The 144,179-nt window shown below is 41.6% G+C and overlaps 6 protein-coding genes across 8 annotated transcripts; 2 read left to right on the top strand and 4 right to left on the bottom strand.

Annotated features, from left to right (window-relative positions):
* Positions 1-4,473: 4,473 nt before the first annotated feature.
* On the bottom strand, positions 4,474-41,016 carry stxbp6l (syntaxin binding protein 6 (amisyn), like). The gene is made up of 7 exons (XM_079646993.1): positions 40,844-41,016; positions 39,256-39,423; positions 37,722-37,852; positions 37,331-37,625; positions 36,687-36,785; positions 5,811-5,968; positions 4,474-5,658 (listed from the first exon to the last, which is right to left on the bottom strand). Exons 2-7 carry the CDS (start codon positions 39,407-39,409, stop codon positions 5,635-5,637), a joined length of 861 nt encoding a protein of 286 aa, XP_079503119.1. The 5' UTR covers positions 39,410-39,423; positions 40,844-41,016; the 3' UTR covers positions 4,474-5,634.
* Positions 41,017-77,373: 36,357 nt separating this feature from the next.
* ddhd1b (DDHD domain containing 1b) lies at positions 77,374-101,529 on the bottom strand. Of its 3 annotated transcripts, XM_079645929.1 has the most exons (14): positions 101,035-101,529; positions 100,274-100,884; positions 95,800-95,976; positions 94,944-95,072; positions 94,261-94,408; positions 94,013-94,167; positions 92,903-93,009; positions 90,336-90,592; positions 88,391-88,463; positions 87,602-87,751; positions 87,362-87,426; positions 87,047-87,225; positions 85,156-85,413; positions 77,374-83,521 (listed from the first exon to the last, which is right to left on the bottom strand). In XM_079645929.1, the coding sequence occupies exons 2-14, from the start codon at positions 100,866-100,868 to the stop codon at positions 83,337-83,339; spliced, it is 2,478 nt and encodes an 825-aa protein (XP_079502055.1). In that variant the 5' UTR covers positions 100,869-100,884; positions 101,035-101,529; the 3' UTR covers positions 77,374-83,336. The 3 variants fall into 3 exon arrangements, with proteins under 3 accessions (XP_079502055.1, XP_079502053.1, XP_079502054.1); XM_079645927.1 differs by having other exon boundaries at positions 100,274-101,529; XM_079645928.1 differs by having other exon boundaries at positions 94,058-94,167; positions 100,274-101,529.
* Positions 96,438-100,016, top strand: LOC307016693 (uncharacterized protein). Its single transcript, XM_079645930.1, has 3 exons — positions 96,438-97,440; positions 97,841-98,144; positions 98,273-100,016. The coding sequence occupies exons 2-3, from the start codon at positions 97,842-97,844 to the stop codon at positions 99,014-99,016; spliced, it is 1,047 nt and encodes a 348-aa protein (XP_079502056.1). The 5' UTR covers positions 96,438-97,440; position 97,841; the 3' UTR covers positions 99,017-100,016.
* A 207-nt stretch (positions 101,530-101,736) lies between the features above and the next one.
* On the top strand, positions 101,737-111,806 carry cgrrf1 (cell growth regulator with ring finger domain 1). Its single transcript, XM_079644269.1, has 6 exons — positions 101,737-101,914; positions 105,402-105,538; positions 107,913-108,090; positions 108,783-108,930; positions 109,986-110,093; positions 110,350-111,806. Exons 1-6 carry the CDS (start codon positions 101,811-101,813, stop codon positions 110,683-110,685), a joined length of 1,011 nt encoding a protein of 336 aa, XP_079500395.1. The 5' UTR covers positions 101,737-101,810; the 3' UTR covers positions 110,686-111,806.
* psmc6 (proteasome 26S subunit, ATPase 6) lies at positions 111,476-122,077 on the bottom strand. Its single transcript, XM_079644268.1, has 14 exons — positions 121,940-122,077; positions 121,337-121,416; positions 120,642-120,681; positions 120,311-120,363; positions 119,067-119,134; positions 116,574-116,688; positions 116,171-116,258; positions 115,994-116,055; positions 115,787-115,910; positions 114,922-114,983; positions 114,664-114,784; positions 114,497-114,577; positions 112,073-112,144; positions 111,476-111,977 (listed from the first exon to the last, which is right to left on the bottom strand). The coding sequence occupies exons 1-14, from the start codon at positions 122,022-122,024 to the stop codon at positions 111,859-111,861; spliced, it is 1,170 nt and encodes a 389-aa protein (XP_079500394.1). The 5' UTR covers positions 122,025-122,077; the 3' UTR covers positions 111,476-111,858.
* An 8,384-nt stretch (positions 122,078-130,461) lies between these two features.
* ptger2b (prostaglandin E receptor 2b (subtype EP2)) lies at positions 130,462-135,171 on the bottom strand. The gene is made up of 2 exons (XM_079645671.1): positions 134,006-135,171; positions 130,462-133,092 (listed from the first exon to the last, which is right to left on the bottom strand). Exons 1-2 carry the CDS (start codon positions 134,804-134,806, stop codon positions 132,850-132,852), a joined length of 1,044 nt encoding a protein of 347 aa, XP_079501797.1. The 5' UTR covers positions 134,807-135,171; the 3' UTR covers positions 130,462-132,849.
* Between the last annotated feature and the right edge of the window lie 9,008 nt (positions 135,172-144,179).

The raw sequence follows: 144,179 nt of genomic DNA, 5'->3' as shown, positions 1-144,179 counted from the left end.
AGGAATAGGCGATAGGGTTAGACGTTAGGAGCGGATTTTTGGATTATCCGACCGCAACCTTAGACTGCACTTTCACTATCCAACGTGTTTATGATGCGCCAGCGGACGTCATAAATGTGCGTCTGCCGCTGTGGGGAAACTATGGAAACTACAGTTTACTATACAGCGGACTACAAGATGGATGTTTAATAAGAACGAGGGACTACTGTAAACTCATCTAGAGACTCTGCACCGTGCTCTGATGCTGTTGTTTTATGCTTTATGAACGTGGACAACATATTCTTCATGACCAAAGTTGGAATTTAAATAAAAAAGGAAAGTGAAACTTATGCTCGTCACCCTCTCCCTCCGGTCTACATTAATACAAATGATCCCAAATATTGTATGAACTATGAAAAGATTTTTTTTTGTTTTTTTGTTGAATATACAAATGTTACCATGAATGTGGATAAATACTGTATTTAACAATACGGTATTCTGTTTTTCACATTTGTTATTTTTCATTTGTTATTTTTTAATCTGTTCGAAATAAAGACTGAAAATCAAAAAAAAAATGAAAATGAAACAATACAGATGTATTTATTATAAACGTTTGTCCTTAACATCTATCACTGTGTATATCTCCATTCAAACCTATTTTAAAAGTTGAACAAACCCCACACAGCTCAGTAAAGACTGTGAAATGTTGACTTTATTTGATAATTTCAGTAAAAACTAACATTCATATTTCTCTTTTTGATTATAATACTGATGAACGTTCAAAACAAAGCACTTTGGCAACTTACCACATACGTTTTAAAAAGCTTAATAAGCACCGTAATTTTCATGATATCATTTCTCGGTCATAATCAGTTTTTTCCGTGAACGGCCGAATGTTGTGTGAAGGCAAATGCTGCGGCTGCAAGGCATTGTGGGGCAGCATATTCTCCTCTCCTTTCGCAAGGGAGGTCCAGTGGTTCCTAAGCTAAAGGAAGTTATAAAGGAAGTTTGAAACCTCCTTTCCTATAATCTAGAGCAGTGGTTCCCCACCTGGGGGGCGCCAAAGATCGCAGGGGGGGGCGCCAGACCTCAGATGATTTGAGGCCAAATATCATATTTAGACTATTTATTTTTTATTTTTTTACATATAATTGTAACGCAATACATGATTGTCACTAAAAGCCTTGTCTCTACATTACAATAAAATATAAAAAAAAATTGATTAATTAGTTTTAAATTAATACAAATGTGTTAAAGTTAGTAGCTATTAAAAGCATAAAAAGTCAGAAATGTATAATTCTTTCTTTAATATAAATGTTTCTTCTGCCCGTAAAGTGTCCAAACCTGGCTTTTCTGGATAAGCGCATTTTTAAAACATAGTCATTGTCCATGCTGGTTTCATTTGGATTATTTGTCACAGTTGCTCCGTTCAGATCGGTCTCCTCCATTTTGTAGATTATTTACGACTTTTGAATCCACATAAACACAACGGCAAAATCCGGCTTACTTTGATTTTAAACTGTTTGTGAATTGTTTCCACTTGCGCCGTCCTTTAATTTCTTCATACAGCGGGAATCCAAATGAATTAATCATGAGTCCAATAACCATCAAAGTCACTCCAATAGTGCTCCTTAATTAGGCTTTCATCCTCCTTTAACAAAATACTTCACATTCAGCCAGTTTGTGACAGCTTCCAACAGGAGTCATTTGGGGGGGCTCTTGGGAAAAAAGGTTGGGAACCCCTGCTCTAGAGAATTCGAACGGCACTTATCATGGCTGCCTCTGAGGTACTTCCGGGTCATTTCACTCCGTTAGGAAGGTTCCTAAGCTAAATGGACTATTCGACTGCAGCCCTATTATGTTATTTTTAAGTACCTTAATGCTTAATGATTGAAGTAAATAAATCGAAAATAAATGAATAAACAACCAAAATTAACTCCACAATAATGTTTGTGCTCTGTTTGTTTTGATTTGCTAACACAAAACCTCTGCTCGAGTTAAAAAAAATCAAAATACATCTGAACCCAATTTTTCATTGCATCAAACTGCTCAATGTCTGACAAAAAGTGCTTTAAAACTTTGCCTTTCAAGAGATCAAGGTGAAAAAAAAAGAGTTACACAGGAAAAATGAAAAAGTGGAAATGTAACAAAAAACACAGATGCAGTTATAAAAGTTAAATGCATCTACAAGTGTAGCTATACCAGCTATACCAGTATTTGAACCACAGTATTTGAACAGTAAAAGTTCTCCCAGGTGTCCCAGTTTTGGATCCCATGTATTTATTTATACATCTCCTTTGTAGAGGCAATGAAAGGAAAGAAAACCCTCCAATATGTTTGCACATCCAGTGCAATGTGGTCACTGTTTGTCTGCTCTTTCACGAAGGATTCTAACTCAAACAGCCATGCCCTAGTTCTCTCAGCAGTAAATCTGCCAAATAGCTTGCAGGTAACACATTGAGGAGCAGATGCATGGATTGACAGATAATGAAGCAGAGATCCTGACCTCCAGCCCAGATGGCCCTGACTGAACCGTCCATCTCTCAGCAGCCGCTTCCTCTCTGCACCCAGTCCTGACCACAAAACTTCAGATAGCCCCCATCACACACACACACACACACACACACACACACACACACACACACACACACACACACACACACACACACACACACACACACACACACACACACACACACACACACACACACACACACACACACACACACACACACACACACACACACACACACACACACACACACACACACACTCACCAGTTTCAAATCATTTTCTGTTACATTAGGGATGTTCTCTTTAAAGCTGCTTAGCACACTGTGCTTCACCTCGACCGTCCCGGTGCAAAACACCTGGAGCTGAATTTAGAAACAGATTGACAAAGAATGTCCGGGATGGTTGATATAAAAGTATGTATTAAAGCAGTGTGACAGCAGCATCAACACTGTGCTTCTGGGCATTCTGTTCTTCGGAGCTGTACTGTATGGAAACAAGATCATTGATGATTGGATGGACATTTGTTGGGTGTTTACTGTTTGTGACAAGATGTATCTGTTGACCAACTCATCTGAAGAAATGCAGTGTGTATTTCCTTTGTTAATATTTCATGTTAAGGCTCTGTGAAAAGAGCTGCTTTCCAGCTTCTCCTCAAATTAAACTTTAGCTACTTGGTATTGCTGATTTTAAACAGTATAATGTCATGTAAGATTGTGTTGTATTCCGTCCATATTGTAATGTTCCTTGAAGCAAACTCTAAGTGATACTTGGCTTCAATGTGTATATTAAGGTGTTGTTTGTTTCTAATTCTGGAACTTCATCCTGTTACAGAGACCTTAGCTTATCTCCTCCTGTTTTTTAAAGAGCTATAAAAGCTTCTTTTTTTACTTGACCTGATCCCACTTGGTGTTTCTTTATTTCTAAACTCCCAGGTCACCAGGTTGCTCGAGGTCGGTATTGAATCTGTCCCTCTTAATGGTTGGAAGGAAAATGATCATCTAAAGTTAGGGACCGTCCTAAAAGTGCAAGCAAAAGGCCCAAGAAACATTATTAATCTTCTAATGCCTTTTTTCTTCTTCTTCCAATTAACATATTCCATAATCTGTGTTCCATCTTTATCTCCACTGGCTAAATGCGTGACTTCCTTTTTGTTTGCAACATCTTATTGCACACTGAGTTATAACATCCCTTTTGTCCTGTCCTTTATTTACCATTAACATAATTTACACATCACTTGTATTACTAATACAGTCTTCTAAGTGTCCTTTTCAACTATTTGGGGAAAGGGAAATTCAGTCGGATTTGTCTTTTTCATTTTATCAATACAACTTTTGAAGACATTCCTCCCCAGCTTAAGCAGGTCCTTCAGTCTATCTAACTATTAAAGTGGGATTAGTATATGTTTCCAGACCAGAGACTTAAGTGGAATTTCAAAAGCTTCCAATGTAGACGACACAGGTGACAGTGACAAAGCAGAACCAAGGAAAAAGATGCTGAGGGGTGACAGCTGGAGCCTGAGGCAGAGCGAGGGGCAGAGAAAAACCCAGAAACGTAATAAACGCAGAACAGAGAGAAATTCGAATTACTTTTAGTGTACATACGTTTAGATTGAGAAAGATATTTTTAAAAGCACATTATAAATATCAGAGAATAATAATTCTGACATTCAACATAAAATATATTTTATTTCTATTTCTATTCTATATTATCATCACAATATTAAGCTGAACCACTTTTCCTCTCTTTATTTTACTTTTTGTTTTGCCTCTATAGATTCAATTCTATATAAAAATGCACTTACTGTATACATTACTACATCGTAAATCTATTTGATGGCCAATTAGGGTGTGATATTCACACTTACAAACCTAATTGAAATCATGATTTTCATTTCAACAGCGGTGGTGCTGGGTCTCCTTTGCTCTGTGAGCGCCATCTGCTGTTCACAGCTGATGTGAAAAACACAAGCAGAGCTCAGCATTCAGGTAAAGGCTTTAATGGTTCACAGAGAAGAGTGGACACACTGTCATTGAGTTAGCACAACAGAGACATATTCACATCACAAATATTCAACTATAGCCAAAAGTAATGAAAACGTAAAATAAGAAGTGATCAAAATTAATTTAGTCAATGAATCAAAGTACTGTAAGTCAATATTAATTTAGTTTAAAATAACACAGACTCCACACAGTGTTTGCATCTGCATTACAAATAACTGAAAGAAGAGATGCAAACATTAAGTCAACATTTTGCTTGACCTCAACCTTTTCTACTTTTTGTTTATAGACTCCCAATGTTAATCACTCCAACAAATCCCATCTTTAAGCTCAGCCTTAATACTGGTTCTATGATGCCAAATCAGGCCTGGTGCGTATCTAAACCTTGTTTGTTGTGTGTCAACTACACACCTATAAAGTTTTGTGACTGCATCTTGCAAGTTTTTGTCACCCACCATCGCATTGACAGAATCATTTTTACAAATAGAGACAGACAGATAGACAACGGACAGATAAATAGACACAGACAGAAGTATAAACACCTTGAGAGTACTTTTAGTTCCCGCCACAGTAGGTCTCTCTGGGGGCTCATTTTGCCCCTGTGATACACACAAAAACTCAGAAGGTGAAAACAGTACCAGCTTTGTTGTTGCGGTTAGTAAAAACAGGACACACACAGACGGAAGACAGTACAGCAGACACAGTATAGAGCAACAGTTTGAGTGTTCAGGACACATCAATATGTCACTGCACTCCATACTTTACACACATGTTAGCAACACAGATCAATGGCAACAAGTGGGGGTAAATCAAACATTTAGTGCAATAAAATCCAAATAAATCCAAAGAAGAAAAATATTATACAATAAGAGCCGTACGACCCTGTGACACAGATCTTAGGTTAGGCACATCTTTTTAATCCAAAATATCTATGAGTCAAGGAAGCTGTGCAGTGGTTTTTCAATACATTTCCAATAATTGTAGATTAAATCCAAAAGTCCAGCTTTTTTTCTCTTGAAGAACAGAATATTCATTTGAGGCACATTAAGCACAAAGTATTTCGTTATTTAAGACAGCGTTAGTGTTGCTGTTACAGGATTCATCTTTAACGTCCTGGAGGATTTCATTCTTCATCCAGCAGTCTTCACTTTGAATACTTCAGGGCCAGCTAAACAAACAAACAAACAAACAAACAAACAAACAAACAAACAAACAAACAGAAAAGCATGTTAAAGCCTGAACATTTTCATCTTTATACCGTAGCTGATCAATGATTTCTGTTGGAAATATGTTGTAGAAACAGCTGTATTTGCACGTCACCTTGTGCGCAGTGTCTGCAAACTGCTGGGCTTTGTGCATCAGCTCCACAGTCTTGTCCTCGGCGTGACTCAGTTTGTCTCCACGCTCCCCCAGAGCCACATTCATCCTGTGGGCTACATTACCCAGAGTGCTCCCTGTGACACGCTGCCCTGGCTGACCTGTTCATACACACAGAAGAAGAAAAAAGTATGTAAAGGTACTCAATGAAGAAGTCAAAGTATTACACATCCACTCTGAGGCCAGATAACCTTCTGTCATTAGAAGCAACACAAACGTCTTTGTGATCGTCATCTGTAAGCTAGTTTTAAAATAATTCGATTTTTTAGGGCTTTCTGTCCAGTGGCGACTGGTCATTAGGGGCAGGTGGGGCACAGTAATGATTACAACAAAATGCAACAAAAAATATATATTTTAAGATCATGTTTAATCATCTGATTTGTCTTTACATTGCTGTTTTAGTCTGTGTCCTTCTAATTAGTGTCTACAGTGTGTGCCTATAGAGTGGCGAAGTCCCTCCCCTTCCGGTGGACCTCCATGCGACCTTATTTTGAAAAAATTATGTATTGAAGTCAATGGAGAGAGAAAGATTATCTTTCGATCCCGTTTGAATTGTGCCACGAATTACACATATGATGTTTGTCAATTTAAAAGATAATTTTGCAAGTCAAAAAAAAAAAAAGTGTCGTAAAACTGTGAAGTAACACATTTGTTTGTGTGAAACGCTCAATGAACTACATCTCTGGTCTCGCATAAGTAACACACGTCACCAAGATGGCCGTCACTACTGTATTGTCAACAAAACAATTGACTACCCTCACTATCACCACAAGGAAACACGTCCTGAAGAATGTCATGCGAAGCTGCCTGCCTTCCTTTGATTCTCTCTGAACTGCCTGGTCTTTTTAATGTTTAATGTCAACCATTTGTGCAGATAGCAAGGTGACCAGATTTTCAAAATTAAAACCGGGGACATTTTGAGTTTTGCGGTCAATATATCATTAACATATCCGATTTTCTTCACTGTTAAAGAAAAAAGGGGGACAATTCTGGTTCAATGTAATTCGAACATTTTAACTGTTGGATACAAACAGAAGGACGATAGCTTATATATGAGACTTCAAAGGTCTCTTTTATTTCGAAACTGTACATCAGATTGTCCTGACTCTCTCTGAGTGATTAGATGGGGTGTCCTGCTATCACCCTGAAGTGAAATAAGTATTTGATAGTGGATAGTTTTTGTTTTATTCTTATCTAAAAACAGAGGGATGATAGCTCATATATGAGACTTTAAAGCTCTTTTATTTTGAAACTCTACATCAGATTGTCCTGATTCTCTCTGAGTGACTAGATGGGGTGTCCTGCTATCACCCTGGAGTGAAATAAGTCTTTGATAATTTGACAGTTTTTTATTTATTCTTGTATAAAAACAGAAGGACGATAGCCCATATATGAGATTTCAAAAGTATTTTATTTTGAAATTCTACATCAGATTGTCCTGATTTTCTCTGATTGACTCGATGGGGTCTCCTATCACCCTGCAGTGAAATAAGTATTTGATTGACTTCGAATGACTCGTTGATTATGGACAGTTTCCATTAAATAATAATCAAAATATAGATGGACAATAGATCTAATTTGAGATTTTAAACAGCATACATTTTAAATTGTTTTTCAGAAAGTAATGTTATTTTAGGAGTGTTGTGAGATGGTGTCAACATCAATTGAAATTAGTCACCCAGTGGAAATGTCAGATATGTCTTCATAACTGTATACTTACATTTGACATTCACTCAGTTATAATGTGGTAGTTATACGTATTTTGTTTTAAATTATTATTGATCACAATATAGCCTACATATTTCTTAACTTAAGCCCCAGTATATATGAATATGTTTGGTGTGTTTTTTAGGTATATTTGTTATTGACCGAGTAAACGCTTTTATTTTGAAGGCAGTTTTTACAGGCCTCTACCGTAATGCATAGGATATTCAAGCACCGCAATACAATGTGCGGGCTGGCTTGACTGTGTTTTCCGAAGTGGGGGCTGGCTTGACCACAGTCTGTTTACCCAGTGTTTCCTGACATGAAATGTTTGATTTCACCTTGCTATGTGTTTTTAACGTATATTAAAAAACGGTGACATTTCCGGGGACAGTTTCAACCGGGGACAGGCCAATACAAACGGTGACTGTCCCTGGAAAACGGGGACGTCTGGTCACCCTAAAATAGCATGAAGTAGAAAAGATCGGCGATCGCCGATGCTAGCGTTAGCATTTCTCCCCCGGGCTTAGATTGTGTATTATAGAATGATCACACCGGTTACTCTTCAAAGGGTTCACGAAATATGACTACTTCTCTTACTGTTTAACATTTTGGGTTACTTAATGATACTTCATATTAAATACAAATGACAAGGCTGTAATGCTAACTAACGTGCTAGCTACTAGCTAGGTAGCTAACTTGATCCAGCCACTCCTGGTCCTTTCATCAGACGGGAAGCGAAAGAACGAGCAAGACCCATTGCTGGTATGATAACAACCTGGTACTAAGCACACAGGCATCTTGTTAAAGTTATCTTATCTTAGCCAGCGCCATATAGATAGATTATATCTATATGACGCTGATCTTAGCTATCTCTTAGTGGAGGAAAACAATTATGACATCACTTAAGCGACTCTGGGATTTATAGTCTTTCTAGTTGTGTATTTTTCATAGTCTTATATTTCAACAGTTTTACAACAAACTGTGACTTTTTTGACATGGAAATTATTTTTTAAGATTGAAAAACATCATATGTGTAATTCATGGCACAATTCAAACGGGATCGAAAGATAAGTTTTCTCTCTCCGTTGACTTCAATACATTATTTTTCCGAAATAAGGTCCCATGGACCAGAAGTAGATGGGCGTGACTTCGCCACTCTATTGAGCTGTTTAGAGCCATGTGGGACAAAACCCGATCATGCCCCTCCCTCTCACTGTCTAAGTGAACGGTGACTGTAAAAACTACACTGCGCATGCTCAGAGTATTGTCCTATTTAATGTGTGGCAAAAAAATAATGACAATAGGGGCACTGAGCTGCCATCTAGACCCTCCAGAAAAACGCGGGCTAAATTCCTTGATTATGCGATTAAACATGAAGGGTTTTTATGTGATTTTATGCGGTGAAATTGCGGGAAGTTGCGAAATATGCGGAAAGTTGCAAAATATGCAAAATATGCGGGGAAAAAGAATGAACATTTTTTTAAATATTGGGCTGTCTTATTTATTCTCTCTCACACACAACCTGCCACTAACGTTAAACCCCTTTACTATTCAATTAAACACATTCAATGTTTATTTATTGTAAAAGCATTTTAATCTCACACACACACACACACACACACACACACACACACACACACACACACACACACACACACACACACACACACACACACACACACACACACACACACACACACACACACACACACACACACACACACACACACACACACACACACACACACACACACACACACACACACACACACACACACACACACACACACACACCTCTCCGCCTCATTCTGTTTTCATTTACTCGTTCGTTATCTGACCGGCTTCAATCTTGTAGGCTACTCACTTCGTTTCTTGTAGCCCTCGAAAGGGTTTTGGAGGTTGATGCCTCGGTGAACGTGAGTTGTTTGGCTTTCTTGTCCGCAGCAGCAGAAAGCATTTTCGAATGTTTGAATGAATCAAAGTGGGTCGTCACCGTCGATTTTCTCTTATGCTCCAACACACAGTTGCACGGGGTGCAGAATAGTTTCCCCCCACTTTTTGCCCGGTCTTTAGTAGAAAGTTTCGTCGGTAAATGAGATGGATTAGATTTTTTCATCTTGGTGTTTTCTCTATCGTGTGAGCGCCACATGTTCACTCTATACAGTGTTGTTTACATTCTGTGATGCGCAAGCTGATGATGTCACGTCAAGACGAGTTAACTTTTTTTTTTCTCAACTTTGTGTGGAAAAATGCGGGGATTATGCGGCCTTTTGATAAATATGCGGCCTTTTAAAGATCTGCGCCATTTTGCTGATTATGCGGTAAATTCTGCGATCACAGAATCGCGTTTTTCTGGAGGGTCTAGCCATTCTCACCATACATCATCTCACATAATTCAGAGCTGATTGGCTGTAAGTACGTGCCGCAAAAAGTGTGGTGTGTGAAGAGGAGACGAGTGCGTCCTAAAACCCGGAAGTAAGCTGCGCATGGGTTCCCTCCACAAAAAAGCAATGAGATGTCTCCATAGGATTTTGGAAAATAGCTCAAAATAAGATCTGTGGGAAATGTACCTGTTAGATAAATGCACGTTTTGTTCAGCCTGATAATATCCACATGTCTACCCTACTTTTATAATTTTCGAATCATAAATCTATCGATTAGATTTATGATAGACTTTTGAAACTACAAGAAGATAACGAGGACTTTTACAAAAAAGTAATAAGAGATTTTTGTCCAGAAGGATAGGCAAATGGACTTCATCTTCAAGTCAAGGTAAGACCAGGGGGCTCATTTATAAAGGGATATACGCTCAAAAAATGGCGTACCAGTTTCTACGCAATGTTTGCAATTCATAAAATACTAACTTGACGGGAAAACGTGAGGTCCTCCACGCAAACTCTAACCCAGGCCTATTCAACTGGCGGCCAGCGGGCCAGATGCGGCCCAGAACCAACTCCAGAGTGGCCCAGCCTCCCGTAGCCAAATTCCTACACTGGTACAGACCATGAACGCAACACTCCGCGTTGCATAGAAACCACCAAACCACAACGCAGCACGTTTTTTGAAAGTGCATCTAGTGGTGCTAGTAACGGTGGTCCTATGATAGCAACTCTAAAACATGTCTCTCTCAACTCTGAAGCGTAAACAGAGACAAAAAAGTCATTGATCTTGTGGAGCAGATCTAAGTCAAGCTGGACCTTTTCGCGACCGACTTGAGCACGGGTCGGATACTGCATTTTCCCACGCTCCCCAAACACATCACATCTCCGGCACAAATCACGGATGTGATGACAGATTTCATTGCGAGGTTGAAAGAGAACTTTGCTGGTCGATTGGATGGACTTGCTCTGCCCACATAGGTGATGATGGGCTTTGCCAGAGACCCCTTCACTGTTGCAATAGAGGGGGACGTATCAACCAGAGCAAAGGAAGTGGTCCCCTGCATCGACAAGGGGAAATATACACTGGAACTTATTGACATGCAGCGCACTAACGGGCCAGCGAAGTGTTGGAGTGATGTCAAAAAACAGTAGTTCCCTAACGTTCAGAAAGTAGCGATCTGTGTGCTCAGTATGTTTGGATCAACATACACATGTGAATCAAGCTTTTCACACATGAACTCAATCAAAAGTAGCACTCGCTGCTCCCTGACTGACAACACTCTTCACCAATGTCTTAGGATTGCATTGACATCCTATGAGCCAAAAATCACTGCTCTTGTTCAAAACAAAAAATGTCCCTTCTCCCATTGAGAAAGTCAGCGATGACAAATCACAAATGAGGTGATAGTAAGCACCTAGTTTACTATAGTAGACGTGTAGTGTAGTATTCATATAGTTACCCGTATCCCTTGTTATGGGTTTGTGCACTGAAGGGTTTGACAGTTCTTTCTGTATTCATTTAAATGCACTTTGTAATGTGTCTGGGTCAAATGTGACCAAAACGTATGATTTTTTTGTTATTACTTGAAAAGTGAAAAAATAGTATTGCTACAGTACTACCTCTTTGTGTTGCATTGGAGCTCTTTAGCTGTGTTTTTTGTATGTGAGGACATTTATTAAGACTGCTATTATTGTATTCAGTAAATGCACTTTGTGATGTGCCTGGTTAAAAAAAAAAACCCGGAATATTTGACTTCTAAAGAAAACAAATGTAATGCTACAACTGTGGACTTTTTTTTCAGATTCTGTTAAATTAATGCTAATCTGTTGTGTTTTTAAGCACTTTTTGACCTACCTTTGTTAGATGAACAATGAATAAAAATTGCATGTTTTTCATCGCAGTAATATGTGTCGGTTTAAAATGTGTCACTACCTACCCGCTTTTTACAGGCCGCTGAATGTCTGGCCCAGCTAAATTCTGTAGTTATAAAATCTGGCCCAACTGAATGTGTAGTTGAATAGCCCTGCTCTAACCCATGCGTACGCACTAAGCACAAAAACGGGAGGGACGAAAAAATGCGACACCGTTGGCAGAAGGAAGAATGGAGAGAAATATGTAGAAATAATACCATAAATAAAATGTTACCTCTCATTATCATGAAGAGTTAATTTTCAAACATTGATTAAAGCCAATCTTAAAATGATTAAACAAATGCCTGTTTGCGACTCCGCAGTGCACACAAAAACATAACTTGGAGAAATAAATAAATACGGATATGTTATTTAAAACCACCTCGAATATGTTGTGTTAATGTTATGAAATGTTTTCTCATAAATGATGCGGTAAGCAGGAGGACAGAATTACGTCTAAACTGACGCCGTTTTGCATTTCTATAGGTTGAAGATACGAGCATGGTTTTATGTTTAATACATGTTTAATCTTGTTTTATGCCGTTTGCCAAGACTTGAAAAGTCGCTCGTAAAACACAGGAGGTATGGAAACTAAGAACACCATATGTGGTAAATTGTACAGCTAATATAACACAACACATAGTTGTTTCGCTCGGGTCTGTCATTAGCCCGCATGGTTTTTCATACCACTGCTACGCTGACGACACCCAACTAATTCTGTCCTTTCCCCGCTCAGAGACCCAGGTCGTCGCACGCATCTCTGCTTGCCTAGCAGACATCTCTCGGTGGATGTCTGCTCATCACCTCAAGCTCAACCTTGACAAGACTGAACTGCTCTTCCTTCCGGGAAAAGATTGTCCCACTCTTGACCTAACAATCAACATCGGCACCTCTGTTGTTTCCCCGACTCAGACTGCAAGGAATCTGGGTGTGGTCCTAGATAACAAACTGTCCTTCACTGCAAACATCGCTGCTACAACCCGCTGCTGCAGATACACGCTTTACAACATCAGGAGGATACGTCCCCAGCTGACCCAGACATCAGCGCAGATTCTGGTCCAGGCTCTCGTCATCTCACGCCTAGACTACTGCAACTCCCTCCTGGCTGGTCTACCTGCATGTGCCATCCGACCTCTGCAGCTCATCCAGAATGCAGCGGCTCGTCTGGTCTTCAACCTTCCCAAATTCTCCCATACCACACCGCTCCTCCGCTCCCTTCACTGGCTTCCAGTAACTGCTAGAATCCACTTCAAGACACTGGTACTTGCGTACCATGCTGCGAATGGATCTGGCCCTTCCTACATCCAGGACATGGTTAAACCGTACACCCCAGCACGTGCACTCCGCTCTGCATCAGCCAAACAGCTCGCTGCACCCGCACTCCGAGGGGGACCCAAGTTCCCGTCAGCAAAAACACGTGGGTTTGCTATCCTGGCTCCAAAATGGTGGAATGAGCTCCCCATTGAAATCAGGACAGCAGATAGCTTACACATCTTCCGACGCAAACTGAAAACTCATCTCTTTAGACTCCACTTCGAGCGATAAAATTACTAACAAAGCACTTATATACTAATAAAGGGCTGGCTTTCTAAATGCCAGTTGAGTAGCACTTGAAATGTTTGGCTCTATGAAACCTGATGTACTTATATGATTCTGTTTTCTTAAAGGTTGTATCTTCCTGGTCGAATGCACTTATTGTAAGTCGCTTTGGATAAAAGCGTCAGCTAAATGCAATGTAATGTAATGTAATGTAATGTTTCCTTTAACTGGTGGATATAGAGTTGCTGCGGAGGGGGGGTTGAGATGCACAGGCTGGAGATGCTGCGCACAGCTGATCGACAGCTGGGACACAAACCACCAAATACAAAAACATAGGCCAATTCAGATCCAGTCGTCATGACTCCACTCTGGAGGGATTCCCCGATCATTTCTTACAGTTTCTCATCAAGGGGGGGGGGGGGGGTCTCGTGTCCCCGGTACAAACACACTGCCTGACCGTGGTGTAGTGGGGATTTTTTTACTGGGGGGGCTCTATTTTAATTAGGTCATCCCAAACAATGCCACACAAGTGCGCACGCGCGCAGTGCACTCACAAAACGGGCTGACAGGTCCAAGGAAACTACCGGTATGCTTAGTCCTACTTACTGTACTGAAAAAAGCAGACGGCGCTGCGCTGAACACACACACAGACTCAAAACCATGGACACACTGGCATATAAATTACATAAACAAGTATTGCAACTAAGCAGACAGCGCAGCTTCTCTCTCTCTCTCTCTCTCTCTCTCTCTCTCTCAATTCAATTCAATTCAATTCAATGGGGCTTTATTGGCATGAAAGTTAAATTAAACAATGTTGCCAAAGCATCACAATACAAAATAATTAACAACATTAACAGACATTTCAAATTTTTACATATTATTGATGATATATATATACAGTGATACAATTACATCTCTCTCTCTCTCTCTCTCTCTCTCTCTCTCTCTCTCTCTCTCTCTCTCTCTCTCTCTCTCTCTCTCTCTCTCCACTTTCAAAATCTATTTAAAACTCATAACAAACAAACACAATTCCCAAAGTTGTCCTGAAATTAACTTATTAAATAAACGAAACGAAAAATATAGCCTATACTTATGCAAACAACATTGAATCTGGACTTGAAACTATCCGATTAGGCCTAGCCACATTGCAAATAAGCAGACAGCGCTGCTTTTTTCACACACACACACACACACACACACACACACACACACACACACACACACACACACACACACCACACACACACACACACACACAGACAGACAGACAGACAGACAGACAGACAGACAGACAGACAGACAGACAGACAGACAGACAGACAGACAGACAGACAGACAGACACACACACACACACACACACACCTTGCGTTTTGAAGATTGATACATCCGAAATGGATGAACAAACTTTGCAGCCCAGTTTCCCAGCTTTGCAGTCTATCCACGGGTATGCCTCTTGTTTCCTCCGCAACATCTCCTCCGTCCATACCTCTGGGAAAGGTGAGCTTGAACGTTGCTAGCATAGCTAACGTTGACGTTAGTGCTAGCATTATCCACATCTTTAGGCGGCCCTTCGGATGATGTACTAGTAGCAGTTTCACTTGTAGCTTCGGTGCCGCTAGCCTCTTTCTTTTTGTGAATGATATTCTTTTTAGAAAATAAGTCAAGTATAGAATGTTTGCCTGCCATTGTAGAACTTTCTCGAGTCGTTAGCGTTCTTGAGGGAAAGAGCTCCCGCCAAATCACTGACCCCTCTCGCTGCGGGGTCACGAGCGTGATGAGGAATCATCATTTTTTAAGGAAATCGTTTTTATTTTTTATTATAATTACTGTGAAATGTATTATGTGTGCGTCATTATTACAACAAATACACACTTGCAACTGATAACACTGGCAATGATTTTATATTTATTAGACTATTAAAAAAAAGATGCTCCAAATAAGTGGGGGTATGGCGTACCCCCGCGTCCAACGCCCACTACACCACTGCTGCCTGAGGAATGTGTATTTTTTTTGTCATTAACCTTTTTTTAACCTTATTTATTTTGGTGACGATTCGACCTCCATGCTGCTTCTCTGGTTCAAACTGCATCCACCACACAATATGATTTATCTCGACCTCTCCAAAAAAAACAAAATCTGACACGGTGTGAGATGTTTTTTTTAGCTGTTCTTTCGTCATTTCCTGCTATCTTCTTCATGCATTCAGTCAAAAATGAATGAATTAATGGGCGTTTCTTTTACTATTTTTAGGCAAATATAGGCGTTACGTGAAGCCCGCAAAAGCTGCACCGCATTTCGAGTCGGTTGTGATTTATAAAGGGAAACCGGCGTAGGAAGTGCCGTACGCACTTTCCTCGCCGGTACGCAATGTTTGGTGAATCGGAAAGTGGCGGAAAATGTATGGACCTATTTTTTGGATTTCTACTACGTAAGCAACCTTCCCACGTCAATCTTACGCACGGCGTTATACATGAGGCCCCGGAGCCGGCGTCATGGGCGGGCCCGCCCATCCAGGATTTGGGCCCGCTGTTTTAATCAGGGCTGAATACAACATTTTAATTGTTTTATTATTATGTTTATTGTTGTTATTTGTAGGGCTTTGTCCTAATATTTATTTTGTTTTAAATTATGTTGAAAGATTAGTTTAATATCATTTTTTTATTTTGCTATGAAATTCTGAATGAAAGGCTTCGCGAGACTGGTTTTTTGCTGGGTTGAGTCGTGTGGGTTTTTGAGTGAGATGCGGCGCAGCAGCCTGTCAGTTTACTCTTGCTAGGTTAGTTTGGCTATTATCATTTATATTTATCTGCAACAATGGATATCAGGAAGTGGTTCATGAAAGGAATATGGCAACTCAGCGCCAGATGCAGGCACATTAGAAGACATCAGTTACGTTACCAACGAGTTAGCAAGCCAGCCAGGGACAAGGGAGGCTGGTAATCAATTATATTTTGAAGAGAAATTGACTCTCAAGCCGGCTCTCTCACAAACTCCTGCTCTGTGCGCAAGCAGACCGCTGCACACGCTCTCTGCCTCGCTCAATCTCTCTCTCTCTCTCCCTGTCTCTCCATCGCTCAACCTCACCCCACCTCTCCACCCTGTGTGCGCTCCTCAAGTTTGCCTGCGTGCTTGACCAAGTTGGCACAGCGTTACAAATGTGCCACAAAACCAACCAATGGATGTAGCCTAATAAGACCGTAAACAGCCTTATGGCAAACTAAAACCCCTCTGTTTCCCCCGTTGACAATTCAGATTCGTACGTTTCGGGGTGGGCCCATGAATGTATAACAAGAACTGGATACAGCGTGGAAGGCGGGGACTCATTCATTCCTATGGGAGTTGCTCATTGGCGCATGGATGAAAAAATAGCCCAACTTTTGAGAGAGTGAAACGTCCCAGATTACCCAGCATGCCTGAGAAGTACCCGTATGTGCGCTCATAGAGCATGCGCAACTTTAACCACGCCCCCCAAAAGGCTCGTTCAAATCAAGCACGTACATTTGCGTACACGTAACAGCACCGCGCGTTCTGGATTGTTATGATGGATTTGATATTAACGAATAACGAGGCGGACGCGGCAGTTAGCAGCTAGCAGCTAACGGCTAGCCAGTATAACGTCCGAGCCATTAGTAATTATGTGTACGTGCACATCAGTCGTTATGTACTTTTATATTACGCTGATGTAACACGATCTAGTGATGGTTTTGTTCAGCATTGCCAGCTTCACTGTTGAGCTTTATGTTGTGCCCAGCATTCTCCTGTGCTCTGAAATCAAAATGTGGATATGCATAAAACGACACTAAAATAAACACTACAATACAACTTGTTATTTGACACACACAAGGTTGTTCATTTGTGTGTATAAATATACAACACAGGCTATATACACAAGTATAATTAATACAACTGTTCATTTGATTAGAGCTTTGACACATATATCTGTATTTATATATGTATAAGTATAACAACTTCCTCGGGCGATATCATATGGTAGGCCTATAGATAATTAATCTGGGTCAAAACGTGTTGTGCCCACATGCAAAGGTTGTAAACTCTGGCTTATCCCTTCGTGGTATTATAGTAATAGCAAACAGCAACGTTCAACTCCTTTAATGGTATATTGCAAGTGCAATAAGAAGCTACAGGGACGTTAATCTACGTCGGTAATATTAACTTTATTTAATGCAAGATTTACATCATACAGCTCATGCAGTATAATATTTTACAAATGATGAATTACAGCAAACATGTGCAATATATCCATTATTACAGCTCTGAGGGCTGGCAGTGAGGCGATATGGGTCCGTTATTATTGTGCATCCATGGGTAAAGGTAAAACCATAGTAGTACTGAACACGTCACATCCAAGCGGCAAACTCTGGGGAACAGCCGGGACGCCAATACGGAAGTGCAACACACTGCTGTTCATACATGGGCCGCTAGGGACTGACTGCAGAAAGGAGCAATTTCCATAGACCCCCATGTTAGAATGCCCAACTTTACAGCAGAAAAAAACATGTTTCTACCAATGGATGCAGTAAATATTATTATCGATATAGTTAGATTCCACCTTCATGATTATGAATCTGTGATTGAATTGTTTTCTAACACAACCCTTTTATTTATATTAGGTCTTAACGTTTTTTGCATAAATTAGGGCGTGGTCACTTTGATGGACACGTACATGCCTCACTGTCAGCTAACAGCAACTTGTCCACTCTGCTGGCTACAACCATAGAGGCTAGGGGTGGGCGATACCACAAAATCTGGATTCGATCCGATACCAAGTATTTCAGGGCTAGATCGCCGATACCGATATCGATACCGATACTTTTTTAAATGAAAAGCGTCTTATGTACTTTCATATAGGGGGGAGCTGCATGACATGGTTTTTGCCCTGAAATCATCATAAGTAGACTAAATCTGAATTCATTTTCATGAATAAAGACAGGACAGTTTTTATAGACAAATAAACGTTTTACTTTTGCAAATTTAAAGTGCAAACATGAAAAATAACAATACAAAGTGGCCAGAGTAGCGAACTTTGTTCTTGCACACATCACAGTTGCACTCGTGAGTCGCTGGCTGCTGCTGTCCTGCCGGCTGCTGCTGTCCTGCCGGCTGCTGTCAGTCAGCTTGATAATCGGCGTTCAGGCAGGGAGCGCGCTGCGCGAGCCTCGAGGGGGGGAGGACAGCAGTGGATAGAGAAGAAAAGATACTTGTGTTCGTTTGCACATAGTTTTTTTAAGAAATTGACGAGTAGAGGAGACGGGAAAAAAAGTATAAAAGTATCGATCCTATTGGCTCTAGTATCAATATTTTGAAACGTAACGTAATATCGGAAGTATCGATATTTTGGGATCGATCCGCCCACCCCTAATAGAGGCTACAACGTTAGTTAGTCATAGTACTGTACTTGACCCTTTAGCTTTAGCCGTGTTCGTGGTGATTGTGCCTTTTAGGGAATATTGTTACAAATACCAGACAATTAAAATGTCGTGCTGTGCGCTTGAATGTACTAACAGAACTTCCAAGAAGTCTAAAAGGATAATATTATACATGTTAATCCTGTTCGCAGGTGTTTGTGTGCTTGGTAGCTTAGCTTGTTACTTATTAACCAGCTAAGGACGTAACCCTTTATACATAGGCCTACATATACATTTTAGTTTATGATTCAGCCTTGGGTAAGACTTTTATAGTCTATGGCTATGACGCCCATAATGCTAAACAGGAGCAAATGTTAATAGGGGATCCAATTATACCAGTGGTGGCCGCCAGGGCTAACGGAGCCGCAGGGGGCTAGCTCCAGCCGGCGTCCCGGAGCTAGCCCACTGCGGCTCCATTAGGTCCGGGCGATGGAGTCTGTCGTTATAACTGGAGATCAAGGGATGCAGCGAAACGCAGACTTGGTTCGCCTGCTGTAGTATTAGCTAAATAAATTATGTTGAACAAGGCTTATTAAGCTGAACATCGCCACAATTGTTCTGCTATGTATCGGTACTTCTTTTCTTAACGTGAGAATGACAAGCATTAAAAACAACAAAATATAGCTAATTCTCTTGCAGATTGTCTCATTTGATTATGAATGTAACGTTTATATAGGGAAACTACACTGTTAGCACTAACTTGGTATGCATGTATTTCATGTTAGCTTAGCTTCTTAGCCTGAGCTAGCTCTGTTTACTTCCAGTTCGGAGACAGCAGATCCCGCCTCGGCTCCGCCTCTTTGCCCTTATTTGGAGCAGGAGGGATTAGACTCTGACGTCGCTGTCAAGCCGTTAGTGGCCGACTCTGCCTACTAAGGGCTTCTCGGCAACTCTGCAGAATCCTATGCGTGATGTCACGGACACTACAGATGGAGCACTGAATTTCAGACTCCAGTTTACAGCTTCCTGCCTACGACCAGCCAAAGACCAGTATAGAGGAATGTTAAGCCCTCCCACTATTTTCCAAGAGGGCGTTGCCAGATTTTCAATTTCAGGTTTTAACCAGGAGATGGCGCTTCATTCACAAATACAGAAAGACAAGTTTCATGGACTTTCAGTTGTGTTTTGAAGAGCATTTGAACACATCAATATTTTAGATCAACTAAAGTATATCTAATCTTGTAATTCAATAATATATAGTCTTTATATATTAAATAATCATAATTATAATTTAAATGTTTACATTACACTTCTTTATTTGTTATGCTCATACTTTTACCTTTACAATCGTTTGCTTTAATATGCAGTATATTTTTTGTATATTTTTGTGTTTGCTTCCTCCTGCTCCCTTTCGGACACATACTGTATGATTTATTATTATTATTAATATGAAGATATTATTAAAGTCCATGTAATGTCCAAAATAAATGTTATTCTGTGTTAATAAATCGCTTCATCACTTTCCACTGTTTCATTTGACATATCAACATCAATGATTCTTTCCATAAATACCCCCCAAATAACATGAAATGTGTGCAACTTTCCCGTGTTATTCCGCTCCGGTAGCGAAAAGCTTGCCAGCCATTAACCCAGCTGTGTGACGTCACACGTGGCAAACACCAGCCTCGTCTGGATTGTTTGTTTTGTATCCTTCCGCTATTTTCGCTCAACATATGTGTAACCGGACCTCGCTAAACTTTTTTTATCTAACAATTCATGATGGGGAAGCGATGTGTAGTTGTGAGCTGTGAATGTTTCCTGATTGCTATAAACATTGATCATGGGTGCTGGAAGATTGTGCACAAAACTCGGGTCAGAATTAAGTTACTACAGGTGTTATGCCAGCTTGAGCTAAATGTCACCAGAGTACAGTGAACTTGCCTAGTGACTGAAATATATAAAAGTTGAAGTGAAATAAGTAAGGCCAAAAATGAATTGCGTCTGAATATCTTTATTATTTTTACCACTTTTAATTATTTGTGGGCTCGCACATATACCAAAAAGACTAATGTACACTGCAATAAAGATAAAATGTTACAAGTGAAAAATTAACAAAAGAACCCTTTTTTATTTATCAAACAGTAAATTAATACAATCTTACACATTTGTGATTTGGAAAATGTTGTTATATTTACATGTTTCTTTGGAAAAATAATATTGTAAATGATGTACTTTGTAAATTATTTACATCATGCGAAACCATTTTAACCAGTTCAGCTGCATGACTTATGTCAAATTACAGATTTGGCCATTGAAATCCCTGATAGCGGCCTCCCGGTTCGGGGTAAGTCTTCCGTATCTCGGTTACTGCACATGCAGGCAGCGGGACTCTGATTTTTGGGCCGAGTACACCCCAGCACCAACGTACAAACTGTCGATAAGCTGTATATCGATGCTTCCTAATGAAAAAAAAGTATACAGATTATAAATATATTTGGAGAAAAATAAAATGTTATGTAGTACTATTATGTAGCAATGGTTACAAATTGGCTTATAACATGATATTTGTATTTTACTTGTACAAAATAAATATGAGGTTATACATGACTGCTTGACAGAATCATAGACCTCTTATATATTTCCTCACCTGTGTAGTTGTTTCTTTTCCCAAGCATACATTGAACTTGCATACACAGAAAAAATAAAAGCCAAGCTGTTTTTGACTGCTTGAAAGAGTTTAATGGTATCTTTAAAAGTGTACCATATCTGTAGCGACTAAAAGTATTATATGAAAGCAAAGCTGCAATAGGCAGTTGGGTCAATCAATATTTACTTACTGGTGTAGTGGGCCATCAACTGCTCTGTGTTGTTGTTTGTATTGAAGATACGCTATTTTCAGTGTCCAAACACTGAGACAGCCTTCTCTAAAGCCTGGGTGGCTAATAATGCACCTTGGTTTCTCGTCGGTGTCTTCTATCTGGCAGAGTCCTGCACGGGTCTGATTTTCAAGACCCGCTCCCGCCCCGCACCCGTGACGTGCAGTACCGAACCCGCCCCGCTACCCGCACATATTGCCAATTAGTTCCGCAACCCGACCCGACCCGCCGGCACATGATCCGCAACCCGACCCGAACCCGCATATAAGCAGTGACAACGTGCAATTATTAACACACGCAGTTGCATATTTGGCTCAAAAAGCCTGGGATGTTGTTTATTTTCTCCATCTAGGATGACACCAAAAGCCTCCCAGACGTTGGATTTCGCTCTTGAGGAAGAGTTATTGAAAATGCTGTATTCTCCGCTAGAGAGCTTCACCTCAGCGATTCAGAATGTGGTGCGCTCAGCAGCAGATAGATGCACTGCAGAGGTTATGATTATGCTCGGTACCGCGGAGGAGAGGTCTGAGGATTTAAACATTAAACTAAATTATTATTGTTTAAATATATTTATTATGCAACACCCGCAACCGGACCCGCATCATCTTTGTTTTACCCAGAAGCGAACCCGGAAAAAAGCGTTTGAAAAAATACCGCCTGCAAATCACCTTTTTTGCGGGTCACCCGTCGGGTACCCGCGGATACCTGACCCGATGCAGGACTCTGCTATCTGGTCAGTAGGTTGCAAACTGTCTATTTGTTCCATCACCTGCCAGATCTCTCTGCAGCATACACATTCATCTGCAGTGGGCATGCTTTCACAGCATTGACATGTACACCTGAATATTGTACATAACATTAAAAAACAAAACAATATCTGCCGGACGTGTGAGGAACAGATGACAAATTAAGATCGACATTTAGTGCAGGTCAAATTAAATAAAACAGAATTTACCATTCAGTATTGCCGACTCGAGTCTCGCCGGCTGCGGAATCCGCTTCTCTTTCACAAGTTTCTGCCTCGTTGTTCGATTGCTGGGCAGGAGGCTCGTACTTATAAGGCAAGATGCCTTGAAGTGAAAGGCTAGCTGGTTCACTACTTCTGTAACTGAATCCAGATAACCCACCGAATCTGAGCTTGAATGATCGCTGTCGCTGTCGCTGTCTGAAGTTATCGCGTTGCTTGCCATTTGGACTGATTTGATCAAATGGCAATGTTTGCCACGTGTGACGTCACCGCTCGTTCGGGAGTGATCGGGGGCGTACTCGGCAAACTTCGGAACCAACATCGGTTTTTAACGTATATGTCATTTAATTATGACGAAACTTTAAACATTTTTATTTATTTTCATTCTGGTGATATCTAAACTACATGTTAAAAAACACCTGTGTTAGATGCATTACATGGCCTTTAAGATAAGATAAGATGTTACTTTATTGATTGAACATTTTAGTTTAGAATGTGCTGTCCCACGGTAATTCAGAAGGCTCACAGGTCACATTCCGACCATTATTTAAAACAATAGGTGCTTTCACACCGTCTACAGCAGTGGTCGCCAACCAGTCGATCGCGATTGACCGGTCGATCGCGAGTGTGGTGCGGGTAGATCGCGGACCGTTAAAAAAAAAGTAACAAAAGAAAGAAAAATTAAATTAAAATAATAATGTTTGAAAAATACGTTTTTAGATGTAAACCTATCATCCACCACCCCGTTAGCAGGTGCCACTTGATTGACGTATATTTGAGACACCTCAATAATATAATACATTAACCGTGCTTTACGTGAACCACATCATGACACGAGAGATGACGGCAGGACTGTAATTTCCCGTGTTCAGTGAACGCAACAGAGGCAACACACCAGACCAATCAGAGAGTTGCATGGAAATACACGTGTGCTTGTGTCATTCAAGCTCGGCTCTGTGTGTGTGTGGCGATAGCGCATTTAGTGTGATAGAGAGGGAGAGAGGGAGTGAGGGAGAGAGGGAGTGAGGGAGAGAGAGGGACCGGTGCTAGCGGGGACCGTGATGTTAGCATCTGGCTAGCTAGCTGCACTAACGGACATAAGGAGCTGTTTCCACAACAAGCTGGAGGAGAGTCCTCTCCTGTCAGACTGAGGGGCTCAGGTGAGCTAAAGGACTCTTGAGTGTTTAGAACAGTTTTGTCACAAATTATTCAAAATATTATTTCCGCGGCACACCTTCATATGATCATTATAGTTATACAAACAAAATAGTTATTCAATACAAATGAAAAACAGGTATGAAATAGCCTACTATATGGCAGTAAAAGAAGAATACAGTTTAATGTGATTTGTAAAATATCCATAAAGAAAAAGAAAATCTGTTTACAGTTCTGTTTCATATGGGTGCTGTGAGAGGTATCCATAGATCTCTTCATGTTGCTCTCAAAGTGCACCAGATTGATGCTTTCAACTTCAATATTTTAAAAAAAATCTTCCCGGGGGAGCATCCCCCCGGACCCCCCTTGAGAAGGTGAGGTCCGCCCCCCAATAGCACTTTACCCCTGCCTATATGCCGTGAGCTGATTATGGAACCTTCATTGTAACAGTAATTCAGATGCAATTAGCCTATATAAAAGGCCTCAAATTGGAAGCATTGTATGGGCCGTCTTTTTCACTCAATTCTGCAATAGGTAGATCTCGCCTTTCACCTAGGCCGAGGTCGGTGATCTTGGGCTTAAAAAGGTTGGTGACCACTGGTCTACAGTTTGATTTGTATAGAGGGAGTTCTGTCAGTTTTCGAATTACCCATTTGCTTTCGGGGAGCCCTATTTTTCAGAGCACATCCTGCTACTAAATATGTCACACGCACGCTCTGTTGACTGGCGCAGCAGCGTGGATGCGATCAATTGCTATAAAAACACTCTTCTACTAATACAGACGGTGTCACTATGCCGGCGGATGTGGCCGTTTTTGAAGCCTCTTCAGGCTCCGCATCGGCAGGACTCTCCCTAGGTGTGGAGCTGTCAAGCTCGACCCTAACGCCGCTTACAGCCGGCCAACTAAAAGTTGTTTTCCGTTCACGTTGTCATTTTTAGACTCCTTCGCTTCTTTGCTTTTGAATCCAAAAGCTGTGACGCTTGGCTGTTTTCGTTTTGCCATATTATTTATTACAAAGCCAGAGTTAAAAAAATATCAATATGAACATTTCAAATACCGCGCTGGCATCACCGCCATAACCATAGCAACGTAAGTAAGAATGCAGCGCCGCCACGTACAGATGGCAACACCCAAACATATTCACAAATATAAAACAAATATTCAGAAACTGTAATGAACAATAACTATTATTTATTTCAAGAATTGTTATTTACAGAAACTCAACATTTCTAATCTGTGTGACACAAATATGCACGATTGTTTTGGGCTCCCCCTATTTATCTCAAAGTCAGGCTTCAGGGGAGCTCCCTCCCTCTTCGGGGGAGCCAGGCTCCTCCTAGCTCCCCCCCATTTCGAACAGTGTCTGTGGCTGAATGGCCAGCGATTAGGTGCGGCGCATTTATCATAGGTTATCAGAGCTAACTGCCTGCCGTCAGATTTCATTTAAAAAACAGATCTGATTTTAAGACTATTTCTGCGCTCATAAAGAATGATAAGAATATAATAATGCGTATTGAACTGGTTTCATTAATTAGTGAGCTTATTTAACACTAAAACCACCAATCGGGTCAATTTGTGTGATGTGTGTTGTGTGTGTGCAATGTAACTTTTTTTCAATAAAATATTAAAGTCTCCCAGTCCGTGACTTTTCCTGAAAGTGTGTTATGTAGCACCCTATGTTGTTAAAAATGGCATTCTAATAGCGGGATTTGACGGGTTTAGGTAGGCCTACACAAAAACCTCTGGTGGTTCTAGTGTTAAGGTAATTAGGTACAGTAGAAGCCCTTTTTTTTATCAGTAACGAATTTAGCAGTTGAACATAAAAGTCAACTAACTGAGGGTCACTTGCAATGACCGTGTTGTGTCTAATTGTAAGCTTGTCACTCAGAGTAACCTACAATTAATTTAGCTGCTGGAGAAGAAAGATCAAGGGGGGAGGGGGGAGAGAGCTGTGGTTGATGGGCCATTAGTTGTGTAAATACACAGCTGAGAGCTGCCGTTTCATTCAGACTGTTTAAAAAACGGTAACAACGGACTATTTTTCTTAGCGGATGCATTATTCACCCACGGAACTATGGGTTGGGGTATTGTTCCGCACGGACATTAGTGAGTTGACCGGACTTCCTGTTTCCCCCGGTCTTATCTTCCCGGGCTGAAAGCTGTTTACATGTTGTTCTGATGTTAAATAAAAGTCTAGCTTGTACCTTCGATACCCCGCCTCCGACTCCCGTCTCTCGGCACTACATTGGTGACCCCGACATAAGTCTCGTAGAAGGATCCGAGACTGAACCGAGCATGGCAAATAACGCCGTTTTTTTCAAACTGCCGGAGTTTTGGGATACATCTGCGGCTGCATGGTTCGCACAGGCGGAGGCTCAGTTCGCCCTCCGCGGAGTAACTGATGACGCATCACGCTATTTCCACGTCGTTTCGGCACTGGGAAGCTCCACTGCGACCCGGACGGTGGGCTTTATTACATCTCCCCCTGCCCAGGATAAATATGCAGCGTTCAAGGCTTTCCTGCTAAAGACTTTCGAGCTGTCTCGGTCGGAACGGGCCCGACGCCTGCTCGCTATTCATAGCCTGGGAGACAGCAAGCCTTCTGACCACATGGAAATGATGCTCAACCTGCTAGGTACGGAAGAACCCAATTTTTTGTTCATAGAACTGTTTCTTCGGCACATGCCGCCGCATGTTCAGACAGCGCTCGCTAACACGGCTATTACTGAGCCACGCGCTTTAGCCGAAGAAGCTGACCGGTTCTTCCTGGCCACCCAGCGTTTTACCCCTGAGGTGCTGGCCCCGACACGCAGCGCCTCCTTCCCTGGTAGAGGCATGCCACCTCGCAGAAGCTCCAGGGCCGACATCAGCGACTCCAGCCCTGGCCTGTGTCAGTACCATGCACGCTATGGGGCGAAAGCGAGGATGTGCCGTCCCCCCTGCACCTACAAGGAAACGGGAAACGCCAAGGCCTGCGCTCGATAGTGGCCGCGAGCGTGGGCACATCCAACCGGCTGCTGTTCATCAGGGACACCCTCTCTGGTCGCAGACTCCTTTGTGACACAGGAGCCCAGCGGAGCGTCCTGCCGGCTACGGTGGAGGACGCCGCCGGTGGGGGCCACGGCCCACCTTTGACGTCCGCTAACGACACCCCTATCCGCACCTATGGCACAAAGACAGTGGACCTGTGTTTTGAGGGTCAGCGATTTAAGTGGGATTTCATCACGGCTGATATCTCCTTCGCCCTCCTTGGCGCAGACTTCCTGTGCGCTCACGGACTGCTGGTGGACGTCAAGAACAGCCGCCTGGTGGACGCACTGACGTTTGCCTCGTTCGCATGTACCCGCGGCGAGGCGTCATTCAGCGGGCTCTCCAGCTCACTCTCACAGGGTGACAAGTTCCAGCACCTTCTCAGTGAGTTTCCCGACTTGACGCAGCCCACCTTTTCCGCTGCCACTACCAAACACAGGGTAGAGCACCACATTGACACTGAAGGCCCCCCAGTCTATGCTAGGGCCCGGCGGCTCAACCCTGACATGCTGTCGGTCGCCAAGTCGGAGTTCGACAGCATGGAGCGTCTGGGCATCATCCGCCGCTCGGACAGCCCTTGGGCTTCGCCGCTCCACATGGTCCCTAAATCAGCCGGTGGCTGGCGACCGTGTGGTGACTACCGCCGCCTTAACGACGCCACTACGCCAGACCGCTACCCGGTCCCTCACATCCAGGACTTCTCTTCACACCTGGCGGGCAAGCTGGTTTTCTCCAAGGTGGATCTGGTGCGGGGCTACCATCAGGTTCCGGTGCACCCCTCAGACGTCCCCAAAACTGCGGTGATTACGCCGTTCGGGCTTTTCGAGTTCCTGCGTATGCCGTTTGGACTTAAGAACGCAGCTCAGTCCTTTCAGCGGCTGATGGATTCGGCGCTCAGAGACATGCCATTCATTTTCGTCTATTTAGACGACATCCTTGTCGCCAGCTCCTCCTCTGAAGAGCACCAGGCACATCTCCGTGTCCTTTTTGCGAGGCTCAGCCAACACGGCCTGATTATCAACCCGGCAAAGTGTCAGTTCGGGTTGTCCTCCATCCACTTCCTCGGGCATCTCATCAGCAAAGATGGAGCCGCCCCCCTCCCATCGAAAGTGGAGGCCGTGTCCGCCTTTCCACGACCGTCTACAGCTCGGGCGCTCCGAGAGTTCCTCGGGATGGTGACGTTTTATCACCGGTTCATCCGCCGGGCGGCCCACACCATGCGCCCGCTGTACGAGGCCCTCAAGGACAAGTCCCCCGGCCAGGCCATAGACTGGACGGCTGAAAGGGAAGCCGCTTTCGATGCCACCAAAGCCGCCCTGAGCGAAGCCGCCATGTTGGCTCACCCGTCACACAGGGCCTCCATCGCTATCACCACCGACGCGTCTGACTACGCTGTGGGCGCGGTGCATGAACAATGGGTCGACGGCGCCTGGCAACCGCTTGCCTTTTTCAGCCGCCAGTTGACTCCCAGGGAGCGCAAGTACAGCGCTTTCGACAGGGAACTCCTTACAGGGAACTCTATTTGGCTGTTCGCCACTTCCGTTTCCTGCTGGGAGGCCGGGAGTTTGCGGCGTTCGTGGATCACAAGCCACTTACTTTCTGCATGTCCAAGGTGGCCGAGCCGTGGTCCGCCCGACAGCAACGCCAGCTTTCGTACATCTCCGAGTACACCACGGACATACGACACATCGCTGGCAAGGCTAACGTGGTCGCGGACTGCCTCTCCAGAGCGGTCATCGGAGCTGTGCAGCTGGGCCTCGATTACCTCCGCATGGGCGCTGACCAGGCCTCTGACCACGGGGTCCAGACCCTCAAGGCCTCGGTCACGGGATTGCGACTGGAGGAGATCACGGTCGGTGACTCGGGCGCAAAGCTGTGGTGTGACATCTCCACGGGCCAGCCTCGACCGCTAGTCCCTACGGACTGGCGCCGACCCGTTTTTGAGGCGGTTCACAATCTTTCCCACCCCGGTAGGAAACCGTCCGTGAAGTTGGTGTCGCAGAAGTTCGTGTGGCAGGGGCTTAAGAAGGACGTGAAGTCCTGGGTCGACGCATGCGTGGCTTGTCAACGGGCTAAAGTCCACCGCCATACTAGGGCCCCTTTTGAACTGTTTGCGGTTCCTGAGAGGAGGTTTGACCATGTCAATGTCGACCTCGTAGGTCCGCTTCCCCCCTCTCACGGTTTCACCTACCTGTTTACGATGGTGGACAGGACGACCCGCTGGCCCGAGGCCGTTCCCCTCACCTCGACGTCAGCTTCCGACGTCGCCCGCGCTTTCATCGGCACGTGGGTGGCGCGCTTCGGGACCCCGTCTGACCTCTCCTCTGACCGCGGTTCTCAGTTCACCTCGGAGCTGTGGAACGCTGTTGCTGTGGGTTTGGGGGTCAAGCTGCACCGCACCACCGCATATCACCCCCAGGCTAACGGATTGTGTGAGCGGTTTCACCGATCCATGAAGGCGTCACTGCGTGCCGGATTGACAGACGGCAACTGGGTGGATAAGCTCCCGTGGGTTATGCTCGGCCTCAGGTGTGCCCCCAAGGAAGAACTGCAGTCCTCGTCGGCGGAGCTCGTCTATGGCCAGACGCTACGGGTCCCCGGGGAATTCATTCCCACCGCCACTGTGCCCTGGTCTGCAGCCGGGCAGCGCTCCTCCCTGCTGGAGACCGCCGGGACATTCACGCCCGTCCCCACGTCGCAGCACAGCAACCCAGCTTTCCGGGTGTCCCCCGGATTACGGTCGGCGGATTTCGTTTTTATTCGCCACGACGCTCACCGCGGTCCCCTGCGCCCCCCTTACGACGGTCCGTTCAGGGTCATACGTCACGGGGACAAGAGCCTGGTGGTGGACGTTGGTGGCAGGCCTGAGACTGTGTCTGTTGATCGGATTAAGCCTGCTCACGTGGACGTTTCCAGGCCGTTGGAGTTGGCTCTGCCCCCACGTCGGGGCCGCCCTCCCATGTCCCGCCCCCCACCCCCTGTGGGGATGCCCTCGCCCTCGTTGGCGCCCCTGCCCCTGCCCTCGCCTGCGGCCCCGCCCTCCTCAGCCCCTGTGGTCCGTACGCGCCGGGGTCGGGCGGTACTTCCTCCCAGGCGCGAGGGTTTTGACTATGGGTGAATTCTGGGGGGGCTTGTGTGGTGATTGACATTATTCACCCACGGAACTATGGGTTGGGGTATTGTTCCGCACCGACATTAGTGAGTTGACCGGACTTCCTGTTTCCCCCGGTCTTATCTTCCCGGGCTGAAAGCTGTTTACATGTTGTTCTGATGTTAAATAAAAGTCTAGCTTGTACCTTCGATACCCCGCCTCCGACTCCCGTCTCTCGGCACTACAACATACAACTATTTTTTAAATCAATAAAAACATTTTCTAAATCCACAAAAGCATTTCAATTAATACTGGGAGTCATGTCGTTACTTTGTTGAGAATGTGGCCGTGTAATAAGCGGGATAATTTGCAACGACTTGTTCCTTATGAGGAAAATAGTACCCGTCATGCAGATCAGGATCCCTCCGCCACGCTTTGGGATCCTGATCTGCGGACGAGGCTCCATTAAAATATAAATATTTTTAGTGAATTACTGAGTTTAGGCACGCTTTTGGATCCTGATCTGCCGACGAGGCTCCATTAAAATATAAATATTTTTAGTGAATTACTGAGTTTAGGCACGTTAATAAAGTTTTAATGAAGTTGAATACAGTATATTCATATGTGTCAGTGATTTCATGTCAATTCGGCGAACATAAACATAAATGATCGTGGTGAAGATGATGATTAAATTAGGATTAAAAATCGAGAGCCGGGCTGCATTTCCTCCTGTTCGTTTTTTTGACTAAACAACATTATTTTGTTAAATAACAACATGGTGATGTTTTGTAAATGATTACATGTCTCTTATTTAGCACAGAGTATGATATCCGTGACATATGGATCTTAACAAAGTTCCGCTATACATCGAGCGTACTGTATCTGACTTTATTTCACATGAGCTCCAGTGTGGAACCCCACTGCACCCCCTGGTGGATCAATGATCCATTGCAGCTGGCTTCATTATAATTACATTTATCTATCACGGGGGCGGTCTCAAGTCAAACTGGAGGTTTTCCCTTGAGCGAGGGCAGATCACGTACCAATCATGGCCCTCGCGTTTCAAACTGTCTGAAATGAATCGCTACATCTGTACGTCCATTTATATATACAGTCTATGGTCACATCACATGAACGTGCCGGGCGGCGCGGTCCCGTGGGTTAGATGCTTGTTTATAATGCAGAGGGAAATAACTCTCAGAATTACGTTATTAGCACATTTTTACAACTTGAGGAACGAATGTTTTTAATAAGGGCTATATAAGTGTTCATACTGGGTAGTTTAGTTAGTTTAAAAACAATTATCCAACGATTTACAGACCACTCTTTCCCCATGTAAGTCAATGGGAAAAAGTGTTTCCGGGCCTGGCAACCAAACAGAAGTGTAGTACCGCCGTTTGGCCACCACAAATATTTTCATCTGAGTCCGGCGCACTTCCTGGGGGCTTGGGTGGGCCTTCCCTGATAAATCAAATGCCCGCCCAGAGACGTGTCTGCCGCCGGGTCTGGGTAAGACTGCAATTTTATTGAAAATGGGATCTTACTAAGAGAGAACAATTCAATATTTAAATGATAAAATTACATTTTTTGGGTGTCCTTTTGTTGAACTGTCTGTTTAAAATTAATCGAAGCATCAGACAAAAAATGCTTTTGAAAATAATATTATATTTTTGATTTAGGTCAAAATATAATATTTGTAAACCTGAAGAGTCAGTGCCAGTGCCTCACCAGCCATGAACCTCACTGCACGTCACTGCAGATGTATAGACTAGGGCCGGGACTTTAACGCGTTAATTAAGATTAATTAATTACACAAAAATTAACGCATTTTAATCGCACTTATTTTTGCAGCGCGGAACCTTTCTCACTGGATGAGTTTCAGGGGTACCGATTATACTGGAGCACCAACTAACGTTCATTACTTCAGACAACAACAAACCACAGTGAACAATAGTCAAACATGAACGAAGAAGCTGATGAGACCGCTTTGGTTGGCCCCGTGGATGGGACATTTTGTTTTAAAAAACGGACGGATGGAAGCGTCAATAAGAGCACGGTTGTTTGCAAATTATGCAAAAAGGAATTCGCATATCACCGCAGCACATCAAGCCTCAAGTATCACCTCAATGCAAAACATATAGCAGCTAGCGTGGAAGCTAGCGTGGACGTTAGCCCGACTCGGAGTACAAGGACCCACACCCAATTCGCGTTGATCAAACAGTGGCCTATGCAACAGAGAGATTTTATTTTTCATCAGGATATTGGAAGAATAGGAGGGATTGAGGTCAATCACTGGCACTTTTTTATTTTATTTTAAATGGTATACTTTATGTTGAACTATTTATTACATTGTTGGTGCAACTGGCACTTTATGTTGAACTGTTTATTGTTTTGGCCAAGGTTATTGAGAGAGTTGGACTGAAATTGATTAGATTTTTTAAATCAACTGTTGGTAAATCAACAAAGTCTGTTATGGCCTCTGAAGCAACAGAGAGATGTTTTCTAATAGTCAGGGTTTCCAATGTTCTGAATGTACTTGAAAGTATTGTGTTTTACTTAAAAAACTAAGTGTTATAGTTTACAGAAGGTCTACCTACCTTTAGGCTACCTGAATCTCTGAAATGTACTATATTCCTAAATATGCTATTGCTACACTTTAGGGCAAAAATTGCACTTTTCTGTTGGTCTTGGTTGAGTACCACCTTGAAAAAAATAAACAATGTTTTGTTGCTTAAGCTTATGTATTAAGTCATTATTCAATGGTATACTAAAATTCTCAGGTCAAATATTTATATGGGATTAAAAATGCGATTAATTTCGATTAATTAATAACAAAGCCTGTAATTAATTAGATTAATTTTTTTAATCGAGTCCCGGCCCTAATATAGACATCTAAGTTTTTTGTTCCCCACCACTTTTGTACATATAAAAACGCCACTGTGCCTGTCGAATAAAATATTCAATCGTGATTAATCGCATGATGTCCAGTTAATCGCGATTAATCGCAAATGAATTGCACATTTTGTATCTGTTCTAAACCTTAGAGGACTATTTTCAAGTTTGTAATACTCTTATCAACATATGAGTGGACAAATATGCTTTATACAAATGTTTCTTTATTATCATTGGAAAAATTACAAATATTCTCCTGAATATTCTCAACACAACAACCTGGAATCTCTCTCTCTCTCTCTCTCTCTCTCTCTCTCTCTCTCTCTCTCTCTCTCTCTCTCTCTCTCTCTCTCTCTCTCTCTCTCTCTCTCTCTCTCTCCCCCTCTCTCTCCCTCCCTCTCCCTCCCAACCCTGTCTACTTCTCTGCACTGAGCCAGTTGCTCAAACAGACAAGCCTGTTTACAGTTGTCGGCGAAATGCCGCTCCTCTGTCTTCATAACAGTCAAAGTATGAGACTGAAGTTCCCACTGTGGGTCAAAAGAATGCGCTGTGATGTGCAGTAGACACGTTGGATGCGATCCGAATTATCTCACACAGCCCCTCGTACTCCACAATGTTAATTGTCCTGCAAGCTGTAGCCACCCATTTAGCTATCGCTGTTGAAAGCTTGCTGCTCGTAGACGCCGTTTCCAGGCGTCTCCCCGGAAAACTTTCAAGCGTGGTCTGCCGCAAGCAAGCGACTGTCAGCATCAGCTGTGTGCTTGGCTTGCTGTTTAAAACACCTTTTTTGTATCCATATCTCTCCCTACAATCTCCCACCATCCAACTAATAACAACAACAACAACAACAACAACAACAACGTCAAGCCTTTGGGCTCTGAAAGAGGTGGGCCGAGGACAAATACACATGCATTAATCGCACGTTAAAATAATTAGTGGCATTAAAAAAAATTGCGTTGACACGTTAACTTGACAACCCTCATTTTAAAGCCTCTAATGGTCTTGGGCCTAGCAATTTATCGGCTTTGCTTTTAACCTATGAGCCCTCTAGAACCCTCAGGTGAGGCGTCTTTTTATTATAACAGTCGAGGGCAGACTTTTATCATTTAGCTTTCAACTGATTTGTAATTGATTCTTATTTTATTGTAAATGTATTCTTATTTTACTGTAATTGTAATTTTTGTACATGTGTATATACTGTATATGAGCTGGTATTAAGTGTTCTTTTTAATCACAAAACTATGTGTTACTCGGGTTATTAACCGGAAAGACGAGAAATTATTGTTTTTATTTTTAAATGATCTATGTGTTTGGGTTTTGAAGAAACTTTGAGTTACCTTTGTGTTTGAAAATGCTTTATAAATAAAGTTTGATTTTATTTTATTTGATATAGGGACTGACATGGCCCATGAGAGCAGGTCACTAGAGATCAAAGTGTATGCCAATCGAGGTTAGCTGTTTTTTTGGGGCAAGCTCCAAAGACTTGTATTCGCATTACTGGAAAGAAGAGGCAAAGAGCCCCTAAGAACATAACAGAGGATCAGGAGGTTCATTGGAAGGCCACCTGGAGAAAAGGTATGCTCTGATCCTCCATGGCTGGGTCACCTGGGCAAGTTTTGTCAGATGTTGACAGACTCCAAACACCCAATGACCCCAGATTTCATCACTGAACATGTATTCAGGAGTATTGAAAAGATGTCTTTTAGCAATCGAGTGAGAAATCTATAGAAATAAAGCCCTTGCCATGTTTTCATTTCCCTCCTAGTTCCAGAAGAAGCTCTGTCCTGAAAGTGCTGTCTGAAGGAAAGGTCAGAAAATTCATCTGCATGCATCCCCTGGGGACCATGAATATCGCCAGTTAGAACTTAGACCCAAAAATGGTCACTGCAGTCATGTTGCAACAAAAATATGTTTAACTAAACTCCATTCAACCTGTTGAAGAAACCTAACTGATCTCTAAAGACTTAATAGAGCACCACACCATCATTATCAACAGCAGCACAGCCACAGGTCGACTGAGGTTAAGCACTCGGTGCTGATGGACTGTGACTCGGAGCCTTGCTTTAGCCTGGCACGTCCCCCCCCCCATCACACTGGCCCTGTCAGAGGGTTCAATGGTGCGCCGGCTCCCTGTCAGTCTCAAAGCTCCGGGCTTCCTAAAGACCGGCTATTGTATCGACCCCCCCGAAATAAACAAAGTCTCTTCTCATCTGACCGCCACACCACAGAGAGGCTTTCTGCTGCACAAGAGAGGTGCAGCACAGTGAGGACAATGGACAAAAAGACAGAAGGGAAAACGATCCAATGAGACACAAGCTCAGATACTGGTATACAGTGAAGGTAGGGGGGGAACAGGATCTGTGACAGGACATTTTTAATCCCAGAATACTCAGGAAAAGTGACAACGTTCCCTAAAATTCAAAAGTTACTGAGAAAAGGTATAAGCAGTATTCCAGTTCAGTGCAGAAAAATAGTTGGCAATGTTCCTTTACTCGAGTATTCATCTTCTGTGCAGCCTTTTAAATAATTTGGAGATGCTTATGTGCTCAGATCCACTTTCTCTAAATCCCTTTGGAACTGCAAGTGTTTGTGATTGTTGCACATTAATGAATTACAGCTGTATCTTTCAGTCATCCTCACGCGCTTCACCGAAAAGATTGCTTCTATTTAAATATAATATAACTGATCTACATAACCTGAGTAATGGCTCACATATCGCTCATGTTTGTGTGTGACTCTACGATGAGTCTGTGTTACACACAAGTGGCTCAAAACAGACAGGGGTTGTTGACACAGCAATTTTGATATTACAGTTAGCACGTCCAGATTAAAACGTCTTCTTCATTCTTTGTTCAAGAAGTTTTTTACTGGAACTGAATTATCTGTAAAAGTTTTTTTCTGTCCAAATTGAAAAGCACTATTAAAGGTGGGGTAGGTAAGTTTGAGAAACCGGCTCGAGATACACTTTTTGTTATATTCCATGGAATGCTCTTAACATCCCAATAGCAATGAATCTCTGAAGTGCTTTGACAAAAAATACATTAAAAAATGTCATCTGTGGAAGGCGTAGTACTGTAAAAAGCAAGACCAATCATCTGAGCCCGCCCTCCTAAAATAACTGGATGGCCTACCTGCCTGTCAGCCTTACATCTGTGCCCTCATTGGTCATGTGCACGTTCGTGCGTGTTGGAGGAGGGGCTCTGTAAGGAAGTGGCAGATTTTTTCCGGCTGTGTATTTTTTAATTCTAGCGCACTCCAGCTGGTTTCTCCAAAATGACCTACCCCACCTTTAACTGTTTGACTATTTAACTTAAACTTTGGCTTTGTTGTCCCCAAGGTGAAATCTCCAGCCAGTTCAAACATAGAATGCTGAAGGCGTAGGCACGGACCACGTTACAGTAAACAAGATAAATTAGGTAAATCCGGTAATCCGTTAATGACAACAATAAGAAAGCTATCACCAAATACCTAATTAATCAGCAGTTATATTAAAGTTATAGTTAACAGTTTGGTTCCGAGAGATAATAATGATTATTCCCCCCTGGGATGCATTATTTAGATTGTATTTAAGTTTTTTTTTTTTAAACCAATATTGACATGCAAATACATCCATTACTTGAGGGTAAATAAAAAAACAAAGGGATCACTTGATTGATCTTCGATTGAGTTAAATTGCATTGTATGTCGCACAAATAATACAAGACAGCGTGATCTGATTGGTTACGTATAACCACTAAATCTGGCTAAACTGACACAGGGAACAAAGTACAATCTCCAACCCCCAATTTATAACACAGGTTTTCTGATATATATATATATAAACAACAATGAGATAAACATTTAACTTCTGCTGTATAATCAGTTAATGCGTGAATGAAGTGCTCATTTAATGACATCCTTACCCCGAGCTGGTGATCGGCTTTTGTTGGCAACCATCCTGTTCTTCAGTCGATTCATGAAGACTTTGCAGCGGAAGATCACCAGATTCATGGTGCAAGCTTCTGCAAGATCAAGGTGAACATATTACAACTGGTCACATGAACTTCATCTCTCGCAAACCTTTACACTGACAAACTCCAACGTTGGCAATGTACTTTTTGTATTGATTAGTTGGGTAAATAACCAACAGGTACATTAAAAACAATTGTTAGTTTAGAACTTATTTTGTATTTGTCCATTTATACACTGAAAAAACTGAAATGTTGACTTTAATTGAATGTTGTATGTCAACAGATTTCACATAACTGTATTAGGTTAGTTGAAAGCAATAAAATCAAGCTGAACCAACCTAACACAGTTATGTGAAACTGTTGACATAATACATTTAATTAAAATCAACATTTCAGTTTTTTCAGTGCATGAACTACATGTAATGCAAACCTCTACGCTGAAAAAAATGAAACGTTGACTTTAATTTAATGTATTATGTCACCAGATTTCACACATCTATATTAGGTTGGTTCAACTTGATATTATTGCGTTCAATGAACCTAATACAGGTTTTCAGAGGTTTTATCAGTGTACATTTATATATTTTTCAGTCTACCTGCTGTGAGTTTGGGTTGGCAGTTGATGAACTCTGTCTGTCTGGGAGGAACGTAACTCTTCCTCCTGGACTGCAAGGTTCTGGGTGCAGGGACAGGTGAGGCGACGCTGGGCACCTCGAGGGGGGCGCTATGACTCCTCTGGCGGACCACTTTTCCCAGACTTCCTACTTTTCCTTCCCAGTAGGTCTTGCAGGCATGGTACAGGATCTGGACGAAGAGACACTTCTCTGCTGAGGAGCTGGCCACCCATTGGTCCACAGCCCCGTCAAACACAAGGTCAAACTCCGGGCAGTCCTGGGGGAGCAGGAGACAGGCCGGAGAACGCATTTAGGAGACATTAATCATATATATCCTACTGCTGTTAATAGCAGAATGTTGGATAGGGCTGACCTTGTTGGGGTTGATGCCGTTGACCTGGCGGAGCTTCTCCACCGTCCACTGGGTCCTCTTTGTGAAGGTGGAGGAGCCACCAAACTGCTTCACCTTTGTAATGAGGAGCTGATGTGGCCTTGTGTTGGTCACTAGGTAAACAGATCATATGCAAAATATGCTTTAATATCAATAGTTTTAAATGAACAACCAGTTTGAATTTTAGCTGCAGAAGACACTGAAAATAACCTTACATAACGTCTTAACCTTGACTCATTTATAATTATTGGATTGGGAATAAATGCTGAATCCAAGCAGCAGAACATATATGAACATAAGAAATGTAGCAACCCTAGAATACTAAAAGCCTCACATAAGCCTGCAGAAATTCAGTAATGTCAATACATTGGAATCTTTTAGGACCTTCAACTCGTTCAGGGTTCTTACCACTGATATAAAAATCACAAAATGCAGGCACTAGTTGGTGCTGGCAGAGAACTATTGAAAAATCATATGTACTATTACAAAATATTCTGTAATCTATAATTTCTCTACTTCTCCTAAAGGCTTCGATTTCTACCGTTGTACCGTTTGATAATCGTTCTTGAGAACAATTACAACTAACTCTTGTTTTACCTATTCCCATCTTTGATATTGTTACTCACATTTTTAGTGTTATTTGTATTATAATTATTACCCTTGTGTGAACTCTTATCTGTCCTATCCTGTGTGTTACTCTTGTTGCTTAAAACATCTTTATCTTCCATTTCCACTGACAGTTGTACCCCTGCTCTCTTCCGGCTCTTTACCCTCCTAAACAATGGCTCTGCTGTGACCTGTGACGCACCGCTCAACAATTAATCTGCTCAGAGCCAAAAACAACAGTGTTTAGCTTTCACAAAAACAGGCTAAGTTTGCAAAAGTAAGGCTATAAGAAACAACTACAGTGTAAATGTGGATGCATGTTGAATCCACAAACTTACTAAAGTTGCTAAGGTGGTAACACGAATGAAGGATGGTTTGTGGTCTGTTTTTATCACCTACTGCTAACAAACTATCCATGAGTTTTGAACATGAGAATGGCCCAAAGTTTTCAACAGTGGGGTCCCTTTGTGGCATGTTATATGAATTCCTGTCCCTTGATCCTTTGTCTTTATCCAAAAGTAGTAGTATACAAGTTATCAATATGAGTTCTGTTGTGATCTAAAAGGCCTTGGGCAGCAAAAGGACCTCCAAAACAACAACAGACTGGTGATAGTATTAAGTATTGCAAAAAAAGAAGCAGGTAGTATTACAAATATGAAATTGTAAAATAGTATGCATTGCACATAAAAGAAATTTAGCCTCTTGGATGACTCCGTAATGTCCATTAATGTGCCTTGTCCCTAATAAATAAACACACACAAATATAAATAGATAAATAAATAAGAATTGTGTTATTGCACCTCAGTGTTACAGTCTTGGTGACGTGGTGACTGAAGTGATCAATAATGCACAGACTATGAATGTTAAGATAGTTTCCATTAAATGAAGAATGTCTTGAGTCAGATTGAACCTGAAACACAGATGAACGTGTTGTAGTCCCCTCCGGCTCCAGTGGGCAGGAACGACATCCTCTTCCTCTTCCTCCTCGACACCTCCACCGCAACCAACATCCGCTCATCCCGAGGGATGAAGAGCTCTTTGTTGATGGCAGACTGAACGCTCATTGTAGTCCTGAGACCTGCACAGGGATGGGTGTGACTGTGCTACAGTACGGAGTGTGTGTACGAGCAAAACACTGCAAGATGCTCCAAAATAAGAGCTGTTTTCTTTTGAAAAAGCTCTGAGAAGAAATCGCCCGATCAGAGGAACCTGACCTCCTGATCAGAGCCTTTACAATAAAGAAAGAAGTAATTAATTTTTCTTTAAGGACAGGACATTATGTCAAGCTAATATTGACTATAATACAACAGCATACAGCACAACAAATGTGTGTGTTATTTTTACAAAGGTTTACTTTGATTCTTCAAAAGCTATTTTTCTATTAATATCTTTACGTGACCGAACACAACATGAAATGGAAGACAATAAGCTTTAACAAGGAGTGAGATGGTATGAATAATACATTTGTCAATAAATATGTCATGGGTGTGTTTTTGGTTCTTCAATGTATTATCTGAAATGTTGAAGGGATACGATTGACACTGTTTGTGTCTTTGTTCTATTATGATTATTATTAATAATGTAATTTTTTGGATGAAATGGTTCTGTCATCTAATCAACCTAACTCATGTTGTACTCATACTCATACGTACATGCAAGAGGCATGTACGTATAAATAAGAATAATAAAATAGTGTTTGAAAAAAAGTATGTGTCAGTGTAGACAACATCACTTACAATACAATAGATTAAATAAATGCATTTCGTCCAGTGCTGAAATTATTTTTTTATTGTTTCTTTTTGTAAAGGGACGAAAAAAGAACAAGTTTATTCTCAATCAAAAAGAACAGCAATTATTTTGCTACAGCCTTACTCTGTTTCTGTAACAGTAAGCTGAATGACTTTGTGATTTTGATCAGAGAAAACAGGAAAATAAATCCTCTGGGGCAGTGTGCAGTGACCTCCAACCACCGTGCAGAGGAGAGATAAAGGTCCAAATAGTGGATTTTAAAGTTTAAAATAAGTCTAACAAATAATTAGTTGACTGTTGATGTCATTTTATTCCTGTTTAAGTAGTTTGCTGCATCAGGCCACACATGATGGATCCTAAGAGCCAGAGGAGCTCTCTGTATAAATGGTTACTCATCATATCACAAAAACATCAGTGGCAATCTACTCACTGAAAAAACTGAAACATTGATTTGAATTAAATGTATTATGTCAACATATTTCACATAACTGTATAAGGTTAGTTGAAAGCAATAATATTAACTTGAACTTTGTAATATTATTGCTTTTAACTAATACAGTTATGTGAAATCTGTTGAGATAATAATTAATTCAAGTCAACATTTCAGGGTATTGTATTGATTAGTTGGGTAAATAACCAACCGATAAATCCAAAACAATTCTTAGTTTACCACTTCTTTTGAATTCATCCATATATATACAGTATACTATGTATTCTTGGTTCTACAGGTGGAGAGAGATTTGTCCTACCTGTTGCTGTCCGGCTCTTCTGACTCCTGTATCTCTGGAACAGACTGTCCTGTTAGTTTAGATAAGAGTTAGTAGCCTGTTCAATTAGTGAAATATTTCCCAGGATTCTGTCACGAACGTATCACAGCACACCAAGCGGCGTGCCTTGCTGTAAAGGCACAAATCATCCTCAGTCCATCCCATTTCAAGAGTTTGACGTGCACGTGGTTAAAGGCTGGAAGACAGAGAACAGAAGGCGGCTGTCTCTAAAACTGAGGGGCGGGGGGGGGGGGAGTCCAATTCGTGATCCAAATTGTTCATTGTCTCAGACTTTATCTTGAAATTATCACATAAATAAATCACAATTGCCCCTGCTCGAGATATGACCTGCAATAACTTCTTTCCTCTCAGAAAGACACAGGAAGAAGTAACATGTCAGTATCAGGCTCAGCTATAACATTTAATAAATAAGGTAAATTGCGTATTATTATTATTTATTTGTTGTATTAATTGCATTTTATTATTTAATGTCTGATTAAAGGTGGGTTATGTAATCTATTTCAGAAATACTTTTTGTTATATTCAATGGAATGCTCTTAACATCCCGATAGCAATGAATATATTAAATGCTTTGACAAAAAATCCATAAAAAAATGTCATCTGTGGAAGCCTTAGTATACTGCAAAAAGCACGACCAATCATTTTAGCCGGCCCGGCTAAAATAACTGGATGGCCTACCTGCCTGTCAGCCTTCCATCTGTGCACAAACTTATCTCGTGCCCTCATTGGTCATGTGCACGTTCGTGTGTGTTGGAGGAGGGGCTCTGTAAAGAAGTCTGAAGGAAGAGGCAGATTTTTTCCGGGGCCCTTTCTCACTTCTCTTATTTTTCATTTCCTCGCTCCTCGGTCTCTGTCTCACCGGAAGTTGATTTGTCTGCGCCATCTTGAGTAGCGTCCCAATAGAGAGCCGCAGTGACGCATCCTTAAACCCGGAAGTAAACTTCTTCCGATTCCTTCGTCAAAAACCAATGCAAATTCTCCATAGGATTTTGGAAAATAGCTTGAAATAAGGTCTGTGGTTGACACACATTTAAGAGAGGGATCACGTTTTGTTCAGCCGGATAATCTCATATGTCAACCGTACTTTTATAATTTTTGAATCATAAATCTAGTTGCCAGAAGCAAAATGCTAACGTTATGATATAAACGAACTACAAGCCAGTACAGCAGCAGGGTCGCACGACTTCAACGTCACGCCAACTTAAGATCGTTTCAACTGACTTGCACTGAAACTGCATTTTGAACACTTTAAATATATTATTAACATGTTAAACTGTATACCCCGGTTATCTAGGCCCTTTTTGTTTTGTTTAATGTATACCACGTTTATCTAGGCCCTTTTTGTTTTGTTTTATGTATACATGTCACACTGTGGGAAAGGATATTTCTATATTTCTGGATGTATAACACATGTAGAATTTTTGACAATAAAGCTGACTGACTTACGCGCGATTGCATATTTTAACAAAGCTTTTCATTTTAACAGCACTGAATTTAACTAGAAGTCATGGCTATGTCAATTAACAGTCTGATATCGTTTTACAAAGATGACAAGAAGAGTGTATATAGAGGAGAGAACCACTACAAGTTAGGACACGTAAAACAGAGCAGCCTAGATGAAGGTGTGCTTACCGCTGTTGTCAGGGCTAGCATGAGGGACAAGGTTTATAGTGTCGGTGAGTAGTGATAGCAAGAGTACCGTTAACCTATAGTTAATTTATTCACATTAATTCCCATCAACAAATCCATTTTATGTGTCACATGAAATCTTTATTACAAATATTACACACCAGAAAACACAGAAATATCCATGAAATAAACATACAGTAGGCTATAAACAATTAAAGGGATGATTGGGAAGGCATTACAAATGTAAATATATTTTAAATAATAAAACAATCCCCCCACCACAGGTATCTACAGGAGAAGAGGGAATTCTCTCCACTAAATGTGAATGCCCACGTGGAGAATGGAAATGCAGTCATGCGGCTGCATGAGCCATCTTTGCCATCCACAATTTCAGCTGCACTGACACCCCAGTGGAAGTGGAAGAAGCCAAAGGCAGCTAAACGTACGCATTCAGTGGAGGAGCTATTTCCTCCAACCAATAACTAATTTAACCCGCTGACAAGAGAGCCCAACTCCGAAGATCGTGACTGGCTGAGGGACAGACTCGGGGGCAGGTTCTCAGGAATTTCTTTGCCAGAAGAGGAACACTACAGCTTGGAAACACTTACTGTTCCTGAAATTATCAAATCTGTTGGGCATCAGGGACCTGAGGCAATTTTGGCAAGCATGACATTGTCTGAAGAGCAACAGAGGGCAATTCAGGTGGCTACCACTGGTCAGCGAACCAACCCAAACTGGCATTTGTTCAGGAAAGGAAGGTTGACTGCCAGCAACTTTAGAGCTGTCCTGAGGTCAAAGCGTGTGACTGCTTCCCTTATTGCCAGGGTGCTAGGGCAACAACAGGCCCTTGGTGGTGTTTTGTCTGTACAGTGGGAGACTATGAATGAATGTGAAGGCGTCAGGGCATTCACCACTGCAACCCAGATGCAGGTCCATGAGTCAGGAGTGTTGGGGGCATCTCCAGATGGTCTGGTAGGGTCTTCCGCTGTGCTGGAGTTAAAGTGTCCCTACGGAGCCAGGGAAATGACAATTAGTGAACCATTGCAAATCAAGGGCTTCTTTGTCAGTAAGGAAGGAGAAACATTCAGCCTGCGTGAGGAACATCCTTACTGGCACCAAGTGCAAGGTCAGCTTCACCTCACTGTGAGAAAGAAGAAGAAATAAAAAAAATTGTGAATCGTTTTTAATTTACATTTACTCGCCTTTGCAATGTTGTGGTTGTTAGAGTGTTAGGTTTCCTGTCAGCTCGTCTGTTGGGAAGATATAAAATATTAGTTTCATGGAAGTCACACCGTCACATATAAGAGCATTAAGACATACAGTACAATACATAGGCGAAAACAAAACATCTAAAGATATAACCTTGCACTTTGATAAGTCTCGTGAACATTTTCACTATTTTGACATTTTTATAGATGAAAATTGAACTAAAGAAATAAATGGTAGATTAATCCATATTGAAAATAGGTGTCAGCTGCTACACTAATTATAATAGTTATATTTCTTAATTAATTAAGATAAGATATTACTGTATTGATCCCAATTTGGGAAATGTTTGTGTTGCAGCAGCATAACAAGAAAAACAAAATATAAGTTATTATATATACAAAAGTATGTGAAGGATGGAATATTAAATTGAATATAAATGTAAAATGGACATGTGATTTTACGTCCAAGAGAAGCTATGGAGCAGAGAGTTCTCTGCCAGCCAGAGGTGATTTGTTATTAGTTCAATATGTCAAACTGATTTCCCTGACTACAATCTTTCGTTACATGGTGAAACGTTATGCTGCTTGTACTAATTAGACTTATCATATAAGCCACACAGGTTTTAATAGGATTTATTCATTATCTTTACTTGTGTTGCGGTCTTTTCAGCAGCGCCATCTCTATAACGGCGATACAGTCACTACCCATTATTTACATTTCACCGTGACATGGACAAAAATGTAACGTCAGCTTACCTCATGGCACGCATCCAGACTCTCCTTTGGAAAACATTGGCCGGGAAACGATAGAACAAGCACGTTTCATGCGAAGACCTGTGGCTACAACCCGGAGCAAAGCAACAAACCATTGCGTAGCTAACTAGTAGCGCTAGCTTTGGCTACAGTTAGCTAACGAAACGAACTGCCGAGTAAAATTGGGAAACACTGGTAATTAATTATTCTATAATTTGTAAAACTACGGTGTTAAAAACGACAATTTCAAAAATACAGATTCTAATGGTCAGATATAGATATACAGATACTAAAGATAGGCAGGTACTTGCTTTCAAGCAGAACACAGGGGAAAACAAACTTAGCGGGAGTGTTTACGTGTTCGGCGTAATGACGTACAACGGCCTCGACAATTTCTGTAGTCCTATTCAGCCACTCGGTAACAACCATCGTTTTTCAGACACGTAAACTCTTCAAAAATCACCAGTGGGGTCACTGCTGATGTATTTGATGTCGTAGAACAAAATGTGATTTATCTCTTAAATTTGTGTCAACCACAGACCTTATTTCAAGCTATTTTCCAAAACCCTATGGAAAAAATGCATTGCTTTTTGACGAAGGAACCGGAAGTGCTAAAAATGCTAACTTACTTCCGGGTTTTAGGACGCGTCACTGCGGTTCTCTATGGCCTTATTTTTGCCGAAGGAGCGATAATGGAGGAGCTATAATCGAGGAACCACCAGACCATCCTTCGATGAAATCCTCAGACACTCGCCCCGCCCCCTTACTGTGCATACACTGATCTGATGCTTCTTGACATGAGAGCAGTTTCCCAGCGGAGTGAAGAAAATACATGAACCTCACGGGAGTCACTCCTCAGTTTATACCGTTTTTTGTTTCATTTAGTTACAAATATGTCATATATCTGAACAACAAAGTGGTCAAAAATAATTGTATTCATTCTTTGGAAACATTTTCATGATCGCTTTTTTCGTTTTACATTTTCATTTATTGTCATTTCCATTCAGTCAGTCATTAAGTGCTATTTATAATGTTAATTTGCTACATATACAAACAAACAAACAAAGTGTGCAATCCAATGAATGTTAATCTAACTGGTTTGATAGATAACATATCTCTTTTTCTTCTCTGAATTATTTTATTTATTTTGTCATCAATCAATATTAATCAAACTATTGTTCGTTTATAAATTTTAAGAATGACGTTTATCTTTTTTGAGAATGAGTTCTTATTTTATTTTATTTTATTTATTTGGGTCTACAAAAGATGATACAAATGTTTATGTCAGTAAATGTGTACTAACAGGGACGGCGGTGTGTTGAAATAACGGGGACAGAGCTGGCTGCTGTCAGACGATCAGCTGTGCAGCGTCATCACAAACGGACGTCGCTTCATGTGATGCTCCGGAGGAAAGGACATCCCATTGCTCTTAAAACTAATTTCCCTGCTTCTCGTGGTTTCCTTGTGTCTCTCCATGCTTCCCTGGTGGGAGGGACTAGACACAGGGAAACGACACAAGTGAGGGACGCAAGGAATCCATTTTAAACCGAAGTGAGAAGGACCCCGGTTGTGTACTTTCAAATTCTAGCGCACTCGAGCTGGTTTCTCCAAAATTACCTACCCCACCTTTAAATGAATAATTACCACTTGGTTTCAGTTCTTCAAAAAAGTTGCTTAATTAATGTTCACACTGTAGTGATCACTGATTGACACATAATTCAGTCATGGAACTACAGGTTGGGGGTATTGTTCTGCACGGACACTAATGCCTACGGTACCTCCGGGGTATATACTGTGTCCTCCTGCTTTTCTCTTTCTCTTGTCGTCCCGGGCTGCGACCCCACAACATCTCTATTTCTGCTGCTCATTAAAGCAAGCTTTGTACCTCTATTGCACCGCCTCCGACTCCCTATCTCTTGGCACTACATTGGTGACCCTGATAACGTCTCGTGAAGTTTCCGGGACGGACCCGAACATGGCGAAAAGCGCTGTTTTTCCGTTATGCCGGAGATTGCTGGAGATGTCCGTGGCTGCCACCGGCACGCAGACTGAGGCTCGGTGCGCCCACCACGGAATGGCTGAGGACGTCGCTCGCCATTCCCACATCGTCTCGGCACTGGAAGGCAGCAGGCCTTCCGACTACATGGAGACGATGCACGACCTGCTGGGTAGGGAACAACCCGTTTTCTACCACATGGGGCTGTTTATTCGGGGCGTGCGGCTGCACGTACAGGCTGCGCTAGCTTACGACGGCTAGCAGCTACCGATGGCTGCCAGCTAACGGCTAACGGCATCAGCTAACGGCTAGCTGCTATCGACCCTTTTGAGCTTTTCCCTGGTGCCTGAGAGGAAGTTCGACCAGCCGGTTGACCTCGTGTGGACAATCTCACAATTTCACCTACCTGTTTTGGACCGTGGACAGTACGACCCTTTTTTAGCTCTTTCTGGTGCCTGAGAGGAGGTTCGACCATAGCTGTGTCCCAATTCAGCGGCCGCATCCTCCTGAGGATGCATTCGGAGACCGCATACGTCACTTCCGCCAAACGAAGGCTGTCCCAATTAAAAAAAAAGACAAGACTCCTCCGAATGCGGCCCGCAAATGCAGCCTTCTTTCCCCAGATTTAGAGGATACATCTGATGTACACCCCACGGTGTACCATATCCCAGGATGCAACGGGTGACGGTGACGAATGGGTTTTAAAAAAAAGATATGGCTTGTAACGTCCCATCAACGGCTACAACGGTTTCAGCTGGATTCGTTTTTAAATGTACTCACCCAAATAGTAAACGACATGAAAGAAAAGTAAACCTATTTAATTTGTGTATTTAAATATACGGGCAAGAAGATGTCTTCTTTATATTACATACATAAAATAATATGAAGTGAAAATATTTCTAAACCCTGTTTGGTTTTCATATTGTTGGGATTCATTATAAAGCTAATTTATTTATTTAACTGCTTTTGTTATACAAATCTTACTGCAACAATTTTGTTTTGATAGGGAGCAAGGAGCAGACTGCGCAATTTAACCAGATGCGCAGGGAGAATGAAGCCCTCTTCACGGGGGCCTGTTGCAACCTCGGGAAAATAATTTAAACATATTATATAACATCAAAATAAGTACAGCTAGATCTGACTCCATATTGAACAGTTTTGAAAACAGTTTTGAAAACAGTTTTGAAAACAGTTTGAAAACAGTTTGAAAACAGTTTGAAAATATTTTGCCTAGTGTCATAAATTATTACCGGCACTTGTGACTGCAGCTGGTTGCTAGGTGACGGGGGCAGCAAAATCTAGGGGTAACTGCCGGTGACGTACAAGGACGTACAAGGACCTCGCAGTCCGCGGAGGACCCAAGCTGGGTCCTCCGCGGACTGCGAGGCAGGGTCCTCAGGAGGCTGGGTCCTCTGAATTGGGACACAGCTCATGTCTGGTCGGCCTCATGTGGACCCTCTCACCTTTTCACCACCTCAACGGCGGCTTCGGACGTCACCCGCACTTTCATCGGCGCCTGGGTGGCACGCTTCTGGACCCCGTCTCGCCTCGGCAGTTTCGGACGTCGCCCATGCCTTCATCGGCCCGTGGCTAGCACGCTTCGAACGACGCCCCATCTGGCCTCTTCCCTGTCCACGGCTCCTTCCTCCCGGGGATGCTGCTCCGGCCCCCCGGGACCCCGGCTCCTTCCTCCCGCTGTGCCCTCGCCTGCGGCCGGGCAGCGCTCCTTCCTGCTGGGGACCACCGGGTTATTCACGCCCGTCGCGGCTCAGCGACCCAGCTTTCTCCGACTGGCGGGTGAGTTCTTCGTTTGCCACGACACCTACTGCGGCCCCCTTACAATAAAATAATACAATTCAATAACCTGCTTTAACCACCAGGTGTCCCTTTCTATCAGCTCCGCACCGTTATGGTGTAAATACAGCCTATCTACCAATTGGATCAAATATAAAAGTCAGCCGAATTAGTGCTTATACTGCAAGGAGACGTATTGTGTGAAAATAAATGTAAGATGTTGTTTAATTGCTGATATATTTATGATCTACGTCACGTTTTCAGTTTTGGCGGCAGTTCTTCTGTTTGTCTAGAAGTCTCCTCAGCAGGGCTCTATAAATAGAGAATTACGGCAGATATGTAATGCTTAAAGCAGCCGAACCGTGTATTACAATGCCGTTATGTGATGACTTTCAAAGAGAAAAGCAAGCACACTCGGAATAAAGTATTATTTTATTTCTAAAAAACGTTTTCAGATTTCATATCACATAAAAACCAAATCCCAGCATGCATTGCGGCAAAACCATCCGATCATCGAGCTGAGGATCTTGCCTACGTCTGTTTCCGGTTTTGTTTATCTTTGATGTATTTTGTTTTACACACATTCCTTCACATTTACATTTGAATTTGCATTAAAGTATTTCGTGAGGCCTTCTAACATGTTTTTAAATATAACTACGGTTGTAGTTGAAGAGTTTGTAAATTAACATTAACCGAATCTGTTGCCTGGCAACTCAATCGCACAACGTCACGTCCGTTAATTCCACATCCACACACGCATAGATTAACATCGATTTAATACATTAATGTAGCCTTTGTTTCTGCTAAAAGAGGTGTCGACCAGCTGGGGAAACAAGAAAATTGGCGTAATCGAGCGTGACTATTAAAAAATAAATCATTACGTCGGGGTAGCATTTGCTTGGTATTTCCGGTTATTTCTCCACTGGTTAACATGGGTTAACAATAACGTGTAACTGTCACGTTTGAAGGGACGAAATCGTGACATCTTCACATCTCCCAGCATGGTAAATCGTCACATGTTCACGTCTTGCCGTGATACCGGGTTGATCTCTCTGCACTATAAAACTAAGAGCAAGGCAAAAATAAGACATCAGGAAGATTGAAGGTGTTTCACAGACACAACTCAATGAGAACAGCCTGTGTAACAGACTGAATGAACGTTTTTCATGATCTTGCCCTCAAAATACTGAAACATTGGTTTTAATTAAATATATTTTTGAAACAGAGTTCACTGTGTTAGGTTAGTTGAAAGCAATACTATTACGTTTAAATAAGGAATATTAGGTCCAACCAAATATTGTTGCTTTCAACTGACCTAATAGGCTACAGCGAGGACTACAAAATGACAATGAGGTGACTGGGGATGTCTGTTCAAAACATTGCATGCTTGAATAAATCGTTTAAACCAGTTATTTTTGCCAGACTTATTACTTAATATCGCTCTTAATGTGATACCAAGTCTCATCTGAGACCTACCTTCAGACAGCCTATAAATGAAGCACACGTTGTTTACTCACAGTTTGAAAGCAGCGTGGAGAAGTCTTCAGCTGTGGTAAACCAACCCAGTCTCATGGCATTTCGTGTTCACCAACACGATTTTTAATCTATTGATTCGTGTTCACCAACACGATTTTCCCCTTTTTTTCGTGTTGCACAGCACGATTTTAAAAGCAATGTATTTCTATTGGTAGTCTCACGACATTACGTGTTATAGGAAGACCGGAAGCTGTGTGGTTCATAAAAACATGTTCTTACTCAATATCAAGCCACAATTATTGCTTTTATTTGAAATCATATAATTTCTGACTTTTGCTGCCGTCTGTGAGGAAAATAAATGGTCCTCAGAGCCTCAGAATACTGAAATCTGTATTTTTCAAATATTTTTTTCCTTCTAATTTGTTATTCTTTTCAAAATAACACACTGTTATTTACTCACCAATAACACATAATTATCCTTGTTTTTATTTATTTGTTTAGTTACATAATCTCTGGCTTTTTGGCGTCCGTCAGGAACTGAATTTCAAAATTAAAATAACCGGAAACAGATGTAGGCATTTCGAGCGATTACCCAAGATCCTCAGCTATTGTTTAAGCTCGCTGATTGGATGTTTTAGACGCAATCCATGTTGGGATTTGGTGTTTATATGATATGAAATCGGAAAAACATTTTAAAAGAATAAAATAATACTTAATTCCGAGTGTTCTTGCTTTTCTCTTTGAAAGTCATCACATAACGGCATTGTAATACACGGTTCGGCTGCATTACATATTACAGATCTGCCGTAGTTCTCTATTTATAGAGCCCTGATGAGAAGACCTTTGGAAAAACTGGAAGAAATGCCGCCGAAACTGAATACTTGATCATAAATATATCAACAATTAAACAACATCTTCAATTTCTCTTCACACAATACGTCTCCTCGTAGTCTCAACACTAATTCGGCTGACTTTTACATTTGATCTAATTCGTAGATAGCAGGGCTGCCAACACTCACGCATTGAGCGTGAGAGTCACGCAATTAACCCATATCTCACGCACTCACGCCACACATGCCTTTCCTCACTCTAAGTTTTCGTCCAAAATAAATGTAAATAAATATAAAAATAAAGTGAAGGAACAGCAAACCGAGCGTTTTACGAAATGAGACAGTCTTCTGGCTTAGTTCAGTAAAGTTGGAACGATATTGGGAGATTCGGATTTCACGGATTAATAACTCATGAAGAAAACATTATTCAGACACAAATGACGTCTCCTAAGTACCGTGGTAAGGTTGACAACGAAATACAATCACATTTTGATCAAAAAAAGCCAATACGCGCCGTCCTCCGAGCTGGACACATTACATTAGTCTCTATCCGCAGCCGGAGAAGAAACGAGTGCTCAGGGACCGTCTGCAAAGTGCAACTCCGAAAAAAGAGAATACAATAATATTCAATCACTATTATACAGCTTATTACAACCAAACTCACTACACACATCAATGGTCTTCTGTGTGTCATACTACAGCAAGGAGTTTGGAAGAATATGCTTTTGAATAATTTTGGGGAATATTTATAATGTAAAATCTTCAATAAATATGGCATCATCTTCAATAACTTTACTATTATACAGTATATTTCTACCAAACTCACTATTTGCATTGTTGTTGTTAGCATCTGGTTAGCTAGCTGTGCTAACGGATATTAGAAGCTGTTTCTAAAACAAGGAGAGGGAGAGCTCTCTCCTGTCAGACTGAGAGAGATACAGCTCAGTGAGGTAAGGGACTCTCTGAGTGTTTAGTTAACTTTAGTGTAGTTATCTCAGTGGGTCTCAAACGGTTTGGTCACCATTTATGAGAATAAATAAAAAACAGTTATGAAATACTATATGACAGTAAAACAAGAATACAGTTTAAAAGGGGAGTTATTTGTAAAATATCCATAAAGAAAAAGAAAATCTGTTTACAGTTCTGTTTCATATGGGTGTTGAGAGATGTATCCATAGATCTCTTAATGTTGCTCTCAAAATGCACCAGGTTGATGCATTTAACTTCAATATTTAAAAATAAATTAGCACATTTATAGCACATTACCTCTGCTTACACCTATATGCCATTTTATATGCTGTGAGCTGATTATCGAGCCTTCATTGTAAGAGTCGCGGGTACACTGTGTATGTGCGTATTCCACTGTAGCGCCCGGTATATTAATTGGAAACTCTAGTTTGTACATGTTCAATACATTTGTAACACTGTACACATGAACGTTTCTTTTTTCGGTTCACCAAAAAGAAAAACTCACTCCAAGCTGAACTCAAATGTTGGCAGCCCTGAGATAGGTTATATTTACACCATAACGGTGCACAGCTGATATAAAAGGACTAGTAGTTTTTAAAGATATGACTGATTTTCTTTGAATATAAGAATGTAAATACTGAGTCTGAAATAGTATAGCAATATGCTGTACAATTATGTGAAAGCATGAACAAAACTACACATCTTCAGATGTTGTACATACATAAGTGTCCTGCACTAATAATACAAAGTTATTATGGCTGTGTTTACCTTATGTTCACCGCCTAGTGGTTAAAGCACGTTATTGAATTATTGTTTTTATGTGTTATATTTGATTAAAAAAATATTAAGAGTACATACATAGGGGGAAAGTAGACGGTCAATGATAGAAATATAGAATATAAAAAATCAAGAAGATACTATAGTATAAGTGATCTCTAAAACTGTTTAGTGCAGGATGTACAAAGATATTAATAGGAGGAGCTGCAAACCAGAAAAAAGAATTAACCTTTATTTAAACATGAAATAATACTTTAGATTAAGGTCTTCTTTTAAATACGAAAAAAGCTTTGGGGCTATCTACAGATAAATATGAAGCCTGACAAAGTACTTAACGCCTAATATATAGCTTTCCTGCAATGTTAACTATATTGAAGCACTTATTTTAACTGATATTATACATATGAATTCTACTCTTATGTATGTATATAGTATAAGAAATGTGCAGAATATGACAGTTTAATGGTGGAGGTATACAAACATATTGATAGATGTCTTGTAATGCGCTGTTGAGGAACCTGTGACCCAAGATTTTCATTCATTGCATACACCGTAGTTGTGTATATGATATGTCAAACCTTTGAAAATCTTGAAAGGGATGTGCAAAATAGCCATTATACAGTCTTTAATTAACTATTAGTAGAGAATAACGAGTAATGAATATACTTTATTACTCGTTTCCATTCATGTCAATTGCAGATAAATGTTTAGTCTTCTCACGCACCAACTATCAAATATCTCTCCTGATTGTTGGCACTTGACAATCACCTTCCCTGAATTTTAATCAGGTGTAACTAAAGTCTGATTTAAGGATTCTTTATATTTCACATCATTAATCAGAATCCGCAAAGTAACTCAAATAAGTGTAGTGGAGTAAAAATACCAGGTTAACCTCTGTATTGTAGTGGAGTAGAATTACAAAGTAACAATGTGGGTAGGCTATATATTAATGCTGCGCATTATGGACACAAGCAATATTCACCCATTTATTAATTATATGTTTGACATTTGATAACACCAATGTCATGGCAACTTCTAATTGTGGGAAAAACGAAAACATTCAGTAGAGATGTCCCATAACACATTTCGCGAAACACAATAGCCAATATGAATTCCTTGTTATTGTTGTCTTTCCATCTGTCGGTGATGATCATACTACATAACGAAACACATGCCCTGATTTGCATATTTTATATTTATATTATCATTAAATATATATCTACATGTGTGTAGTCTTTAATATTAAACATGATCGCTGGTAGATAGCCACAGACAGGGCCGGTCCTAGACTTTCGGGGGCCCTACGCAAGCTTTGGCTTGAGGGCCCCCCTCACTCTAGCGCGTTCTCACTACACACAACATGGAACTTTTTCTCAAAAATACTGTCACATAACACCCATATATTTCAGTGCGAGGTTGATACTTAGCAAAGCTAATTATGAAACACTTTAACTGACAGGACTCCGGATCAACTGTGTACTGTAAGGTAGCTTCTAACTTCATGTCGAACAGTAAGTCAACATTTCCCAGAGAGCTTTCTTTGAAATCACCAGTGTTAGACTGACCGTTGAGCGGCACGACCAAGCAAGGAGGCAGAGGCAGAACGTCCAAAATTATAACCCGGTGTGGGTATTTATTAAAACATGAACATATACAGCCTCAATCCAGCTGCTGCTGTTCACGTGAGCCCGGCCTGCAGCCACCAGGATCTCACACACACTCCCAGCCTCTCCACAGACAGGGAAAACAGAGCCTAAATACCTACACACTAATTAGTACAACAAGACACAGGTGGGGGGGGAGCAATTAGACACAGGTGAGGGGGGAGGAGACAACAAAGGGTACCAGGTTCACACAATTCACAACAACATACATGGGGAACAGGGAAGTTGTCGTCAAACACAGTACAATGACTACATAAACACATTAACGAGAGCTCCAGTAACGGCGTCTCGTTACATTCCCCCCCTTTTCTCCTAAAGCGCACAGTACCTCCATTTTTATGTACCGGGATAGACAGTCTGCCACCAAGTTGGCTTTCTTCAAGTCCTCGAGTGTCTAGAACGGACATAATAGATCCCTCCCCTGAGGGCTATGGACAGAATATATCCCTCCCCTGAGGCTATGGACACACCAGATCCCTCCCAGAGGCTATGGACCTAATATATCCCTCCCCTGAGGCTATGGACATACTAGATCCCTCCCTTGAGGCTATGGACCTAATATATCCCTCCCTTGAGGCTATGGACACACTAGATCCCTCCCTTGAGGCTATTGACGTAATATATCCCTCCCTTGAGGCTATGGACACACTAGATTCCTCCCTTGAGGCTATTGACGTAATATATCCCTCCCTTGAGGCTATGGACACACTAGATTCCTCCCTTGAGGCTATGGACCTAATATCTCCCTCCCCTGCGGCTATGGACACACTAGATCCCTCCCCTGCGGCTATGGACACACTAGATCCCTCCCCTGTGGCTATGGACACACTTTCAAACGTTGTCAAACATGTTGTTTATCCGGTAGTTGTTTTAGCCTGTTATAAAGCGTTGGTCTTCCTCTAGCACGACCCAGGTTCTGCAGACTCCCCGGGGGTCCGGGTGCGCCTCCTCGGCCTGCAAACGCCGCTCCAATGGCCCGCTCGTCTCCCGTCTCCTGCCGCTTGTCTCTCTTCTCCTGCCACTTGCCTCTCGTCTCCTGCTGCTTGTCTCTCTTCTCCTGCTGCTTCAGCAGCCGTGGCCCCCTGGTCAGTTCCAGGCATAGCCACCCCCAGCCGCGGTTCCTTTCTTTGGTCCCTCTTCTTTGGTCCCTCTTCTTTCCTCTCGTCAATTTTACCTCCTCACTTGGTCGAATCCCACTTCTGACACCAATTGTTAGACTGACCGTTGAGCGGCCCGACCAAGCAAGGAGGCAGAGGCAGAACGTCCAAAATTATAACCCGGTGTGGGTATTTATTAAAACATGAACATATTACACACAGCCTCAACCCAGCTGCTGCTGTTCACGTGAGCCCAGCCTGAAGCCACCAGGATCTCACACACACTCCCAGCCTCTCCACCAACAGGGAAAACAGAGCCTAAATACCTGCACACTAATTAGTAGGCTACAACAAGACACAGGTGGGGGGGGAGCAATTAGACACAGGTGAGGGTGGAGGAGGCAACACAGGGCACCAGGTGCACACAATCCGCAACAACATACATGGGGAACAGGGAAGTTGTCGTCAAACACAGTACAATGACTACATAAACACGTTAACGAGAGCTCCAGTAACGGTGTCTCGTTACAACCAGGTAACGCTAAAAAACATAACATTTAGATTGTATGACAAAGTGTTTATTTAATATATCTGGCTAGCTATAGCTACTTGCTAACGGTTTAGCTCAAAGTAACGTCAACGTAGCTGTATTTTATGCTTTGCTTACATGTTCGCATAACTTGGAAGTTTATTGACATTTACATACCTTGTTTACCTGGCGCAAGTGGTGGCTCTGGGGTTGTTGTGTGAGCCACCACTTGAGAATTGTCAATTTTTTAAGAAAACATTTTCTTGCTTTTTTGCAAGTCAAAGTACATTTTCTAGATGTCAGCTATCGGCTGTCATGTCAAAAAATGTATCCAGGTTTAAACACATATATCGTATAATGTTGATGTGTTGGCAGCGTATTAAACCATGTGAATCATTAAGCTAAATATGACTCTGAATTTTAATGCTAGCATATTTATTCTAAAATGGTGGCTATGGGGTAAAGTGAACCGTGGGCCATGGGGTAAGTTGAGCCAGTGTGGTTCAATGGAGAAATTAATGAAAGTAGGCCAAGTTGATAATAAGAGCTCATTGTAGGCTACATTTAAAGTTGAATTTACCCTGTTTGATTGGTAAGATGTATGAAATTGTATCACCATTTGTACACAGCAAATTCGCCAGTGTGAAAATCCTGGTGTTAGAGCTTTTCGGGGTAAAGTGTTGTGGTTTTGGTGTTACATTTAACATGATTACCACCGCCTGTTGTTAACACACTATATTAGTACAGGGTTGGATCATGGGGTTAAACATATTTAACGACGGATAGTGTGTTCTCTCAATCCGGGTACTTTTACGCGATGTGCGTGAAATTATTTAAATCTCCGCCATCTTTTTGATGCAACCTTCAGTCTCGAGAGACCGCAGTCCGTGACGGTAAGTTATCGCTACGTTTCATAATTTGTTCTCCAGATAGCTTACATTGATTTTGCTTGAAAATACAGTTGTGTGTGGTAGGTAGTGTAATTGTAAACGTATTGTTTTCATTACTAGCTTGCTAATTATTACTATTTGACTGTCATCACCAGGTGCAGGTGCACAGACCGTACATTCAATGCTTGCTTGCTAAACTAACTGTTAACTTAGATATGGATGTCGAATTAACATTAGATATGTAACATAAAATGTAATTATTACGAAGACCAATGTATTGCACATGTCTATCGTTAGTTCGACAGCAAGCTAACAAGCTCTAGTGTCAGTAAAAAAGTGGTTCGATAATTGCCACCTTTTCCTTTCTAGCATGTTCTCCGTCAAGTCTCCATCTAACGGAAGCAGCCATCAGTCCGTCTTGCAGCAAGTGTGATCGCTTGGCCTCGCCCTCGACAGACTGCAGTCAGTGAGTGACGGTAAGTTATCTAGATAACGTTACATTTAATTTGTTCCCCAGTTATCTAACATTACTTAATTTGAAAATAACGTTACAGTTGTGTGTGTGGTAGCTAACAATGTTTACTAGCTTGCTAAGAATATTTGTCTGTACTGGCCGTGCACCTGCTTGCTAAACGTTAGCTAGCTGGCTAGTTAGCTAGCTGGCTAGCTGTCGAATTAGACACGGATGTCAAATTGGATAACATTAGCTATGTTACATACTATTATGTCATTACAAAGACCAACGTATTGCACATGTCTAACGTTAGTTCGACAGCTAGCTAGCTAAGAGGTTCTGGTGTCGATCCTTATCGGTATAGTTAGCCGACTTCGCTAACAACTTTTTTTCTTCCAATTTCCTTTCTATTACTATCTCAGTGTCACCTAAGCAGCCATCAGTCCCCGCAGGTTTCGACCCTGTGGTCTCAACAGACCGCGTGACTGTAAGTTATCTACGTTTCATTTAGTGGGAATGCTGTTAACAGCATTCCAACTAACTGTTATTCTACGGACGAAAAGTTTATTATTCCGCCGGTATTTTGGCCCTCTTCTCCTCCCGCATTGAACATCGCAGAAACTCCGTTCAAACATCAAAACGTTCAACTTGGTCGGGAATCAATGGCTATTACTTTTCTCATTCATAACTTTCATAATTCCAGAGATACATCCCATAATACATCAAATTTGTAACATTGAAGTCAATGGAGAAAATCTTCAGAGACTAAACAAATCTTCATGCAATTCAACTGCTAACTGTTCATTCATACTTTCACTCAGAAACCTCATTCCAACTTTAAAATGTTACACATCTTTCTGACATTATTCGTGTAAAACAACTTTTAAATCTGATTCTTACTTTTAGAGATATTGAAAATTGTTCAGACCTTGTTTTAGAGGTTTTCTTCAGATTTTAACATTAACTAGAGTGCGTGATGTCACAGCTAGAGGTTAGGAAATCTTGGAATATGCCTTCATATATTTTTTTGCCATAAGTGCCATAATTCCCAAACCCTACATCCCTGAGACATAATTTATCATGACAAACATAGGAAAACATCCCGTAGCTTGAAAAATGACAAATAATTAAGCAAAAATAATTAAACAAAATGCTTTTTGAGGGCATGAAGTGACAAAAACATTCAACATTCCTCCATTAAAGCCCATTGTAATTTCAGGCTGATATTTCCTCACGGCAGCAGCCGCACACCTTTAGTTAAACTTCCAAAAAGGCCACATTATTAACCCGAAACTACACAAAAATTACACTTCAGATACTCAACTTCCTTGACATGCTTCACGTTTTGAAATTTCACAGATATCTTTTACGGTTCTTCCACAAGACGCTCACATGTAAGAGGTTCATCTCTCATTCAGAACAATGAAGCCTTTGAAGTCTAGGCACCTCGTTAGCTCAACTATAAACACCTGTGCAATGGAACACGATGATGTCATCACTCCAACTGACATGCTCAGAGCAGCAGACTTCAGATAGCAGTGTGCAAACAGTCTGGCATGGAGCTATTTCAGGGTCATAAGTTTTGATCATTAAAAAAAATACAATTTATTTGAAAGTTCAATTTTTTATCCTGAACTTTGAAAAATACAATGATGTATTCAAAATAAAAAAAAGTATCTGAAATAATTTTTCAGGTTGAATATTATTTTGATTCAGTTCAGCAATTTTTTGGAATAATATATTTATTTTCAGATTTCACTTTCATACATATTTTGATATTTGAATCCTTATTTCTTTCATCACAGATTTTTCGTTTTCAGATTCAAAACAATTCTTTTTTCAGTTTCAAATCTTGTTTTTTCAGGTTTTACATTGCTTTTCACCTTCAGATCGTTTTTCACTTTCAGATCTTTTTTTTCGCTTTCAGATCTTTTTTTTCGCTTTCAAACTTTTGGCCCTGATATTGCTTGGGAGGGCGGGGCTTACCAAAGAGTAGTTTGGCATCCTGAGTGACAGGCCTCCCTCTGTCATGTTGCCTTCATGGATGTTAGAAAACTAGGTTACTTACGTAACCCCAGTTCTCAGAGTAACATGAAGTGAGATGTCTCACTATGGGATGCGCCTCATCGCGGAGCAAACAGAAGCATCAATCTCATTACGCCAATCCTGATTGGCTGGTGATCTTGACGTCAGCGTCAGGGAATCTAACCCCTATAAGTAGCTTGCGCTACGCCGCATGCATCATTAAAAAATAAGCACCTCTTCTCGCTTCACCATAGCAAGGAGGGCCGTCTGGTGAGACATCTCACTTCATGTTACTCTGAGAACTGGGGTTACGTAAGTAACCTATAGTTTTCATTCGTAACACTCCGTTCGATGTCTCACTATGGGATATTGTAGCTCCCGTATTGCCAGACGAGCTTATCTCGAAAATCACCAAACCCAACCAGAATGTAACAGTTAGAGCTCTAACTCAGCAGGGGGCCCAGCACTGCATGGGCCACACTGGGAGCAGAGACGTCTAATCTGTAAAAGCGGACAAAAGTGAGCGGCGAGGAACAGCTCGCTGCTGCACAAATGTCTTGGATGGAAACACCCTTGAACAAACCCCAGGATGTAGCCAGACCACGAGTCGAATGAGCACGCAAACCCGAAGGTGCCTGCAGACCCTGACTCGTGTAAGCCAAAGCAATTGCCTCCACAATCTAGTGAGAGAGCCGTTGCTTAGTAACAGGCTTGCCCTTCTGAGGGGTTAGCCCAGGACACAAAGAGTTGGTCATTATGACGAAACTCTTTTGATCTGTCGATATAAGTGCGTAAAGCACGGACTGGACATAGCAAATTCGGCTGCTGTTCCCCGGAGGGACACAGCGGTGGAGGAAATGCCTCAATGTCAATGGGGGTACATGAACCAACCACCTTAGGTAAAAAGGCAGGGTTGGGCTTCAGCAACACTCTCGTTAACCCTCGGGCAAACTGAGTGCATGAAGGATGTACAGATAGCGCATGGATGTCACTGACTCGCTTGGCGGATGCCAGGGCCAGTAACAGCACTGTCTTGAGTGACAGGTGCTTCATGTCAGCTTCTTCCAGGGGTACAAATGGGGCTCGAGTGAGCCCATCTAAAACCACTATCAAGTCCCATAAGGGCACCAGTGACCTGGAAACAGGAAGGAGCTCCCTTCATAAAACGGCAGACCAGAGGATGCTGGCCGGCCGTCTTAACCTCAAAACCCACATGGCATGCAGCAATAGCAGCCAGGTAGACTTTGATCGTGGAGAAAGCTCTGTGTTTATCAATTAGGTCCTGTAGAAATGATAAAATCACTCCCACAGGGCATTGAAAAGAGGTGTGCCCTTTTTGAAGGCACCAGTCCTCAAACACCCTCCACTTACAGTCATAAAGAGACCTAGTGGAGGAAGCTCTCGCACTCTGAATAGTGTTTATCACCTTCTGCGGGAGACCCACTGCATTCAGATTATACCACTCACGGGCCAGGCCCATAGGGCCATGCGCTCCGGGTGTGGGTGAAAGATCGTCCCCCCCGCCTGAGACAGTATGTCTCTGCGTAGGGGGAGCTGCCACGGCTGACCGCACAGCAGCTGATATATCTCCGCCAGCCAGTACATTGCAGGCCAGTGCGGAGCTATCAGGATCATTGTGTGTCGCCGTTCCCTGACTCTGGCCAGAGTTGGGGGTATCAGCGCCAGGGGTGGAAACGCGTACAGGAGGACCGGAGGCCAAATGTGCGTGAGCGCGTCCACGCCTAATGGTGCGTTTTGATCGCGCATTGAAAAGAAAAGCTGACAGTGAGCATTTTCTTTTGATGCGAACAGATCTACCGCGGCTCGGCCGTAACGCACCCACAGCTGGCTCACAACCATTGGGTGTAGAGTCCAGTCTGCATATAGTGGTACGCCTCTGGACAGCAGGTCTGCCCCGAGGTTCATCACACCCGGTACGTGCGACGCTCTCAGAGAGAGGAGACGGCCGCAGCTCCACAAGATCAGTTTGCGTGCCAGCATGTGTAACTGGAGAGGGCGCAAACCCCCTTGTCGGTTTATATACGATATTGTGGTCGTATTGTCCGTCCTCACGAGGACATGGTGTCCTCTGAGAAAAGGCAGAAAGCGTTTTAGGGTGAGGAACACCGCTAAAAGCTCCAGGTAATTTATGTGCGACCGCTGGAGGTCTCTGCTCCAGAGACCCCTCACCGGACGACCTTCGTAAATACCTCCCCAGCCTGTCAGACATGCGTCTGTGGTGACCACCTTCCGTGAAAGGACAGCACCCATAGGCACGCCCCGTACCAGAAAAGTCGGGTGCAGCCAGTGGCGCAGTGCCATTACGCATTTCACAGTAACCATCACTCTCCGCGCGCCATGACGCGCGGGGTTTAGTTTTACCGTCCCAGTCGTACGACCAGGATGGCTGACGCCATGAGCCCCAGTAACCGCAGGCATGATCTGAAAAGAACATGTTTGCGCAACTGGAAATGAGCGAGGCAAGCTCTGAAAGCTTTCACTCTTTCCGCTGACAGGCGGGCTGTAAAGGACACCGAGTTCAGGTGTAAACCCAGGAAGAGTACAGTCTGTGCCGGGCACAACATGCTCTTTTCTGTGTTTATTATGAAACCCAGGTTGAGCAGGTGCTTTACGAAGACATGTGTCTGCGTAATAGCCTCCTGTTCCGACTGTGCGAGAAGCATCCAGTCGTCTAGGTAGGTTGCCAGGCGAATACCCTGTTGTCTTAACGGGGCTATCGCGGCTTCCGTACATCGTACAAACACTCTTGGACTGAGAGACAGACCGAAGGGAAGTACTCTGTATTCGTAACAGATCCCCTGAAATGCGAACCTCAGATATTTCCTGTGTGGGTAATATACTGGAATGTGGAAATACGCATCTTTCAGGTCGACTGATGTAAACCAGTCATTTTGTCGCACGAGACGCAGCAGAGATGTGTGAGTGAGCATTCTGAATTTGTATCTTTTTAGATATTTGTTCAGAGCCCTCAAATCTAGTATTGGCCGAATTCCGTTCCCTCCCCGTTTGGGAACGAGGAAATACTTGGAATAAAAGCCGCTCTGACTCCGCTCGGCGGGTATTATAGATATAGCCTTCTTTTCTAGAAGTGAGAGAATCTCTCTCTCCAGAATATGGGCTGACTCTCCTCGGGCTTGTGAATAGAGAACGCCCGAGAAGCGAGGGGGGGTGACAGCGAATTGGAGTCTGTAGCCCCGTGTTACTGTCTTGAAAACCCAAGCAGACGTTGTGAGCATCTCCCACTGTTTGCTCCTTAGAGCCAGCGGAGATGTCACGTCTCTTCCCCTCTGAGTCTCTATTTGTTGTGTTATGGGGCCCTCTAGTGTCTGAACACGATGGTACCCCATTTCGACAATCCCCACCGAGACTGCGCATGCGCGTGACGGTGGTGCCTTCACAACCCCAGCCGGCACTGCGCATGCGCGTGACGGTAGCGGCTCTATAACCCCAGTCGTCACTGCGCATGCGCATGGCGGTGGTGCCTTCACAGACCCGTCTATTATCCGCCTTTTGAGAGAGGCCGTAGCTGCTCTCGAAAGAGGGACAGGCGACAGACTGTTTATTGTTTTTATTGTCTTTCTTTTCATTTTTTTTGGACTGCGCCCTCGGCTTGAAACCTGGATGCGACAGTGAAAAATGGTTTATTTGAAAACAACAACAATTGTGACATGTGTTTTGTGACTTAGGCAGATAGCAGAACTCGCTGTCTCTGGTATTAAGTCTGTTTCCCTTCTGGCGCGAACTTGAGGATGGCGTTGCGGCATCACTCGAGGCGGCGGGAAGATGGAGTCCTGGTGGCACCCCGAAAACACATCTGGAGCTGGGGAACAGGGAACTTCCAGCTCTGTCACCGAGGAGAGGAGAGGAGGCTGTCAGGTCGCCCGCTTCTTCTTCCTCAACTGGTGACCAAAAATCTGGGTCGGCTGTGCCTGAACAGCAGCTGCCGAAACCGGAGATTTTCTCAGCCAGCTCGTCCTCGTCTCCTGCCTGGGCTGGGGACTCGGGGCGGGCTATGGCCTCTGCTGCCTCGGTACCTTGAACCGGGCAGGACGTGAGCCAACTTGGGCGAAGGACTGCCGCGAGACCGTCGCAGGTAGCGGCTGGACCCTTCGGGGGAGACAGAGGTGGAGGGCCTCGTCTTCCTTCTTTTTCGACTCACATCTCCGCTGCATCGAGACTAAAGCGGAGCCGAAAATACCTTCGGGAACGATAGGCATGTCAAGAACATCCTCCTTTTCCCGGTCTGGGAGGTTGGTCAGGTTGAGCCACCTGGCTCTCTCCTGTACCACCATTATGCCCATGACTTTGCCCGTGGCCTGGACTGCACAGCGCTGCACACGGAGGCAAATGTCCGTGATCGCTGCGATCTCGTCCCATACGGCCGGCCCAGGTTTGCTCGATAGGTCCTCGCAGAGCTCCGCCTGGTAGGCGGTCAGCAGTGAGGAGACATTGAGTGCCCTGGCGGACAACGCTGCGGATGTATAGGCCCGTTCCGTCATCGCTGACTGGAACCGGTCTGCCTTCACCGGTAGCGTGGGGTTCCTGCTTGGGGTCAGAGCCAGCCTCGGTTGGAGGTGGGCTGCCACCAGCGGTTCCATGGGCGGCATGCGGAGCAGGCCGAGCCTCTCCATATCGTCACAGTCCAGGGAGGAGGCACCCTGGATTGGGGCCTTATTAGACCGACACCTCGTCCAGCATCTCCGGGAAGACTGGAAGGAGCTGCCTCTTTGTCCTCGCTGCTTGGGGCAAAGTCTTCCCCTCGTAGCGAGACCTGGAGGTCTCCTTGGCCATTTCAGGCCATGGGACGTCCAGCCTGGACGCGGCACGTTGACACCCGGCCTGCAGGTCCATGCTCAGACAGGGCGAAGCTGGTGCGCTATCGCCCGGGAGAGCAGCCATCGCTCCCGGCTTTGCAGCCTGAGCTGATGACACGAAGACATCATTGTCTTGCTCATCCGAGTCGGACAGGAGGAACTCAGAGGTATCCTCTTCGTCCTCCATGTAGTCCAACTCCAGGACATCATCCGCGGGCGAGACCATGGTGAGGTCCAGTTGGGAGCCCCAGCCTGACACAGCGCGGGGCTCAATATCCGCGGCGGACGCCCCCATGTCTTGATTGCCGGCCGGCGAAACAGCGGACATGAGGGGGTCCTGTCCCGACAAGCTAGCTTGGCTTGCTAGCCGTCGGCGGAAGCTCTTGATGGTGAAGCGGGCACAATGCCCGCACGAGCCAGGGTTGTCGATAGCCTCCTTGGAGTGTTCCAGCCCGAGGCAGGACGAGCAGACCTGGTGTGAGTCTGTGCCTGATATCTTCAACCCGCAGCCACAGAGCCGAGCCTCCTAGTCCCTGACTCCTCTGGTGTGAGGGAGAGAAACGTCCATCTCGTTCGCCGTGGTGACGGCGTGGAGAGGACCCGCTCGTAACAGATACGTTGCTGAGAAAAAATCCTTCCCCACCTGTCGTTAATCCGGTGAAAAAACGACGGTGTAGAATTTTATTCTCAAAGAATATTAACTGGTGTGTTAATACCCTTTTTATCTTCCCCTCCTCTGGTGTGAGAGAGAAAAAGAAAAAAACGTCCCCGCTACCTTGGTGTCGGTAGTGAGGAAAGGCAAGTTAGTAACAGGTGTGTTACCAGCTTGAAAAATCAAAACCTTACCTTTAATTCCGAAGAAAGAAATGGCGAGGTAGATTGCAACACTAACTGGTGTGTTAGTATTAACAGTCTTCTTGCAGAAGTATATTTAAGCAATAGCTCACGACAGGCCGTGGTATAGGCTCATTATATCACAGCTAAGGGGCGTGGTTCGGCCCGACGCGAAACCAAGCCCAATGGTATACTGTTTTTCTCAGGCGCGGAGGGATACTGACTTGTTGTGAAAAGTAACTTACAATTCTACCCGTGGTATACGCTCAGTATATCATGGCTAAGAACCAATCAGATTGCTTGATTTGACTTGTCCATTTTATAAATAGAAGTAGCCGGCGAGCGCCCGTCGACCGAAGTTAGCTTGGATAGCTTGGTTCCGCCTGTGGACTGTGTGAGCTTGCCCGGCTACCAATAGAGATGTGCTCTGAAGCGAGAAGAGGTGTTTGAATGATGCATGCGGCGGAGCGCAAGCTACTTATAGGGGTTGGATTCCCTGAAAAACAAGTATTCTAATCTCAAAATATGTATAAAAGTGAAATATGAAAATAAATATTTTATAAAAAAAATTGCTGAACTGAATCGAAAATAATATTCAACCTGAAAAATTATTTCAAATACTTTTTTTTGGACTTTCAAATAAATTGTATTTTTTTTTGAATGATCAAAACTTATGACCGTGAAATAGCTCCATAACAGTCCAGCCGTGAAGACATCCACGGGACAGTTTTGAGATATCTTCAAATGCCGTTGCCATAGCAACACAATGCTCGCCTTGAAACACGGTTTTCTCATAACTTCAGTGAAAATACTCCAAACAGCCCAGAACTTCACAGGTTTGGTAACGATGCAGCCATCAACGCATCTAAGCGTAGTATGGGGTGTCATCAAATGTCTTTGCCATGGCGACGGACCACTCGCCATGAAACACGATGTGGCTGTAAGTCCCATCGACACGGTCCAATCGTCCCCCAATCTTCACTTGTATATCACCGGTCCATGCCTCAACAGCTCTACGCCAAATTTGAGATCTCACCATATGCCGTTTCCAGGGAAACGCATCCCTCGCCATAAAACATGATGTTGCTATAACTCCTATGCAAATGTTCAAAAAGTGCTCAAACTTCACAAGTGTGCTAACACTCCAGCCGTGAAGACATCTACGGGACAGTTTTGAGATTACTTCAAATGCCGTTGCCATGGCAACACAATGCTCGCCTTGAAACACGGTTTTCTCATAACTTCAGTGAAAATACTCCAGACAGTCCAAAACTTCACAGGTTTGGTAACAATGCAGCCATCAACCCATCTAAGCGTATTATGGGGTGTCATCAAATGCCGTTGCCATGGCGACAGATCATTCGCCATCAAGTTAGTTCAGAAGTTTGCGGTTCAAATATTCTGCTGCTATTCCAAGCCTTTTCACTTTCTTTTCTTCTCTCATCACACATTCAAGCACCCAGTGTTCATGCATCATTTCAATCTAAATTATTCACTTTTTTTCTTACACATCACATTTCAACATAGCAGTTTAGCGTCAGATTTCTTCAGGAATTGCATTCTCTAGTTGAATTTGATCCCCAAGTGAAATTATTTAAGTGTATGTACAGTAATACAATTGTTGGCTAATTGGCTCCTTTTCCTTTCTAGCACGTGTTCTTCTGCTCCGTGCGGAAGCAGCCATCTTGTGTGGCCTCGACAACAGACTGCATGCAATGAGTGATGATACGTTATCTAGATAACGTTACATTTAATTGAATTTGTTCCCCAGTTAGCTAACATTAGTTAATTTCCCTTGAAAATAATTGTAGTTGTTTGTGGTAGCTAATAATGTTAACTAGCTTGCTAAGAATATTTGCAACCCAGTCTCACTGCATACATTTAATCTATTGATTCGTGTTCACAAACACGATTTTCGCATTTGTTTTGTGTCACACAGAACGATTTTTTTGTCTTTGAAGACCAGAAGCTGTGTGGTTCATAAAATCATTTTCTTACTCAATATCTTACCCTTAGCCTAACCCTTTTATTTTAAATGGGATAATGTCGGAGGAAAAGAAATGGCTCAGAGGCTCAAAATACTGAAATCTGTATTTTTTGTATTCTTTTTTTCCTTGTAATTTGTTATTATTTGGTGCAGGCACGAAACATATTACCAATACAAATAATGCATTGCTTCGAAAAATCGGTCTGTGTCAGAATACTGAAATCTATATTTGTTTTTAAAATCTCTTTTTCCTTCTAATTTGTTATTATTTACATTGCTTTTAAAGTCGTTCTGTGTGACACGAAAAAAATGGGGAAATCGTGTTGGTGAACATGAATCAATAGATTACTTTTTTGACTATAACACAAAATGCCGTGAGACTGGGTTGCAACACACTAACGCTGTGCTTAATTTGGTCCCGAAACGAATGTCATGCACAGATAGAAACCTCTCAGCTTAAAGATACAAAAATAAAAGAACAGAGCATAAAGTAGAATTTATTTATCTAAAGACAGTTCCAATTTATATTATGCCACCCTTACACAATTTGAGTATTTGCTTGCTTAAGAAGGGGAAGTTGTGATGCATCATGTGAAAAATCTAATAACTTAGGGAATAACAAATGTTGTGTATGTAAATTTTACCCATATAGGGCTCTTGCTCTTCTCTTCAGCTGAAGATGATAGTCAAAGTGCAATACCGAAACCAAAAGAAGTACATCAAAATTCCAGAAGCTTGTTTTGACATCTTCATCACTGAAGGCAAGTCAACCACTTTACTGCATATGAATCAGAATACCTTTATTAGTCCCACAGAGGGGAATTTTGCGATCCACCCTCATTGACCTACTGTTACATTAGATGGACATGATGCACTGTTGAGGCAATTCCCCCCCCCCCCCCCAGTGTGTGTGTGTGTGTGTGTGTGTGTGTGTGTGTGTGTGTGTGTGTGTGTGTGTGTGTGTGTGTGTGTGTGTGTGTGTGTGTGTGTGTGTGTGTGTGTGTGTGTGTGTGTGTGTGTGTGTGTGTGTGTGTGTGTGTGTGTGTGTGTGTGTGTGTGTGTGTGTGTGTCTGTGTGTGTGTGTGTGTGTGTGTATGTATGGTTTAAGCATATATTTGATCTTCAATCCTTTTAGTGAAAGAGAGGTTTTCCATCCCTGTGGACAACATCTTATCAGTGGAGGATGAGACTGGCACAGAAGTGGACGACTACGCACTGAATGACGGTGGTGAGTGATGACAATAAACCCTTTTCTCAGCAGCTATGTTGACGGCATAGCAGGGTAAACACAGGTGTAATAGATCAAATGAATTTTGGCCCGATCTATTTAGTGTGTCACAGCCATTCCAGTGAGACAGCATATTATCAGGGCCCTGGCCTGCCTACATCCTAAATTACATCTCTATTTACGCAGCATGTCAACATGGCTGCTGAGAAAAGGGTCTATTTTACATTTCTCAATTGTATTGTATGCTGATTATCCCCATGCAAGTGTCAAGCACACCACACATTTCATTGCTATAAACAATACTATCTTAAAAGGTAAAGTATTGTTTATAAGAATCAAATGTGTGGTGTGATTGACACGTGCATGGGTAAAGGCATACTCAACTGATTTAGTGAAAATACATAATTTTGTACTTGGGGGTCTTGTTGAAAGCCTTGTTCTAAAGCTTTTGCTAGACTAAAAACCACCATTGCTGTGTAAGTATTGGTCCCAAGTAGAGTGCGCTCTTGTGGACAAGGACTTTGGGACTCATACTTGCAATGGAGGTTTTCAGTGGGTTTGTTGTATTTTTGAGAACACTTCACCAGTAGATTACATAAAGACATGACAAAGGAAGAACATATCATTTCAATATTCATATTTAATATCTCTTGTGTGATGACATTATTTTCCAGAGCCATCCTCACCCCCTGCTTCAGGCACAGATACTATTTCAGTCACTTCGAAAAGCAGCAGTGAAAACGATTTCTACAGTGGCACTCTGAAACGCTTCAGAAAAGAGGAGGAGTCTTTGCAGGGTCCACAAGCCAAAAATGTGAGTGCATGTTCAATATGTCATGTACACCATTGTTTTACATTTTAGTGATGTCTGTCCATCCAACCCAGTCTCATGGCATTTCGTGTTCACCAACACGATTTTTAATCTACTGATTCGTGTTCAACAACACGATTTTCCCCTTTTTTCGTGTTGCACAGCACGATTTTAAAAGCAATGTATTTCTATTGGTAGTCTCACGGCATTACGTGTTATAGGAAGACCGGAAGCTGTGTGGTTCATAAAAGCATGTTCTTACTCAATATCAAGCCACAATTATTACTTTTATTTTAAATCGTATAATTTCTGACTTTTGTTGCCGTCTGTGAGGAAAATAAATGGGGCTGAGAGCCTCAGGATACTGAAATCTGTATATTTGTAAAACTTTTTTTCCTTCTAAGTTGTTATTCTTTTCAAAATAACACACTGTTATTTACTCACCAATAAAACACAATTATCCTTGTTTTTATTTATTTGTTTAATTCCATAATCTCTGGCTTTTTTGGCATCCGTCAGGAACTGAATTTCAAAATAAAAATAACCGGAAACAGACGTAGGCATTTCGAGCGATTACCCAAGATCCTCAGCTATGGTTTAAGCTCGTCGATTGGATGTTTTAGTCGCAATGCATGCTGGGATTTCGTGTTTATATGATATGAAATCCGGAAAACATTTTAAAAGAATAAAATAATACTTAATTCCGTGTTCTTGCTTTTCTCTTTGAAAGTCATCACATAACGGCATTGTAATACACGGTTCAGCTGCTTTACATATTACAGATCTGCTGTAGTTCTTTATTTATAGAGCCCTGATGAGAAGACCTTTGGAAAAGCTGGAAGAAATGCCGCCGAAACTGAAGACTTGACGTGGATCATAAATATATCAACAATTAAACAACATCTTCAATTTCTCTTCACACAATACGTCTCCTCGTAGTATCAACACTAATTCGGCTAACTTTTACATTTGATCCAATTGGTAGATAGGTTATATTTACACCATAACGGTGCACAGCTGATATAAAAGGACTTGTAGTTTTTAAAGATATTACTGATTTTCTTTGAATATAAGAATGTAAATACTGAGTCTGAAATAGTATAGCAATATGCTGTAAAATTATGTGAAAGCATGAATAAAACTACACATCTTCAGATGTTGTACATACATAAGTGTCCTACACTAATAATAACAAGTTATTATGGCTGTGTGCACCTTGTGTGCACCGCCTAGTGGTTAAAGCATGTTTTTGAATTATTGTTTTTATGTGTTATATTTGATTAAAAAAATATTAAGAGTACATACTTTCATAGGGGGGAAGTAGAAGGTCTGTGATAGAAATATAGAATATAAAAAATCAAGAATATACTGTAAGTGATCTCTACAATAAAACAGTTTAGTGCTGGATGTACAAAGATATTAATATGAGGATGTGCAAAACAGAAAAACGAATTAACCTTTATTCAAACATTAAATAATACTTTAAATTAAGGTCTTCTTTTAAATAAGAAAAAAGCTTTGGGGGTATCTACAGATAAATATTAAGCCTGACAAAGTACTTAACGTCTAATATATTGCTTTCCTGCAATGTTGACTATGTTGAAGCACTTATTTTAACTGATATCATACATATGAATTATACTCTTATGTATGTAGATAGTATAAGAAATGTGCAGAATATGACAGTTTAATGTTGGTGGTACCATGGTGGTACACACATATTGATAGATGTCTTGTAATGCGCTGTTGAGGAACCTGTGACCCAAGTTTTTCATTCATTGCATACACAGTTGTGTATTATGATATGTCAATAAACCTTTGAAAATCTTGAAACCTTGAAAGGGATGTGCCAAATAGCCATTATACAGTCTTTAATTAACTATTAGTAGAAAATAAAGAGTAATGAATATACTTTATTACTCGTTTCCATTCATGTCAATTGCAGATAAATGTTTAGTCTTCTCAAGCACCAACTATCAAATATCTCTCCTAATTGTTGGCACTTGACAATCACCTTCCCTGAATTTTACTCAGGTGTAACTAAAGTCTGCTTTAAGGGTTGTTTATATTTCACATCATTAATCAGAATCTGCAAAGTAACTCAAATAAATGTAGTGGAGTAAAAATACCAGGTTAACCTCTGAATTGTAGTGGAGTAGAATTACAAAGTAACAATGAGCTGTCATGTGAGTATATATTAATGCTGCGCATTATGGACACAAGCGATTTTCACCCATTTATTAATTATATGTTTTACATTTGATAACACCAATGTGTTTAATACTGGCAACTTCTAATTGTGGGAAAAACGAAAACGTTCAGTAGAGACGTCCCATAGCATGTGTAGTCCTGGGGGGGCGTTCGATTCCAGTTTTGGATAGTCTTGCGTGGTTTCGTTCCATTTCAAACAGCTGTTTGACGCTTGGCGTAACCTTGGCGCACTGCCACTCCAACATCCAATCCCAGAGCTTGAAGATTAATCACGGGGACTGTAGTCCTAAACGATAGCTGGGTATTATGGGTAGTGTAGTGTCTTCGGCCATCCTGAACTCGGAATGCGTACATCTGTTTCCGGTTAATTTTATTTTGAAATTCAGTTCCTGACGGACGCCAAAAAACTTATTATTATGAGATTATGGAATTAAACAAATAAATAAAAACAAGGATAATTATGTGTTATTGGTGAGTAAATAACAGTGTGTTATTTTGAAAAGAATAACAAATTAGAAGGAAAAAAAGATTTACATATATACAGATTTCAGTATCCTGAGGCTCTCAGCCCCATTTATTTTCCTCACAGACGGCAACAAAAGTCCGAAATGATACGATTTAAAATAAAAGCAATAATTGTGGCTTGATATTGAGTAAGAACATGCTTTTATGAATCACACAGCTTCCGGTCTTCCTATAACACGTAATGTCGTGAGACTACCAATAGAAATACATTGCTTTTAAAATCGTGCTGTGCAACACGAAAAAAAGGGGGAAATCGTGTTGGTGAACACGAATCAATAGATTAAAAATCGTGTTGGTGAACACGAAATGCCGTGAGACTGGGTTGGTCCATCCGTGTGTCTGTACCAGTAGATTGCTCATAAACCTATACTGCTTACTTAACGGGTGTCATTTTTGTTGTGTTTTGTTTTAAGCTGATAAAACAGGTTCTGCTGACCAAACCAGGATGAAGTGATGTGCTGAAGGAGTATGAGGAAAAAGGAACAATTAGTCCTGCCACAAGAAAAGTGATGGTGAACATTCTAGTTGCAGACATGGTGCAGAGTGAGGGGTAAGATTCCAATTTGTTATAGCTTTGCATGAACGTGTCTTGTATGTATCGGTTAAGTGTGGATGAAGTTGGTGCAATTGTATTTCTACATAAATTGAGTTCATTAAGTCTATATGTTCTTAAACTGAGTCTCTTAGACTTAAATGAATGAAATGTTGAAAATGACTGTTTTTGCTCTACAGGAGAATCCCTCAGCGACTGACCAAAGAGAAGTATGCACTGGGGATTGTTACCCTGTTTCCCTCGCTCCAAGATCCACATGGGAAGACAGGATATGTGAGTTATTCTTGATTATGATCAAAGTAGACTGTTTTAGATGGCTTACATCAGGGGTATCAAACTCAAGGCTCGGGGGCCAAATCCGGCCCGTGACTTCCTTTTCTGTGGCCCCAGCAAAGAGCTTGCAAAGAATTATATGTTTATTATACGGTTACATGATGATTTACAGAAGCACGTTGCCCATAAACTACATGTCCCATAATGCATCTCAAATTTGACTTTTTTTCTCAGAGTTTGACTTTTTTTAAATGTTTCTTTTTTGATTTCACCTCCTTTTGTTTAAATGTCACTTCTTTTTTTTATTTTGATTTTTTTTCCAGAATTTGGCTTTTCTTTTAAAATTATTTCGTGACATTCTCATTGAAGAGATTTGCAATTATTTGCCCTAAACTTCTGCTTTCAGACGTAGTTAATTCTGAAGTTATTACCCTATCTGATAATAATCCAATGCAGAGGCAATAATGTAATATATAATACATCATTTTATATAATCTTAAAGTTACAACCTGCCCTTTGAGTGCAACCATAATGCTGATGTGGCCCGCGATGAAATTGAGATTGACACCCCTGGCTTACATGGTTCCTTGAATGCTGTGGGATTTCTATAACATGCTACTGCATTTAAGAATTCCTGTAGTTGTATACATACTGTAGGGTAGTTTAATTCATTTGGGCAGCTGTGGCTCAGGAGGTAGCGGATAGCCCAATGACTGCAGGGTTGGTGGTTCGAATCCCGGCTCCTCCTGTCCACATGTCAAAGTGTCCTTAGGCAAGAAACTGAACCCCGAATTGCTCCCAAAAAGCAGGCCTGCACCTTGCATGGCAGCTGCCGCCATCAGTTATGTGAATGTTTGTGTCAATGGGTGAATTGTCAATTTTGTTTTTTTCGGTCAGGAGCATTTTTATCACGGGCAGAAAGGCGGTGGGTTTCTAGCGTGGCGACTAAAGTCCGTTCAGAGAGCAACGTGACTTCCTGTGAGGTCCAAGGATTCCAGAATAGAAGAGAATGGAGGCCCCATGCTGAGGAGAGAGATAGGCCACTGTGATGATCATCCAAATGAGCAGAGATTTAAAGAGCTCATATCTGTGATGAATCATACAAACGACATAGAAGTCATCATGAAGAAGATGAGAGACACACTGGAATATAGACAGCGCCTTGTCCACGATCACTGTCCTTTCAGTATTCCCACGCCTGCTGGACACTAAAGGATTGGTAATATTTTATTACTCCTACTTTAGCTTATTATGAATGTTATTTATTAGTAAATCTATTTTGATAGACGTTTTAAGCAACCTTCAGTTAAATGGAGATGATCTACACCTGTGAAATTGGCATTAGTAGTAAATTGAAAACCTGATGGTGGTTCTTGCGTTTGTGCTATATATGTGTTTTAGATTCTCCAAGACTTCAGTCTCCTCTTTGGGTCAGAAACTCCATCCAAACTACTGGAAAAGTGGCCAACCTCCTTCAAAGCAAAGGTCATCCAACAGGCAGAAATGCTGACTTCCACACCCTTGCTGAAGCGCTTGTTGTTGTCTGCCAAGAACCAAAGGGCTGATGAACACTCACTGGAATCACCAGGTATGGTTTTAGGAACTGCATTGTCATATCATGTCATATTGTAAATTGTCTATGTGAGGCTGGAGGGAGTGTATGACCAAACAGTTGGAGAATGCCAGGGTACAGTGGGTTTGGAAAGTATTCAGGCCACTTCACTTTTTCCATACTTTATTGTGTTGTGAGACTTCATGTCTTATATTTTGCTTGTACATGCACTATGAACTGTTGGACATTATACAGATGGGTAAAAAAAAAGAAGTTGATCACTGTTCTCTTTTCTTACAGAGTGGGATAGTGATATGGCATCCATCCTCCTCCTTCTGCACCTCCTGTCACCCCAGCCTGCGGGAAGGCGGAAAACCCAGAATATCAGTGTAGCTCAGGCCATTGAAAATCTGGTCGTATTTCACAAGGTATGTGGCAGGTTTAAGAATGTTAGATCTAGCCACCAGAACTACTACAGAGAGCTGTCACTATGATAAAGTAGGACTAGGCTAGTGCAAAAATAAACTATTCCTAAAAACACACTCAAATATTACACACACATGCGCATAGTTAGCCATGTAAAATTAAAATGTTGCTTGCCTTGTCCTTCAGTCCTGTAGGAGTCTGGATGAGCACCTTCAGAGCCATATGGACACGAGCCAGCCATATCTTCTTGCTTCAGGGACCAGCAAGGAGGCCGTCGGCAACTTCTTCATTCTGATCGACAAGAAGCTCATCCCCTGTGAGGCTACCACTTCCTTAGTAGCAATTGATGAATTTTTTAAGCTTCACTTTGTCTTAGGCACTAGCTATGATCCAGCACTCAAAAGCAAGTACACATTTCAGCAAACAACTGTCTATAACATAGACGTTGACACCACCAGTGAGAGCCCCAAGGTCAAGGAACTGAGAACTAAGTTTGTGAGTAATGTATAAGTGTTACATATGCAGATTATTGCTTGATACGCCTGGATCCTTAACTCGGCACCTTAAGCTTGTTCATGGCTTGTATCCAGGAAAACATTTTAATTTGATATGCGCTCAGGATGGCTGCTCATTGCAGTTCCAAAGTTTTTTAGGTTTTAAAAAACACTTGAAGAAATACCATGATAAGGATGGAGTCGTTTCAAGCAATAATCCTTCATCACCAGTCCAACAAGCTGTTAATCTCAGGGAAAACATTTTACATGTTGGTGATTCTGACATGGATCAAGATTTGCCGAATCAGCAGGCCAGTGGGTCTGGATCTTCTATCTCTAAAGATCAGTCGAAAGAAATGTGTGCATCTATTATAGCCAAATTACAGGGCAGTGGTGTTGCCAATAGTGTTATATTGTCCGTTGTTGAAAGCATGGAAGAGTATGTTGATGAAGTTCACACAAATCTGAAGGAACAAGTGTTGAGTGTAGTGCCTCCTGATAATGCCTGTCGCATCGCAGTTGAGGAAGTTTTCAAAAATGTACATAATTCTTTCACTGAAATTAACACAGACAGTAAATGGAGGAAATATTTCAGTGACAAATGGGGGGTTGTCGAACCAGTCGAAGTGCACTTGGGTGTTCGATTCGATTCAAAGAGAAACAAAATCTCTGGAATATATGGACAGGTACCAGTCAACGACACTTTCATTTATGTACCCATCTTGAAGACCTTGGAGTTTATTTTCAAGAATGAGGAAGTATGTCAACACATTCATGACACCAGACACAGTGACATTTATCAGGACTTTTCTGATGGACAATATTATAAAAAACATCCTTTGTATTCCAAGTACAGTAATGCACTTCAAATTCAAGTTTATTACGACGATTTTGAAACGGCAAACCCATTAGGGTCCAAACAAGGCATTCATAAACTTGGATGTTTATATTTCACTCTTCGTAACTTGCCACCGCGCCTAAATTCTTCTCTAATGAATATCCACCTCGTTTCATTGTTTCACTTTCAGTACGGGAAAAAGTATGGCATTGACAGAATACTTAGTCCATTGGTTGAGGACATAAAAGTACTGGAACAGGGAATGAAAGTGTTGTTTGCTGAGCAACCAATCTATGGTACCATTGCACAGATTACAGGTGACAATCTAGGCTTAAATGGCCTTCTTGGATATGTGGAATCTTTCAGTGCAAACCATTATTGTAGGATGTGTCTCACTGACAAAACATCAGCTCAGACTGTGTTCACTCAGGATGACCCGCGGTTGATTTTGCGCACAAAACTGTTAAATGAGGAACATTACAGTCATCTCATTCAGAACCCAGGTGAAGGCCATTGTTATGGTATCAAACGTAACAGCATACTCAATACCTTGACATACTTCAACATATTTGATAACTTTGTGTTTGACATAATGCATGACATCTTAGAAGGTGTAGCACAATATGAAGTCAAGCTGCTGTTTTTCTATTTAGGTGCCAATTTCATTTCTCGTGAGGTCATTCTCCAAAGAGTCTATGCATTCAACTTTGGGCTATTTGGACAAAAAGAACCGTCCTACAAGGATAAACCTTGAACAATCTGGCAACGGAATTGGGCTCAATGCTAGTCAAACACTGTCTTATTAGGAAAATTCCACTCATGTTTGGTGATGTAGTCCCAGAAGGCACGCACAGACACTGGTATTTATTGTTGTTGCTGTTGCATATCATCAATATTTTTTTTTCGCCCAGCATTACTGAGGGAATGACAATATTTTTTAAACATCTTATAGCAGAGCATCATGGTTTATTCAAAGAGCTGTATCCTCTAAAGAATCTCATTCCAAAGCATCACTTTATGATCAACTATCCTGAATGCATTCGCCAAATTTGTCCGTTGGTACATGTGTGGACTATGAGATATGAAGCCAAACACAAGTTTTTTAAGTCCAGCATAAAAAACTTTAACAACATAACCAAATCCCTTGCCAAGAAACACCAAATAGCTATTGCATATCACTGGGAATCCCTTGCCATCAAAGGCATAGAGTCTGGGCCTGTTAAAACAGAAATGTTGACTGATCTTGAAAATGGTGAGATTATTTCAAAACATTTCCAGCTTGATCTGTCTAGTGAAGTAAGTGTCACACCTTGGGTCAAATGTCAAGGTATTGAGTATCGTACCGGTCTTGTTGTCTGCTTAGACTTGATGGATGAGATACCAGTGTTTGGACAGATTGTTTGTATTTTTCTGATGAGAGCTGAAATTCATTTTTCTGTATTAGACATGGAAAGTATATTTGTTGAGCATCTTCATGCCTTTAATGTTGTTAAGCAGGATAGTCTTTCAGTCATCAAACCTGATGCACTGCAATTTCATAAGCCTTTTGATCTGCAAATGTCTGCAAGTGCCAATGACACCCTTTTTTATGTTGTCTTAGACAGCTATGTGCTGTAATTTGTATTTATCCCTCCACCCCATGGGTGTGTCAGGTCCAAAAAGGTCGTTTGTTGCCTGGCACGGCAGGCAACAAACAACCTTTTCGGACATCCACTGCCATAGAGGGTTATTTTTGTATTTGTTGAATTGCATATTGTGAGAATTTGTGCATTGTGAAAATTTGTCAGCCTTAAGAGACATGCCACTATTCAAATAAAGCACTTGGCATATATGTTATCTGGAATGATTTATTGGTCATTGTAACTTTTAACACCAGTTTGTTGTACATCATAATACCAATACACAACATTGACACTAGATCAGTGTTCATTTTGAACTCCCAGAGGTGTTGAGGCTAACAGTGTTAAATTGAAGATGCAGCCAACACTGTTAGTGTTGTTATCAGTGTTGGTGTTCAGTGTTGGTGTTCACATCTTACACTCTTAGTGTTGGTATAGTAACACTGTGATAGTGTTATATTGTCAACACTTTGGAAAGTGTTAATTTAACACTTTGCTGGTGGTTTCAATATAAACTCTTTCATAGTGTTAAAATTAACTACATGGGTGTTGAATTTTAGATTTCAAATTTGCTGTGTATGTACATGTTAAAAAAAATCAATCAATTCAATCGAAATTTATATAAAAAATATTTGAAAAACTAAACTTGTATTTGGTTTGTTATTTATTGTTAAAAGTTACCTTTAAGATTTGTTGTAGGTATGCCCAGGTTTGAACAGTGGTTCAATTTACCCCCTGACCTGGATCAACTTACCCCTAACCCGGGGCAAGTTGAGCCACAAGACCACTTTTTTTTTAGAAGTAATATTTTCCCTGCCCTTGATCAAATATTAATTATTATCATTGCCATTGATAGGAGACATCCTGAATTTTAGGTGTGTGCTTTCATTTTACTATGTGTCATTTCTCCTTGCTTAGAGGACAACATAACTAAAAAATGACTCAACTTGCCCCACTCTCCCCTACAGCTATGTAGATTATGTATACTACATTTAATTAAAGTAAATGTATTCGTTTTTTCAGTGTTCTGATAATAACTGAATGAACAGAGAGCACGGTGGAGGTGTACTTCTCCTTTATTTAAAGAAAAATCAAAGGTCTATCAAGGTAAAGCACCATATCATCTGAGAAGGAACAGTACAGTGAGGGGAGACGCGGTGACCATGGCAACAGAATGACAGTAACCCTAAATGCAAAGCAGGACATCTCATTACCTTTCAGTCAATAAAGGAATTTGACCTTCCTCTGAAGATGTTCCAATACTTCCCTGATTGCACGGTTCAGCTGTTACAATTGGATACTGGAAAATGGCACTACAAAAATTGTTTAACATGAAATGTGAACAGTCCATTGTCCAATCAGTCACTGATTGGTGAATAAACTTGGCCGTGCAATGATATGTTCTACATCACTGAATGTGATTTGACAACAGTTTTTTCTGCCCAACCATTTATCTAGAGAATGTTTATTTATTTTCAACTTTGTGATGTGGAATGACCTCCAGCCATACGCTTGAACGCATCGCAACACCACATCGGTGCTCAGGAGGACACACTCATGTCACTTCAAAACAAGGAATCTCTAGCATGTGTTCGGGTTGCTTACATATGGCACAGGTGATGGTGGATTGAGTTGCTACACATGGATATCCACTAAATCCTATGACATTTACAATAGACATTGAAACAAGGATAAATAAAGTCCTGTTTAGCATTTGGGTGACATTGGAGCAGATGGAAAAAACACCATCAGCCACCAACCAAACTCCAGCAGAGACTCAACATCCAGACTGTTAGATAATAACTCAGTCATAATTCAACCTAATCCCTATCATTTAAGCAACATTATGCATTTATTTGGATTCAGGGAGAATCTTTATGCTTGCTCACTGATGCAATTTTTTATTTTAACCAGTTTTGACGATAATACGTTGAGTTTTACAACGTTTTACCTGATGCACATCGGTACATAAGTTAAATCTGCGTTTTTGACGAAGGAGGCTGATGCTGATGTGAATGTAGTAAACTGAAATTTTAAAGGGATCAATAGCTCTGTATTCTGTAGTAGACTGGTTGAGATGCATTTGGATGGAAATAACCTCCTGTGACGCTTTAATATAAGTTCAATAAACCTTTTTTCAAGTGTTACCTGCCTCTCACGAGTGGGTGCTAACTACCCAGTTAGCAATACATTCCCCACAACTGAAGTGCTAAGGCATACTTTTTGCATCATAATTCAAAGGAAAGATAGTTGAGTTAAATAACAAATCAAGCTTTTGAGATGCATTTCTGTTCGTGTAGGTGACCATTCGAACAGACTTTGGATGAGTTGACTTCACTGTGGGTGCAGTTGGAGGCCAGAGGGCATTGTTGGTAATGTAAACAATACACACACAAACATAAAATAGGAGAACATCCAAAAGAAAAACAGCACTGTAAACATGAAATAACAACAAAGTAATAAACAAAAGGGTACAAATATACAATTGTAGGCTTCATTCATGGCAGGTATGAGTGTTCCATTTGTAGCATTTCATAAATCAGCAGGATCTTAATGTTGGTTCACATGCTGGTCATGACTAAAAAAGAGAGAGAATCTATGTACATGGCACATATCCAAACCATGCTTTGTTTGTAAGTGTGTATTAACTTCCTTAAAAAATATTCAAATGCTTAAAGATGCATACATAAACGAGAAGAAATCCATCCTGGGTCACACAGTATTCATATTAACAAGCAATATTTGAATATTTATTTTAACTGTTTGACAAATGAGTGATCCTTTGGTACGATACCTCTTAATAAAATACAGGAAATCATGTGCAGTCTTTTAGTCTCTGGTATGTGTTTAACAGACTGAGATTACAGTTATGGCATAATCTGGTAAAGAAGTATTCTGTTGACCACTCAAGAATATTAGGCTTTTTTTTATCAGTTAATCATCAGTGTGTGTCCTTAATTCCTGACAAACAACAGTTCTATGTAAACATGATGATACGAGAGTGGAGTAAAGTAGATAAGGATAGGTTTTGATATTTTCGCTGTAGTAATTCCTCCTGTGCATACATGCCATGAAGGGATCCTTCCTGAAGCGACTCTTCATGCAGCAGCAATGCTACAATTATCTTATAACCATCATGTACATTTACATTTCTTCCATGTAGTGTTGCTCTGCTCATAGAACCACAACCTAGAGTGTCATGTAGTATGTTTAGATGCACTCAAGAAACTGGCTTACACAAAGAAACAATTTGGGTGTGTAGGAAAATTCCTATTGAAACTGATACTCACATACAGTAGTGACTGATATGAGGTGTGACAATCTTTTTGGGCTGATTGTGCAGTGTTGGCATATCTAGTTATGCCAACACTGAAAAACTGAAACGTTGACTTTAATTCAATGTATCATGTCGACAGATTTCACTAACTGTATTGTGTTCGTTGAAACCTAATGAAAATATTAGGTTCAACTTAATATTATTGCTTTCAACTAACCTAATATAGTTATATCAGGGCTGCCAACACTCACGCATTGAGCGTGAGTCACGCAATTAACCCATATCTCACGCACTCACGCCACACTTGCCTTTCCTCACGCTAAGTTTTCGTCCAAAATAAATGTATATAAATATAAAAATAAAGTGAAGGAACAGCAAACCAAGTGGTCTACGAAATGAGACGGTCTTCTGGCTTAGTTCAGTAAAGTTGGAACGATATTGGGAGATTCTGATTTCACGGATCAATAACTCATGAACAAAACGTTATTCAGACACAAATGACGTCTCCTAAGTACCGTGGTAAGGTTGACAACGAACTAAAATCACATTTTGATCAAAAAAAGCCAATACGCGCCGTAATCCGAGTTTATTACTACCAAACTCACTACACACATCAATGGTCTCATGTGTGTCAAGGAGTTTGGAAGAATATGCTTTTGAATAATTTGGGGGAATATTTATAATGTAAATCTTCAATGACTATGGCATCATCTTAAATAACTTTACTATTATACAGTATATTTCTACCAAACTCACTATTTGCATTGTTGTTGTTGGCATCTGGTTAGCTTATCGGATATTAAAAGCTGTTTCTAAAACAAGGAGAGGGAGAGCTCTCTCCTGTCAGACTGAGAGAGATAACTATAGCTCAGTGAGGTAAGGGACTCTGTTTAGATAGTTAACTTTAGTCTAGTTATCTCAAGTGGGTCTCAAACGTTTTGGTCACCATTTATGAGAATAAATGAAAAACAGTGATGAAATACTATATGACAGTAAAACAAGAATACAGTTTAAAAGGTGAGTGATTTGTAAAATATCCATAAAGAAAAAGAAAATCTGTTTACAGTTCTGTTTCATATGGGTATTGAGAGATGTATCCTTAGATTAATTTTGCTCTCAAAGTGCACCAGGTTGATGCATTTAACTTCAATATTTAAAAATAAAATCTTCCCGGGGGAGCATGCCCCCGGACCCCCCTAGAGGAGGTGAGGACTCCCCCCACTTGTAAAATAGCACTTTACCTCTGCTTACACCTATAAGCCATTGTATATGCTGTTAGCTGATTATCAAGCCTTCATTGTAAGAGTCGTGGGTACACTGTGTATGTGCGTATTCCACTGTAGCGCCCGGTACATTAATGGGAAACCCTAGTTTATACGTGTTCAATACATTTGTAACACTGTACACATGAACTTTTATTTTTTCGGTTCACCAAAAAACAAAATCTCACTCCAAGCTGAACTCAAATGTTGGCAGCCCTGGTTATATGAAAATTATTGACATAACAATTTGTAATTAAAGACAACGTTTCAGTAAGCCAGAGCAAATTACCGATAGTGTGTTTGAATGACATTCAATAACAAAAAATAGAACCCTTGGTGTTCATTTCCATTAGCTACCATCATACTTTAGATTGAATTGAAATACAAAGATGCATTGTAACTATGTCAAATGTTTTCTCCTTTCATATTGACACCTTTTTGTCTGAAATCTAGCATGTAAGAAATCTATATTGTAAAGAAAACAAAAAACCGAATACAACCTGGTTACATGAGTGCATATAAATGGAGCCATCCTGAAGGTAGCAACTTTTTAGCTTAGCATTGCACGTTGAAAAACAGAGCCTATGTGTTTTGTACAGTGATTGTGTGCTGAGCACTGCCAAAATGCAGAGGAACTACAATCAACACTGTGCTGGAATGCATCCTGTTTAGACCATGGCCAGGTAAGACACAGAGAAGCTCTGAAGCTACTGATGCTATGCTAACGTGCTGCTCTCACACTGGCTCTGCGAAGGAGTCTGTTTTGAAGTCTCTGCCCTCTAGTGGTCAAAATCATTAAATGCTGACCTTTTTTGATTGTCTGCGAAGTATTCAGGTTTTAGAAAGCCTTGTCCATGTAGTGCATTGTGTGTGTTTTGTTCTCATCTGAAGCATGAGATTTTAAAAAAACACTTTTCACAGGAGCACAGCGTTGACCTGGATCAAGCACTGGGGCTTTCTATGGCTACAGGTTCAGCATCACATTCACAGTGAAGGAGCGACAGAGCTTTGTGATTGGGCGAGTAAATATGATTGGTCACTGGCACTGCAGGGTGCTCTGCCCAGGAAGCAGCTGTTGTTGAGCAGGAAACAGGAGAGTAGCTCAGTCCGTAGCAAAGGTCACATTGAGGTTCTGTCAGTTTAGATGGCATTGCTAGCTTATATGGAAGTCAAGTAATGCCACTAAAAAAAAAGCGAATTAAATTGCTGTTGGATAATGTATGGCAAATGTAAATACAAATAAAATGTTATAAAGTTTTCATCTTACAGCCAATATTAAATTAAATCTAGAGCTGTAAAAAAAAAAGGCAAATCTGTAGTGTTGAACCGCAAGCAGGGCTTTAGACTAAGTCTTGTTTTACAAACCCCTTTCCAGTCAAATCAACTACTTGTTCGATGACATTACATGTAAACATAATAAGTCTTCCAAATTCTCACATTTCCAAATCCTACAATATATTAAATAATTTGTTATTTATACGGTAACATTTCACAAAAATCAAGCTGAGAATTCTGATTTAGAATTTTGAAAACTTAAGATGTAGAGACGTAATTTTGGGCTTTCAGTCTATATTCAAAAGGGGTGAATACAAAGGGAAGTGACCCCACCCGTTATGGCTCCATGTGTCAGTTTGCATGCTACGAGGTCTCTGGGCTGTCCTCTGCAGGCTCCACAGGCTCCTGTGGTCTGTACATGAAGGTGAGTAGGAACAGTGCCACGTCATAAGAGCACCAATAGGCTGTGTGTGAGGTCACTGCCGACCAATAGCGGCTCTCCACCAAGCCCTCCCTCAGCTCGAAGTCGATGCGCCTCTCCAGTTCCACTAAAACAGAGGAGAAGACAGATTAGTATCCAGCTTCACAAAGAAATGTTCTTTAGTGGTTATCTGGAACCTGGGGGACTTCAGCAGTATTGTCTCATTGTCTCATTGTCACCATAGTAAGTCTGTATTTTTCTCAACTCTTAATAATACTGACATTTATAATTTACAGTATGACTGATATGTTCAGGGTTAGACAAATAACAGATGATATTCAGTAAAGTTGCCTCTACAGGAGCATAAACTTTGATAATATTGACGCTTAATTTGAATAGTGAATATTGATTGTGTTGCTGTGAAGAGAGTCAGTTATATCGAGTTCCTGGCAGCACACCATACTGATAACTTGAACTCCACCACCAACTGTTTAGCCATTGATAAAAAGGCCCAACAACTCCTCAGGAGACTTTAAAGGGCAAGTCTCCCCACGCCAGTCCTCGCCAACTCCCAAAGGGGCACCATTGAAAGAATTCTGACCTATAGCTACGCTACATGGGTTGCTTACTGAAAGCACCAGCTAAACAGGAGAGTAAAGACACCTCACAAGATCGATGGTGCCCCCCTCTTGTTCCTGCTGGAGATTTACCATCAACACTATGTTCACAGAGCCTCCATCATCATCATGGACCCCCACCACTGTTACCACAGTCTGCTCCCTCCTGCAGTCTTGGCAGCAGATGTGGCAAACCCATCAGAGCGCTAATTAGCTCTCAACCACAGGCAGTCAGGGTCACCAACACACTGTGCACCCCCACTGACATCCGACCCCCTTACTGAACCCCTCATTAGTGCTATATTCCCCCTTTGACATACACCACTTGTCAAAATGTACTGAAAGATGCTCTTGCAGTGTTCTGGTCACTTTGTGTGTGGTTTGTATATGGTTTCAGTTGTAGCGATTGAAGCTTCTGATAAAAACTTGTTTTGTTTTTTATGCTGCTGCAATGCAAAACATTCCCAATTTGGGATCAATAAAGTACATCTTATCTTAATCTTCTTTTTGCACTTTTGTCAGCAAGGAGGATATCGTTTTATTTCTTATGTATGCAAATAAAAAAAAATGAATGGCAACGAGCTTGAGAAATGACTACAGGAAACAGAATACATTTTATGGTTAATTGACTTGGGCTGTCATATACAGCAGCAGGCAAAAGCTGGAAGAAGTACTACATTATTTACTTACGAAAAGTGGAAAAATATTCAGTAAGAAGTAAACTTCCTGTATTCAAAATCATACTTAAGTAAAAGTACAAAAGTATTAAGTAAGTAAGTACCAAAAGTGAAAGTACTTGTTATGCAAAATTTATCTTTTGAGCACCAAATCTTTTAAATAATTGTAGTAAATGTGTTCATCACGGCGATGTTGCACTTGGTAAACATGGAGTATTTTAATAACTTCATCTATAACTATGTAGCTAAAAGTATAATAACCTATAATAATGTGTTGATTTAAATGTTATATCAAGAACCTACATCTTTAAAGTAACTAGTATCTAAAGATGTACAACATTTTGTGGAGTAAAAAGTACAACATTTGCCTACAAAATGTAGTGGAGTAAAAGTACAAGTACCTCAATGTTTTGCTTTAGTACAATACTTGAGTAAATGTACTTAGATGCAGGTCGGTTTGTACTCACACGAGGTGCTGTCCATGACCGCTGAGATGGACTGGGACATGACGGGCTCCACCTCTGTCCTCTCCTCCTTGATTTCTTTGTCCTTCTCCTCGGTTTCTGCTACAGTTACTCCTTCCTCTCCTGATGCCACTGTTTCAACCTCAGAGGCTCCGCCCTCAGGATCTAATGGCTCCTCCTCCACTCCGCCCACCTGGCCACTGGAACGGGAAAAGCGGGAAAACAGGATTCCTCCGATTCCCTTTCCAATACTGGCAGCACCTGAGGGGCATATCATTCACTAATTGAGTTATAAATAAAGTGGCGCAGTGAAGACATATTTCTGTAATTTGATCCGGGAACGTATTATTGTGGTGTGATTTTTCAAAAATAAATCTGTGGTAAAAAAACGTTTTTGATACTTACACGTTTTGTTCAGCAAGATAATCTTTACATATTAACACCAATATGTTTTTTTAACAAAATATGCATCCACTAGTAGTAAAATGCTATTGTTAGGCTACAAAGGAGCTAAATCATTGTCACATGGCTACTCATCACTACAGCTAAGCTAACAGTGGCTCATGCTTGATGACGTTGAGTAGTCTCATTTAGCCATTTGTAAGCAACTGCCATTTTCACAACACAAGAAAGTTTGGGAAGTTTACAAGTGACATATTTATTGGTGGGGGGATTATTCCTATAGAGACCCAGTCAGTATTTGACCGAATACTCCAGTGGGTATCAGACTGTCAAAAAGATAGCAGATTTTTATGGCTTGTACTGGACTTATATACATTGTATCTGATTCAATAATGCTGTCCTGTTGGGAAGCTAAACTGCATCATGTGTGTCATAACCTGTACTCTTTTTGCATTGGTAGAATAAAAAAAAAAAGTATATTTATTCAAGTATTGTACTTATGTACAATTTTGGCATACTTTTACGCCACTAGATTTCTGTGGCAGGTCCTTTAGATTGCCTCAGGTTTGACAAATGACACCGTCAAAATCATATTTTTGGTAATAAAAACGAAATAATATTGTTTGGTTTTAACAAAACGAATATAAGGTTAGAAAATGTATGACACAGAATAGTTCTCATGAATTAAGTGTTTTTTCTGACTTCGAAATGCTCTTACATACTGTATATGTCTATTATGTGAAAAAGGAGCTCAATAAAGTGGACACATACCTACTATTAATGAAAAAACACATATTTACTGAATAATATCAAATGTTAGCTGTTTATGTGCCTTTAGTCCCGCTTTCTTCTGATGCATAAAGGAAAGTAACAGAGACCAGAGTTAATTGCTTCTATTGATCTGTTGAGCCCCTGCCTACTGTCAACTGCTTGCCTTGCTACAATATCAGCAGTGCAAGCAGCTCCAGTTCCTCTCAGCACAGATCAGGCAGACAGTGAGTGCTTCCCAGGCATGCAGGGCCTTCCACAAGGATATGGAATTGCAAAGGGAATAAGAGAAAAGCTTGAGAAAGACATTGTCAGTAAAAGCCCAAATTTTGTGGACTTCGGCAAAATGTAATATGGCTTTTTCATAATTTACATGGATCTTAATTAGTGCTTATTTCACATTATTTGTTGGCTAGTTTCCACCGTGGAGACGGGATACATTTCCTCCACGCTGCAACAAACCTGTTTATCTCTGCTTGAGACTCTGATATTTTTGCGAGTGTAGCGCGAGAGAAAAGGGACGTTTTATTTATTTTTCTGTCATCCCGTTATGCAGATAGTTTAAGACTTTAAAGTAACGCAAGTAATTAGATAGTTTTGTGCTTACTAACTGTCATGTAGTTACTGCTGTTATCAACAGTAACACGTTAAATTACAGACAAATGTAATCTGATTACTGTAACGTGTTACTTTGTAGCGCCTTACCCCTAACACTGGTGCTTACCCATGATGCTGGCCTTGCCTAGGCTGGTGATGGACTCTCCGTAGTGCCGTCGGACCTGCGGGGGGGAGGTGCAGGGGCTGGGGATGCTCTCTGAGTCGGACACTGAGGCCGTCTCCTTGGGGGGGTTCAGCAGCGTGGGCCGGACCTGATCGTACCGGGTCGGGCTGGTGGTGTTGTACCTGTGTTGTGACCACATCAAGAGAAGGAGGCAAGCACTGAAGACAGTAGGCTACATTTTAGTAGATTTTTTTTTTTTAAATGTACAGGGGGATTCATTAATAACCAGCATCTATTATAAATAACAACTTGTCTTACCAGTGGATTTGAACAGGTGCAATGTTACTGTAGTGCTTTAAGATGAGAGGCTCCAATCTATATGCCTGAAACAAACAAACAAACACATACAAATGTTAGAGCAGGGTTTCAACATTGTATCTGAATATAACTGCCTGTTTGTTATTTAGTTTACATGGATTTTTGTATGTAATCTTATAGCAACACCAGCAATTGTTAGCCAGTACTCATCAATAAATGTCTGCTGATCATAAAAGTCACCACGGGGTCTGTGGGATGGAATATGTTGAAGAGGCGTTTGCAGATGGATGTGGGGAGAATGTGGTCCTGCACACAGCTGTTTCCAGGCCGGATCCCCCGCAGAGCCAAGAACACTGCCAGAGGAGAGCCCATGCAGAAGAAGTTTTCTACCTGCAACACAGAGAACACAGAACAGCAGAATTCAACAAGAGATCAAGAGACTCATGTAAGGCTCTCAGCTCATTGACCAGTTACATAGCACTGTAGCTGTACTGGGCCACTATGTTAATGCTCACTTACCAAAACGTATTTTAATAACTAGTACGTTATTAGTTTGAATTTGAGGGGTTGCACGCTAAAACATTTAAATTAAATGTATTATGTCAACACATGTCACATAACTGTATTAGATTAGTTGAAAGCAATAATATGAAATCAAACTTAATATTTTTTATTTAAATGATATTATTGCTTTCAAACTAACCTAATACAATTAAGTGAAATATGTTAACTTAATACATTGAATTATAGTCAACATTTCAGTTTTTCAGAGCAGAATGAATCAGAGGTTGTATGGAGTCAGATAAGCGCCAATAATGCATATAGAAGGATTCAAAACATTTATTTTGTTATCTCTCCATAAAACTGTTTTTAATTTCACACAAAGTAGTTGTATAATAGCAGCAATTGTTTATAGTGGAAATAAAAATGCATAACAAAGTAAGATACCTGAATGTGTTTTTGATGCACGCAGAAATCCATACAAACATGTAACAGGAGTCCACAAATCAATGTACTTAAAGTATTTACCTTGAATTTCAACTCTGGCACAGCAGAAGAGGAAGTCCGCAGACCCTGGAACTGATCCTCTAAGTCTCTCAACCTGGGATAATAGACGCAGAGATTAGTGTGCAGGGATTAATGAATGTAAAGAGGCTAATCTTCCTAAATCGTTATGCTAGGGCATAGTTCAGTAACAGGCGGACCGCGGTCCGGATCCGGACCCAGACGCCGACCTATACGGACCCGGACCTATAATCAACACATTAATAGGGGATTTAAATTTTGACAGGGCGATTCTATTTTAACCGCTGCCGACAGGGGGCGAAAGAGACGAGTGAGCGATACAGGGAGAGAAACACAGAAGAAGAGATGAGAGAGCGGCAGAGAGAAGCGGAGAGGAAAGTGAGTGAAGAGAATAACTAGCGATACAGGGAGAGAAGCGGAGAGGAGAGTGAACAGGCGTGTTAGCGGCATGCAGGGAGAGACACATAAGTACACATGGCGCTCTCCAAGAAGAGGAAAGTGGACAGTGAGAACAGAGCTTTTAACCCTGAGTGGACGGACTCATTCATGTTCATCCTGCCCACTGGGAGCACAGAACCAGTGTGTCTCATTTGTTCAGAGACCGTGGTGCTCATTAAAAGTGCCAAAATGCCACTATGAGACAAAACACAAAGTGTTTGACCAAACATTCCCTCTCAAGTCAGAACTGAGGTCACAATATATAAGTAGTCTCAGAGCCCAATATGATCAGTCCACCAGGATCAAAACTAAAACTAAATATCGTTCCAGGGCAGGCTAACCGAGGCTAACCAATGAGCACCTGCATGTGTGTATGAGAATGGCCCTGACACCATTTCAGCCCAGATTTAAACTCCTGGCAGGACAAGCTCGAGCTCAATTCTTGCACTGAACAAAAAAAAGTGAGTGAGGGACTGCAATATAAGAGGGAAAGAAAGATCAACTTTAAAACTGTTCAATTGTTATGATGTGTAAAGACTGATATTGTTCTATAATCGTCTGAAACTGTTAAGTCATGATGTGAAACGTTTAACAAAGAAAAAGAGAAACTCAAGCTGCTGCTACACTTTATTTTATTTATCTAAAATTAAGCACTTTTAAGATGCACATCTTTTCAAAAGCTATTTTATTTATTTTCTCTATTTTATTTTTAAATGCAGCCCGAGAGGAACATTACACATATCCACAGTATTTTACTGTATATCTGTATAGTTCAATGTTAATTGACAATAAATATTGTTTTTTTTTTATTGTACTTTCTTTATTTGATTGGCAGTCAGTTGTTGATTACATGCAGACGTCGATAAAGCTACAGGCTACTTCAATATATATCACACTAATTCATAAAGCAAGTTAGACATTTTGATGTTCCGGAACTTTGCATGGGGAGATTTTCTCTAACTGGACCTTGTTGAATTTTAGTTGAATACCCCTGTGCTAGGGCATCTTCTTTGCAGTGTCTTTATTGATCCACATAATGTCTTAAAGCTAATGAGCACACCGAAGTAGGAAAAACAACTTCCCAACACTAGAAATGGGATTATCAAAGGATTGATCTACATGTTTACCTATTATATATATATGGAATACACATTCTAAAGTTTCCTGTACCTTCTTACTGAAGTAAACATTTAGCATTCAGTGTCTTCATATTTAGGGTGTGGCAGTGATGATGTATTTTTGTACACTGAAGAAACTGAAATGTTGATTTTAATTAAGTGTATTATGTCAAGAGATTTCTCATAACTGTATTAGTTTAGTTCAAGGCAATAATATTAAGTTAAACATAATATTTGTATTTAAACTTAATATTATTGCTTAGAACTAACCTTATACAGTTATGTGAAATCTGTTGACATAATACATTTAATTCAAGTCAACGATTCAGTTTTGGCCGTGTAAATGTGGAATCAACTTCCTCGTTGTTGGAGATGAATGAGCGGTGCAGTACCTGAGGCGTGTGAGTCTCAACTGCTCCTGAAGGTGGCGCTCCTCACCATTGGGCCAGCGGGCCTTGGCCTCCTCCGGGTCTGGCACTTCTTGATGATGAAAGCGCACGGGGTCCCAGCCTGTCATGATGTCGAAAGTGATGACGCAGCCCAGCGAGTGGGACACTATCGACACTTTCCCGTTTTTCTCAAAGTCCGGATTTCGCGTGCAGAAGAGCGAGTACAGACGATTCAGCTCCAGAGTCAAACCTCTGGTGATCTACACACACAGACACACAACAACACACACGTTTGAGAGGCATTCAAAGACATAGAGCGGTGCAGTGATGACGTATTGTTGAAGGCTTCCCAAAGTTAAGGCTCAAGGGATCCCCTGAAAAAAATCTATGGGATTCTTCCATTGGATTTTTGAAAACTGCAGAATCTAAGACCTGTAGAAAACACATGTTTATCGTACTTACACTTTTTTTCCAGCAGGAAAATCATATTAACACCCCTTTTATCATTTTTGAAGAGCAAATGCAGTTGCCTGAAGTAGAAAAGCTAACGTATTGCTTCACTACCACTAAGCTAAAGGCGGCTAATGTTCCGCGTGATGACGTTTATTCTTCAATTTGGTCACTTGTTGGCAACCTCCATTTTTATGATACAAAGAAGCTTGACATTCATGAGTTGGGTAATTATTGATGTATTTTATGTCGTAGAACAAAACGGGAAAATCTCAAGGGGGGCCTATTCTGCTTTTGGGGGGTTTCCCTCTCCTGTAGTTTGTTATATATATTTTTCTGCATGTAAATGGTCTGCAAAGGCTAAAATCCCTTTGTTGGTCCTCCGGTAGTGACCCGGAAATTAATTTCAGCGCGCCATTTTGAAGGACATCTCATTTCTCTAAATGCACATCGAGGACCGAGCATCGAGCATCGAGGAGGCTCTCTTGAGGAGCTCTAACCGAGGAGACACTGATGCATCCTCCACGGCTCCTCCACGGATGCATGTCCGGGAACGGTGGAGGCGTGACGCACGGCCGGACTTATCTCAGCCAATGACAGCTCTGCATGCATCCCCTGGATATTATTTTAGTAACTGCTTTCATCGCGACGTGATGTTTACAGTGAGAACAGCTGTGAGGTCTGTGCAGAAAGCAGAGCAGTGTGTACACAATATATATCACTCAGTATAACAGGCCTACATTACTTTCTGTATTTGTATGCTGTAGTTTAGTAGATATCTACAAACAAAGAGTCAACATTTTTCTAAGACCATTTAGTGATTCACATAATAAAATACACAACGGCTGTAGCCTGATTATGCTTTAGGAGCAGTAGGTGTGTGTGGTACAGTGTGTAGGTGTGTGTGGTACAGTGTGTGTGTGTTGTACAGTGCGCAGATGCGGCGGACAGACGGGTCTCAGTTGGTTTTGTGTCCTATGCTTACTTTTAATACTTGTACAACTTTTGGACCGTAATTTCAATTCCCCATTTCAGCGACCAGAGAGAGGGGGGGGGGATATATCCAGTCTCTAATTGTGTTACGTTATTATGAGAGTATGCTCTCATACTTGTTTGATTCTGAAATTCTAGCCTATATATTTATATAAATATGTGTGTGTGTGTGTGTGTGTGTGTGTGTGTGTCTGTGTGTGTGTGTGTGTGTGTGTGTGTGTGTGTGTGTGTGTGTGTGTGTGTGTGTGTGTGTGTGTGTGTGTGTGTGTGTATATGTCCGCATCTGTAGCCTGTTATTGTCTCATTATACCGCACTGTCAATGAATTAAAAGAAAATATATAAGTCGTCATGAACACATCTGTCCATCAGAGTGCTGCTGTGCCTCCTGTCATCATTAATGGACGTCTCTTTAAAATGACCGCTCAGAGGAGAGGAGTTCTCATTTCTCTACCCCCTGCTGCTTACACTCCTCTCTCCTCTGTTCCCCTCCTCAGTCCTCCGCTCGCATCTCCTTTGGGCGGCACCAAGTCTCGAGGAGAGGAGTCGAGGATAGGAGTCGAGGAGGGGAAATTTGAGTATTGAGAAACCTCTATTGTAAGATAGGCTAAGGGGCGGGACATCTCTTAGCTGTTGACCAATACCAACAGAGCTGGCCAGCTAACCAATCAGAGTAGACTGGGCTCTGCTTTCAGACAGAGGGTAAAAAGAGGTGCTGCAGCACAGGCAGTATGAGAAAAATAAAGAGCTTGTTGAACATTAAAGCATGGAGACATGGATTCACAAAATACTAATATGAACCTGAAAATGAGAATAATGGAGCCCCTTAAAGCTTGTTTTAACAACAGAGGTTTAGGACTCATTCCTGCATTCCTTGCTATGTGTCAATAACATATGAATATATTTGATTGAGGCCTAAGGGTCTTGGCGATTCATGTATTCTTTCACAGTCAGGAAGTACTGTAGACCATAATTTAGAGCTGGATTAAATCAGTTTAACCAGGATGTAGTTAATGAGGGCTCAGTGAACTTAGTTCCTGAACTGCCAGCATAGTAACAAAGTGCAGCACCACAGCTGAGGGGGGACAGAATGAGGCAGGGAACAGGAGAGCTGTAGTGTCCGTCTCACCTCGTCTCTGTACAGCGGGCTGGTGTAGTACATGATGTCCATGGCGCTACTGTTCAGCATGTCTCTGAGGCCCCGCACTTTGTCTGGGGTGATGGAGTCCACCCTGTCTGCAGGGAGAAGACAAATACATCAAACCCAACTGGAGGACAATCACAAAGACCACATGTGTAATACTGTTTCATATTCTATTGAAAACAATGTTATTCTTAGTGTTTAAAAACATACATTTTAATGTTTTACCAATTCAAAAATACATGTTGTTCTGTCCAACCTTTTAGTCTAAATCATGATAACTACTGACTATGACATCTGGAATTGACATTTAATAGTGACATTTGAATCCGTATAACAGTCAGAATGTTGGCTTTTTCAACAGATATCACAAAGAAACAACATTTCTTTGAAATTGGATATTTGTGATCCCTAGAGGATACATATTTGTATGTTTTTTGGTGATGTACTAACCCAGTTAGGGATATCCAAAGGCAACAAAACAACCTAAATATATAATAATCTAACCAAAGATTTGTTTGATCATGCCCCTAAAAGGATAAACCCCCTTTGATATTTAATAATCCAAATTACCTGTTTCGAGTTCCAATCAGGTCAATACGACTTTGTATCCCCACTGTTGGGGGAATGTCTTGTGCGTTCCCTTTCACACTGCATAATTAAATTTTTATAAATTCCCTTGAGTTTACTTTAGTCAGATTGTTTCCTCTCAGCTTTCATGGCTTCTCCCTGTTTATGCCCAGCCATCAGCAATAACCATTCTCTGTGTGTTTCCTGACATCAAATAGAGTGTGTAAAACAAATTATTTTATATGCCATATTGACATTTTTACTATGCCACATGGTCTATTGGCATTGGTAGTAATAATTGAATTGTGAATAAGTCTCAGTTCTGAATTCAATAGTGTAACTATTGAATTTAGACAAAGTCTTATATGTTTGTCTTATGTGTAACGTTGCTGCCTTCTTGGCCAGGTCAGCATTGAAAATGAGATTGTATCTCAATGCTTTTATCTGGTTAAATAAAGGTTAAATAAATAAAAGTAACAAGGCTTTTTCCTGTCATTTTAAACATGTAAGGCGGAGCAAACTCTGAACCAGACTGTTTTTGTATTGGATGTGGTGAGTCGAGGTGCAGGGTACCTCCATCCAGAGCCAGCTTTGACCTCCACTCCACAGGAAGGAACTCTACATGCTCTGTGGTGCGATCTGAGAAGTGCTTCTCCTCCATCTTCCTGGCAGCGTCTCTCATCCTGCACGCCAAGACAAAACAGTCACTTCAAGATTCATTCTGAATCGCTTTTCAATTATCTGTGCTTCCAATGTGAATGTGTTTGATCTCTCACATGCTGGTGTTCCTGATGATACGACCCTGGTCCATTTTCTGGCCAATGCCATGCACCACGAAGACGATGTGGGTGGTTTCGGGTGGGGTGTCCTCAGGGGCCGCCTCTTCCACGTATCCCCGATGGAGACGTGTCCCGCTGCTGGAGGCTGAAGACATAAGAGGGCACATTATTAACTGAAGTGATGTTTCTCCACAGCAATGTGCCTGCGTTTGATTTGGGTTGATGTCTAGCACCTCTTTAGGGACCATAACCCAGTCCACAGTCCATACTCGGCCCCTGCAGGAGTCTGAAGCCAGGTCCCCAGGGTCTGAGCTACAGCCTATATCTAAATCAGTTCTGTAACCTACAAATTGTAGTCACGCTTTAATTAATGTGTTCATTGGTTTTTAAGGGTCAGTTCGCCTAAGTTACAAACATTGTCTCTCTTGATGATGTTAATGCACGATAAAATAATTGTTGCCTTGAATTAATTAATGCGTAAACTTGCCTAATTTTTTGTATATGGATTTTGAATTACATTTATACAAAACGAAACAGTATTTGTGTGTGGATTGAAGATTACTTTTGTAGATAGACATTTATTTATAAATCCAGAATTACATTTGTAAATCCTTCTGTGTGCAATTATTTATTTTGACACTAATCTGACCCCATATAGGACACACCGCTCACACACTTACCTTTAGAGAAGCCCAGTTTCTGTGTGACACTGCGAGCGATCTTGGAGGTGGTGGCGTCGCTGTACAGATACACCTCCTCCACGCTGTGCCAGTCCACGTGACTCCGGCTCAGTTTCCGGCTGTGGATGGCTGGGTGACAGTCACAGTAATTAACAGCAAGTGACACACTTTATCCAGCATAATTAATTTACCGTTCCCCATGTGGGTGTGTAGAGTGTGTGTATGGGTATGTGTGACAATCAGGCTGGAGGAATAACGGAGTACATGTAACGAGGATTCATAATCAGGATACAAAAATAAGTATTCGAAAACATTAACATTAAAAAAATAAGTAATCAGATGACTATTATATATTAAAAAATTAAATAGATTAGTAGCAGGAAACTAGTACTCCAAATGTTTTCATATCAAATATCTTTCTTTTCTATATAAAATACTCAGATTACTGATTACATTTATGGACAAGTAATAGTTCTTGTAATGGATTACATTTTTAAAGTAACCCTCCCAACCCATCAATTTACAAACAGACCTCACACACCCTTGTCTTCTCTTCTCTTATTGGTAAAGCTGGAATAACATCACCTGACTGGTTTTGTGTCCTAGTTCTGAATCCCGACCATTTTCCCAACACCTGTAGCTTCTGTGCACATTTATCTCCACACACACACACACACACACACACACACACACACACACACACACACACACACACACACACACACACACACACACACACACACACACACGCACACACAAACACACACAAACACACACACACACACACACACACACACACACACACACACACACACACACACACACACACACACATATATTTCTACGTCTTCCTCACCATCCTTGCTGTCCACTGTGGTGTCCACCACCTCCATCTCGTAGGTGTCCCTCATCTGTTGCCCTCGGAAACGGGCCAGGTACTCGATCTCGATGGGGTCACTCTCGTCCTCCTCCAGGGGAAGCCACGTCCCGTCGATGAACCACTGCCCCCTCATCACAGGGATGCGGTCTTGCTCTGAGGGACACCACATCATGTTGACTTCACTGGTTGTTTTAGCCTATAGGCTTGCTCTAATTCCATATCTTTATCAAAGTACAGAAAACAGATACTTTATGGGATTAAAGAGATGTTAAATGAATGAGACACAGATACGACATGGGGTATAGTTAGGGTTAGGGAAAGGGAAAATCAGTGAATTATTATCTTTGGCATTGAAAAACTGTAAAAGACAATAAATCAAGGAGAACGGTATGGAAAAACTGAAACGTTGACTTTAATTAAATGTCTCTTTGTCAACAGATTTCACATAACTGTATTAGGTTAGTTTAAACAATAATATTATGTAGTTAAGTTATTAAATACAATATTTGGTTCAACTTAATATTATTGCTTTCAACTTACCTAATACAGTTATGTGAAATCTGTGGACCTAATACATTTAATTAAACTCAACGTTTCAGTTTTTTAAGTGCACTGGGAGGATACTGTAACTTTAGACTGTTCCACTGTCACAACAACTGTTACTTTCAATGGTATCAGTAGTTTGACTGTTTAAATAGTAACAGTAGCAGCAGAAACAAGAAAGTTTGGCTGTGTGCCAGAAAACACAAAATGTTCTTATTTCCAATAGATAAATAGTGAACAAGAGTTGCAATCATATTTGTATTTTAAGTTTAGGACTGATATTTTTATAAATTCAGCAAAAAAAGTAATCGCAATACCTAATCAATGTAATCTTTAAGTCGTTGAAGCAGAAGCGTTTCAAAAAATAAATGGCTGCACATTGTCTAATGTAAGAAATGTTCTGTGTTTTTTATCATTATAAAGAATATGGCCTATTAGCACATTTAACTGATACTAACAAGTAACTGGTGAATTGACTCATTGTCTTATTTTAACAATTATGAATAGAGGTTTTATTCATGGCAGAAATAGTGGATGAAATCGTTTTAATAGATTGTATTTAACAGTTACAGTATTTACCAGTTGTACTAACAGCACATGCGCATTACCCTGCAGTAAATAAAGTAATTAAAATTAGTTCCACCTTCATTCACCCAGCTTTATAAACGAATGCATTAATTATAATCAAAACATACATGGGCCAATCTGCATAATGAGTAGGCTACTTTTACTTTTTGTTCTTTACAGTATATTAAGAATGGCAATACTTTTATACTTTACTTGAATAACAATTACAAAACATGATTTTCCTAGTAAAAGAGTATTCCTTCTGGTACTTCTACTTTTACTGAAGTACAAGACCTGAGTATTCCTCCACCTCTGACAGCAGCCTACAGTACAGACTGTGCAGTACAGACAGTAGGGGAGACCGGGTACAGTTGAAACACGGGTTGGTTGCAACACCCTCAATATCTCCAATCATAAACAAGCGAGAGTGATGACACTCACTCTGCACATGCGCAGTTAGATGGTAAGATCGCCGAAATAAAAAGGAGCCACGTTTGAATATCTCACGTAAGTTATCAGCAAAAGTGTGTTTCTGAGGTCAAATATTAACTAAAATGATATGATGTATTTTTTGGATACTGTCTTGAGTTCAAAATGTCTAGGAATCCAAACTAGTATTATTAGAATCACTGTTTTGTAAGCTACAAATATAGCTAGCTAAATATGGGTCAAGCTAGCAATCAGGCAGGTTCACAGGGGGTGAAGCAAGACTGGCTGTTCTGGGACGGTTGTAAGGGGACGGTTGTAACATGGCACATTTACAATGATGGCTCATTTGCTTGAATGATCAATTGTTCATTCAAGCATTGATTGGTGTGCATTGTCCCTGTAAAAATAAACCAAATTAAATACTGTACAGTAGGCATAAAGTGTGTGTGTGTGTGTGTGTGTGTGTGTGTGTTTACAGTATGCCAAGTATCAGACAGAGGAAGACCGACAGGGGAGTGCCACTTGCTCTGCTGCAGGTGGCCTCAGGTGAAGTTCAGGAGGGCAAATCGATCAGGGAAGTGGCAAAGGCCCTGGATATATGCCATGTCACCCTGTACCGGTTCCATAAGAAGAGGCTGAGGTTGGAGAGTCAGGGATCACACACACCCCCAAGAGTAGGCTACTGGACTCCAAAGAAGGTGTTCTCAACAGAGCAGGAGATGCTATTGAGAGACTACCTGATGGAAGCAGCTGATCTATATTATGGTCTCAGCTCAAAGGAGGTAGGTCATAATTAAGGTAGAATAGGCTATCTATAGGCTACTGAACAAAAGAAAAGTAAGTGATCAAATATATTGAGGCCTATAGTGAACAGACAAGTGAAATATTTTCCAATGTATATTCATTTTAGGTGCGGAAGTTTGCCTATGAATTGGCAAAGAACTACAACTGCAACTTCCCTCAAACCTGGGCAGAGAAAGAGATGGCCGGAGCTGACTGGCTCACAACGTTTTTGAAGCGGCAACCTACCCTCTCCATACGCAGACCTCAGGCTACCAGTCTCTCACGGGCTACAAGCTTCAACCGAACAAATGTGAAAAAGTTTTTTGACAACCTGTCTGCAGTCCTGACGAAGCATGAGTTTGTCACACAGGACATTTGGAATATGGACGATACCGTAGTGACAACTGTCCAAAACCCTGGGAAGATTGTTGCCAGAAAAGGGAAGAAACAAGTCGGTAGTGTGACATCTGCAGAGCGAGGCACTCTCGTCACACTTGCATGTGCTGTAAATGCATTGGGGAATTCCATCCCCCCAATGATGATATTCCCCCGGAAGAAGTTTCATCCCTTCTTCACCAGCAATGGCCCTCCTGGCTGTATTGGCACAGCAAATGGGTCTGGGTGGATGCAAGAGGAAGACTTTTTGGTCTTCCTCAAGCACTTCCAGAGCCATACCAAGAGCTCACAGGAGTCAAAGGTGCTGCTGATTCTGGACAATCATTCCTCCCACCTTTCTGTGGAGGGGATTAATTTTTTGCAGGAGCAATGGGATCATCCTCCTCTCTTTTCCTCCCCACTGTTCTCACAAACTACAGCCCTTAGATCGCACTGTATATGGGCCACTGAAGAGGCACATCAACAGCCGCTGTGACAATTGGATGAAGACTCATCCAGGAACCACAATGACCATTTACGATCTGCCTGGCATTGTGAAGAGTGCCCTTCCTCTGGCTGCAACGCCATCAAATATCCAGGCGGGGTTCGCGTGCACTGGAATTTAGCCTTTTAATAGAGACATTTTCAATGACATCGACTTTGCTCCATCCCAAGTCACAGACCGCCCACCACCAGAACCTTCTACCAATGCAGCTCCAACACCAACTGTGGCATCCTCTCCTCCACTCGCAGCCTCCTCTCCTACACTCGCAGCCTCCTCTCCTCCACTCGCAGCTTCCTCTCCTCCACTCACAGCCTCCTCTCCTCTACTCGCAGCCCCCTCCCCTGTCAGGCCATATGTGGAGCCTGGGACATCATCCTCTGCAACGCCTTTCTCACCCTTGTCCATCCGTCCACATCCAAAAGCTGGACCAAGGAAGCAGACCACAAAGGGGAGAAAAAGAAGAGAAACCGCTGTCCTCAAAGACAGTCCGATGAAAGATCAGCTCGAGGCTGAGAAAAAAAGATCTAAAGCAAAGAAGTCTAAAGCAAAGACAAAAATCAATTTCGGCCAAAAAACCAAACCCAACAAGAAGCAGAAGATGCAGGCCTCATCTGATGAAGATGAGGCCCAATACTGCATTGTGTGCCTGGAGAGCTACTCCAGGTCCAAGGAGATCTGGCTGCAATGTTGCTCCTGTAAAGCCTGGGCACACAAGGACTGCACAGATGGAATTGCCTTTTACACCTGCCACAACTGTGAATCTGATTAATTCTGGTGTTCTGTTTTAAGTTCTGTTCAAGTTCTGTTCATTGTTCATTGTTTGTTGGAGGATGTTTGAAATCCCATTAAAATCTTGTTGCCTTAGAATTTGACAGCTTTCCCTATTTGTTGTCATATAGTGTGAAAAAGGGTAACCGTTATTAAGATGTTACAACTGTGCCTGCATGGGTTACAACTGTCCCTGTACACAAGGACAGTTGTAACAGTTGAGTTTTTTTTTAAAAATACATTTTCCAACCTGTAATTATTCCATAAAAACATTTTAAAGACATTGTTTCAGTAGCTGATTGATAATGCATAATATAGCAAAATGGCCAATTGTAAATGGTTTTTTACTTATTGGGGAAAAGCCCCAAAAGTGTTGCAACTATCCCTGGTCTCCCCTACAGTACAGACAGTACAGACAGTACAGTACCCTACAGACTAGTAGCAGTAATTCAATGGTGTTAGTGCATTTGAACAACTTACGGTTCCAGTAAACAGGGTAACATTCCTTCTCCTTGATATCCACTTCATAGAGCCCCCCTCTGACACACACTGCCTCCACGCCGATGAGGATGTCGTCCGGGTCCCTCATCTCGTCTGACCCGGAGAGCCGCTGACCTCCGCCGCCCAGCACGGGCGGCTCCGCCCGGACCCCGTCTACCGCCCCGCTCTCTGCCTGGGTTGCCTCCTTCCCCTCGGCCTCGGGTGGTTCCGTGGGGCGTTTGACCTTGTCTGGGTTCTGTTCACTGAACCTCCGATAGACAATCTCAATTTTTAAAGAGTCGTGTCCGACGAATGGTTTCCACGTCCGCTTGTCCTCTTTGTAGAACCAGCGGATCTCCTCCGGTCCCAGCTCCGTCACCACCTCTCCGCGGTGCCGGGAGCTGTTGGACCGTATGCGCTTTTTGGTTGTCACATTCCCGTCACTTTCCGTGTAGTTTGGGTCCAGATACGATGAGCCCGAGTACTGTTCCCCGGCCAGGCCCAGCATCAGGCCATCCGGGGACAGCAGCGGCAGGTGTCGGTCCAGACCGGGCTGCTCCGGATCCCCTTCCCCGGCAGCAACACCTTCTCCCATCAGAGTGTCGTCGTAGCTGGTCACAAACACATCATTTGCCATATCCCATTCACTACTGCTGACGGAGTTATTCTCCGAGCTCTGTTGACGGATAGTCGGTGTATCCTTCATATTGCTCATACTTTGGCTAGAATACATGGAAATAGCGTCATAAAAATGTCCCTACCGTCAGACTATTACACCAGATTAACGATTCCCTTCTCCCCATCTGGTAACATCTGTATGATGAACCGTTCTGATCCCGACCACATCTTTACCATTACCGCTTCAGGTTTAACATATTTGCCCAGACGATTTGAACATCTATCACCTTCTTTCCTCACTGTCTACACTGCTCGTTCGCATTTGGGTGAAAACTGCTGGAATAATAACGGTACTACTAGCTAGGATGGAAATCTCAGTCGCTCCATGACGTCAAATTAATGAAGACACACCAAGCTTCCTTTTCAAACCTTCAAAATAAACTCCACTGCTAATTTCAGAAAAAGAAAAGAAATGTACATTTAAAAGAAAAATAATGTATTCCAAGTAGCTCAAATGTGTACTTTAGAACAGTTCTTGAATAAATATACGTAGTTATTTCAACCACTGGCTTTTACCATTGTTTATTGTGCAATGTAAAGGCGAAACCAACCATATTTCAAATTAAAGGTCCTGCATGAGTCGGCAGAAAAAAAATATTTTATTTTAAATATGATTTGAGAAAAAGCTCAACATATATCTAATATGAATGTGATTATAACGCAAATATCAACTTAATTAGTGGTTATGGTAAAAAAAAACGTAACGTTAAATATTTGGTATTAATCTGATACGCGTTGTTTACATCATATACCGTATAGGCCACCGTAGATCTATTTGAGGAGTTCCTGACTGTCATGGCCGTCATGGAAACTGTTTACCAGAGGAGCATTTAATAACTTGGTTTATAAATCATAGGACATGGCAGCGGTGTTCCTGATCACCTTGTATGAATACTCCCCGTTGTTTTACATTAGTGTGGTGTCTTTGTGTTTCGTTGTCACCGCCGCCATGGTGCTAGGCTGGTAAGTGATATGTAGCTAGTAGCTGAGCTAGTTTAGCCACTGCCCTGACTACAGCTGTTTTGATAGCATCACATTATTTCCTCGCGTTAACATCATGCGTCTCCCTCGGATTTGGTCGATTTTGCCAACGTTTAATGACCTGGCAAGTCGCCTATATTATTACCTCAAAGTAGCCATATTTTAAGATATTGTGGCTAATACATGTGTGTTCTAGACAGTTAAAAGCATCAATTAAGATAAAAACAAATGAAAACTGTAAATGTACAGCAAAGAATAAATGTCTTTAAACCCCTTACTGTCAGATTGAGGTCACCTGAGTTTTGACTAAAAGGTGGTTTATGAATATACTTCACAACATGGCAGTCTGCACATTATATTTACATATTCATTGTGTACACAGTGGTGGAGGAAGTACACAGATATTTTACCAAAGTAAAAGTAGTAATACCACTGTGTATAAATACACATTAAAAGCATAGCACCTGCATTCATTTTGTAATTTGGATAAAGTACAAGTACCAAAACTAAAGGTACTCATTATGCAGTACATTCTGAATTATATATATAATATCAATGGATTATAACTCAGGGGTAGACATTAAGAGCCGGTGGAATTGTATTATCACTGGCCCCACCATTGTAACCACTGGCCCGGAGCATTCGTCCAAAAAAAATCGACTAATAATGAAGAAAATTAACACATTTGTTGCAATAGTAATTTATGCTAACTACATTACTACTTGTACTACAACATTTGAATCATCAGTTCTTCCTCACTTTCCTCAATTGATCATATTTGGTTTATTAAAATAATTATATTGTGGTCATTGTTAAAACATTTCTGCTATTATTATGAGTATTATTATTTGTATAATGCGCTTTCTGCCGTCATTAGGAGTTAGAAATGTAATGGCTATGTAGTAGATTAGATTAGAACCTTCATTATCCTAAACTGCTGGGACATTTCCCTATAGCCAATACCTTTTATATTTTCTACTCTTCACTTACTTGTCAACATAGGTCGGCATTGATGTAAAGAGCCGACAGAAGACCTTGTTTATATCGGCATCATATTGAGAGGTGCAGTGATGCGTCATAAAACCAGGAAGTGAGCCGCTGGTTCCCTCGACAAAAAAGCAATGGGACTTCTCCACAGGGTTTTGGAAAATAGCTGGAAATAAAGTCTGTGGAAAACGAACCTGTTTGATAAATGCACGTTTTGTTCAGCCGAATAATCTCCACATGTCTACCCTACTTTTATAATTTTCGAATCATACATCTAATCGATAAAAGGGTTTTAGGACGCGTCACTGCACCACTAGAAGCCAACTCCATCGATCAAGCTGGCTGAAACGTTCTCTCCCTCTTCTTCTCATGCTCCCTGTCACTCTCCTTTAACTCCTCCGGTGACTTTCTTTTATTTGAAGATTGTTTTTTGCCCGGCGCTTGGCCGGTTACCGCTGGTATTAAAAACATTTTGACGAATGGTTAGGTGGCGCGATAGTCTGTAGTGAAGGAGGCGCGCTCACGGGAGCCTGCTCGAGCTGCGCTCCGCAGCAAACAGCTGTTTGCTTTTCACCCAACAACGACAAGCGACTCACGAAACGCTATGTTGTAGCGTTGATAAACGAAACAATTTACCGTATTTTCCGGACTATAAGTCGCTCCTGAGTATAAGTCGCATCAGCCAATAAATGCGTCGTGAAGAGGAAAAAAACGTATATAGGTCGCACCGGACTATAAGTCGTATTTATTCAGATATTTATTTTCAAATCCAAGCCAATAACAGACATTTACGGTAAACTGGAAAGGGAAGTTATTAACTACACAGGTCCGGTATGTTAACGCAACACATACCTTCTACCTGGAGGCTGGCTCTGCGAGTCGGGCTAGGGTGGCATGCTTCTACCCCTTGACGCGCTCCGACGGAGGACTGCTGGGACAGACGGGGCATCTCGGACGCACCCACTGAGCATTCGGCCGCTGGGCTGGTAGGGGTGGACCCTGCGCCGCACCGGACACAAGACGGCGGGCTAACAACAGACGGCTAACAAGCTAACAAGACGGCTAACAACAGATGGCTAACAAGCAGCTAACCCGGAAGAACCGTCCGCTCTCTTCTTCGTTTTTTTCAGTGGTACAGGAGCAGCATATAGTTGTCACAAGCCTAGAGCGCCCTCTGGTGGCTGTAGACGGTTCATGTCAGTCAGCATGAATTGACATTTAAAACATATATACGTCGCTCCTGACTATAAGTCGCAGGACCAGCCAAACTAGGAAAAAAAGTGCGACTTATAGTCCGGAAAATACGGTAACTACATTTTTAGTCAAAATACCAATACCACAGGAAACATTTTTTTTTAAACAATATTTTTAGTGGCCCGAGCGGGCAAGTGGAAAGTACGTTATGCTGGCCCGGGTTGTCTAAATAGTGCTTCCGGGCCAGCGGGCCAATTATAATGTCGAGCCCAACTAGTGGTGTAATTATGTATAAATATTTTACATTTTGCAGCTGGTAAATGTGGTGCTAACTAGGTGGATAGCTAAAAATAATTTATTCTGCCATGTATTTTAATCTTTAAATATACACCATTATTCATTCATTGGTTTTTAATTTGTATTAATAATCTGAATCTGCAAAGTAACCAGTGACAAATGCTGTCAGATAAATGCAGAGCAGTAAAAAGTTCAATATTGAACTCCAAATTTTAGTGGGGTAGAAGTATGAATTAGCATAACATTGAAATACTTAAAATACAAGTACTTAACAATTTTACTTAAAGGTGGGGTAGGTAAGTTTGAGAAACCGGCTCGAGATACACTTTTTGTTATGTTCCATGGAATGCTCTTAACATCCCGATAGCAATGAATATCTTGCGTGCTTTGACGAAAAATCCATTAAAAAATGTCATCTGTGGAAGCCGTAGCACTGTAAAAAGCACGACCAATCATCTGAGCCGGCCCGGCTAAAATAACTGGATGACCTACCTGCCTGTCAGCCTTCCATCTGTGCACAAACTTATCTCGTGCCCTCATTGGTCATGTCCGTGTGTGTTGGAGGAGGGGCTCTCTAAGGAAGTGGCAGATTTTTTCCGGCTGTGTATTTTCAAATTCTAGCGCACTCGAGCTGGTTTCTCCAAAATTACCTAACCCACCTTTAAGTACAGTAAACTAAATTAGTACCTTACCAACAATGGTGGTGTACAAATCAAGGTAATAGATGAGAGGTCAGACGGACAAGGAAATCGGATCATCCACATCAAATTCCACCATTAACCAATAGTACAAATATGTCTTCTCATCAGCCAATCAAAGCATATTGGTAAATTCTGTTGGTCTGTTATGCAATAGATAATTATGCCCACTGATTCTTTCTTGTGTGTACCCCTCTCTGCTTTGTTTTCTTTGTTAAAAGATTTATAGAGCCATGCAGAACATGCTTACATTGTGCTCCTTCTAACTTTGGTGCTTTTTCTCCCCCCCACAGGTTTGGCTTTGACGTCCCAGTGATCCTCCGCAGCTCCGATGAGACGGAGTCCGTCCTCCCCACCCCCGAGAAGCAAATGGTTCAGATGACCAATCCCTTCGCCCTGGAGATGTGCCCTGGGTCGGCATCCATCACTGGTGAGAACATCACTCATCATCACTAACTCACAACACAGAAACTGGGGGGGTCGAGATTGCCCAACCTTGAGTGAAAGTGTCCTTCTCAACCCTTAGAAGCTTCCTTTATCCAATACACTGAACCTGAGCCAGTGACACCAGCAGACTTCCTAAAGAAGGCTGGCTCTGTCATCGGCTTCAAACCGGACACTTTTGGTGGAGAGGTGGACTCGGATTATTCTGTTATCCATTATGGAGCAATTACCATAAACATGACAGCATTAACGGCCCGTCTACACAGCAGCGTTAAAAAAATCTTCCAACGCTTCTCTGCCCATTGACTTTAAATGGGGGTGACGTCACTTTGCCTCGCTTTTCGCCAAACTGCATTGTGGGGAAGCAAAGCGAAGATTTCCAGGATTTCCAGGATTTTCAGGATTCAAAAGTTGAGCAATGTTCAACTTTTGAAGCTGAGGTGGAAGCGTCAGCCAATCAAATCCCGTTTTTAAGCAAATCGGACATTACAAGCGCTAGCCAATCAAACCGTGTGTAAGCTGGGAGAGACATACCGCAGTTCATTTCCTCATATTCCAAACGAGAAATTACGGTAACAAATCACCCGGTTCTTTACGACCAGACTATTTACCGGGATACAAACCGGAGGAACCAGGAGGGAGGTGGCAGAGACAGTGGGTGAAACTGGTAGGTTTTTGCCTGTTTGGGGATTTTGTATCCAGTTTACTTTGTTTTAACATTGCTATTGCTTTGTATGTCGGGGCGGGAGATTCATGTGATTGGTTGTTGGTCGCGTTGCTCGCAAAAAATCCCCAAGCTTTCAGACACGCCCACCTCCAAGATGTTTTCAAAGCTACTGTGTGGACGGGCCGTAACCCTGTACAATGCCTCACCTCTGGCTAACTTTAGTTTTTTTAAATGGGCTCTTTTTAAATGGACTATTTTTGTCCACATACAATACCCTAATTCAGTCATGTTTACATATTCTTCTCAAACTGCCTCAAAGAAAACACATGATTTATAGTGAAAACCACCCTTGAATGATGGGATGGTAGACTAAATCTTTAGGAATCCAAACTATAACATATAATAAGTACCCTGTATCAAGATTGATGCAAAACAAGTGACATTTGACCTTTTTTAGAGAGGTTTCGAAAAAAAAGGCACTTCTGGGGTCATTTGGGTCCATTTTCCATATCTCTGGCCCCCTCGGTCGATTTTGATGATTGACACCTCTTTTGAACCGTTAGAGCCAAAAGAATCGAGGGAAAGTTCATAAAATCCATTTAAACATTACCCATTGGTGAATGAGTGATGCGTAGCCAGAATGCCCAAAACCGGAAGCTGTCATACACTCTGCCAGCTCTCATAGCAACTATATATGAAAACTCCGTTATTGACATAAAAATGAAGATGGATTTTCAGTAACTATTTCAGACACATTGGATTAACCTATGGACTAACCTTCAGCAGCTTTTTTATCGTTTTAATGCCATTGAACACAACTGTTGATCAGAACAACAGCATAGGTAAGACAATGTCCCGTTTTTGCTCCATAAAGCTCCGTGTTGTGATGTCGGTGTTTGTTTCCCCTTTCACGAGTTCTGATCGCTCAGTGATGATACTTATACCCCTAGAATCTGTGGAATCTCAGCTTGCTAGCTGATATATTGTTTGTGCAGATCCGATATGTAATAAGGGTATTTATACCTAGAGTTCTGTGCTAAGTGTGTTAGCTTTTTTTCGCTCAGGGCCCATTTAGACGCTTCTTGTGAGACTTGTGTTTTGTTTCGGTAAAAATGGTTGGTATCGTCAGTTAGCTGAGTTTCTTCCCGTTAAGTGGGTATGACACATTAATAGGTTTTTAAATGTTAAGAAGCCCTGAGACACAGTTTCGTGGAGAAAAAAAAAAATGCGGGCGGGGGCCTCCTGGTTAAACAGGTTAAACAACATTTATTTAAAACACAAAATGTTTGTGTTTGGATTTTGTATTCAAACGTTAAACGAGACATTTTTGTGTGTGCATTGAAACATATTTGTGTAGATAGTCATTCAATAAATCCAGAATTACATTTGTGAATCCTTCTCTGTGCAATTATTTATTGTGAGACTAATCTGACCCCATACATTGGGCTATTTAAATACCCTTTAATTTGATTTAATAATTGCAATATGAAACTTAAGTAGATATTGCATATTAAATCATTTCTTGTTACAGAATACAGATATGTTCCTATTCCTGTGCTGTTTAGATAAGAAAATCACCCAAAAAAACTCAATGTATGCAGATATGAATTTGCAGGGTTTTGAATTGTTCTACCTTTGAGTGGTATCCTTCTGTTCTGAGGAACAGCCCATAATAACAGTTGCTCTCTTGCAGACGGGGTGTCTGTGAGGCCCTGCTGTCTGGAGCCCTGTGTGCTCAGCTGTTTCTGGGGCTGTGAGGTCCAAGCCCTGCAGGGGGCGCTGCAGGCCCACCAGCACAGCCCCAGGCTCAGCACCCCCCAACACTTCCAGCAGGCCCTGCACCCCCACTACCACCACTGCCAGAGCTTCCAGTATCCTTCACAGCGCTTACACACACCCCCAAGTTAATGTTATTATTCTGATGTTCTGATTCAAATCAACCGTGTCGTGCAAAGTATCTTCCAGTTACCAGGAAAGTACGGTCAGATTAGTGTCAAAATAAATAATTGCACACTGAAGATTTTACAAATGTTATTCTGGATTTATATGTAAATGTCTTTATCTACAAACCTATTTTTCAATGTACACACAAATACTATTCTAATTTATATATATATATATAAACGTAATAACAAAATCCACATATATATAAATAAGTTCAAAATATTTTGGATCCACACACAAATGTTCCTTGTTTTAAATAAATGTAATATAAATCCACAAATACATATATTTCAAAGTGTTTAATGTTTTCATCAAAAACATATTTAAATATTGTTATGCTTATATTGAGAACCTATTGACCTTTATTGTGCATGAATCTCTCTACGTTTGTGCGTGGATGTTTGCGCCACCAGGGAGCATCGGACTTTTAATAGATATATTTGTTAGTACATTGAGAAATATCTTTGAGGATAGACGTTTATATATAAATCCAGAAGTACATTTGTGAATCGTTCTGTGTGCTATTGTTGATTTTGACACTAATCTGACCCCATATTCCCCTGTGTGATTGGCTCATACACGTTGTTCCTGATGTTAGCCTCTTTGACCCGCCCTCCAGTATCGGCAGTGGAGACAGAGCGGAGCACCACACACATATTCCTGCTGACCACAGGATCACGGATTTTGGGCCGTTGCCAAGGCAACACTACCCTCTCGTAGCTGTGCTGACGCTGGCAGAGTCTGAAGCCAGAGACTCGTACAACATCGTAAGTACTCACGATCAGACATTTCCGTCAGTGTTACTTACATGTTAATACCTGTCTTAACCCTCCCCCAAAGACACATGGTGTTAATTCAATGCACACCGTACATAAGTACCACACATGAGTAAATGTACTTGGCTTCTTTCCACCACTGATTGACACTCAATAAAATATCCTCCTGGAAAAGCACCTTAAAAGTCCTGAAAATATTTTCTTCCCCTTCCGCTTCTTTTGAGTACAGACATCACAAGATTTCTGTGTTTGTGTTTTCCTCTCAGAATCCCATCTGATCCAATGTAGGAAGGAACCCATCAGTGATATGTCTGATGAACTTATCTTATTTTGGAGTTCCTGGGAACATCTGATCAAACCATGACACATTAAGGGGCTGCAGGCCGGATTCAAACCTGTGTGCGCCTGCGCCATACAGCGGTCCAGGCTTCTTCTTTTTAGAAACACTTACATACAAAGCCCTTTTCGGACTGGATTTACATCTTCATAATCTGTTTGCCAGCTCATAGAGTCCTGTTGTGAACCTGGAAACGATGAGTACTCCAAAGTTTTATGTTAGACATTTAAATATATAGAAAGCACAGAGCCTGCCGAATGCTAACTCACTATCTTGGGCAATTTGCACAATTGGCACAAGTTGCATTAATTACAATTATAGCTTTAGTTGACAATATACATTTATTTTGGGGGTTAAACATTTTTTGGGGGGTTATTGAGGATGGTGGATGCATTTTTGAGATTTTCAGGATAAAAAATTACCGTTTTGACAAGAAAGTGTCCATATTTGTAATTCTGATGGATTGACTTTGATAAATTATTGTCCGATCTTGAAGTTTTAGGGGACTCTGGATCACTTGGACTGGACAGAATGCTTATTTATTTGAAAAATAATTGTCCATAGTAGAGGTCATATTTTCATCTTGTGTTCCCTATATCCAGTAACGCTACTCATGGTAATCAAAATCAGCCCACCAAGAATACAAATATGGCCACTTTGTGGTTAAAACGATCATTGTCGATTCATGATGGTGTCCTTGTTCTTCCAGGTGGCCTCTGTGACAGTTCTTCATGTTCCTGATGACAGATACAGCCTCTCTGCTCGGCTTCTCTTCCAGTACCTGCTCACCGCACAGGGCAACATGTACGAGTTAAAGGTAAGTCACATTCTATGGGGTCAGATTAGTGTCAAAATAAATAATTGCACACCGAAGGATTGACTAATGTAATTCTGAATTTATGTATAAATGTCTCAACCTACAAACATATTTCTCAATGCACACACAAATACTCCTATGTAGGCCTATTCACTTTGGGCTGCATCTTCTATGAATGGTGCAATACAAATCAAAAGTATTATTATTCATGTGATTGATGTTACTGTGAGAAAACAATGAGCTCTGCTTCCTGCAGCCTCTGTTCATGTCAGCTGACAGCATGTTGTCAGAGCCTCCTGATTCAGAGCACAGCACCCAACCCAGGGAGGCCTACGACGGGGCCACCAGGGGGGACCAGAGTCCAGAGGAGGAGGTGGAGGAAGAGGAGGAGGACGAAGACTGGTCTGAGGGGGGGGGCAGAGGCTGTGTGGTGTGTCAGAACGCGGCGGTGAACAAGGTGTTGCTGCCCTGCAGACACGCCTGTGTGTGTGACAGCTGTGTGTCGCGCTTCCAGCACTGCCCCATCTGCAGGGCCTTCGTGCTGGAGGCCTTCACTCTGACAGAGCCCCCCTCTGTCTGGGGGACCGCGTGACACTGAACCACTTATATAAGGGCTAAACTGCGCTTTCAGCTCTGACCATGTACCATTTGTAAATGTATGCTTTATTCAGACACGATGAACCTCAGGATGGGATCGACCAATTGCAAGTGTAAAGGTCAAGTAGAGACACGTTCCCCCCGCCATATCTGTCAGTTTCTCTCAGAGTAACCCCAAAAACAGACGCCTCCACTTCTTTATTCTCAGAAACACACATTATTTATTGTGTCCTGTCGATATCTGTGTTACCACTCAAATTAAATCTCCGCTGATCACTTTAAGATTGTAGAGCAAGAAAATCAGTTGCTAAGGATGTATATAACTGAGTGATATTTTCATGTACAAATAACTTATGTTGACTCTGTTGTTTGTTTTAGAATAAGATGGGTTGACCTCTTTTACAGGACCAGTGCAGTATTTATTGACCAAAGCTTATTACTTCCTGAGCTTTAATCTGACTGTAAATAAATGTGTCAGGAATAATTAAAATGACTGGTGATTTATTGGAAATGTGTTCAGGATATGATCCCAGATATATCTGACTTTTGTCTGAAAACCTTCTTTGAAAGTGAGAAAGTGGATAGCCGGTTATTGGAATATTGCATCAAACCCCCGGCCAGATTGACACAATTGAATGGAAAATCATCTTAGTGACTTCATGACCTTTACTTAAGATAAGACACAGCTGTGAACATTTGCTTGATATATATATTGAGTTCCTGTTTGCTGTACCCATAGATATTATTGATACTGAAGGAGATTACGATAAGGCAAGACTCCGGAACACACTTTGACACGTGTTTAATCAGTTTTGGAGCTCAGGACGTTCACTTGAAGGTAAGAGAAATGAGAAGTCGTCAATTGAAAAACACAGAACTTTCAGTATAATTATATATTTTCAGAACATAAAAGGTATTTATTTGTAAGTGTTAAGAGTTTTGTGGGATGCCAGAATGATCAGCCTTTTGGATCCAGAGATGAAACAAAAGGCGGGTCAGACTAATAACTGGATACAGGGGTTACCGTGTCACTTCGTAGGTGAGGACCGTGTACTTTTTCTAAACGTTTTGCATCCCACAAACATTTACAAACATTTTCTCCAGGCGTTAAAGCATGGAACCCAGCAAAATGCAATGAGAAATATGAGAAAGGACTATGACACACAGTTTATAAAGGCTTGTAGTCCAACTTGGACTCCAGCTTCTTCGAATCAGCCACCTTCCTCACGGCTTTCATGAAGTCTTCCTGAGTGACGTACTCGCGGTCAGCGCGGATGGCAAACAAACCTGCAAACAACAGAAAAAGGGTAATTTTTGTAAACAACATAGACTGAAGGAATTTTTTTTTTTTTTTAAATGATACTGAATAGAAAATGTCTAACCTGCTTCTGTGCACACGTTCCTCAGGTCGGCTCCGTTGAAACCGTCTGACAGCTTCACGATGGCTTCGTAATCTGAAAACAGGCAGAGGCGTTCACAGTCAATACACCGCTTACTTCTCTCCCTCTGTGTACAGGACTATTTGGCCCGACCAAAAATCGCTTTTAAAATGTGCTTTATAAATAAACTTTGATTTGACACTCTCCTCCTTCTCACTGTTAGTTGCTAATAATGTCCATTATCTAGAGACCAGGGCTTATTGTACTGGTACAGTCCAGTGTAGGAACCTCATTTTTTGAGGGTTACCAGTATGACAAATGTTGCAGTACTGTTTTACTAATACCCAGTATTTTATAATATGACACGTCGTATATTTGTGTGATAAAATAAATACTATTCTGAAATACTGTGAACAGAGCAGTTATGCATAACAAGTACTTTTAATGTTGATACTGTTCGCTTATAATACTTGCGTACCGCTGCAATTTAAGACCATAGTTTTTCTACTTTTACTAGATAATCTGAGTACTTCTTCCACCTCTGGATGTTACACAATTTGGCTGATGGTCATTTTGTTTGAATAAAAATGAAGCCTACATCAGCACCCTCCCAACAATGTCACTGGGTCTTAGGAAAACATGGAAGAGACTAAAAGCTAAACTGAGGCAACATGGGGGGGCAGCGGAGTCATGTGGGACTAGGTAATGGTAACTAGGTAATGGTAACATTCTGTTTAGTGGTGCAGTCCCGGCTTAATATCAAACTGGTTTGATAATGTTTACATTGGCCCGACCGTAGTGAAGAGAATGAAGACAAATGAAATGCTGCAATTGATTGAGGTGGAGTAAATGCTATGATAAGGCTGTAACAAAGTAACCAGCATTAGAACTAAAACTCTAAAAGTGGAGCTTATACAGGGCTCGACATTAAGGACTGCCCGATGGCCCGGGGCCATCTAGTATTTAGCTTGGGCAATGAAGCCTCACCTGCTGGTTGCCCGATCGGGCAATCTATTATACCAGTATCATGCAGCTCGCGGATCCAGTAATGAGTGACCCGACAGTAAAACTAAACATATCTATAACTAGTTATGGTAGTTTGAGAGGTAATTAAAATAGCTACGTGTGATATTCTAACCTGAAGTGTGTGTTTTGTCCGCTTACCGCTGCATGTGATCATGCAGAGCTGCGTATAGACTCGTCAGCAGCAGCTGATCTCTCTCTCCCGTCAGATTAGACTTCACTCGCGTATATGTCCATATCGATCAGATCCAGCTAGTTCTAGATAATGATATGACTACCTGCTTATTAAAAGACACCGTGACCTAAACAATAAGTGTCGCTAAGTAACTGGGTGAGGCCACAAAGTATAGCGCAGCATTATGCATTTGTTTACATGCCCACCGGAACCCCGAGGCATTAGCAACAGATCAACGCACAATCAACCCATACATACTTTCTCCACATTAAGTGTTAGACATTAGAATTGACTACTCTTGTCTGTCACATACTCTTCTTGTCTGTCACATAAGTGGCGCAACTGAAGCGTTATTGCGCTAAAGGGAAATTATTTTGACCGGACATTTTGACCGAAGAGATTTAGATTTGCTTGCTAACGGGAACTCTGACGTCGCCATTGTGTGTGCTTCGCGGATGCACTCGGCTGCTCGGGTCTGCTCGGTCAGCTTCTGGATGAGGAGGCATTCCTTCGACCAACTTACAGTAGATAACATTACAAACATTTTTAACAGGGGCCATAATAGTGTAAATAATGTTTGTTTTGGCAGTTATAGCTGCATGTAATGTTTTCTCTTTTTTACATCTGGGAAGGCATTTGCCTTCATCAGATGGAAAGTGTCTTGACCAACAACTTAAGTATTTCTTATAGCTATGCGGGGCATGCAAGCGAGCAAAAAAAAACAAGTGAAATGAAGAATACAATTGAAATTGTAATATTGTGGTGGTTCATCTTATAATTCAGTCTAGAGAATGCACCAGACAGCATCTAAGACCTGCAAAAATCTAAATGTTCTAGGGGGAGGCCCCCAGAACCCTTCGTGCGTCATTTCGTGCGCGCGCATTTTTCAGGGCAACCTCTATTGGGCTCAGGGCCATCTGTTAAGTAGCTTAGATGGCCCACAGGGCCATCTGTTAAGTAGCTTAGATGGCCCACAGGGCCATCTCCCAAAATCCTTAATTTCATGCACTGTTATAAACATCTGGGAAATCCTGGTGATCATGTAAAACTGAGAACAGGAAGTCAGAATCAGCTTGTGGTCAGAAATGGGAGAAGTACTCAGATCTTTTTTTTTTTTACGTATGCACCATGACACCTAGTCAAATTCCTCGTACGTGTGAGCCTACCTGGTAATAAACCCGTTTTGGATTCTCATGACTTTACACCCCTGCATGTGGTGCATGACTGACCTATTTCTCCGTGCTTGGTGATGGGGCTTGCGTGGATCTTGAGGATGTCCAGGCGAGCCTGCTCATTGGGCAGCTCGATGTCTGAGGAGCAGAGGAGGACGTTAGTGTTGCTGCGTGTTCACAGAGATCTGACACACAGATGGGGGGGGACACACACACACACTTACGGATTTTACGGTCCAGTCTGCCGGGCCGCAGCAGGGCGGGGTCCAGAGTGTCCGGTCTGTTGGTGGCCATGATCATCTTCACTCTGTGCAGCGTGTCGAAGCCATCCATCTGGTTCAGCAGCTGGCAGGACACACACAAGTTAAGTGTCTCAGTGCTTTTAATCCTTTATCCACTGCTAATATTTGAAATATTATATGAATATAGTAAGTCTCATTACAACACAAGTGAACCTTGGGACATTTTAGTGAGCGGTTTACCTCCATCAGTGTCCTCTGGATCTCTCTGTCAGCAGAAGTTCCCTCAGAGAAACGACGGCCGCCTGCAGGACACACAGACAGAGAATATACAGTGAGGATTCAGAACACATGGGGGTGTTCTGAGAGAATCAAATGTAGTGAACATGTTTCTTTATAAGGCTCTATTACCCTTTGAAGTGTTAGCGGAAGCTTACGTCAGTGAAAAAGACTAAGCTTTAGCTGCTTCACAAACAAACTCCTCCCAATTAGGAGATTTGAAATGCTTTGATTGGAGCTTCAAGCAGGTCAGGTGAGAATATACAAAGCCTTTTAAAAAATAAATAAACATAACCAAAATACTACAACCCCGTGGATGCTTTACAGTTAGCTGGCACTTTGATCCAAAGTGACTTACATGCACTTCAAAACTGTAGACATGCCTACAGGAGCTATCTGAGGTTTAGTATCTCGCCCTAGGACACTTTATGGGGGTGGCTATGGCTCAGTAGGTAGATCACGTCCTCAAATCAGAAGGTCGGTGGTTCGGTGTAAAAAGGTCATGTCCTTGGGCAAGACACTTGACCTCAATTGCTTGTGTGTAAGTGTGTGTGAATGTTAGTCTCCTTTTATGGCAGGCTCTGCCTCTGTATGAATGATAATGATAATACCTTGGATTTATATAGTGCCTTTCATGAAACCCAAAATGATGACTTGTACATGCACTATATTAATGCAGTCCATTTATCATATCAGTCAACAAGTTGAATGGTGTGGATCAAACCACTGACCCTCTAATAGCTAGGTAGGTAGCTAGTTACTGTAGGTGGGTTTAACCCCCTGGACAAAAGCCCTACAACAACCAAATCAGATGGCCAATGTCACTCACCGATGGCGTCGATCTCGTCCATGAAGATGATGCAGGGCTGGTGGTCCCGGGCGTAGTTGAACATCTCTCGGATCAGCCTGGCACTCTCACCAATGTACTTGTCCACGATGGAGCTGGACACCACCTGCAGCGCACAGACACACAGAGAATCAGCTGACTGACTGCAGTGTGGCAGGAAAGCCCGATGTTGGCGCTGTTGACACTCACCTTGAGGAAGTTACAGTCCAGCTGACTGGCCACTGCTCGGGCAAGAAGAGTCTTCCCTGTGCCTGTGACAGAAGGATTAAAGAGTGATATTTCTTGTCCTGGGATGTGCAGTGTTTGCATGGATGCCACTGAGTGGCAGCCTAATAAAGAAGGGTATATGTTCACTGAGTTACTGACCTGGAGGCCCGTAGAGCAGGCAGCCTTTAGGGGGGATGATGCCCACTCTCAGGAAGAGCTCAGGGTTGGTCAGGGGAAGCTCAATCACCTGACACCAAATAACAACAGCAGCATTATTTTAGAGCCAAATGAAGATGCTGATTTGTTCTTTATGCCTTTCCTATTTAACACTACATTCCTCTAATAAGGAAAGGGTAGTCTATTGGGTTAGATAAGTCTCAAAATAAATAATTGCCCACAAATTTACAAATGTAATTCTGGATTTATATATAAATGTCTCTATCTATAAAAACATGTATACATCCCAAATGACATGTGTGAATCCTTCTGTGGGCCATTATTTATTCGGAGACTAATCTGACCCAATAGTTGTCTTGTAGGATTGATTTCTGATCAGCTGTACCTCTCTCAGCTCTCGGATCTGTTCGGACAGGCCTCCGATCTCAGAGTAGGACACGCTCCCGGGGTCCTCGTGTGACATGTTGTACACCAGAGGGTCCACCTCTCTGGGCAGGTACCTTTGGAAGAACAGGAAACACATGCTGAGCACACACCCATAACCATCTGGGTGAATTTCATTGTCATCATACCACTGTGCAACTTCATATTTTGTAGCTGTTATAGGAATAAATCCGTGGTTTAGTACATACTGCATTCTTAGCATTATACGTTTTTGGTGTGGCAAATGTTATCACTAAGAAGTTCTCAGGCTTCATTTTTGTCTGAATAGCACACACATATTTGCAATTACACAATAGATCAGTTGAACAAAGATCGGATTAATTTGGACCCTTACATTTCTCTATAGTGTTTTGGGTGGAATACTATTGGGTGGAATACTTTTTATAAAATAAAAGATTAACATTAAGGAAAAAGATAAAATGGAACTTATGCACACTTAAAATATATTTAATGTATTTTAAGTCAGTGTTGTTGTTGTAATTATTTTTTACTCTGTAAAGTGTCTTTGAGTTTCTTGAAAAGCGCTCTATAAAAATATGTATTATTACTAGAAAACGCCATAGAAGTAATTAATGTATTGAGGGCATTACCTTCCAATTACAATTATTATAAGATACAAACAATTCTTTAGTACTATTGCAGCACTAATCTGCAGTGATAAACAATGATTTGGTGTGAATAATGAATATGTCCTATATTTGAATGCCACATGGAGAAGAACACATCATTATAGGGCTGCTCAATTAATCGTATTTTAATCTCAATTACGATATTCTTTTTTTAATTAATTTTTTTATTGGTTTTTCAGTTGAATTATACTTAAAAGAGCCTGTGACACGAGTTTCCCCCATCATCCAAACCCATCAAGTTGAGTAAATATTGTCCCCTTGAAAACCGTTACTGAACTGATATTGGATATTTGTACTTCGACAACCATTAATCTGCCCTTCAATGTTGACCATTTTCTGGATCTTCTCGGGGATTCTTCAAATCCCGCCAAATTATGTGTGGCGTCATTGCGGGCACAGCGCTCCAGCTGCACCGTTCAGGATCCCAGCATCTGCATGCAAACGCACGATGGCGCACACAGCAGCAAGCTCAGACAGCGGTGACAGTTTAATTTTGAACGTGTCTGAGAGCTCATATGAGGCTGAAGGATCGGTTTATATTGATCTGTTAGAAGTTTAGGAATTAGGTGCGTCAATATGGGCGATCATACGGTCATGTCCAGTGGTGGACTGGGACTAAAAATCAGCCCGGGACTCTCGACCGGCCCACTTCGGTACCGCTAGTAAATTGTCAACGGGGGGAGTGGGGGATGTGCTAGTGACTTATCCGACCGGCCCACTTCGGTACCGGCCCATCGGGATTCGTCCCGATGGCCAGTCCGCCACTGCACCCAGCCCAGCCCACATAAACTGCCAACGGGGGGAGCCTCGCTGCGGGGAAACGGTGGACCTAGTGTCCCGATCGGAGTGGGAATTAATAATAATCATAATCCGTGCATTTTATCCATTAATTTCCCCAACATTGTAGTAAAAAACCACACGTTTAATCCATGTTGGTGTACTACAACTACAAAAAGCATTGGTTTGTTTTCTCATCGAGAAATACAGACCAGCTCAAACAAACGATTTTTAAATCATCATCATCCTCACGATCATTTAATGTATCATATGTTCGATGAATTGACATGAAAGCACTAATAAATGTAGTTTCATCCACTTGAGTTTACAACTACAAAAATAATCGATTTGTTTTTATATCACATCCGACGGGAGGAAATTCAGCATCTCTCACTACCGATTTTTAATCCTAATTTAATCATCATCTTCACCTTGATCATTTATGTTTATGTTCGCCGAATTGACATGAAAGCACTGACAAATATGAATATACTGTAGTCAACTTCATTAAAACGTTATTAAAGTGCCTAAACTCAGTAATTCACCATTTCTATGCATGACAACACACTTTGTCCGTGTTTGGCTCTCTCGCCGCACAGTGAAGCGTTCCCGCATTGACGTCACTTCCGGCTTCCCCCAAAACCTCAAAATGAGTCGAAGGAATTTCCCCGCGATGTTCGAAATTATTGATATTTATCGGAACGGTATCGCACCTTCTTTTTTGAACTGACGGTTCGAGATGACTGGTAGCCCAATATCTCATTGCACAACAGTTGTTGGGAGGCTGTCACAGGCTCTTTAAGGTTCAGGGTAATCAACTGTTAAAAACCCACTATTTCTCCAATAGATTGATGTTTTCAAAGTAAATGGATATTCGTTTTTAATAATCGTGATATCAGTTATTGACCCAAATAATCAAGATTATGATTTTTGCCATGATCGAGCAGCCCTACATCATTCTACACATGTCAGTGCTCAGCATTAACATGTTACAGTTAGATACTTGTTATTCTGTGCTTCAAGCTTACCTCATTATAGTGAGTGTGGTCATGTCCAAAGCCACTCTGGTTCCTGGTTTCAGCTGAGACTTGTCCAACTGGATAGAAATATTTAAAGATTAGTGTTTTCTGTTTCTGAAAAAAAGGTTTTTAAAAATGAATGAGACTTCAATGTAAATCCTTTATTCAACCAGATGGTCCCACTGATATCATAGATCTCTTTTTCAAGGGAGACCTGCAAAATGTGCATTGTGCTGGTATACTTGGAATTGTTTGCTCTATCCAAAAATAAAAACAAGGTTATATTGTAAAAAATAAATATGTGGGCAAAACATTATGTATTTAGATATGGACTGGTGTGCCAAATATTTGATTTGTTGGATTGGCCAATAACAGATATTATTATACTAATAATAATAATTAGTGGTACATTAGGCGCTTTCACACCGCAGTACTTTTCCCACGAAGGTTCATCAGAACTTAGTTCATGAGAACTCTTTAGTTCTCATGCACTAAGTACAGATCGCGTTCACACCGGAATAAGTCCCTGGGGGAGAATTGGGGAGGATTAGTCAAATGAAGCCGCTGACGTCACTTCTTCTTCTTCTTCTGCTTTGGGTTTACTGGCAGGCCGCAAACAACTTCACGGCGTATACTGCCACACGAAGCCCCCGGCCGGAAGTCCCCGGAGTTGGGGACTGGCTTCAGTAGAAGCTGCTGGAACGCCGACACCTCCTCATCTCCACCGCTCCCATGTTTTCTTTTGTGTTGCCATAAATTAGTCTCTCTGCGTTTGTGCTAATGCTAGTACTAACAATGCTAATGCAAGGATAATGAAATGGCGGCTTCACAAAACTTTTTGGGAGTTTTACGGGGCGTGGTTTGCAATCCGCCCAATCAGACATAGGAACCTTTTTCTCCCACGAAAAAAAAAGGTTCTGATGAACTAATTTTAGTTCCGGCTCTTTTTGTTGTGAACGCGACATTTCGGAACTGTAAACTAAAGTGGGAAAAGTACTGTGGTGTGAACAAAGAGGTCACATTAATTTAAAAAAAAAAAAAACATACCATCATGCCTCTACATACACCTTTAAAAACAGGTCAAATGAATAACTTTCACCGTAGCTGGATATTTCAGGTCACTTTTATGTTCTGCATAGCACATATATGCAGGTATTTTTGCAATATATTACTTTTTTTGTCAGTCTCCTGAAAATATGAGAAACAAAAACAAAACAAGATGCTTTACACATTTGTATCTGTTCAGCACATACCTGTCTGCGACATCCAACCACATATCTTGGGCCGTTGGTGGCCTTGACAATGACTGGAAATAAACAAAAACAACAAGTTAGCATCACATGCCGGAGTTGATCAGAGTTTGACATGTTTCAGTCACAAGTTGTCATTAGAAATGGTTAATAAGTCACTAAACTTCAAGAGGGTAAATCTTAAGCCGGAATCAGCATCATGTATTTGAGACTGATTGATAAAGAAATGATTTGTTATCCTAAAATGAACACTCTAAATCCCCCACTAAATCCTCTAGCCATTAAATGATTCTGCCGCTACTTGTTAACGTGATATTTCATCCAATTAACTTACATTTCTCCTCTGTCAGCTGTTTGAGAACTTCTCCAACAATCTGCAAAAATAAAAAAAGGGAAAAGATGGGGTTAGCATAGTCTCAATAAAAGTCTGACTCTGATCCCCTCTCCTGTTTGTCTATGAAAGTCCCTTCCACTGTCTTCACCCACTGAAACACCATTCTCTCTTCACCAACAGACACAAACACTTTCACGAACATTGTATAAATCGAGATGACTGTATTTCACTTTTTATTACTTCACTGTCATCTATCATTGTTTTAGTAAATGATGACATACATTATAACCCTGACTTGTTGTTGAGGGAAGCACTGTGTTGCTAACTCCAGGTCTTGGCCTTGTCAAAAACGCTGCATCACTACTGTGATGTTCTCTTTTATTTTGAGAGTCCAGGAATTACATAATAATCTTCCAGTTTTATATCTATACCTGCTTTAACAAATCTAAATGTATGGTTCCTTGCTGGTGAAAATATATTTCCTCAGTCTCACTCTCAAATGTCCTTGGTTGTATCAAATGATAATGCAGTCCTTTGTAAAATGTTGTAATAATACAACTACAATAATAGAAAGTGACTCATTTAGTGGAGATTCAATATATACAAGAATACTTCGATCTACTGTCGCAGCCACTTGTATTATCCAGAGGGAACCAAAACTCTTAAATGTAAACAAGTACAGAACATAGTCTTACCTGACCAACACTTTGCAGAGCCTTCAGGTCATTTTCTGATTTCTCATACTGTTTTGTTTGTTCTCTCAGCTGCTCTCTCACTGGAAAACAAACAAGGGGAATAGCCAGAAGTTATTTTCTGCAGTTTTCGTTAACAAAGACGAACATACATCCGATGATGACATTGTTTGTTACAGTTAAGAATGGCAGCTCACTGTCAAACAAACATGCTAACGTTAGCTAGTCAAGTTAGCTTAACGTAAAACTGTTGATAAAGTCGTCAGCTACAATGCGAATTCAATTTGTATCACGGTAGTAGACCGTACACGGACTGATGTTAACTGAACGTTATCAGTTATTAACGTATTTTAATGTTCGGCATAACACTAATGTTACAGTTGTTTGTCTAATACCAATAAGCTAAGTTAGCACAGCTAGCGTCGACTGGTTTAGCGTCACTTCCATTCATTTCTATGAGGGATGCTAATTGCATGACAAAGCAGTAGCTAGCTGGCCAGCTAGCTGATGCTAGCAAGCATCAACCTATACTATTGATTATATATAATCAAAATAAACACCATATTGTTTCCACACTAGAATCAACAACATTAAACAGCCTCTTACATTCTTTTAACCGCCCGTCAATTTCTTTGTGTTCCAGTAATTTTTTTCTGTAGTCTTGCAGCCCTTTCTCCCTGGTGTCCGCCATGATACCCCACTGAATGCTGGGAAACTGTAGCGTCACAAAAAGTATTTTGCTATTAGCGGCCGCCCCCACTTTGCTATGCTGTATTCTTTAAAGTAAGAATTTATTTTTCAAATATTTCTTCTGATGTTAAAATATATTGCACTTTAAAATGACTTTTCCTACCAATTAAGGGGCGTTACATTACATCTAAAATAACAGTAATATCCAGTGCATTTACTCAAGTAGGCCTACTGTTTTTAAGAGACAAACCAAAAAATATCAAAGATTGAAATTGTTTAGGTATAGGCGACCTAAACTTTAGTTGAGTATGTCCACATTGTGCTACTTTTACTCCAATACATTTATTTAGTTACTAGCTGATTTGCAGATTTAAAAGTTTAATACAAAATATAAATCTACAAGTGCATTATTATATATTATTGTAGGTTAAGCAACCAATTTGTATATTACGTAGTCAAAATAAACCCCACTTTTAACAAGTGTGAGGAACACATTATTGCATCAATAATTCTGATCAAATTAATTTAAAATATGTTGGGCTTAAATTGACCATTCTGCATGACATTTAGTTGTAACTGAATATTGTTACACTGTAGTATTGCTTCATTACATTCGTAAATAATCTGAGTACTTCTTCCACCTTCCCCTTGAAATGTATCCATTGTTGTGTTTTCTTTAACACCTTTTTGTTAATACTCAAATCACATGCTTGTAAATTGCATCATAAGGATTCACATAAATCTTCAACTTTGTGTCAGGTGAAGATGGTCAAGTTCCTTAGAAATGTTTCAGTTTTTATCATCGTTGAATATATGGCAAGAAGTGTTGGAGAGAATGAGTGGCTACTAAATAAAAATGTTTTGTCCATAAAGTAAGCTATATATATATTTAAATACAGTCACATGTTCCTACATATCAGTGAATATGCTTGAAAGTATTTGGTTTGCTGCCATTCAAATCAGAAAACAAAAAAGAGGTTACCATGGTTCACCTTTACACCTCGAATATCTTTCTCCGCCTCAGTTACAAATATGAGGGTTTCCCTAAGGCCCTGATACACCGGCCCAAAATCGTCAGTAAATGGGAGCCGGGCCGAACATGAGCGTGGGCACGCCCTATTCGGAGTGGTGTGCGCCGCACCGTCGGGTCTTTTCTGCCGACCTGACGCCTTTTCTTGCCGATTCAACATGTTGAATCGGCGTCGGGAACACCACCGGAAGTCGGACAAAGGGATAACACTGATTGGCTGTTCAGCTAGCGAATCAGTGCATGAGAAGCGTTAACGGAAGTGAGGGAGGTAAACAAATGATTTAAAATGGAATGGAAGTCCGTGGATTGGTCAATTTGGACCAATCAGCGGGGGCTTAACGTAACGGCTCTGCGGACGTAACGGCTCCACGGATTGGTCCATTTGGTTCCGGGTAACGCATGACATCGTGAGGTACCCGGAAGATTCAATGGACAGTGACGTATCTCCAACCAGGCGATAATAATGCTAATGCAAGAAAAATAAAATGGCGGCTTCACAAAACTTTTTGGGAGTTTTACGGGGCGTGGTTTGCAATCCGCCCAGCCAATCAGAAATGGGAACCTTTTTCTCCCATGAAAGTACCTACGTTGCGTTCGGATAGTTTAAAAATCAGCTCCTAAGTTCTAACCCTATCTCCTATTCCTTGACCTCTGAGTGAAACGTCAAGGGTTTAAGGGATAGTGGATAGGAGAATTCAAAAGGACTTAGGAGAAGAGACTGCGGTACTTTAAAGAATCCGAATGCACTTTCACTATCCGACGTGTTTATGATGCGCCAGCGGACGTCATTGTGTGCGTCTGCTGCTGTGGGGAAACTATGGAAACTACAGTTTTCTATACAACGGGCTACAACATGGATTTTTAATAAGAACGACGGACTCATCTAGAGACTCTGCACCGTGCTCTGATGCTGTTGCTTTATGCTTTATGAACAACAGAGAAACATATTCTTCATGACCAAAATTGGAATTGAAATAAAAAATGAAAGTGAAACTTATGCTCGTCACCCTCTCCCTCCGGTCCACATTAATACAAATGATCCCAATACGTATGATTGTATGAACTATGAAAATATCTCAAAATCAATACAAATGTATTTATTATAAACGTTAGTCTTTAACACCTATCACTGTGTATATCACCATTCAAACATCTTTTAAAAGTTGAACAAACCCCACACAGCTCAGTGAAATGTTGACTTTATTTGATCATTTCAGTAAAAACTAACGTTCATATTTCTCTTTTTGATTATAATACTGATGAACGTTCAAAACAAAGCTCTTTGGCAACTTGCCACATACGTTTTAAAATGCTTAATAGGCACCGTAACCTTCATGATATAATTTCTCCGTCATAATCGTTTGTGTCCGTGAACGGCTGACTATTGTGTGACGTCAAATGCTGCGGCTGCAAGGCATTGTGGGGCAGCATTTTCTCCTCTCCTTTCGGTTAGGGAGATCCAGTGGTTCCTAAGCTAAAGGAGGTTATACTGTAAAGGAAGTTTGAAACCTCCTTTCCTATCATTCTAGAGAATTCGTACGGCACTTATCATAGCTGCCACTGAGGGACTTCCGGGTCATTTCACTCGGTTAGTAAGGTTCCTAAGCTAAATGGACTTTTCGAACGCAACCCTGCTCTCTAGTAGAGATGGCAAATCTGGATCCTTTTACGGACTCTGAGTCTTCTGAGTCAGTCATTGAAGAGATCCGGATCATACAAGTCCTTTGAGTCATATGAGTCAGCATCACCAAGAGCATAGAAATCCTACCGGTGAAACCGAAAAGTTGTTGCATTTCACGAGCATATTAAACTAACGTTACATTAACCTCCGCTACACAGTGTCTTTTGCTTTAATAAAAAATGTTGATCACAAAAAAAAGGGTTATTTGGCGATTTGGCGAATCTGAGTCTGCTGTTGACTCGTGCATGACGACGAGTCTGCTGGATCTCTGGATCTGCTGCTATACGGTTACGGCTCTGAGTCCGCACGAGTCTGCTATGCTTTGCATAGTGAGTCAGGATTTGCGAATCTCTGAGTCTGCTGTTGACTCGTGCACAATAGCCGCGGGAAGTAGGGGTGCTGGAGGCGGGTCTGCGAATGGTGTACATTTGAAAAACTTCATGTTACTGTTGTTAAAATCACTCCCCACTTTTGTCCGCACCCCCTAAGTAAAATGACTTCCCCGTTCCCGCGGCTATGCTCGTGCATGACGAGTCTGGATCATGGATGTATGGTCTGGATCTCTGGATCTGCTGGATCGGTTACGGCTCTGATTCCCCACGACTCACGAGTCTGCAGGAAGTGAAGGAAGTTCCCTTGATTCAGTGAGTCAGGATTTGCGAATCTGAGTCTGCTATTGACTCGTGCATGATGAATCTGACTGGATCTCTGGATCTGCTGGATCGGTTACGGCTCTGATTCCCCACGACTCACGAGTCTGCAGGAAGTGAAGGAAGTTCCCTTGATTCAGTGAGTCAGGATTTGCGAATCTGAGTCTGCTATTGACTCGTGCATGATGAATCTGACTGGATCTCTGGATCTGCCACGGTTACGGCTCTGAGTCTGCAGGAAATGTCACTGATCCGCGTCCCCTGAGCCAAACGATAAGTTCTGGCAGCTATCCTACTTGCTAGGCAGATGGACTGGGGTACGTTGTAATGTGATTTTACATGTTATAACGAGAGTAGCGAGTGACGCAATTTATATTATTAATTTGTACGTCACCAGGAGTAGGACTCAAAGGACTCGGGTTAATGGAGAGGGGAGACTCGTCACGACCAGCTCATTACTAGGATCCGGGTGAAAGATCCAGATGAATCAGGACTCACCCATCTCTACTCTCTAGCAGGGACTGAAAAGGGGGTGAAAAGGTTCTTATGAACTAAGTTCTAGTTCCGGATCTTTTTGGTGTGAACGCACATTTTCGGAACTATATCGGAACTATACTGGGAAAAGTACTCCGGTGTGAAATTGCATATTGTCTCTTTTGAACTTCCTCCTGAACTCGAGAACAACGATCACGATCTACAAAACATAACGCCTGGCAGTTTTGTGTTGTTGTCTGAGATGTGCTAGTGCAGCCACGTCTCCGTAAAACACATGATACTGCACTCACTGTATTCCCACTTTGTAATCACAACCCTGAATTCAGAGGGACGTGAGGTGAAAAGGGGTGGAGGAGGGTTGCGTCGAGTCACCTGAAATGACAGCTGTCAGAGGGGGAGAGCAGATTTAAAGGTCCCACGTGGCCATTTCTACTCATCATAATTCCATTGTTGAGGTCAATCTAGAATAGATTTACATTGTGCAATTTTCCAAACTCACATTGGTTTCTCATACAGCATCTCTGTATAGTATGTGTATTCACTCTCTGTCCTATCAGCTTGTTGGAGCTCCTGCAGCTCGCCCACTCTGTTCTGATGAGTCCACCGCTGTTACAGTGGAACATCAGTGATTATGTGTTACAATGGCGTGTGCAACCAGAAAGTGACACCTGTAATGACAAACAGATGAGAATGCTGCGTGGGGTCTGGGTGCCGTGTTGGCGGGACGTTGCGCAGCTCGCTGTTGTGGGGAGTGGACAGTGTGAGCTGGGTTCATTTCCTGCTTGCTGCGTGGGGCCTGCGAGACATCACTAATGGACGCGGGAAGGGGGGTGCTGAGGGGGCTGCAGCCCACCCATCTGCGAGGTTCCACTAGCTTGTGCTGAGCTTCATGTGTGTTCACACTAAGCGTGAACATTACTAACCTATATTTACTGTATGGAAGATGTCACAACGTGGTTTGCTTTTCCCACGTATCGGAGACTTTCTCAACATGAACATAGTGGCAAGTGGTTATTAGTCACGGTTGATCACATGTTATTGTAGTATACATACAGCCGTGGCCGAGGCAAAGCAGCGGGTGTGGGAGAAGTTCGGAGAAGACATGGAAAAAGACTTTCGGGCGGCACCAAAGTTGTTCTGGAAAACTGTCCGACAACTCAGGAGGGGGAAGCAGGGAACCATCCGAGCTGTGTACAGTAAGGATGGGACGTTGTTGACCTCAACTGATGGAGTGTCAGGGCGGTGGAAGGAGCACTTTGAGGAACTCCTGAACCCGACAACTCCGCCCTCTATGTTAGAGGCAGAGCTGGAGTATGACGGGGGATCGACACCAGTCACTGAGGTCGTCAAACAACTTCACAGTGGCAAAGCCCCGAGGGTGGATGAGATCCGCCCAGAAATGCTGAAGGCTCTGGGTGTTGAGGGACTGTCATGGTTGACACGTCTCATCAACGTTGCGTGGAAGTCGGAAACAGTACCGAAGGAGTGGCAGACCGGGGTGGTGGTTCCCCTTTTTAAAAAGGGGGATCAGAGGGTGTGTGCCAATTACAGAGGCATCACACTACTCAGCCTCCCCGGGAAAGTTTACTCTAAGGTACTCGAAAGGAGGGTCAGGCCGATTGTCGAACCTCAGATTGAGGAGGAACAATGCGGATTCCGTCCTGGTCGTGGAACGACGGATCAGCTTTTTACTCTCGCAAGGATCCTGGAGGGGGTCTGGGAGTACGCTTATCCAGTCTACATGTGTTTTGTAGACTTGGAGAAGGCGTATGACCGGGTTCCCAGGGAGTCACTGTGGGAGGTGCTGCGGGAGTATGGGGTGAGGGGGTCTCTACTCAGGGCCATCCAATCTCTGTACTCCCAAAGCGAGAGCTGTGTCCGGGTCCTCGGCAGTAAGTCGGACCCATTTCAGGTGAGGGTTGGCCTCCGCCAGGGCTGCGCTTTGTCACCAATCCTGTTTGTAATATACATGGATCGGATTTCGAGGCGTAGTCGTGGGGGAGGGGGTTTGCAGTTCGGTGGACTAAGGATTGCAACACTGCTTTTTGCAGATGATGTGGTTCTGATGGCTTCATCGGTCTGCGACCTTCAGCACTCACTGGATCGGTTCGCAACCGAGTGTGAAGCGACTGGGATGAGGATCAGCACCTCCAAATCTGAGGCCATGGTTCTCAGCAGGAAATTGATGGACTGTCCACTCCAAGTAGGGAATGAGTCCTTACCCCAAGTGAAGGAGTTCAAGTATCTCGGGGTCTTATTCTCGAGTGAGGGAACAATGGAGCGTGAGATGGGTCGGAGAATCGGAGCAGCGGGAGCGGTACTGCAGTCTCTTTACCGCACCGTTGTGACGAAAAGGGAGCTGAGCCAGAAGGCAAAGCTCTCTGTCTACCGCGCCATTTTCGTTCCTACCCTCACCTATGGTCATGAAGGATGGGTCATGACCGAAAGAACGAGATCGCGGGTACAAGCGGCCGAGATGGGTTTTCTCCGCAGGGTGGCTGGTGTCTCCCTTAGGGATAAGGTGAGAAGTTCGGTCATCCGGGAGGGACTCGGAGTTGAACCGCTCCTCCTTCGCGTCGAAAGGAGCCAGTTGAGGTGGTTCGGGCACTTAGTTAGGATGCCACCTGGGCGCCTCCCTAGGGAGGTGTTCCAGGCACGTCCAGCTGGGAAGAGACCAAGGGGTAGACCTAGAACCAGATGGAGGGATTATATCTCTTCGCTGGCCTGGGAGCGCCTTGGGATCCCCCAGTCAGAGCTGGTTGATGTGGCCAGGGAAAAGAAAGTTTGGGGCTCTCTGCTGGAACTGTTACCTCCGCGACCCGACCACGGATAAGCGGGAGAAGATGGATGGATGGACATACAGTAAAGATAAATTATGTAATATATTATAATGTTAATTTTGACGCTGTAAAACACATTTTCTTTCTGCGAACACTACATAAGCTTTTACCACAGAAGAATGTGTAAACATTGCGTAGATCATCACTTCAATAACCATTAAACATCTGTAGAGTTTCATTTGGACTATAAATACTAGTAAAGTGAAAGTAAGCTCATGTCCTTAAATAAACGTAGTCCATCCATCCATCCATCCATCTTCTCCCGCTTATCCGTGGTCGGGTCGCGGAGGTAGCAGTTCCAGCAGAGAGCCCCAAACTTTCTTTTCCCTGGCCACATCAACCAGCTCTGACTGGGGGATCCCAAGGCGCTCCCAGGCCAGAGAAGAGATATAATCCCTCCATCTGGTTCTAGGTCTACCCCTTGGTCTCTTCCCAGCTGGACGTGCCTGGAACACCTCCCTAGGGAGGCGCCCAGGTGGCATCCTAACTAGGTGCCCGAACCACCTCAACTGGCTCCTTTCGACGCGAAGGAGGAGCGGTTCAACTCCGAGTCCCTCCCGGATGACCGAACTTCTCACCTTATCCCTAAGGGAGACACCAGCCACCCTGCGGAGAAAACCCATCTCGGCCGCTTGTACCCGCAATCTCGTTCTTTCGGTCATGACCAAAAGTAAACGTAAATAAACGTAGTGTTTTTTTATATTTCAACTCACAACGCCTACACTCAAATTTCATGTTGATGACCTGTAACAACAGCTTGGATGACTGCCTCTGATCTTTTCCCTTTAAGAAGCGTGTAGCCGGCCTACAGCTCTGAGTCACATGTAAACAGTGGCCTGGGATCTGGGATCAGACCTAGTTCTCATCACATCCTGTTACTGAGCCTGAGAAAATGGACAAGACTGTGCCATGTCACGATAATTCAATAAAACTTCCCTTTTTAAAGACACTTCCTGACGTATCCCCATACATTAATCCACCCAAATTGCTCCTGTTTGTGCATTCGTGATTTTAGGCTTGAGACTAACACGTTTTGTTATACCCTAGCATAGGGATTAATAAAGTATGCCTTCTTCATTCTCCGTGACATCACAGACACATGGACTGCAGACAGCTTGAGTTAAATTAGCCTGAATGCCAAAAATGTAAATAACAACTCTTATTTCAAGGACAAATGATTTGTCATTTACATTCAGGAGTAGGCCTAGTATATTATCTGGCAGGGCTCCAACCACTTGCACTGCATAACCTCTTGCCACCTTGATTGCAATATTCAGCCATTGTAGTTGCTGCACATTGAATAAATATGTCTTAAAATGCCAATTAATGTCAATAAATGTGATGAGTATTTTAACTGATATAAATGTTGGCCTACACTTTAGAAATAGGATACAGGCAGATCCCCTATGTGCATGCTTCATGTCTTGTCAGGGACTGAACCAACTGAATGTTCTGCCTCCCAAGTCATTGTCTGTATTTACCCAAACGAAATGGTCACTATTTCAGGAAGTCCATTCCTCTGACAGCTGCTCTTATTTTTGCACCATTGTTGACATTAATGGGCTAAAAGGTTGGCGGACCAGCTGAGAATTTTCCCTTTACTGTTAGAAGCATATCTTATAAAATGAAAAACCCATTATGATTTTGATATGTTTCAATATACAATGAGAAAAGAGTCACACGATAAACAAAGCTTTTGAACGTGTTATTATTTCATATAATAAACAACTGAAATCCAACAGATATGTACATTCCTTTTCAGTGATGATGTAGGCCTTTACGCATGAATGGGGTTATAAGACACACAAGAACTGCAAAAATATAAATATGTCACCATATACAGCTCTGAATACAATTAAGAGACAACTCCACATTTTTCTTAAATCTCAATATCTACATGGCAGCTATTCCATTACAGTGTCTGGTGAATTCCAACACTAAAACCAAAGAAACTGATCATTTTGGTGGTCTCTTAATTTTGTCCAGAGCTGTATGTGTTCCAATCATTGTGAACTAGAGACTTCTGGCAATTATTGAAATGCATATACCTGGAAAGGCCACTTACAGATTTACATTAGCCCATGTTCCCATCATTTCATATTTATCAAGGTCCGAACTACTAAGTAGTACAAAGAGACTACACATATTAGGACAGAGCTCACGAGGGAGTAAAGTCACAGGAATGAAGACTGTGGATTGTTGTGGTGCGCTACACAGGATGTTGCGACACAGCATTGTGTCTTTCTGTCAGTGGGAACAAGGGTGAGACAAATATATCTGAAGATTACAACTAAAGGTCATATCATTATTAAGGATGTTTTCACATTCTGTATTACCTATCTGTTTGTGAACGCCACATCACCTATTATTGGAAAACTGCTTCAAGAAAATAAAACTTGAATACTGGACATTTTCATCATTTAATCCATTTGTGTTTGAACATTGATTTACTATGACTCACATACTTTTCTAGCATTAAAATGTGATATTGTACAATATCAGTAATTCACCATCATAAACAATGTAATGTGTGAGTCAATGCTCTCAATCTGGTATACATGAATTAAGAGCAAACTTTGTGAAAAATCACCAATCAAGTAACCAGTGTACCTTTACAATTTTGAAATCCTGTATGTTGCAAAGGTCTATCAGACATTTCAAATATATATATATACACATGTAAATACAGTACAGAAATGTGGTCACCCCTTGAGTTATGTCTCTTTGTAGTTTCTGTCTCTGTGTTTCCTGCCTGTTTGATGATCAGAACCGTTACACCTACTGCTTTCCTGTCTTTCCTGCCCTCCCCAGCTGTGTCTTGTGATTAGTTCTTAATGTATTTTGTATAGTTGTGTTTTTTTGTCTGTGTTTGTAGGATCCTTGTTTATCCAGAGCTCTGTTCTGTTCGGCCCTGGCCTGCTGTGCATGGATTATCTGCTAATAAAAGTATGTTCTGCTGAACGATGATGTGTCCTGCATTTAGGTCCACCTTGCTCCGGGGCAGCATGTGAAAGGATAGCATCTGGTAATCAAACAGGCAATCACTGCACATGCTCCTGTTTCAGTCCACAGTTAAGATCAGTTGGTGGCATATGCACCGCTAGCTTGTTTGTAAAGAAGAGGAGAAAGATAACATACTAAACGATTGTTTTGAAGAGAGGTTCTTTGTGAACATTCACTGTTACCACTGTTACCAACAGCGTGAGTGTAGTTTGTCTTTAAAGGAATATAAAGACAACAAGAATGAAAGGTGTTTAACTCCTGGCAGACAATGTAACACAGAGTGTGATTCCTAAATGTGCATGCTTGAAATGGCAGACCGATGGGTACATCTACGTAAAAGGGTACTTAGTTCGTAGTATAAATGGAACTGCATTAAATCTGCTAGACTGCAGCAGTCCTCAAAAGCACTACACAGAAATTACATACAAGCATTTTAAGTATACAGCAGGTCAATATGACCGAAACAATATCATGTTATATATTAGATCAACTTATATCTCAAGGTGCATCACAATCTTTTCTTTCTCTACAAGCACACTTAAATAGAAACACATCAGCAAAGTCACAGCAGAGCCATTTATAATGTGAACGCAGCTTAAAGCAGCCAGAGGTTGGTCGACACTTCACCACTGTGTGGAAACCTACCTTTAGTCTTCACACTTGGTTTATCTTTAAAGTGATCATCTGATGTTTGTGTTACATCATTACACCTTGACCAAAATTGGCTCTATGTAACAGGTTTATTTGCTCATGTTCTTCACCCTTCTGACATCCCATTCATTTCCTGACTCTGTACTGTATCTTATGCATGTTCATTTCCTGAAGCTGATGATTTTAGTGTAAGATAAACAACTTTATTTCTTAAACATAAGGACACTTATGTGTAATTATTGACAGAACGCTCTGATGACTTCAGTCATGTGTTTCACCACAAGTCTATTCTCAGGAAAGTGGCTGGGGTTATCTCAAACTCAAATTAACCCAAGTGCACATCCTGTCAATCAGTCTTTGTCTGAGCTGTGACAAGACCTGCTCTGTTCCGTTGGTTGCCTTCAGGCACACTCAGACGGAAATAAACCACAGGCCTCAGAAGCTTATCTTTTCCACGTCAATATCCACTGTCCCACTCATTTAGGTGGTTCTGTGACTGCACAGCAAGGCTCCCCCCCGGTAACTGATGCATGGGTCTTCCCCCAGATCATCGAGGTCTTTTGCGGTTTGCGCGACTTCCTCCAGATGATCCTCACAATGGAGGGGATGATGAAGACCCAGGGATTGATGATGGAGTGGAAGGAAAGGAGACGGAGGGCAACGAGGTCATCATGGCTTGTATCAGTGTGGCTGCCTGTGAAGTTTATGTACACTCTAAACTGGGAAATAGAAATAAAAGGAATAAATGTTATCATGAAAACTGAAAATAATCAGCTCAGATACTATTAACAGTGTCCCAGGCCCACGTATGGTTTATAACACCTTTATCGCATTAGCATATCATTAAATACTAAAGTCATTATTGGGAGAAGTTTCTCCTTCCACTAATGGAGAAAACTAGAGAAATGGTTGTAGGGATTAAGTCTTATAATCAAGTTTATCTAGCGTATACAATATATATATTAAAACAAATAATTAGAGGATGACATTTTTTTAGTCAATGTTAATGTTTTTTCATAAAAAAAGACCTTGTAATGTTAGAAGAGTGAATCTGTTTTATGTTTTGTGGGAATCGTTGTTTAAAAGACATTTAGGGGTTGTTTATGATTTAAAGACTGGTTTATGTTTATTGGTATGTTTACTCAAATAAATAAGCATAACAATTGACAGTTTTGCGACAACTTAAGAGCCCCTATTCTGCTTGTTGTGGTTGTCCCTCTCCTTGTGTTTGTGTTCTATAGGTTTCCGTGCATGTTGGTCTGCAAAGGCTAACATCCCTGTGTTCCCTCCAGAGGGAGTTTCTCTCCCACACACTCCCCTTTGCCTGAAACGCCTCCATTGGACTCCCTTATTTACTTCTATAACATAATGACATCACTATGTAACACTGGGTAGCATTCCAACACATTGTACACTAAGGGGTGTGACATCTCTATGCAGCTAACCAATCAGAGCAGACTGGGCTCTGGTTTCAGACAGAGGGTGAAAAGGGGTGCTGCAGCACAGGCAGTAAGAGAAAAATAAAGAGCTTTTTGTACATTAAAGCATGGAGATATGTCACAGTAGAGACACTATATGAACCTGAAGATGAGTAGAATAGGGCCCCTTTAACAGTGTAGAGATAGCTCTTACCACCAAAGGGAAGGTGCAGCAGATGAAGACCACAGTGATAATAGCCAGCGGCAATAGATGCTCCACTTCCTCTGACATGGAGAGAGACCTGCGGTACCGAGAGCGCGCGTACTCTCCACTCCGGCGCGCTTTGCGCTTCCTTTGCATCATCACCAAGTGGAATATGACAGCTATGTTGCACACTACCGTGCTGGTGATCACGATGAGGATGAAAGACGCATACAACCCGATGTAAACTTGATCCTTTCCTTCCTTCTTGTGGCTCATCTCCAGGAAGCACCATGTCCCCGGGCAGTACTGTACGTAAGCTCCAAAACCCAGAAAAGGAGCGACGCAGAACAGGATGCTGCCCAGGTAGATGAGAGCCACCGTGATGTAACCGCGGAGTTTGCTCAGGTGCCTCTCGTAAAAATAAGGGCGACCAATGGAGAGGTAGCGCTCCAGTGCTATTACGCTCACAATGGAGAGCGTGGAGAGGCTCAGGAAAGTCATGCTGAAGCCAAAGTAGGCGCACAGCTCTTCGCCGGCATTCATCCCCACCAGAGTCTTCCCCCGGGCATAGGCTGTGAGAACAACAGGGCTGACAGAGAAGGACCCCAGCAGGTCGGTCATGAGGAGCGCCGTCACCAGGATGTGGTACAGGGACGGGCTTGTCCTCCGGCGCCGGACCTCCAGCAGCACCAGCGCCACGATGTTACCCACGACACCGGCAGCGAACATCAGCGCAGAGGGGATGGGCTGCCCGAACTCCACGTCCACCATGACGTGGCATTTGGAATTATTTGACAAAGAATTTGCCATTGATTTTCAAAGAACCACACATCAGTGTCAGTGAACTGAAGAGCGCACAGCCACAGAGCTCCGCTTTGCGCACCGCCCTCATCTGATCTGTGCTGCTTCTATGGAAATACACACTGTGTCACACACACTTCCGTAAGAGCTCATGATTCACCCAGTCTCACCCCTCTTCTTAACTCTCTTTCAGAGCCATGGCCTGAAGGGGAGACTAATGTAAATGTGTGTCTTTAACAAATATGTTTACATTATCATTTGGATTTTAAAAGTTGTTGTTTTATTATCTTTTTATATACAAAAATGTGGTCATCATTCTTGGGGTGTCTTGAGAGTTTTTCCTTGTGTCTGGTCTAGTACAGTGGCTGACAGGTGCCAACGCGCTGCAACGTATTTGCTGTGTTTTGTATTTACTGCACTTTGTATTTGTAGCATTATGTATTTTGATATGTACATTATGCATGCATTTGCAGTGTCTTTTTTATTTGCAGCTTTTTGTATTTGCAGCATACAACTGTTATGATCGTTGGAAAATAAAGTAAAACCCTATGTCGTCTTATTCTTTATAATTTGTATATTGTATACTTTATCACACAGTAGGGACCTAAAGTAACCATTTGGGAGAGCTAACTGTACTAATAGGGCCCTTGGTACTCTTAAAATAAAACAAATAAAAGAAAACTATTTAGTTTAAAGCCTCTCACTCTGTATCCCTGGGGCGAGTTCCACAAACCATCTGAGAAACCTGTGCTGGTAGCTGTCCAGTCCATGAGAATGTTTGTCTTTGTTACTAATAACAAACCAAACGTAAAATATGTGGCAGTATAAGAGAAGCTTTGGAACAACCAAACAAGACAAGGTTCAATCTGTAAATAATACATTTATCAATACAAAGTAACACATTCAAGCCAAAAATCTGATAGATTAGGACACATTTTCTCCATGTTCCCTTCGTTGCTCCTTTTATGGCTTTTAGTAGAAATGTGCAGTGATGATCAGGGACAGTCTGTCTTAAAATGGACATAATTTGAGTGAAAAGAGCAAGTTTGATGCCTCTATGATAAAATAAATCTATGTATGTCAGTCTACAAGAGGCACTTTATAAATCTCCATTTTGTATGTCTGTTACCACAATTTCAACAAATGAAGAGTCTCCTTATGTTAAAGCGGTACTTTCCCCCCCAAAAAATATTATTTAAACGTGAATAACACACCCTGTATTACCTTGAATTTATGTAAAAACTGTGAACGAAGGAATAAAAGAGAAAAAGACCAGAAGTCTGAACGAAAATAATTGCTTGAACAACAGCAAAACCATATAAAACATGTGTAAGCTCTGAACTGTGGAAGTGTTTTAACAACACCAGGGGGGGGGGACAGTCATGTTTCCATGTCCCACTGCTCTCTGTCCACTGGTCCTGTGTGTGTCGCGAGATGACCTAATGCTGTGTGTCATGGGACGTAACTCAGTGAAAACAGAAGGACATTCCAAAATCTCCCGAAATTGCTTAATGAAAGCGCTGAGCATGTTCACCATTGTATTTGCTTGTAGGGCAGCTCAGCCATCCAGAACTTAACATACGAATGAACATAAGTAGAAAGCTAAAATAAACCACAGCAGACTCTTTCCCCAACACTGTTTATGGACCGTCAGCTAACGTTTATAGCATGCATTTTAATCAGAGTTTCATTGTGAATCAGACAAAATCTAACAAAACTTGGATATTTTTGTACATTTTTCCTCAGGTCAGACACATATCAGTAGTTTGAAACCCATAGAAACTAATCGTATTAGATTAAAGTAAAGTTGTGGAAAGTTTGGATGTCTCATTTCGGGTAGGCTACTTTATGGAAGGATGACGGAAGTCGGAAGACACATTAAACTGAGCTGCTCCGAATGTTGCTGGTGTAATATCCTTTTTAGTTTTAGATAACTTAAATAAATGAAAACTACGATTTTAATAAATGAAAATATTTCCATGAAATACCTTACCAGAAAAGCAGCTATACTTTTGCAAACTTGCAATACTTTGAAGTCTCATTAAAATTAATATTTAATTAAACATTCATGTGAATTGATGGGCAATGCCTCTTAGAAACAATGTAAATAAAACTCAACATGGTCGAATAATTGTTATAACAATGCGTTATTTAAAGAAAAAATTCAAATAAAAAGTATCATTGAGAGTAAATGAATATTTGTGTATATGTGTGTATATGTGTAAAGGGATGGTTGTGTGTGTATACACTGTGTCCTGCAGATGGCACCATAGACCAATATTTAGTGTGAAACCCCACAGTAAACGTCTTGTTTGGGATGTAAGCTAGTTAGTTTGTGTTTTTTGTTTCAAAGGCTTAGATCACACATTTGACTTCTCAGCAGCTGAGGAACTGATTGTTCTTTTTTTCTATTTATTGTATTAATTGTTATTTTTTCTTCTGTTGTCTCGCATATGTAACCACTTTAGTTTATTCATACTGTAATTAGGGTCATGTTGTCCACACGGGTTCAAGGTCTGTTTCCATTTCCCTTGATCTAAAGATGTATATTTGCAAATTGTATTTAAACTTTATTTAACCAGGTGAAAACATTGAGAGAATGTTTCAATGTCTTAGTTAGAACTTCAATATGGCGTTTAAAGTTTAGATTTCTGTCCAACCAAAAGCCCAGATATTTGTATGTATCGACTAACTCAACAGAGACGTCATCAAGGGTGTCAATGGAGAGGCAAGAGGACGCTGACATGGGAGCAAAAAGCATTGCTTTGGTTTTCTTACTTTTCAATAGCAGTTTAGAATCAATAAGCGCATGCTGCAACGTGATAAAATCAGATTTTAAATTGGAAACGGCCATATCCATAGAAGGAGCACATGAATACCCAATAGTTTCATCAGCATACATATGATAGGTAGAAAATGGCATCTGATTACAAATATTGTTTACATATAATAAAAAGAGCAAGGGCCCCAAAATAGAGCCCTGTGAAACTCCCTTCTCCAAGGTGACAGGGTCAGAGACAGTACTACCCAACCTGACGCATTGAGTACGGTCGGTTAGATAACTCTGAAACCAGCAAATGGCATTATGACCGAAACGAGACACCAACATAACATTAGATAGAATGTGGTGTGGATAAACAATAAACAGTCAACAAAGACAAGTATAATATAATAATAATAATAATAATAATAATAATAAGGAAAGAAGTAGAAACACTTGTAAAAATGTAGTAAAAATGCATACATGCATAAAGAAAACCATTACAAAGATGCAATGCACACATTGCACGGGGCCGGATTGCATGTTTGTGTGTAGTGTACATGTGCGGAGGGGTAATGTCTTTATGTGTGTGTCTGTTATTTATTTAGTCTTACGCCTAGAGGACAAAAGCTGCAATTGGCGCCCCATCCATGTTGGTGTGGAAGGCTTCTGTCCTCCCTAGCTGTGACCTCCTTCAGCCTTCTCTCTGGGTGTACAATCTGCAGAGAGACATGACCTAACTTCTTCACCGTTACTTCCCAACCAGATCTGTCTCTGCTACAGCCACAAATCTGGAAACCTTGCGATGGAAATTCCAACATGACAGCGCCAAGCACGCATACCATTCTGTGTGCTTGGACTTCTTTTAGAATACAGAAGCTATGTGGTTTAAAGGCGGGGATAGGGTCAGGGTTTTTGGGGTGGAGCGCAGCGTGGTGCACGGGTTCTCCGATAAGTATTTTTGTTTAAAAACCTGTTTAAAAACTCCAATAAAACCAATACAAATGTATAAAAGCCCTGTTTGGTCTGTGTTAAAAAATTGAATGAAATAAAATAATGAAAATGCAATAAAAGGGATAAAAGAGAGTAGCGGCTGAAGCACAGCGTGTGCGGCGGGATTCAAACTTGTGCTCCTGGGGGTCTCCCCCGGTGGTGTGTCCGAGGCTCTGTCCCAAAACATCTGCTAAAAGGACATAGGTTGACTTTGTTTAAAATCGGCATGCCATTTAATACTAATTTTACATGCATGCCGATTTTAAACAAAGTCAACCTTAGGGTTTGATACCTGGAGTGCCTCTCAAGCCATTCAGATATCGCTGACTTTTTTATATCACATACAGGCTGATTAGAATATACCACCCTTCATATGAGTATCTTCACCAATGGTCTGAGGACTACCTTTGCAAAGGTTTGTCATATTTTTCTCAATAGGTAGACCCCCCACCCCCCTTTTTATTTGTCATTCATATTGAAACCCATTGGGAAAATCAGTAATTATTATTGTTATATGATTTTGTTATTTACTGTGGTAAAGATTTGTTAGATATTATACAATATGGTCACATTTTTAAAAGCTAGACTTAATATTTAGGGGTCCATATGAACATTGAAACAGGTTTTGCTTGCTGTATTACTCCTGTTATTACTGGCCAATGAGAGATTCCTTCAAGAAGAGATTCAAAAGTAATCGGAATGAGTTTCATAAAATCAATTAAATATGTTTCAAAGTCAGTCTTTTTAGCATACAATCCCATTTTCCATCTCTCCTCCTAACACATGTATTCTAATGGTTATGCAATGATGAACACCAGCTTTCAGTTGTTTACACTTGAGACAAATCAGCTGTTGCTAATTTTTGTTTGGTTCAGTTTGTCTAGTTAAATACACACAAACATGCATGTGTGCACGCTAATGTTGTCCTCTGTTATTTCAGACACAGTATATTTGCTGCAGTGGTTTTGTATACTGCAGGAATTAAAACATTTCTGAAGGAGCATCAGCTTCCAGGCTGGATTTGCAGCAGACCACATCCTGAATGAGTGGGTTGTTATCCTTAAGCAAACAATTTGTGCATTTCTCAAGATGTGCGGGCTGCCAAGACACAGAGAGGTCCAGCCGCCTGCTACAAGAGCAAGACCTCCCAGCATCTGTGTCCCAGAACCCATTCTTCTATCACCCGGGGATGGCTCTGCTCTGGTGGAGGTGTGACCCTCGATGTATGAAGAGAACAGGATACAGTGTTGGAAACCGAGTTTTTTGTGGCGCATGAAGCCAAAATGGGCTGTCTCTCCAGTACAAAAATCACCTGTATCGCCCAGATATCTTACTATCCATTAGGCTAATAGAGCTTCCATACTTGAGTTCCCCTTAAAGGTCTTCCCTATCATGCAAAAATCACTTTTTGAAGTCTTTTACACATAAATATGTGTCCCTGTTGTGACTCACAAAGTGTCAGCAAATAAAACCCTCTCTCTTCTCCTCCTTACCCAAATCTCTAAAAACGGGGGTGCAACGGAGTTGATCAAGACAATGACGTAATATCAGAAAACTTCCGGGGAAAACCCACAGTTTACAGGGGAACATGGGAGAAACCTCAGGGAGAGCAACAGAGGAGGGATCCCACTCCCAGGACGGATAAGCGTGCAATAGATGCCGTGTGTAAATTGAAAAGATAATACATTTGCAACATAGGTAGTCCAAATGTTTGGAAATGCATGTGTGTATAATAGGAAGATGAATCCACGAGGATATCCATCCAGGACTTATGATCCAGGACCACAGCAACAGGCACAGCCACGACTCAAGATCCAGGGCTCGTGATCCAGGACTCAGGACCACAGCAACACGATCAGCCATAACTCCGGATCCCGGCATATAGACACCAAAAAGAAAGACATTTGGGGAAGCTGGGTTAATCGGAACATGAGAGTACACAGGTATAGACAGAGAGAAGGAAGAAGTAAAATGTCCCCCGACAAACTAAGCCTATATCAGCAAAACTAGGGGCTGAATGTAATCAGCCCTAACTATAAGCTTTATCAAATAGGAAGGTCTTAAGCGCACTCTTAAAAACGGATAGGGTGTCTGCCGCCCGAACACAAACTGGAAGCTGATTCCACAAATGTGGAGCTTGATAAGAAAAGGCCCTGGCTCCCATTGTACTTTTAGAGACTCTAGGAACAACCAACAACCCTGCATTATTGGAACGCAATGCCCTAGTAGGACAGTAGGGTATAATGAGTTCTTTAAGGGCAAATGGCGCCTGCCCATTAAGGGCTTTGTAGGCGAGAAGAAGAATTTTAAATTCTATCCTGTGTTCTATAGGGAGCCAGTGTAAGGCAGCCAGAACAGGAGTAATGTGGTCCCTTTTCCTAACTCTGGTTAGTACACGAGCTGCAGCATTTTGAATCAGCTGAAGCGACTTGACTGACTTCTTGGTACACCCTGAAAATAAAGAGTTACAATAATCCAGCCTTGAAGTAACAAATGCATGGACTAGTTTCTCTGCATCGTTTTGAGGCAAGATATGCCTGATTTTTGCAATGTTAGTAAGATGGAAGTAGGAGGTCCTTGAAATTGATTTTATGCGGGCTTTAAAGGATAAATCCTGATCAAATATAAAACCAAGATTCCTTACAGTCTCACTGGAGGCCAACTTAATGCCATCCATAGTTAGTATATCTTTAGATAATTTGTTTCGTAGATTCTTCGGGCCAAGTACAATAACCTCAGTTTTGGTCGTGTTTAACATCAAAAAGTTTAAGGTCATCCACGTTTTTAAGTCCTTGAGGCAGTCTTGAATTTTATTTAGATGATTAATTTCATCCGGCTTGATTGATAAATATAGTTGAGTATCATCCGCATAACAATGAAAATGTACAGAATGGTTCCTTATAATATTGCCTAGCGGAATATAATGTGAACAAAATAGGACCGAGCACTGAGCCCTGTGGCACTCCATGGCTAACTTTGGTTTGCATGGAAGATTCATCGTTGACACGTACAAACTGAGAGCGTTCAGATAGATAGGACCTAAACCAGCCTAAAGCAGTTCCCTGTATACTAACTAAGTGCTCTAGTCTTTGCAATAAGATGTGGCAACATCATGGCAGCTTGTTCTTAGGTTGAGTGCTCAGTAATGTGATAGAGCTTTTACAGTATCTTTTACATAATGGTTGTAGCAAGCAGCTCTCACAGCCCTGCTGACCCAGAGGGCAACATAGTTGGTGATCAGAGGGCAGACCTTGGGCCTGACCATCCCATGATCCAATTATCTCAGTAGGTCCAGCTCTCTGAGGGTGAGATTAAGATCACAACTAGTCACATTCTGTCTCACTGACCCTTCCTCCAGACACATATAACATTGGGAAATGGGGTTTTCTATACCACTCCACCAGATGGCCTCAGACTTTCCAATTTGTCGCAGTCACTTTCCCAGCACCTCTTCTACCTTCTTCTTCCAACCTTGCCCTGATTCTGTACCCAGTAGACCGTGTACTTTGTGCTGTGAGTTAATGCTCTGTCTTGTAGGATCTTGGTTTGGGTCCCGGGGCAAAAACATCCTTTCTGACTTTTCTGTTGGGCTCCTATCCTCCGTAGATGGAGGCGTTAAATTGTTCCTTCATTCTAAGTAATAGAAACAACCAAGATAAAACAACTTTTTATGGTGGATTGTGGACGATAAGTAAAGACGCTGATCTGTAGAGTGTTGGTACTTATTCCTATTCCACAGGGAAATGTTTTCATCAATATCACTGACACACGGTCAATTGGTATCAATGATGTTCTGCTCAGATTGAATCACCCGCTGCAGAGCTATTTAGTCCTTGGAGCACGTTAGCTGGAAGCTAACTCTAACCCACTTCACACAAAGCTGCAACCAAAGTTTGGACACTCTTTGCGGTGACGAAGCACAACCTCAGATAAAACTCTGTGGATATTTTGATTGATTGAATATTAGCTTTAACTCTTCAGGAAGAGTCTGTGATCCCTAATGTGCTTTTTACTGCAGGGTCAAATTATGAGGTTTCATTCTGAATATGCAATTCTCCAAAGCAAATTTGGCAGAATCTCTGCCTTTCAGAAACTGGATTATCTTATAAACATACATTTTGCAGCCCTACAGTTTATTCTGTTTATTGGATAGAGTAGTACCGTTTAGAGAATTAATAATGCCCTCCCTAAACAATCCTGGCTCTAAGGCTGAGAGAAAATCAAACAAAGTCTGTAGCCAAATGTTGTCCCTGGGCAGACCTCGCCAATTTGATGGATTGTTCAACGTGGGCTTGTATGATTCACATCGGTGGGAGAAAACAGACTAATAGGGAGCCTTTTTTAATGATTCCCTTTTTTGTTAACCGTTTGAATTTTTACAATGTTTTCTTGCCAAGTAATGAACTTTTATCATTTTTGATTGCACTTCATGGTTAACCTCCAGTTCAACAGGGACATCTAAGTAAAGTTGTGTAATGAGAGAAAACATTTACAGTATAAGTGGTTTAAGGTAAACATTTGGTCTCATGGTCCAACATAACTAACTCTGAACTAAACAAATGATTGTTGTAGTTCAGTGGTAACTTCTTCAATTACTTTAGTTTTAAAGTAGTTTATCGTAAAGATTTCAGAACATTTAAAAAGCTTGAATTTACATCTCTTGAATCTCAAGTGGAGATTACTTCACCAGATCTGATTTCCATCAGACCTCTTTGTTTACAATACTCAGTGGTTAATCTAATTTCTCATAATCCAGCATTGCCATTGTTCTGGGCCTAATTGAGCTAAATAAACATTGTATAACAGTGTTAAAAGTTTGCTTTTAAGGAACTGGAAAATGTCTAGAACGAGAAGCCATTGTGCAATTTTGTTTTTCACTTCCTGTCAACAAATTACTGAAATTCCCCAGACACAATGTTGCAACATGATAGACAGAATGCCAAGATGACGTAAACATGTGTGCCTGTAACTGATTAATAAAATCTGAAATGTTTATGAAAAAATAGACATTTAAGAGCACAGAGAGGAGATGGGCAGCAGGTGAAAAAGCGGAATAGAGTAAAGAGAGTATGACAATCAGTGTTGGGTGTAACGCGTTACAAAAGTAACAGAGTTACAGTAATGTATTACTTTTTGCTATATCGAAGTAATGTAACGCATTACTAATAAAATGTGGGTAATATACTATCCGTTACAATGCTCAGTAAGTAACGCAGTTACAAGTTACAACACATTTCAACCCAAAATTAAATGGTGTTTTGTTTTTTAAGAATTTACCAACATTGCGAGACATTCCGACACTGTGACCTGCTCCGCTGCGCGTGCATCATTTCCAAAGTGCTTCGACAGCAGTGACACACATCTGTGGATAATCATTTATACAAAAATGGTTAAAGCAACCATCACTAAACGCCAGCAACACTGCATCTACTGCAGACAATAGCAACAGGTCAGATGGGGACGTTACGTTACCCGCCGTCGTGGACACTAGCTGAGTCGCCACCCTCTCCCCCGTAGCAGCAGTCTTCATCGCCAGAAACACCGCCCGCAGGTGCCAGGATACCACGGCAAAACAGAGCCTGCCCAGGTATATCTAAACAAGTACCGGCCTGTACAGTGGGGTAAGGC

This window comes from Notothenia rossii (assembly GCF_949606895.1).
Source record: "Notothenia rossii genome assembly, chromosome: 8".
Classification (NCBI taxonomy): domain Eukaryota; kingdom Metazoa; phylum Chordata; class Actinopteri; order Perciformes; family Nototheniidae; genus Notothenia; species Notothenia rossii.
Note: the sequence above shows the minus strand (reverse complement) of the source record. Positions and strands in the feature narration are given on the sequence as shown.

Excerpts from the sequence above, each read along its gene's own strand:
- psmc6 (XM_079644268.1), bottom strand. The coding sequence starts at position 122,024 with ATGGCGGACACCAGGGAGAAAGGGCTGCAAGACTACAGAAAAAAATTA. Across the intron at positions 120,364-120,641 it reads ACAGCTGACAGAGGAGAAAT|TCATTGTCAAGGCCACCAAC; the intron begins GTAAGTTAATTG and ends GTTTATTTCCAG. Across the intron at positions 111,978-112,072 it reads GAACGTGTGCACAGAAGCAG|GTTTGTTTGCCATCCGCGCT; the intron begins GTTAGACATTTT and ends TGTTGTTTGCAG.
- cgrrf1 (XM_079644269.1), top strand. The coding sequence starts at position 101,811 with ATGGCAGCGGTGTTCCTGATCACCTTGTATGAATACTCCCCGTTGTTT. Across the intron at positions 101,915-105,401 it reads GCCGCCATGGTGCTAGGCTG|GTTTGGCTTTGACGTCCCAG; the intron begins GTAAGTGATATG and ends TCCCCCCCACAG. Across the intron at positions 108,091-108,782 it reads CACCACTGCCAGAGCTTCCA|TATCGGCAGTGGAGACAGAG; the intron begins GTATCCTTCACA and ends CCCGCCCTCCAG.
- LOC307016693 (XM_079645930.1), top strand. The coding sequence starts at position 97,842 with ATGCCAAGTATCAGACAGAGGAAGACCGACAGGGGAGTGCCACTTGCT. Across the intron at positions 98,145-98,272 it reads ATGGTCTCAGCTCAAAGGAG|GTGCGGAAGTTTGCCTATGA; the intron begins GTAGGTCATAAT and ends TATTCATTTTAG.
- ddhd1b (XM_079645927.1), bottom strand. The coding sequence starts at position 101,006 with ATGTATTCTAGCCAAAGTATGAGCAATATGAAGGATACACCGACTATC. Across the intron at positions 90,593-92,902 it reads GCCCGCTGTACAGAGACGAG|ATCACCAGAGGTTTGACTCT; the intron begins GTGAGACGGACA and ends CTGTGTGTGTAG. Across the intron at positions 87,752-88,390 it reads TGCCAGAGTTGAAATTCAAG|GTAGAAAACTTCTTCTGCAT; the intron begins GTAAATACTTTA and ends TCTGTGTTGCAG.
- ptger2b (XM_079645671.1), bottom strand. The coding sequence starts at position 134,806 with ATGGCAAATTCTTTGTCAAATAATTCCAAATGCCACGTCATGGTGGAC. Across the intron at positions 133,093-134,005 it reads GCTGCACCTTCCCTTTGGTG|TTTAGAGTGTACATAAACTT; the intron begins GTAAGAGCTATC and ends TCTATTTCCCAG.
- stxbp6l (XM_079646993.1), bottom strand. The coding sequence starts at position 39,409 with ATGAGCGTTCAGTCTGCCATCAACAAAGAGCTCTTCATCCCTCGGGAT. Across the intron at positions 36,786-37,330 it reads CCAACCCAAACTCACAGCAG|AAGCTTGCACCATGAATCTG; the intron begins GTAGACTGAAAA and ends TTGATCTTGCAG. Across the intron at positions 5,659-5,810 it reads TTGCAGACACTGCGCACAAG|CTGGCCCTGAAGTATTCAAA; the intron begins GTGACGTGCAAA and ends TTGTTTGTTTAG.